This window comes from Mobula hypostoma, chromosome 14, assembly GCF_963921235.1.
Source record: "Mobula hypostoma chromosome 14, sMobHyp1.1, whole genome shotgun sequence".
NCBI classification, from domain to species: Eukaryota; Metazoa; Chordata; class Chondrichthyes; order Myliobatiformes; family Myliobatidae; genus Mobula; species Mobula hypostoma.
The window spans coordinates 56,303,794-56,425,689 of record NC_086110.1 but is presented as its reverse complement, the minus strand read 5'-3'; the positions used below and the strand labels follow the sequence as shown (position 1 = coordinate 56,425,689).

At 40.6% G+C, this 121,896-nt stretch overlaps 1 protein-coding gene and 1 long non-coding RNA gene across 4 annotated transcripts; one reads left to right on the top strand and one right to left on the bottom strand.

Annotated features, from left to right (window-relative positions):
- Window positions 1-343: 343 nt before the first annotated feature.
- Window positions 344-61,759, bottom strand: LOC134356308 (hepatocyte nuclear factor 4-beta-like). Of its 3 annotated transcripts, XM_063067169.1 has the most exons (11): window positions 61,158-61,758; window positions 39,063-39,237; window positions 28,144-28,238; window positions 20,142-20,248; window positions 17,041-17,196; window positions 13,787-13,874; window positions 10,321-10,473; window positions 8,881-9,117; window positions 3,904-4,017; window positions 3,476-3,611; window positions 344-2,181 (listed from the first exon to the last, which is right to left on the bottom strand). In XM_063067169.1, exons 1-11 carry the CDS (start codon window positions 61,270-61,272, stop codon window positions 2,178-2,180), a joined length of 1,380 nt encoding a protein of 459 aa, XP_062923239.1. In that variant the 5' UTR covers window positions 61,273-61,758; the 3' UTR covers window positions 344-2,177. The 3 variants fall into 3 exon arrangements, with proteins under 3 accessions (XP_062923239.1, XP_062923240.1, XP_062923241.1); XM_063067170.1 differs by having other exon boundaries at window positions 347-3,611; window positions 61,350-61,759; XM_063067171.1 differs by having other exon boundaries at window positions 348-3,611; window positions 61,144-61,284.
- Window positions 61,760-81,867: 20,108 nt separating this feature from the next.
- LOC134356531 (uncharacterized) lies at window positions 81,868-105,517 on the top strand. Its single transcript, XR_010020380.1, has 3 exons — window positions 81,868-81,933; window positions 90,811-90,887; window positions 105,288-105,517. It is a non-coding gene; the product is annotated as an uncharacterized LOC134356531 (long non-coding RNA).
- The last annotated feature ends 16,379 nt before the right edge of the window (window positions 105,518-121,896 follow it).

Genomic DNA, 121,896 nt, shown 5'->3' with positions numbered 1-121,896 from the left:
CATGTTAGGAACCCCTGCTCTAGCTGTTTTTCCCCATCTTCCTTTTCTTTTTTGTATTCTTTTCCTTCATAGAACATAGGACATAGAAAAGTACAGCACAGTACAGTACAGGCCCTTCGGCCCACAATGTTGTGCCGACTCTCAAACCCTGCCTCCCATGTAAGTCCCCACCTTAAATTCCTCCATATACCTGTCTAGTAGTCTCTTAAACTTCACTAGTGTATCTGCCTCCACCACTGACTCAGGCAGTGCATTCCACGCACCAACCACTCTCTGAGTAAAAAACCTTCCTCTAATATCCCCCTTGAACTTCCCACCCCTTACCTTAAAGCCATGTCCTCTTGTATTGAGCAGTGGTGCCTTGGGGAAGAGGCTCTGGCTATCCACTCTATCTATTCCTCTTATTATCTTGTACACCTCTATCATGTCTCCTCTCATCCTCCTTCTCTCCAAAGAGTAAAGCCCTAGCTCCCTTAATCTCTGATCATAATGCATACTCTCTAAACCAGGCAGCATCCTGGTAAATCTCCTCTGTACCCTTTCCAATGCTTCCACATCCTTCCTATAGTGAGGCGACCAGAACTGGACACAGTACTCCAAGTGTGGCCTAACCAGAGTTTTATAGAGCTGCATCATTACATCGCGACTCAAACTCTATCCCTCGACTTATGAAAGCTAACACCCCATAAGCTTTCTTAACTACTCTATCCACCTGTGAGGCAACTTTCAGGGATCTGTGAACATGTATCCCCAGATCCCTCTGCTCCTCCACACTACCAAGTATCCTTCCCTGTACTTGTTACCCCTGATTCCTCTCCCGTTTGTTTTTTTTCTTGTTTTCCATAGGTATTACTGACGAATGAAGCAAGAAAATGCTTCATACTGTTATCATGTACAAATGTGCTAACTGTCTTGAGAAGCTGAGTCATTCAAAGACCCCAGAGAAATCTGCAATGAGGTTGCCTGCTGAGCTGGATTTTTTTCATGTGATTTGTGTCCAAAATGCATTTGTTTTCATTGTGATTAACAGAACGCTGTAATATTTTCTGGAGGGCAAATGGGACTGGCAAATGATCTAGTATCCCCTCAGCTATATTCTTAATCAAATATTGAACAGCTGCTTAAAAACAGTGAATGCAGTAACATGAAACAAAGAACCTTTTCTCTATAAATCTTTTTTTATTTTTAATATATAGCCAAATGGCCTCAAATTTACTCTAGAAGTGCAAAGTGGAAAATAGACTAGATAAGATACCCTTATGTATTATTCTGCGTTTATCACATTATACTTCCTGGCTAATCTCACTGGAAAATGCTCTTGTTTTATGTAAGTCAGAATATCCAATTAAGGTCTAAAGCAACACAAAACATACAATTCACTTTCCTCTAAAATCAAATTTAATTTTCAAGTTACCTAATATTATTCATGTTTGCACACATGCTTAAGAATCAGCAAATGAAAAGCTTTTCGTTTTTAATGTGACACAGTTAAAAATATAGTTTTAAAAAATGAGAAACTACAAGGTGATCACTGTGAGGTTAATTGGTTTAAATGCTGAAACAATTGCGCTGGAAAATGAAATGATTTCTTCAGCCTCTGAAAATCTACTCACAGCTTTGAGAGAGCATTTCACCAAAGCCAGAAAGAGAACACTTGTACAAAATTCTGGCTGCAGATATGGAGCATGGCTACATTCAAGCAATAGGATTGAAAAATAGCTCCATGACAAAACTGGAGTATATAAGAGTTACAAATATAACTCATGTATGGGATTTTTTGTATGTTAAATTTAAAACGGCTTCTTTGTTATGTTATACTTGGGAATGCTTCTTTGTTATGTTAAACGCTGAGAAAGTCCTTCCCGCTAGCAGTTTGTTTTGTATTATCTATTGATACGAGGACGAATGAACCAATTGTGATAGTTGTTATGCTTTTGGTGTGTCTGAAGATATTGTGCGCACGGGGTTTTTGGGGAGAAGGCGGGAGAGAGGGACAGAGGATGAACCAGGTGCTGTGATGTCTGCTAATGGGGTCGGACCCTGAGGAGGGCTTTCAGCGAGGAGAGGAGACGGAGACGGACTCGTGTGAAGCATCTGGTCGACCACCGTTGTTGGTCCCAGGCGGCCGGTCGAGGTGGTCCGAGGGGTCGCAGGGTGAAGAAGAAGGGTCCTGAGCTTCAACTGTTTGTGCACAAAGAGATTGAACTTTGATAAGTGTGGTGCCTTTTATTTTCCTTTCATATTTTATTCTCTATTAATTATATAGTTCCAGTAATATCTATAAACTGTAAATCATTTAATCGTATCTGGTGTATTGTCTGTTATTTGGGCGGGGTGGGGTACATCACACAGCATCCACACAAACTATTATCCAGTTTGGCGGGGCCGAGGGCCATTTCCCTAGACAACAGCGAGCCGAGAGACCCTGAGGGTGGCCGGGGGGCTACACTCACTTACCCAGTAAGGAACAGCTAGACGAAGTCAGAAGGTCAAGCAGCAAATTATAGTCAACATCTGCAGTTGAGATCTGGCATCAGGGTTTGATGCTGAATCTCAACTTGAAACATTAACTATCCTTCATGATTTGCTGGGTTCATCCAGCATTTTCTGTGCTCCAGTTTCCAATATCTAGTCTCTTGTGCCTTGATGTGTTAATTCCCTCTGTAGTTCTGTGATCTTTGAAAATACATAAGAGTCTTATCTCCAAGCTGTCTGTGCCACAAACACATGAAAACTTAAGGTAAGTACTATATAAATGTGGAAAATTTTATTTGTATACAGTACCATGCAAAATTCTTGGGGCACGAATGCCTAAGGGTGCCTAAGACTTTTGTACAGTACATATTAATTTTATGTATTGCACTGTACTGGTGCCACAAAAGAAATCAAATTTCATGACATTATGTGAGTGATGATAAACCTGATTCTGATATGAGTCTCTATTGTGGACTGGAAGTGGGAAGGCATCAGGGAGAGGGGAATCATGTTTGAGAAAAGGGAAAGGGGAGAAAGCGGGAAGCACTAGAGATATACCCTGTAATGATCAATACACAAAATGTTTGGAATCAAACGACCTTGCCCGGTGCCTCAGGGTTAGGTGTGTCTGCACCCTAGCCAACCCCTGCCCCTGGTACTCCTCTACTACCTGTCCCACACCTCTCCTATAGTATTCCAACCTCACCATTCTCAACATCCTTTTCTACCAATAGAGTTACAAGCTCACTCTCTGTGCAGAAGTTTTAGGCACCCTAGCTGTATAAATGTGCCTATGATTTTTACACAGTACTATATGTTTGATTTCTATGTATGCTACTAATATGTAAAGAGGTGGCAAAACTCGATGCTTGATCATGTTTATGCAATCCCAGCATGTGACAGTTCAGTGCGTATTAAATGGCAGTCATGTTATGTAGAAGTGCCTGCAGTAAAATAAGGCAAGTCGTGTTTGAATTTCACCCAATTTGTGTTTTCTTACAGTATCTCTTGTTTGGGAATGAGAGTTTGAGGCAGCATAGGTAAAGAATGAGCTTGGATATGGTTGACAGGACGCATTTTGATTTCCTCATTTCCAGAGCCAGACGACGGAGATGGAAGTGGAGTTTCTGGAGATGCTGCAAAAAAACAAGGACATGATCTCGTGTCAGTATTCCCTCGCTATGGTAGCTGAAGAGTAATTCAACTAAAAGCTATAACAAGTTTATCTAAGAGAGTGTTCAGATATTGAAAAGTGTATAATTGCTGCTGACTGCCTAATACAATCTGTTTAAAATATTAATAATATTTGAACAATTAAATTAAACTACAGAATTATAGCCCGATATAGGAAAGATGTTTGGATACAACATTATTGCTTCAAAATCTTTATTTACACAAGTTCAGTCAGACGCTGGTTGGCAAACTTACAGAGTTGAACTTGATGAATGGCTGCTGACATACCGGTTGACATCACTGCGTGGGGAAGTAAATGGCTGTGGACAAGTGCAGAACGTGAGTACTGCTGTACTTCTGTTGTAGACCCTGAGGTGAGATAAGTGTTAGAAAGGTTAGAAAGATGCATTTCTGATCATAAATGCAATCGGTTCTATTCCTAATTGCCCCTTGAACTGAGAAGCTTGCATGCTATTTAAGTGTTAACCACATTGATAAATCTGGAACCTAACATGGTTTAGGAGAGGATTTCACATTCCTTTCTGGAAAGGCACATGAATGAGATGAGGTTTTAGAGCAATTAAGCAGTTTTATGGTTCCTATTACTGATACAAGCTTTGGGTGCTCATACATACAGTATGTTTCATCATACTTCATTAATCTGTATTAGGTATAATTATCCAAACTGTCATATCACAACAGATTGGACTAATTTCAATATATGATAGAAAGGCACTTGATTAATCAGTTTGAGAGTTGGGGTTAGGCTGTTTCGAATTCAGAAGAAAATGTGGTTGTGAACCTTTGAGTTTCCACAGTTATTTGGGGTAAAGAACTTCAATTATTATGTTAATTCAGAAAAAGACATTAATAGATCCCTAGATGTTTAGAGAAATCAGGTATAATGAGGATAGTATTGAAAATAGTGCTGAGGCAGAAGATTGGTCTGCTCCTGTTTTTTATGTTCTTTGCAAGAATAAATCGTAATGTCAGCACAATTACATTTGGACTAATAGTACTCCTGCCCTATCAGATATACTGGGTATAAATGAAAAGGAAACGGATTTCTCTGTCCTAATGGACATAGAACACCTGTTAATTTACGTATATGCACATCTTGTCTTTGATAATTTTGTTTCTTGATGTAATGATGCATTGCTGTCAATTTCTGGTTATTTTTATCAATAAGGTTTTCTTGGCAAATTACTGGAGTGGGTTGCCATTTCCTTCTCCAGTGGAATATAACATTGTCTGCGAAGATCCTTACAGTGAAGTCTATGATATTTCTATTTGTGATGTATGGCGGTGAGAGCTGGACTGTTAATAAGACTGAACACAAAGGAATCGACGCCTTTGAACTTGGAGGCTGGAGGAAAGGGTTAAGAGTTCGTTGGACAGCAACGAGATCCAGTAAGTCAGTACTTGAAGAAATACAGCCAGACTGCTCACTTGGCGGCTTGATTATCAGACAAAAGCTCAGATATTTTGGCCACATCATGAGAAGACAGGATTCCTTGGAGAAGCCTCTCATGTTCAGTAAAACAGAAGGTAAACAGAATGAGAGGATAACAGAGGTTACGGTGGATAGATAGTATTATTCAGACAATGTGCATGACCTTGGAGGATCTTAGAGAGGCAGCTTCCAACAGGAAAGCTTAGTGTGCAGGGGTCCATGAGGTCACGAAGATTCGGACTCGACTTAACAACTGTGAGTAGAAAATTCAGGAGATGAAAATTCTGATAAATTTCATTGTAGATGAACTGATAAATCTACTTTTACTTGGAATCAAATGAATTTGATTAAATTATTATTTTTGAAAACTTTTATCCCCAACATACAGAAATTAATTCAATAAATATTTTCTGTATTCTAACAGAGGATGCTGGAAATACTCAGCATGTCAGAGACCTATTGAGAGTTAAATGGAAGATGCCTGAATGTTTTCAAGCTGAAGCAATAAACTATTCTTTCTCTCTCTCTACAGATGCTGCTTGGCCAGCTGAGTGTTTCCAGTATTCTTTTATTTAAGTAATTTTAGTTTTAGTTTTTATTTTAAATTTTAGATTACATCACTGCCTGATATGGGAACACCAATGCCCTTGAATGGAAAATCCCACAAAAAGTGGTGGATGTGACCCAGTTCATCATGGGTAAAGCCCTTCCCACCATTAAAAACATCTACAAGGTGCGATGTTGCAAGAAAGCAGCATCCATTGTCAAGGATCCCTAGCATCCAATCCATGCTCTCTTCTCACTGCTGCCATCAGGAAAGAGGTTAAGAGCCAGGTTCAGAAACAGTTATTACCCTTCAACCATCAGGCTCTTGAACCAGTGGGGATAACCCCATTCAACTTCACTCACTCTAACACTGAACTGTTCCCATAACCTATGGACTCGCTTTCGAGGACTCTTCATCACATGCTCTCTATTTATTGTTTATTTATTATTATTATTATTATTATTATTTTGTTTTTGAATGTTTTTATTTGCAGTTTGTTGGCTTTTGCATATTGATTGCTTGTCTATATTGTGTGCAGTTTTCATTGATTCTATTGTGTTTCTTTGTATTTACTGTGAATGCCTGCAAGTAAATGAATCTCAGGGTTGCATATGGTGGCATATATGTACTTTGATTTTCTTTCAGCTGCTTTGATTTATACTTATAATTTCATTTTAAGATGAATCTCACTGGAATCTTCACAGAACTAAAAATAACGAAAGACATTGGGACAGATCTTCTGTTGGCTTGAGATTGTCGACCTCCTAATCTTGAAGGACTCTGTTTCCTCCCAGTGTAGTTTTCTGTTGAGAGCCAGAATCAAATTCGAAGAAAAAGCATGCAGCTCATCAACAGGGCACAGTGCACTCAAAGGATAGCTCTGACAACTGGTGAGGCCTGGCCTCGAGGCCCAACAGTAGTCAAAGTTGTCACGGTTGTTGAACCCTTTAGAATGCCTTTGACAGCACGACCATTCAAAAACACTTGAATGCTGAAAAATGTTAAAGCCCTTACCTACTTGAAAGATGTTCCACAAGCTTAATTAAATGAAATATCACTTTATTTACCTTCCACTTGGCAGCTGGTTTCTCCACTTTATTTTAATGGGACTAGTCTTCTTGGCACAAGTTAAGAACTGGAAAAGCTGTAAGTATTTGGCACCCCACCAATGGATTTCAGAAAGAGTCCACCCACACAGTGCTCCTGTTTTGGTGCCAGCACCCTACTGAACAAAAAGCAGACCTCTAACCTCTGCTTGGATGGACCCATTACAAACATTTGTTGCTGGATCCAGTTTGGAATGTAATTTATAGGTCAGAGGTCATTTGGTTGAGACATTAGGCTAGGGCTCCATCTCTGTCATAAGTAGACGTAAAGGATCCCTTGGTACTATTTTGAAGAACAGCAAAATTGTTCCTGGCCAGCATTTTCCCATCCATCAAATTCACTAAAACAGATTATCTAGTCATTATTGCATTGCTGCTTTTTGGGAGCTTGCAATACACGATTTGGCTTTGGCATTTTCCACATTATATCACACTTTAAAAGCTGGTTTTAAATTGCTTTTTGAATTTCCTGAAAATTCTGGCCCAGATCTTCCAATGATACCTCACTGGGCCCCCCTTAGCTTTGCTGGTTCAATGTCCAAGCACTGTTTGCTGTTTGTGCAATTGTAGCTAACAGCCAGCCATCTCTACTGAAATTCCAGGTGAATTTCAGAGAACTAATTTTCAATTAATATGTTAGTAGCGGTCTCTGTAAATAAACAAGCAGAATATTCTGTCATTTTGAATTGCTTCCCCCCTCCCCCACCCCCACCCGGGAAGTAACTTCAGAGGAAGCCACATAAACAGAAGCCTGTTTGACTGCCAAATTAGATTCTGTCAGGATCAGTGCAGATCTAATTGTTTCTTAGTCAGTACCATGTAACATAATTCTTCATAAAACTGCATTCCAACATGTCTGCCTCCCAGCCATTTGCTTCCTCCCTGATACCACAACATCTGCCAGTCTGCTTCTTTGTTCCTGCCTGTTGTCAATTGACTTGTTTTCTTTTTTTTCCTTCTCTATTAGTATAGTCTGGACTGCTAACCATGTCCCACAGTCTTACTATTTGGAAAACATTGCATATTATCTGATCTTAACTGCGTTATTGTTATTTGGCCACACCCTTCAGAGAAATTCCCATTGTTCAAGCCATCCCTGCTAACTTTCTCCGCAATTGAAAACAAATTTGTTTTCTTGCTTATTTCTCATATAGGATCCCAGACCAGAATTGTTAACTGTTCCTTTTTGATCAGATCCTGCATGCCCTGCACTTTCCATGCCTAAGTCCTCATTAAGTTTCACTCATTAAATATCTTCATTAAGGTAAATTTTTCAATGAACTTGCAGAAAATCTTTTAAATTGTATCCAACAGACATTCTTCCAAGATAATACTTTCTGTTAATTGCCTTGCACAACAAATACTGAAGATATGGGTTAAATGTAACAGAATGTGGTAAATATTTTTACTTCCACAGCTCTCCACTCTTTAAAATCCTTAATGGTAGGCTAAGGTTTCCTTGATCCAGATTTAAACCAATGTCTTCAATTGGAGCTCTATTTAGGTTATCTTGGGTGTGTGAGGTTGAGATGTGTTTCTAACAGTGGAAGTGTAAGGTGCTCCTTCCCTCCACTAGCCTGCAGGTCACCCTTGGGCAAGGTGTAGCCCCCCCCAGTCAGGGTCACATGAAGCCCGGGAGCTGGTGGTGGAAGGTCGTTTGAGCAGCTGGTGCATGTCACAAGTCCTGGTTATGCAACCACTAAAGCCAGGCAGACAACCTCTGAAGAGTATTGATAATGACTGGGGTCACCCATCTTGTAAAGACACTGCTCAGAAGGAGGCAATGGAAAACGACTTCCGCAGAAAACTTTACCAAGAGCAATCATGGTCATGGATAGATCATGATCGCCTACGTCCTATGACACGGCACATGGTGATGATGTCTATGCTATCAAACCATCTGGTGCCAACAGTATATTTTATGAATCTCTTTCCACGCATTTTATTACTCTTGCAACAACTGTTGTTCATACCTTTCATACAACGTTTAGTATTTGGGGACTTCTAAAATAACTGATTGAATTGACTTTTCAATGTGAACTAATTATGTAATTGTGGGCTGCAATCATCGAGTCACAAGGTAACTCATCTGTCTAAAATTATGCAGCAAAAGATCAGTTTCTCACCTCCCAAGAGCATTTCCTGCAAAAGGCTATCAATTTTCGCCACTCCAAAGAGTCGAGCAAACTGAACCTGCTCGATCATCTGCCATGTGATGCTCTGCAGAGGTGGAAGAAGCAACAGAATATCACCAAATCGTCCACGGGAGTCGTACTGGCGATCGTTGATGTAGTCCTCCAGTTTGACCTGCACTTGGAATCTCATATTTTTGATTTTTGCTGAATCACTTACACCTCTGCAATCTATGGGAGAGAAGTGATGAGTTAACATTTCTTTGCAATATGTAAAGCATTGAACGTATATGTTCCACTTGACAGAACTTAAAATGCACAAATACAGATTATTGTTATTTAAAATGAGAATAATCCAGTCCAACCACAATATGAGATGATGGTTTGTATCTCTACTTGCTAGAAATGATAACAATTTTACCTTAAAGAGTCAAATTGATTATCTGATTTAAATTCATAGGAGATGGTCAGATATTATGACCATTGAGGTGTATTGAAGTAAAATCAAGTAGAACGATTGAATTCCTCCATCCATAGTTGAATTGTAGCAGAAAATTAGTTTGTTGCTCTTTCCAAATTCTCTCTGTCCATTTTCCAGCTTTAGGAACTACAAATCGCCCAGATATAGGGCAAGCAAAATTTATCAAGCCGTGACGTATACAGCTTTGCATTGGAAGCCCGCAGCAAAGTGTTACAGATCTTATCCAGGTGCACAGTTATAAGGATCCTTGGTTTTCCTCATTATATACAAGATGTTGGCCTGAATGTTCACATGCTGAGTTTGATTAGGCAAAGTGATGATAACAATCAAAGATGGTTAAAGGACCATCCCTCCATAATATGATCACCAGGTTAGAGCTGTGTTTTCAATGCTTGTACCATTATTGCTGGAGCTTTGGTATCATGATTTTGATTTGACTTGTCTTACTGGATGGATTTTATTCTCGGTTACATGCAAAATTATTATTTTTAGAAATTTCTCTTAAGACTTCCTTAGAATCCAATAAATGCCATGTGTGCCATTATGTGAATACATTGCATAAATCAGCTTGTTAAATAGCACACATAAAAAGGTAATAAAATAATTATTGTAGTGTAAGAACCTTTACAAATAATATCTTCTAAAATGTATTCTCTTACTTATCATAAATTGCCTCAGATAACTGACCATCTTTGTTACTATGTACTTCTAGAAAGCAGGAGCCCAGGTAGGTGCACTGTACATAGTTATCAGCATTTTTGCAATGCACAATCTGCCTTCTGAGACCTTCTCAAGTATCAACTTGGATTAATTCTTGTGTGTGCAAAAAAATAAACTGCTGTTCTTACCCCTAAGATCTTTCTCAGTGTCTCTTGGAAATTTGGAACTAACGTTGGACATCTCAGACTCAAAAAACTGAGCAATGTTGATACTTTAATCAACAATGTACTTACCTGGATCAAAGAACACCACAGCTTTAAGGCAAGCGAATTCATTCTCGTCAATCTGGAGGTCCAGCAATGGTTTCACCAGCTCGTCAAGGATCCTGTTGACTACCCGCATAATCTCTAACTCCGGGCAGTGCCTGGGAATGATGAAATCATTTCCTGTTGATGGAGGATGTGTTCTGTTATTGTTGTACTCATACTTTACAAAACTGATGCACTGAGCATCTTCCAAAAATGACAAACATTCAAACATTAAACATTCTAACCAGATCCTCAATTTAACATGGAGCTTTATGATATTTCCATTGGTCTGGAAATGTTGGGATGTATTATTAAACATGAATGGAAATGCATACAGATAGTCCAGGTTTTAGATCAGCATTTGTAAATCATTGTTATGAAGCCAGGAGACACTTCATAATCTCTCCTTAACCTACATTTTTATAGGTGTGTATTCAACTACATTTTTGAAATCAAGTTTATTGAAAGTAGTTAAAGCATTAATCATAGAAACATAGAATCATAGAAATCCTCCATTTTCAATGCATACAGCCAGAAGAGTACACATGAAACAGCCACTTCTCATGCTCTTAATCTTCTCAGTAACTTCCAATTTCCTGGCCCTGACCGTTTCATTTTCACTGTGGATGTCCAGTCCCTATACACGTCTATCTGCCATCAGGAAGGCCTTAAAGCTGTCATCTTCTTTTTCAATAAAAAACCAACCAGTTCTCCTCCACCAACACCTTTCTCTGTCTGACAGAACTGGTCCTCACCATCAATTTCTTCTTCGGCTCCTCCCAATCTCTCCGGATGCTTGGGCCCTAGCAATGCCTGACTTTTTATTGACTACGTAGAACAGTCCATGTTCCAAGCCTTCCCCGATGATGCTCCCCAACTCTCCTTCTGCTACATTGTCGCTGCTCATTCACCTATGCTATGCTCATCAATTTCGTCAACTTTGGCTCCAACCCCCACCCTGCTCTTAAATTCACGCTGCATTTCTGACACCTCCCTCCCCTCTCTCAATCTCTCTGGCTCTGCCTCTCGAGATAAACTGTCAAGAAACATCGTTTATAAAACTACTGATTCCCATGGCTGTCTTGACATTACCTCTTCCCACCATGTCTCCTGTAAAAATGTTATTCTCTTTTCTTAGTTCCTTTGTCTCCACCACATCTGTTCCCAGGATGAGGCCTTCCTTTTCAGGACATCAGAGATGTCCTCCTCCTTCAAAGAGTGGGGTTTCTCTTCCTCCACTATTGATTCTGTGCTCACCCACATCTCCTCCATTTCCCAGACACCCGCATTCACTCCACCTACACTTTCTACAGGGATCGCTCCTTCCATGATTCTCTATTCTATTCGCCCACCCTCACTACTCTCCCTCCCGGCATTTAATCCCTGCAAACAACAAAAATGCTACAGCTGCCCATTCACCTCCTCCCTCACCTCTATTCAGGGCCCCAGATTGTCCTTTCATGTGAGGCAACACATCTGCAAATCCTGTGGGGTTATCTATTGTATCCATTGCACCCAATGCGGCCTCCTCAACATTGGTGAGACCCAGTGTAAATGGTGACCACCTCCACTCCATCCACCAAAAGCAGAACTTACCAGTGGCCAACATTTTAAATCCAATTCCCACTCCTGTTTGGAGATGTACGTTTATGGCCTCCTTTTGTTCCATGATGAGGTCTTCCTTTGGGCAAAGGAGCAACACCTCATATTCTATTTCAGTAGCCTCCAAACTGATGGCCTGAATATCAATTTCTCCTTCCGGTATTTTTTCCCTCCCCCCCCCACTCCTTCTTCTATTCCCTACTCTGGCTTCTTACCTTTCCTCACCTGCCTACCACTTCCACTGGTTCCCCTCCTCCTTCCCTTTCTCCCATGGTCCACTCTCCTCTCCCATCAGATTCCTTCCCTTCTGGCCCTGTGCCTTTCCCACCTATGGCTTCACCTATCACCTTCTCGCTATCCTCCTTCCCTTTCCCCAGCAGTTTTTATTCTGGTGCCTTCCCTCTTCCTTTCCAGTCCATAGAATAAATGAATATACACCTGACCTGCTGAGTTTCTCCAGCATTTTGTCTGAGTCCCTAGTCCAGATTGGATTTGGTAAGAGTTCATTATTCATGTACTCTGTAATTTGGAGAGATGCTCTATTGATTGAGAACACCTGACCACCAAATAATGTCACTTCAATCATCCGGGTAAGCACTTGGAGATCTGCCAATATTGAGTGACTGATTTAAAAGATGGGTAAAAAAAGTAGATACACTGCCTAATCTGCTGAGTTCCCACAGTGTTCTGTGTGTTGATGTGGATTATATTGTTGCTTTTTGATCACTCTCACCAAACCTCCACAGGACATAACGTGCCTCTCAAAGGTAAGCAAAAGTCTTCAAAATGCCTAATCCATAAACGTGCTTGGCTGTGGATCGATTTCAAAGGCTTCATGGTAACAGTCTGCAAACAATATTTGCATTTCTTGCCTGCTTTCCTCCAATTGCAAGTAACAAAACTCATTACAACTCACTGTTGAATTGAAATGAAACACAAATACATCACGAGCACTGATCTGCCATTCAGCTGCAGTGAGTAAAGAGCTAACATTTTAGAAGTTTCAGGCTGTCAGCTAACCCAGCTGTAACAAAGAATTTCCTCAATGTTAGACCAGAGCTGAAAAGAGAATTGGATGGGCGGTGATTCAAGCTATGTTTAGATGTACAAGAAGGAATTACGTTTTCTCTTGAGCGCATGCTTTTATTCTACACCATACATTTGAGCTGCACTGCATACTGTGCGGCGTCACAGATAGTCAAACAACGTTTTTCCTATTAGCCATTCTTTTGCGAATGGAAATTACTGAGGCTATTCACGTAAACATTGCTACAATAAATCATGGCAAAAGTTAGCCTTTTTGGGATATTTCAATTTAAAGGTGGGCCACAATCATAGATTAAGGGAGAAAAGTGAAAACTTTAGTGGGAACCTGACGGGGAGCTTCTGCACTTAGGGGGTGGTAAGAGTGTGGAACGAGCTACCAGCAGAGGTGATGGGTGCAGAGTCGATTGTAACATCTAAACAAAGTTTGGATAAGTACATGGATAAGAAAGGAATGGAGGGCTACGGTTCAGGAGCGGGTCGATGTGATTAGGCAGAATGATAGTTCAACATGTACTAGATAGGTTGAAGGCCCTTTTTCTGTGCTGTAGTGCTCTATGACTGTGTAGTTAAATTGCAACAGATGCTAATTGCTATAACTTAATATGGCTATGTCCAGCATTTTAAGCATTACTAGTTCAGTGTTGTTTAAATGAGCATTGTATTATCTATGGGATGCATATTATCTAGAACATGTTGTGAGGTCTAGCCATAACGTTTTTAAGAAGCCATTAAGTAATCTTGCCCACTATGAAAACAAGCAATTAATAGAATGGTGGCATAAGACCAAGTCATCAATTCATACCTAGTAAGAGAACATCCTTGTAGGGAATTGAACGTCTGGCCAATCCCAGCAGCAAATGCTCCCCTGCATGAGCTCTGAGCAGTGCAACCTCAAAAAAGAGAAAAATACAAGATCAAAAATTTACTGGTAGACCCTTTAGCTGGTAAGTCATTAAGACCATAAGATATAAGGAAAGGATTAGACCATTCAGCCTATTGAGTATGCTCCACCATTCAATCATGGCTGAATTTCTTTTTCAATTCCATTCTCCCATCTTCTCCATTTATCTCTACCTTAAGTGCACCCAATAGCTTGGCCTCTATAGATAAACTACCCTCTGGCTGAAGAAATTCTTTCTCATCTCAGTTATCAAGGGAATCTCAGCAATCATTAGACCATGAGACATGGAAGCAAAATTAGACCAATCAGCCCATCAAGTCTGCTCCACCATTCCATCATGGCTGATTGATTATCTTTCTCAACAGGGTGGGTTTCTTCCAGGTGCTCTGGTTTCTTCCCACATTCCAAAGACATACTTAGGGTTAGTGTTAATGCGTTGGATCATCGCCTGCCCAAGACTGTGCTGTATGGCGAACTCTCTACTGGCCACTGTGACAGAGGGGCACCGAAGAAGAGGCACCGAAGAAGAGGCACAAGGACTCTCTGAAGAAATCCCTTGGTGCCTGTCACTTTGACCAGAGCCGGTGGTCTAATCTAGCCTCCGATCGCGAAGCGTGGTGACACACCATTCACCAGTCTGTCTCCTCCTTCGAGAACGCACGCAGGGCTGGCATTGAGGACAAAAGGAGGAAGAAGAACCGTGACACAGCAGCACCAAACCCAGAACAGAATTTCCCTTGCAGCCGCTGTGGCCGGACCTGCCCATCCCCTATCGGCCTCGTCAGCCGCCAGCGAGCCTGCAGCAGACGTGGGCAGTCCCCTTCCTAAATCTTCGTTTGCAAAGCCAAACCATGACTGACTGATAGTGCGTTGTGGGCAGGCGTGCTATGTTGGTGATGGAAGTGTGGCGACATCTGCGGGGTGCCCTCAGTACTCCTCGGACTCTGTCAGCGTTTCATCAGTATGTTCTATGTATATATGGCAAGTGTTATTTTCTCATAGTACCTTTAGTATGCTGCCTTGTGAGTATCAGCAATTTAATCGAGGCCCATGTGTCTGTAATGCAAAATCAAGTTGGAATGCATTGGAGGTCAGACCGGGGGTGTCTGACACCTCTGGAGTCTGGGCTCAACACTAAATCTAAATCGAGGAAACCAGGATTGCAACTCTGTAACCTGTAAGCTAAGAGAAGTAATGGACTTTATTTCAGGCCTTCAGATTTATAAAGGTCTCATTGAAAGGGGTTGCTGGGCTTCAAACTTGGCTAAGCATTTTATTTATTTTTTTGTGCATTCATGTCTTAATTAAGTATGTCTTCTTTTCTTTTCAGTTGACTTTTTTTTGCAATATTTTATTATTTGAATGCCTAAAGTTGACAACAAGGTTTGAAAACACTAAACTAGGCTTTTGATCTTATGAGCTGTCAGATTGTCAGGATGGTATTGAGATTGGGGTCTCAGGACATCTTCTGGTTCCACCCTCACGGTTCATCCCACATGCAAGATGACTGTGGAACTAGGTCCTCAAGGCTTTTGACAACTATTTTGTCTTGAAATGTTAGAGTGGCCACAGGATCAGTACAAGGTAAGTTTGGGGAGTGAATGGGACTCATTTATCTTGAAGGAGCGTGACAGATTCTATCAAGCTGAAACATAGCTTCCATCCGTTCGTATTTGGTCCTTTGATTGCTTTGTTCATGATAACCATTATTTAGTATTTTATGTTTCTGAACACTTAATTGATTTAAAAAATTAGCTTAATTTGTCACATGTACATTGAAATATACAGTTTGCATGCCTCAACAACCAACACAGTCCGAGGATGTACTGGGGACAGTGCACAAGTATGGCCACATTTCCATCACTAACATAGCAGGGCTACAACTTACTAAACCTAACCCACACAGAATGTCATTTAGAATGTGTGAGGGAACAGGAGCGATCATGGGGAGAACATACAAGTTCCTTACAGACAGCAGCAGGAGTTGTAACCCAATCTTCCAGCTGGCTCTGCAATGCTTTACGCCAACCACTATATTATCGTGCTCTGATAGATAATCAGAGACTGTTAAAAGTGCAATGGCTCAAAGGAATTCAGCCCCCTGTGTCTCTACCAGTTCCTAGCAGAGTAATCTTGTAACTGTTATTTCTGACTTCATCCCCTGCAAATTATTGTCATGTTCAATTCCATTTTCCACCATCTCTCCAGGCAGTGAATTCCAGATCAAAACTACCATGTTTAAGTTTTCTACACGTTTCCTCTTGTACCTTTTTGACCAATATTTGAAATGTATGCCCCTTCATCCATTTTCCATCATCCACCAACAGGAACAGCTTTCCTCATCGACCCTGCCTAAACCAGTTATGATCAGTCCTGAAGAAGGGTCTTGGCCCAAAACGTTGACCCTTTATTAATTTCCATAGATGCTGCCTGACCTGCTGAATTATTCCAGCATTTTGTATATGTAACTCTGGAGTTCCAGCATTTTCAGTCTGTCTTGTGTTTATGATCTGGTAAACCTCTGCCAAATCTTCTCCCAAACATCCTTGCTCCACAGAGAAATGCTTAGGTTTTCCAGTCTCACCTTGCAGTTGAAATCCGTCTTCTCTGAAAGCAATCTAGTAAACTTTTTCTACACCCTTTCAGAAACCTTTTATCCCCTCTAAATTTGGAATTGACTATTCATGCCCTAAGCAATATTTTACATAGATATAATAATAAAATCTGATTTTGTATTGTGTCTCTATTTACAGACATCAGATGACAACATATATTAACTCTGACTGCTACTGTTTTGCTAGCTCACTTTCTCTATGGCCCTTTGTAAATACTGGTCCATATATATACACACACATACACCTAGCTTGTGATCACCTGTTGAGAATTTTAAGGCAGACCTACCAATGCACAACCTACACGTGCATGAAACATTTCAAAACACTGCGTAATGTGATTTACAAAATATTTTGTATTATTTGATTGCGGAAGAATATTTTCTTACATTTGTGTTGAATGGACTGTACCAGATACTGCAAATACCACAAACAACCTAGGCTGATATGCTGTCTACCCAACCTACTACAGGGTAACACAAAAACTATTGTGTCAATGAATGTGAATTTTTTTATGTGACCCATTACCTGTACATTTCATACCTGGTCATCCAGTAGCAATTCGCAGAATGCTGGGATACATTTAGCCCATTCCACCAGCACGAGTAACTGTTGTTTCATGGACTCACTGACATCACTGATGGTTGCTACTTTCTTCATTGCAATATCAGCAGGATGCACAGGATTTAAGGCAGAAATCTACCAACAGAGAAAGCCACTAACTTATGTAAAATGATATATGAGCCACGACAATGCAATTTGATTAATTCCTATTAATTTCTTTATGATATCATATGGGAAAGTGATTTAACAATTTCACGTCCTGAGTGAGTTCAACATTTCTTAATCTGTTAGTTGCCTATGAACCCAGCTGCTAGTATTCTAAAACATTCCTCGCTATTTGTATTTCTCCACATACAAGAGTCAATTATGTCATATCACCAGGACTTATAAATAGCACAGAAATTATTTTAATATTAAAATAATTTACTAGCGAAAATACAGACTTAACTGTTCTTCAAAAGGAATAGTATTCAGGAACCCACTGAGTTGAGAAAGGTATATAACTATTTTTGTCACATGACCATGCCAAAAAATTCACATAAATAATGCAATAATAAGTTTCAACATATTTGTGAAAACAAAGAATTTTGAAGTTAGTATCCCTTAAAGCAATTCATTTTATTAATAGAAATTCTTTACTATACAATTCCTATAGGGGGCATTACAGGCTTTATCTTCTGACCAGAGCAGATATTAACCACACCTGGTTAGTACTGGAATTTTTTCATCAAGTGCTTTTATGTCAAAGAGGTCTTCCAACTGAAACAGACTAATTATGCAGATGTACAATCTTGTAAAATTGAGATGCAATGGAGTTTTCCATTTCTCCTAGTTCTAGGACAGTAGACAACCACCCATATTACCAATGAAATACAGGATGACAGCGTGTCCTTATGAGTTGCAGTCAAATCAAAAACAAGACAAATTCTGCAGATGCTGGAAATCTGAGCAACACACACAAAATGCTGGAGGAGCTCAGCAGGCCAGGCAGCATTGATGGAAAAAGGCACAGTCGATGTTTCGGGCTGAAGCCCTTTGGCAGAACCAGAGAGAAAAAGCTGAGGAGTAGATTTGAAAGGTGGGGGGAGAGGACCTGATGATGTGCGTGAAGTGGAAGAGATGCGGTTGAGGGCAGTGTTGATGGGTAGCCTCCAACCTGATGGCATGAACATTGATTTCTCAAACTTCCAGTAATGCTTCCCCCCCCTTCACCATCTCCAATCCCCTTTTCCCCCTCTCATGTTATCTCCTTGCCCGCCAATCACCTCCCTCTGGTGCTCTACACCGTCCCCTCCCCTTTTTAATTTCTTCCATGTCTTCTGTTTCTTTCACCAATAAACATCCTAGCTCTTTGCTTCATCCCTTTCCCTCCAAGTTTCACCTATCTCCTGGTGTTTCTCTCTCCCCTCGCCCGCCTTGCAAACCTAATCCTCAACTATTTTTCTCCAGTCCTGCCAAAGGGTTTCGACCCGAAACTTCAGCCGTGCTTTTTTCCATAGGTGCTGCCTGTTCCTTCAGCATTTTGTGTGTGTTGCTTATGAGTTGTAGCATGGATTTCTTCACTGCTGTCTTATATTCCATCAATAACCGTGCCTAAGAAGAGAGACAAAGGCGGGAAGAATGAGAGGTCCAAAGAAACTAACAGGGTGATAACGAGGTGGAAACAGATGAGAAGATTGCCATGCTTTAGATGAAAGTATATTTTCATATACCTATAAAAAATCCGTCAATCAATCAAAAGGAAAGACGGGTCTCCTCTCCAGGGAAAGTATCTTTATAATATGTCATTTGTAAATAATAGAAAGCTCCTCTTTATGAATAATAAGCCAAAGGAGAAGCTGGTGGCACATACCTGCTTGAAAAGAATACAGCAATGCCACCATCTAAAATGTAAGATACTGTCTATACTGTGATAAAATCTCTTATTAAATTAAATTAAAACTACTTTTTATGTTTAATTTGCTAAGATAACGGTTTATACATAACCCTAACTAAAAGCACTGGCATGCTAATTACAAGACATTATTTTCTCTTGTTGGCAAAAGAATTGTTGCCGTTCAGTGAGATTGATGAACTGAACCTACCACTCATGAAAACAACAAGGTTTCTTCAATTCAGCATTTGGTCTTAATTCTGCTAAGCCTGTGATCTATGTAACATTGGCACTTAAAAAATATACAAGTTCCAAAGGACATTCAGAGCTTATTTCATTGCCAGTGACAAAACGTTTTTTTCTGAATTTTAGTTAACTGCTGTTCCAGCTGGTTTGAACAGGATTGTATTTTGTGACTCTTATTGTAGGTTATCTAGCCAAATTTGTAAAGCATTTAATCATTACATCCCAGTTGACACTGAGAATTAAATGACCATCTGCGGGCAAGGTTTGCCTTTCTAAAATGGAATGAAATATAGTAGTGGTGTGATCATTATGTAACCCAGAGAGTGGACTGACAATTCAAAGATGAGACTTCAAATGTCACCATATGGAATATAAATGCAGTCAGTGGCAAAGAAATTATTTTATTATTTATGATCATAGAGATACTGAATCATTGTAAAAATCTATTTTTAAAACTGTATGTATAATGTTTCTGGTGGACAGAGTTAAGTTTTACACCATTTTCAAACTCCAGTATAACAAAAGAAGTTTGCTTTTCTTGACTTGAGATTTGCTAAAACGTTTTATTGCCAATTAAATACTTTTGAAGTGTGGTCACTGTTGAGATATAGGAAAGGTTTAACCAATTTGCACATGGCAAATTCCCAGAGTTAGGATTATTTTAAATTTATATGTTGATTGATAATACGAATTGACCAAGTTATCTTTATATTCACTAGTTGTTTAAGGTGCTGCACTGAAGTTTCAGCCTGAAAATTTGCACCTAAGTGTCCAGAGTAGAAATTATACCCAGAAGTTCCAAATTCTGAGGTAAGATACTATTTACAAATTAATTTGGCGCTACATTCTTAAGACATTTCTCAACATATTGATATGGGAAAACAATTATATTTTGCATAGGTAAATAAACTGGAATATGGCATTAAATGACTTTGAGCATCATAATATTTCTTAAAATTACCTGACAAGACATTGCTTCTGCTTGTACGAGTATAGTGATAGAGAGAGAGCCAACATCTTCATAGCTTGTTCTGCGAATGGTGATCCTGTCCCGTTCATTTTGTACAGCTTTGAAAAATATCAAATTCAATGTTATAATTCCTGGTGCAAAATTAAGGTGGATTCTATATAACCATATGTCTCTGAGTTAGGAAGAGTCAAGACAGAAGTGCATGCATTTTGATAGTTCCTTTCACTGAGACATGATTTTACATCATTTGTCAACTGTTCTTTCTCTGAGGTAATGGATGGAAAATTACAAAGATCACGTGTCATGTCCAAGAGACCCTTCGTGAGGCACTGAAGGCATCATTTCTGAAATTGGCCCTTGCATATTCTGACTATTTAGGATTTGAATTTTTCAACATTTATCAAAAACTTTTCCAGCACATCCTTGGATATGTTGGCCGTTAACATAATCGACACATTCCATTGTACACATGATAAATATATCTGAATCTGAAAACAATCTTGAAGCCCTCTTAAGAAAATTCTTTACTTTCTTGTGCTGTACAATAATCTGTGTTGATGATATGCCTTATAATACTAATCGTTCACTGTAAATAGAGTTAATGAGCATGGCTACTATGGACTTGAAATGCAATATGCTTGACAGTAATGTACCAGTGATTCAATCAGAGAAAATGAATTAGTAAAACTTATCAGTGGGAATGGACAGCTGTAAAGGTTTGCATATTGTTCATTGTCATTACCATTTAATTGCCGTTTATTCATAGAAATCAGCAAGGATTTTTAATAATGAAAAATGCCTAATATCTAATTTGGCCAGGCAAGGATATTGGGCTTGATCATGGTCATGTCTGCTCCACAGTCCCTAGAGCCCTGAGTAAAGATAGCAGCAGCTATGTGGTTACTGATCTTTCTTTATTATTATTTTACCTTGCTGTTTGTCATACATTCCCTGGATATTGAGGAATTTATCAATAAGGCATCCGTTAGTTTTGCGAGACCATGGATCTGCGCCTGGTAAGTCTTCACTCTCCAGGGCACAGGCCTGGGCAAGGTTGTATGGAAGACCAGCAGTTGCCCATGCTGCAAGTCTCCCCTCTCCATGACACCAATCTTGTACAAGGGAAGGGCATTAGGACCCATACAGCTTGGCACCAGTGTCGTCACAGAGCAATGTGTGATTAAGTGCCTTGCTCAAGGACACAACACCTTGCCTCAGCCGGGGCTCGAACTCACAACCTTCAGATCGCTAGTCGAATGCCTTAACCACTTGGCCATGTGCCCACACTTGAGGAATTTAAAGATCTTTTAAAATTATTTTGTGTTCTTATAGATGCTAAATTCATAAAAATCAATTAGAAAAAGATGTCAGGGGCACAGTTGGCACTTGCGGCCTGCTCTTCTAGACAGTTCAATCCCAGGTACTAAAGGTCACATCAGCTGGCCCCCGTGTATCCAGATATCGATGCCAGGTTGGTACTGCACCTGGTGAATTCAGACACCTGAGAAAAATAAAATGCCTCTGAACAAAACCAAAAATATAAAAGCAGAAAAAAAAATCAAGTCTTAATTTTTGACAAACATGAGAAAATCTGAAGAAGCTGGAATAAGGTTTATTATCAGTGGCATGTGTCATGAAATTTGTTAACTTAGCAGCAGCAGTTCAATGCAATACATAAACTAGAAGAAAATAAATAAGTAAATCGATTACAGTATATGTATATTGAATAGATTAAAAATCATGCAAAAACAGAAATAATATATATTTAAAAAGTGAGGTGGTGTTCACGGGTTCAATGTCCATTTAGGAATCGGATGTCAGAGGGGAAGAAGCTGTTCCTGAATCACTAAATGTGTGCCTTCAGGCTTCTGTCTCTCCTACCTGATGGTAATAATGAGAAAAGGACATGCTTTGGGTGCTGGGGGTCCTTAATAATGGATGCTTGCTTTCTGAGACACCGCTCCTTGAAGATGTTCTGAGTACTTTGTAGGCTAGTACCCAAGATGGAGCCAACTAATATTGGATATCAATTTACCAGTAGGTGGCAGGACTCTATCATCTGCTAGCCCCACCTGTATGTAATTCTATTTACTTAGCTAAAGTAATTAAAGATTAACTTTTTTTGTCACAGGTACATCAAAACATCTAAACATACAGTGAAATGCTTTATTTGCGTCAATGACCAAAACAGTCCCTGGAAGTGCTGGGGACAGCCCATAAGTATCACCATGCTTCTCCACCGACTTACTAACCTTAACCCTAACCCACATATGTCCTTGGGCTGTGGGAGGAAACCAGAGCACCTGATGGAAACCCATGCAGTCATTGGGAGAACGTACAAACACCTTACAGACAATGGTGATGCAAAATGTTGCACTAACTGCTTCACTAGTGTGCTGCTTTAAAGCAGAATACTTAGCTAAACCAATGAAAGCAGATAATCGAGTCTAAGAAATTCATCCTCAATCAGGAACACTAAGTATTCTGAGTAATCACAACACATTGTGCTCTGCTTGTGATATTTTAAACAAGATGATTGTATCTCAGTCCAACATCTCCTCTTGCAGCAAGTTCCAGATATCAACAGCTCCCTGTGTGTGTTTATGTATGTGTATGTGTATGTGTGTGTGTATATATAATAATATATGTTTCTGTATATGTGTGTGTGTGTGTGTATATATATATATGTATGCATATGTATATAAATGTTGCCCTCATATCCCCTTTAATACTTATTCTTCTTAACTCTACTATGGGAAAAATGATTCAGACTTTCTACTCTGTCGATGTCTTTTATTAATTTTATGCACTTGTCAGATCATCACCCAGCCTAATGAGTCCAGCCTATCTAATCGTTCCCCAAAAAATCCGAGCAACATCCTGGTGAATCTCTTTTGTATTGTCTCCAGTATGGTGAATAGAATTTCACACAATACACCAAGTGCAACTTAACTAGTGTTTGGCAAAGTCCCAACATTTATATTCTATACCCTACCTATGAATGCAAGAATTCTGAGAGCCAGCTTCCCCACTATAGCTACTTGTGTTGCCACTTACAGGGAATTAAGGACTTAAACCCTAATATACCTCTACTCTTCAACATTCCTTAGATCCTGCCATTTACTGTACATGCCCCACCTGGTCTTGACTTCCCAAAATGCACCACCTTGCACTAATGGGGATTAAATTCCTTCTACATGCACTCTCTCCAACTTTCTATCTGATGTAAAGCCTCCTGTAGCCTTAGATGACCTCCCTCCTTATCCAGAGTGCCACCAACTTGTTTGCCATCCACAAACTTGCTAATCCCATTTAACTTCAGAAAGTTATTAATATATATATATATATATGTGTCCTAACACTAATCCCTGTGGTATTCTACTGGTCTCATAGACTTCCAATCTGTAAAACGTCCCTCTAACACCGCTATCTGATCCTGAGGATGAATTTCTTAGCATCAATGTGCAGAACCTGTGTGATCTCCTCCTGCTCCTGTTTCATATGTTCTTACAAAAAGAGATAACCATCTGATGGTCGTTTGAGGTAAAATGTGGTGCTGAATATAGCACCAAATCCTTCAAGCACTCACCACAACAAAAGAATCGATAAAAATGAATTTGCCTCAAAATAAGTTTTAAACAAATTAAATGTTGTGTATGTTTATTTATACTATGGTTTCACAGCTTTAAATGCAATTAATTGCAATGTTATAAAATAAATGCAACATAGTGATATACATAATTTGCAAGTGTGTATGGCTTTCTGCATAAGAACATCATAAACTCAGATTTCTAAATGAACCAATTGACTGAGACAACTTGGAATCCCAGACTATCTATCTAATATTTCACCACATTAAAGATAATAGACTATTATCCTTTTCTGTTCATAAGCGTTAAAAAGGATTATTTCCCCAGTGACTCCCCAAGTACATCAGACTTAATGACATGTATTTGTGTTCAGCAAAATGAAAACCAACATGAGTTGAGCTTAAAGATACTGAGTTGATGTAACAGGCCCATAAAATGGATGCCCTGGTTGAAAGGTCGGACCAGGCCTCACCCCAGGTTCCTGAAAAACGACTGATCTGAAAGTGGATAAGGCAATTTTAGAATGTCAGACAAGACTGTCTACAACAGATGTTAGGCCTTCTGAAAATACTAATAAGGAGCCAAATGCCTGTTTTGGGATCTTTCAGAAAAATTGAGGGGCAGGAAAAGAATAGGGTGAAAGATCAAAGAAGGTTACAAATGAAAGGAGGAACTAGAGGAGAGTAAAATACACAGCTGGCAAACTTCCATTACACATATTAGGTTCAGAACAATGTAACAAGTTGATGCTAGCTGCTATGAAATAGAGCAATTTATCATGGGATAAATCCCATCGCAGAAATGAAAACATAAAAGCTGTTATTCAGTTTTCACACAAAATGCTGGAGGAACTCAGCAGGCCAGGCAGCATCTATGGAAAGGAATAAACAGTCAACATTCCAAACCGAGAACCTTCATCAGGATGATAGTCCTGATGAAGGGTCTCAGCCTGAAACATTGACTGTTTATTCCTTTCCATAGATGCTGCCTGGCCTGCTGAGTTCCTCCAGCATTCTGTGTGTGCTGCCTTGGATTTCCAGCATCTGCAGATTCTCACATGTTTATGATTCATTTTTTTCATGCAGTACTGGGAGAAATAAATGTATTAGCTTAGTGAAATGAGTAGAAAAACTAATTTTAACTGATGCTATGATTTTACATCATGATGTCTCCCGAGAAGCAGGTGCCATTGCAGAACCTTCTTGAGATATTTAGGGATTGCTGTAATGGTATACTAGAACAGAATTATGATTCCAGGCAAATTAAGGAATAAGAGAGTGAAACATTCTTCTAAATACTGCTTAGTTTATCAAAACCAGTCTTTCTGGCTATATTTAAAAAGGAATGTAGGTGCTTGAACTGCTTTAAAGGAAAAAAAAATTCTCACTGAAAATAAAAAGCAGAGAAATTGTAAAGCAGTTTTAACACAAACTTCACCTCAATGGGTTGCAGGTGTATTAGTAATGTAGTCTACCCATTCAAAGGCGGTGAACCTTAGGGATTCTCCAGAGGTTGTGAAAGCTCAGTCATTTATGTTTATTCAAAACAGAGATTGCTGGAGTTCTGGGTATTAGTGAATCAGGGTGTATAAAAATAGCACTGAAAAATGATACACATGTGAAAAATCAGCCGTGATCATGTTAAATAGCATTGCAGGCTTAAAGAGCCATCTTATGGTTATATTTGTTATATTCTTAAAACAGGAGATGAAAAGCTATCAGTGTAAGTGTGGGTCTCAATGGCACGCCATGAAGCACAGAAAAGGCCCTTCAGCCCAAACTCATCCATGCCAACCAAGATGGCTCATTGAGCTAGTCTATATCCCTTTAAAACTTCCCTATCCTGTAACTGTCCAAATGCCTTTTAAATATCATAATTGTACCTACCTCTTCTACTTCGTTTGGCAGCCCATTCAATATACTCACCAGTGTGAAGAAATTATCTAACTAACCAATGCAATTGTAAAGTAACTTCAAATGTAACCAACAAATTATTTGACTAGCTAGTGTTTTTTTTTGATGGACTCTGATCACAGTCTCTTTGGGGGCTTTGCTATTGCTCGCATGCTGGGTGGTGATGGGCTGTGCTTTTGCTGAGGCACATGGGGGAGGGTTGATGCTTTGCTGCTACTTGTACATGGGAGGGGGAGGGGTGGGGGGCTTTGAGGCTCTGATGTTTCCCTGTCATTCATTCCTTGGAGTTTTTGTCTGTTTCGTGGATGTTTGCAAGGAGCAAGAATTTCAGGTTGTATATTGTATACATTCTCTGATATTAATTGGAACCATTGAACATACAATGTAATATGTCACGAAGCAATATGGACTTGATTGTTATATGCAACACCAAATTTGTGCCATGCTGTTTGGCCCCTGCAGTATCAGCCACTCAAATCATCTTACTGAAAATAGTTATGAAATGGTTTTGACACTTGTATTGGGCTGCAGTTTTAATGCAAGCAGGTATTAGCTGCATTTTGTATATAATGATCATGATGATAATCTGCTTCCACCACATCCCCTGGCAGGGCATTCCAGGCACCTAATATTCACAGTGTAATGAGAGCAACACAGTGGCATAGTGGATCGCACAACGCTTTGCAGTACCAGTGACTCTGGTTCAAATTCCCTCCGCTGCCTGTAAGGAGTTTGTACGTTCTCCCCGTGACTGCATGGGTTTCCTCCAGGTGCTCTGGTTTCCTCCCACAATCCAAAGATGTATTGGTTGGTAGGTTAGTTGGTCGTTGTAAACTGTGATTCAGCTAGGATTAAATCAGGGAATTGCTGGGCGGCATGGCTTGGAGAGCCAGAAGGGCCTATTACACGCTGTACCTCAATAATAAATAAATAAATAAAATGCTACATAAATCTTTAAACTCTCTCACTCTCACCTTAAAGTTATGCCTGGCAATTAGAACGAGAAGATAAAACATACATTATATACTTGTATAATTTGCTGATCAGCCAAGTCTTTGTATTGTACATTGCAGCACAGTATTTGCAGTCAGTAATGAGCCATCAGTCATCAAACCTAGTCCTACCAAAATAATAGGAAAAAATCTTTTGGCATCTATTTAAGATATAATCCCAGTTTAGTCAGCCATCAAAACATTCAAAAATCTAGGTTTCTAGCATTAAGGCTACACTTGGAATATTGTGTCTAGTTCAGGTCACCTCATTATAGGAAGGATATGGAAGTTTTAGAGTGGCTGCAGAGGAGATTTACCAGGATGCTAGCTGGATTAGAGATTATGTTTTATGAGGATAGGGTGAACAAGCTAGGGCTTTTCTCTTTGGAGAGGAGGATGAGAGGTGACTTGATAGAGTTGTACAAGATAGTGAGGCATAAATCAACTGGACAGTCAGAGACATTTTTCCAGGGCAGAAATGGCTAATACAAGGGGGCACTTTAAGGTGCTGGGAGAAAGTACAGTATAGGCAGAGGCAGGTTGCTTTTGCACAGAGCTGTAGGTGCATGGAACACCCTGCCAGGATTGCAGTAGAAGCAAATATGTTGCGAACGTTTAAGAGACCTTAATAGGCATGTGGATGAAAGGAAAATGGAGGGAAACGTGGGAGGGAAGAGTTGGGCTAATCTTGGAATAGATTAAAGGTTTGGCAATACATTACAGGCTAAAGGGTCTGGACTGTATTGTACTTTTCTAACTCAAAAGGAGGTCATTTGATTCATCATAACCATGTTGACTTTTTTTTAAAAGAAGAATTGCTTAAATTAGCCCCATACCCTTGTTTTTTCATCCCAATACAACAAGTTGGACTGCATCAAGCCATTGTGGCCAATGCAACCACACTGCCATGTAAATCAATGCAATGTAGTGGCATTGCAGATGGAATATCTGGGCATTCTAAAAGATGATGGGTGAAGATTGATTTGAATTTGTTACACTTACTTATTTCTGTATGTTGTGCATCCCAGAAAGATGATGGCAATTTATCTTAGCGCAGAATGTATTCATTAACTAATCTGTTATGCACAACATTTATTTAGCTAGGCAAGTTAGTTGGTGGGCGTGACCAAGTTAAACATTTTTAACTTCAATTTTTGACAAGATACATGTGAAAGGAAGGAGTGACAAAGCTATAATGGTCTGAATTGAAGATCTAAATAGGAACTTAATATAGTTTTGATAGAATAAGGGATTTATAGAGATATCCAACTCTTTGCAAGAATGGTCTAGGTGGGAATTTATATGCCGGGGACAGACATAAAACAACCTTCCTGTCTAAAAGCAATATTGGAAGGAAGTCTGCTATGGTAATATTAATCACTTCTGAGTGGTGTTGTATGTAATAGTCTGGCTACAAGGTGACCACTGCTAATATATCAAGGAGAAGGCATCAATTAAATGCAGATGTGACTGGAGAATGCAACAAATTGTCCTTTACCTTCCTTTCTCATCCCAGCCCTGAAGCACTTTTTCAGTCGGCAGTATCTACATTGGTTTCTTTTATCCTTGTCGACCACACACTGCCTGCTAAACCTGTAGATAGGGAAGATATTGTTGATTACTTTGTCCACTAAAATGGCTTTTCAATTGTTAGCTGTTTATTATTTTCTACAAGAGACAAAGCAGAGTTTTTAAAAATGTCACCTCATCTTACCAATTGGCCTTATACACTATAAGAAGTAATTTAAATAAAGAATCAGAATCAGGTTAAATATCCCCGGCATACGGTATAGAATTTGTTAACTTAGCAGCAGCAGTACAATGAAATACATGATAATATAGAGAAAAAACCGTGAATTACAGTGTGTATGTGTGTATATATATATAATAGTTAAATTAACTAAGTAGTGCAAAAAAATAGGAATAAAAAAAGTTGTGAGGTAGTGTTCATGGGTTCAATGACCATTCAGAAATTAATTGACAGAAGGGAAGAAGCTGTTCCTGAATCATTGAGACCAAAGATTCAAACTATTCATATATTGTCTTTAAGAAATCATATAGGCAATTCACCTTCATTTGTGTGCATAGGGTAATCACTTCTGATATTGCATACTGAAGATCAGCTGACTCCTAAAGTAATTATGAAAACTTATATCTGTTTAAGAAATGGACTTACTGAGGGAACATAAATATTTCATATGGAGGCTTAAAGTAGTATATGACTGAGTGATTCCTGAATGGCCTTATCCTAATTCTTTATTATGTCTTCATGTTGTAGTCATGTAGCTGCTCATTTATCGTTCCATGATAAATCTCACCACCATAACCCATGTCAGGCTTCCACTGGACTGAAATGTTATAAGGGCTAACTTTGTCATTAGTGTTTACAATGCAGATTTCTCAGATAGAGCAAAACATGAGATTTTTACTCATTTAGGAACAAAGAATCTTAAACAAACAAACTTGCATTTATCCAACACAATACAAGATCTTCATTCAATATACTACAGAGCCTATTAAATGTAAAGCAAGAAGCAGTAAATGCTGGAAATTGAAAATAAAAGCAGGAAATGCTGCAAGTACTGAACAGTTAGGCCTTGTCTGTAGGAAGAGGAAAAGAGTTAACATTTCAGATTGAGGACTCATTGTCAGAATGAGTTTTCCATCTGGAAGTCAACTTTGCTTCTCTTCCAACAGATGAAGCGACAAATCTCAAACTCCTCATGAAGAAGGCACAGTAATGGCTGTATTTCATTATGGGTTTGGGGAGATCTGGTCTGTCACCAAAGACTCTAGCACATTTCTACAGATGTACCCTAGAGAACATTCTGATTGGTTGCATCATTGCCTGGTATGGAGGCTCCAAAGCACAGAGGAAAGCTGTAGATGATTGCAGACTCAGCCAGTTCCATCACAGAATCAAGTCTCCCCACCATCAAGGACACCTTCAAAAGACCTCAAAAACTTAAGAAGGCTGTGTCCGTCATTATGGTCCTTCACCATCCAGAGTATGCCTTAATGTCATTGCTACTATCGAGGAAGAGGTAGAGGAGCCCGAAGTGTGACACTCAATGCTTCTTCCCACCCACCATCAGATTCCTCAGCAGGCCATGAGCACTACCTCACATTCCTCTTTCGCAATATTTATTTATCTATCTATTTTATTTTTCCCAACTTAGTAATTTTTTATGTCAGCAAATTTTACGACACACGTCAGTGATGATAAACCTGATTCTGATTCCAAGCCTGGCTTGCTGAGTAATTCATAGCCTATTAAATCTATTTGCTGCTACAATATATGGAAAGATGGCAAGGTCCCAGAGCCAGGTAATCATATTCCAATAATGTTTATAAAGGGACGAATTCTGATCAGGACACAGGGAAAAAAATCTTTTCTTTAAATAGGACTTTAAAAATCTTTTGCACCAGAAGTATATGTAAAATAAAAACTGTCACAATTTCTATTAATCTCTTTAGTACCTTTAATGTGTGATTAACCTGTCAGATTGCTGGAAGCAATATTTTAGACTGATTATTGACTGAATGGTTATTAAATATCTAGAGGAAATGAAAGCATATGCAAGGAACTCAAAAAGCAGCAAACTATTCACTATAATTCATTTTACACTTGCCCATAGTTCAAGGTCCAGTTTAAGAAAGTGAATACAGATTAAAAACATACCCCACTTGTTTTCATTTATTAAGTGTTGAAATGTATTTTATTAAATGTTCAAGGTAATATTATTAAGTTCCTACAATCAAGTTCAAGGCTATCTGAACATCTCTGTGAATCCATATGAAGCAAGCATTCTTCACTAATAGAAATAAAAGGTTCAAAAAAGGTTTAAAGGTTCATTTAATATCAAAGCATGTATCAGTATACAACGCTGAAATTTGTCTTCTCCAGATAGTCACAAAATAAAGAAAGAACATGAAAGGCGTTCTGGGAGGAACATCAAAACCAGCCCCCCCCCCCCCCGCCACACACACACACACAGAAGAACGGCATCCCAATCATCAACCCCCAAAACCCCCATACCCCCACACAAAATGGCACAAGAACATCAACCCCCCCAAAAACAACCTTTCCCCCACACAAGAAACTAACAGCACAATAGAATATCAACCCTCAAACACCCTCCTCTTGCACAACAAAATGGAAAAGGAGCAGGTGATAAAAACAGAATATAAAAAACATGTCTGAGAAAGTCCACAATCCATAACTCATCTTATAAGAGCACATTATATTTTATTATGGGCTGTAACTTTTCTTAGATATGTAATATCAGCACACCTAGTTGTCTTATTATATTGCTTTGGGTGCATTTTTATTTATGCTTTAAGTTTGTCAGCTTCATTCCCAAATCGTTCTTGCAAACTGCATATAATATTGAAGCTATTCTAAGGTAGAGTGGGGATAATTGGGTGATTTCTGTCAACTAAGTCTGTAGGTTGTTTCATTTATGTCACTGAAATTCAACTTTTGCACATAATTTGTATGCAACTAACTTCACCTTATTGTACTTTTATCTACTCTTCAGGAAAGCACAGTTTTCTTCCTAAACTACTGCGCACATAATCAGGGCAGAAGGTCCATTCATTTCTGCCTCATTGATTGATAGTGTTTTCAGTAGATACTTATGCTTTTAATATTGGCCATGTATCATGCACACATATGAGAAAGGGTGGAAGTAGATTTTTTTAGTTCAAATTGCCATCCCAATTTCAGAAAAATGAGTATTTATTCAAGGGAAAACAAAAATGTACCTCTCCCCTAATAGTTCCTATTCTCATCTCCTTTGCTAGCAGCCCTTTGTGTTCTTGCTTATCTCTGTCCAGCAGCTGGTTCCAATCTTCACACTCCCCTCCTTTGCTCCATCTCCATTTTGTTTCTCTCTGTCTGTTTCCAGCTCTTCCCCTCCTCCCACATTTTATTCTGGCATCTTCCCTCTTCCTTTCCGGTCCTAAAGAAGGGACTCATCCTGAGACATCAACTGTTTATTCAATTCCATAGATGCTGCTTGACCTACTGAGTTCCTCCAGCAATGTATGTTGCTTACTGTCTCTTATTCACCTGCCTCTGCCTCGCTCCACTCCTTTAGCTGGCACAATCTGCCTATCACCTTACACCCTTCCTCAGTCCAACAATCACCTCGGTCATCATTCTCATCACTCCTCTTTGCTCGCTTCTTCAACCTCAGTCCTGATGCAGGGTTTAGACCCCATAAGTTGATAATTTCTTTCCATCCACAGATTGCCACTTGACCAAGCAGACTGTTCTTTGTTGCAGCCTTCAGCATCTGCAGTCTCTTGTGTCATTCTTCAAGGTAATATCTCCAATACTGATGAATACAAATGATTTTCCAAATAGTTTACGAGAATACTATTTCCTGAACTCCAGACCAGTACATTCTTGGTGTTCATACTCACTCAAGACTCCCTGTCCAATTGACAAAAATATCTATCCGTTTCAGCATCGTTTTTCATATTAAGATTTGAAAATTGTCTTGTAGATTAAAACAGGCTGCTGTTCTACCTGCAGTCTATGGTTTGGAGTTTTCACTACAATAAATTACATCAAGGCCACAACCCTTTTTATTTTTGAGCAATGATGATGCTTCCTTTCAGGGTGCAACTTTAACATGCATCTTATTGTGTCTGTGCAACTATATATCAATTAAAATAAAAGCACGCACGTGGGAGATGGCACAGGTATGTTATCAGTCCATACGTAATGCTAAGAGGAATAATTGTTCTAACTGAAATAAATCCATATGTTACACTTCCTTACCCTTTAGATTAATGTGACATAAAACTGTATATGTAACAAGACATTCAATTTCTCTTTGACAAACCATATTCAAGTAAAGCAACACACATCAAAGTTGCTGGTGAACGCAGCAGGCCAGGCAGCATCTCTAGGAAGAGGTACAGTCGACGTTCCAGGCCGAGACCCTTCGTCAGGACTAACTGAAGGAAGAGTTAGTAAGAGATTTGAAAGTGGGAGGGGGAGGGGGAGATCCAAAATGATAGGAGAAGACAGGAGGGGGAGGGATGGAGCCAAGAGCTGGACAGGTGATTGGCAAAAAGGGATATGAGAAGATCATGGGACAGGAGGACATATCCCCTTTGCCAATCACGTGTCCAGCTCTTGGCTCCATCCCTCCCCTTCCTGTCTTCTCCTATCATTTTGGATCTCCCCCTCCCCCTCTCACTTTCAAATCTCTTACTAACTCTTCCTTCAGTTAGTCCTGACGAAGGGTCTCGGCCCGAAACGTCGACTGTACCTCTTCCTAGAGATGCTGCCTGGCCTGCTGCGTTCACCAGCAACTTTGATGTGTGTTGCTTGAATTTCCCGCATCTGCAGAATTCATGTTGTTTGCATATTCAGGTAAACATGCTTTCAAGTAACAATCCCTAGCTAACTCCACTGTTCTAAAGATTCAGTCTTTTGGGTGGCGCTCTGTCTCTTTCAGGATAGAGCCTCTGGATCTGTGGAGTGGCATCAGGTTTGAAAGGTATCTCGACAAAGGCACCTTTCTCTGATGCATGTGTCATGTTGCTGTTAGTGACATAATCATCACTGGGAGATAAAGTCCGGTGGCTGTAATGTGTCTGTCTTGTTGGATGCAGTTGGTTCAGCTGTATTCTTAGGCTGAGCATCCAGTATCTGGCCCACATGACATCTCCATGTCTGGTCTCCAACATCCACTGTGTACATCAGTGGTCCAGTTCTCATAGCTATCCTACTGGGTGTCGACTTGTCTTCTCAATAACCACACACTAGGACTTCCTGTCTGACCTTGAAGCTCCTTGCTGATTCACTTGTAAAATGGCTGAACTGTTTATTCTGCACTTTCCTCTGAGATCTGATTTCAGGAGGTCTATGGAAAAGCTCAGATTCCTGCTCATGAACAGCGTTGCCGGTGTTTGGTTTGTCATCACATGAACAGAGTTCTGATGCACAAAAAGAAATTGTCCACCTTGTGCTGTAGAGAAATGTCCTACTTCTCCACAGCTTTATTGGACTTCTTGAAAGTTTGGATAAACCTTTCAGCTAACCCATTCATTGCAGAGTGGTGAAGAGCTGATTTGAAATGTTTGATGCCTTTTTTTCTCATGAATACTTTGAACTCTTCAAAGGTGTATTGTGGTCTGTTGTCACTCACAATTTGTTCAGGTAAGCCATTTCTGGAGGAGAAAGTCCTTAGGGCAGAAACAGTCTTTTTGGAGGTGGTTGACTTCACTGGTATGACCTCCAACCACTTCAAATGAGCATCCATAGCAATCAGAAACAAGGAGTGCATGAATGGCCCAGCAAAGTCAATATGCACTCTTTGCCATGGTGTCAACAATCACTCCCACAGGTGTAAAGATGCCTTTGGGGGTGCATTTTGAACTTCTTGGCATCCCAAAGAGCTTTTGGTCATGCCTTCGATCTGTCTATCTACTCCTGGCCACCACACGTAGCTCCGGGTAAGACTCTTACCCGGGTCCCCAGGTGTCCTTCATGCTGATTCTCTAACACTCTGGTGTGCAGTCTAGAGGCAACCACAACAGAGATTCACAAATCAGGGTCTTTTGAAATATGGACAAGTGGTCTCGTCTCACTGAGAACTCTGGAAACAATGGATTACCACGAGATGGCCATCCTTGCATGGTGATGTGATAGACCTTTGACAATGTCAGATCATTCCTTGTGTCTCTTTGTATTTCAGAATTTCTAACCAGTAACTGGTCCACCAATGCTGTGTGGAACACTTCTGTTGGTTCACAGTTTGAAGACTTTTCTTCTTCAGTTGACAATAGCGGAAGGCGTGACAAGTTGTTCACATTGCTGTGTTGTTTGGTATCCTTGAACTCTATGTCATAAGAGTAGGCTCTGAGGAAATTGCCCAAAGTGCCAAACAGGTAGCAGTAATCACTGGGATTTCCTTCCTGGAACTGAAAATGGACACGGGGGATGATCTCTCGCTAGCGTAACCTTTTGTCTGTAGAGGTAGTGGCAGAACTGCTTTATTCCCCACATGAGACTAAGGGCCTCTCAGTCGATCTGTGCATTGTTGCGTTCTGTGATTGTCAGTAATCTTGAAGTAAATGCAATTGGATGCTCAGATCCATCTTTCCTAGTGTGTTGTAAAATGGCTCCAATGCTATACAGGGACCAGAAGACCATAAGACATAGGAGCAGATCTAGGCCATTCAGCCCATCAAATCTGCTCTGCCATTTCATCATGGCTGATGCCAGATCCCACTCAACCCCATACACCTGCCTCCTCGCCATATCCTTTGATGCCCAGACCAATCAAGAAACTATCAGCTTCCGCCTTAAATATACACATGGACTTGGCCTCTATTACAGTTCGTAGCAGAGCATTCCACGGATTCATCACTCTGTGGCTAAAAAAATTCCTCCTTACCTCTGTTCTAAAAGGTCGCCCATCAAATTTAAGGCTGTGCCCTCCACTTCTAGATACTCCCACCACAGGAAACATGCTCTCCACATCCACCTTATCTATTCCTTTCAACATTTGATAGGTTTCAATGAGATCCCTTTCCACAGTCATCTAAATTCCAGTGAGTACAGGCCCAAAGCTGCCAAATGCGCCTCATATGTTAACCCCTTCATTCCTGGAATCATCCTCATGAACCTCCTCTGCACTCCCTCCAATGAAAACATATCCTTTCTGAGATATGGGGCCCAAAACTGTTGACAATACTCCAATTACAGCCTGACTAGAGTCTTATAAAGCCTCAGCATAACCTCCTTGCTTTTATATACTAGTCCCTTTGAAATAAATGCCAACATTGCATTTGCCTTCTTTACCACAGACTCAACCTGTAAATTAACCTTTTGGGAGTCTTGCATGGAGACTGCTAAGTCCCTTTACACCTCTGACATTTGAACCTTCTCCCCATTTTGATTATAGTCTGTACTATTGTTCCTTTTACCAAAATGCACTGGCAGCCAACCAGAAAAGGCCCCCTTTATTCCCACTCACTGCCTTCTGCCTGTCAACCATTCCTCTATCCATGCCAGTATCTTTCCTGTAACGCCATAGTATTTTATTCTGTTAAGCAGACTCATGTGTGGCACCTTATCAAATGTCTTCTGAAAATTCAAGTAAATGACATCCACTGCCTCTCCTTTGTCCATCCTGCTTGTTATTTCCTTGAAGAACTTCTTGCTTGACTCCTCAATCTCAATTTGCAGACAGGCTTGTGAAAAGGCAATCTTTGCAAACCTCTCCCTGTCTGCCAAGGACACAAAAATATCTTCTATTCATGGCAAGGGTTACTGCATAGTACATAGCATAAGATTGATGCTCACTTTGAGATCCCCACATATGCAAACAGCTCCGGACTTCCCTTTCTTTATCACCAGGACAACGGATGTGGCCCAATCGCACCGCTCAGCCTTGGAGAGAATGCCAGATGTCTCCAAGCTCTGAAGTTCAGCATCCACTTTAGGACGTAATGCATAATGCACTGGGCGCTCTTCATGGAATCTTTGTGTTGCTGCTTCATTTAGTACAATTCCGGCCTTCATGCCTTTGAGTTTGCCAATACTTTTCTCAAACACCTTCTCAATAGCATTAAGCAGTTGTGCCAGTCTCCGGTTACTGCTACCATTCGGGTTGCAGTTGCCTGCTGATGACACATTGAGAGGTTTGATTGTGTGCCAGTCTAGTTGGATTTTTCTCAACCATTCACATCTGAAAAGGTGCTGGCCCTCCACTTTTCAATACATAAGGCTCTAACAACTGTGTTTTGCCTCTGCACATCACATTTACTTTCAGTTTGTATTTGGGAGACACTTTTTCAGCTGTGTAGATCTTTAGCATCACTGAAGTCTTTTCTAATGGGAGCTTAAAAAACAGTCTGTTGTAGTCAGCTTCTGCAATTATAGACAAAGCTGACCCTGTAGCCAGCTCCATTTTCAGTTTTACACCAGACACATCTGTTGTGATCCATATGATTTTGTGATTGCTCCAGTAATACTATACGGTTCTAGGCATGACAGCTCACCCTTGTCAGACTCTGTGTTGTCTGCTTCAGTTGCACATTGAATCACTTTATGCATTTGTCTGGTTTTGTGTTTAAAGCAAAACTCTAAGGTTTCTCTCTTTGTTTGCGCTTTTTATCTGATTTGCGTACTCTCTCTATGTGACCTTGTCTGCGACACTTCCTGCAAACATTTTTTTGAGCCAACAGTTATTTGCATCATGGGAGGATTTGCCACGTTGATAACACTTTTGGATTTTCGTACCATTCAGAAAGAGTTTATGCATTTCATGTTTTAAACATTTTTTCTATAGTTCTGCTGCATCCTTTGCTGCTGTCTCCAATGATATTGCAAAGACAATGCCCATTCTAAAGTATGGTCTCTTTCTGATAGTAGCCTCTTTTGATTGCTTTGACTATGCATGCCACACACAAGCCTGTCCTTTAATGCATCAATGTTCATCTCTGAAGTCACAGTATTGAGAAAGTTTGCAAAGTTCTCCAATGTATTCAGAAATGCTTTCATCCTTTGACTGCTTCTTTTTATTAAATCTAAATTGCTCAGCTACTGCCAGTGGTTTAGGGTTTAAATAATTTTGTAAGATGGGAACAATTTTGTTGAACATCTTGCTTGCTGGCTTTCCAGGAGTTACTACGTTGTGTAAGAGCCTATATGTTTTAGCACCCATTAAGCTAAGAAGTGTGGATACTTACTTCCCCTTATCCACATTGTTCACGTTACAACACAGTTCAGCCTTCTTGATATATGATTCCCAGCCCTTATTAGCACTATCAAATTTATCAACTTTCCCGTGTAAGGCCATCATCATGTTATTTTCACTTTAACTTGGCGAGTTGTGCATCTTTCACTGTGCACTGTCACACATCTCTTTCTTCACATCTGTCATGGCCTTCTCCATACTGATTAACTCTTTCTTCTTGCTGTCTCTCTCCCTTCCCGTCTGCCATTGGTGATATTTGTTGACATTCAGGTTTGTACTCATCACCAGTATTTTTTGCGTCTGTGCAATTACATATCACAATTAAAATGAAAGCACACACATGGAAGATGGCATTCTCTGGTGTATTCGCATTGGAGAGAGAGAGAGAGTGAGAGAGAGATATGCATTGAGAACCGATCAACATGCATAGGTAAGTTATCAGTGTATGCGTAGTGCTAAGGGGAGTCATTGCTCTAAAAAAATAGATCCATGCATTACACAACTAAGCTCCTTTTTATGTTGAAAGGATAATTGTCAAATATTATCAAACACATTTATTATTTTATAACCTGAATCCACTGTTGTACAGGAACAAACAAGACCGATGACTCTTTGTGGCGCCTCTAACTGATAATTCCAGCAATGGTGACTTCATCCGTCTGAATCACAACTATTTATTATCACATGTTCAGATTATGAAATTATTTTAGAACAGTCTGGCCCTATTGTATAAAAACTGCATGTTAAGAAGTAAACAAGGTTAGAATTTAGTGAATTTGCTTGTCTGTTTGATGGGTGGCGAGGTTCACCATATGTAATGCCCACTCTGGTGGTAGGAAACTAACAGAAGGCAAATCTTTGAGAAAGAAGAACCAAGTCAACACTGTGTTAATATGAACTGTGTGCTCCTAGTTTCCTGGCATAGAAAGGCCTGGTGAGGAGCTGAGCCGGAGCGACCAGTTTGACAAGTTTGAACTGAGTTTGACTCGTGACTAGTTTGAAATGAGATAACTGATTAACAATAGTACTAATGTACATCTTCCACCAGGCCATCAGACTAATGAACTCACGCTGATTTGAGTGTACTCTATTATATTGACTGTTCTATTTGTTATAAATTATTATAAATTGCACATTTAGATGGAGATGTAACATAAAGATTTTTACTCCTCATGTATGTGGAGGATGTAAGAAAAAAAAATCAAGTCAATTCAATTCAATAATGCACTAGCTGAAATCTCACTGGGCCAAGGAAAGAAAATATAAGCAACACACATCAAAGTTGCTGGTGAACGCAGCAGGCCAGGCAGCATCTCTAGGAAGAGGTGCAGTCGACGTTTCGGGCCGAGACCCTTCGTTAGGACTAACTGAAAGAAGAGCTAGTAAGAGATTTGAAAGTGGGAGGGGGAGGTATATCTCTTTTGCCAATCACCTGTCCAGCTCTTGGCTCCATCCCTCCCCCTCCTGTCTTCTCCTATCATTTTGGATCTCCCCCTCCCCCTCCCCCTCCCACTTTCAAAGAGAATGTAGTTGAGTAGGAAAATAAATTAGCCATGTTCGAATGGTGGAGCAGACTCAATGGCCCGAATGGCCAAATTCTGCTCCTATGTTTTTTGGTTTTATGGTAAAGCTAAGGCATTGTTGATTTTAGACATGCCTCTAGTTGTTCAAAGCCCAACATGAAGCCTACCTGCATGAATAGACATGATTTTTCCGAACGCTTCTCCTGAAGAAACCTTTGCATCCATCACAACTGGCAGCACCGTAGTGTTTTCCTGTTGCACGGTCACCACAGATTGAGCACAGGGCTGTAACACCATGGTCCATCAACACGTTGATGGTACTGACATTTGTGGGAACGGTCTCTAAGAGAAAAAAGTCATAGTTACAATACAGACAGCAAATTTTCAACATCCAAAGAGTTCGCCTGAATAGCCCAAGGACCTTCCCCATACTAAAGTCTATATTCCCCAATATTTGTCTAATCGCTAGTATCTAAATGTGAGCCAGTGTTAGAGCGGTCAGGCTTTGGCTCAGTGGGCTTCAGCAATATTCCATAGCTACTGCAGTGATAAGGTGTCCAGGGTTAGAGGTAAAAGCCATTCAGTTTTACTACATGTTCAACATCACAAGGGCAGCAGTGGTTCAAGAAGATGACCTGAAATCTTAGTTACTTCTCTTCCCACAGCCCAATCTGCTGAGTATTTTCAATATTTACTGTTTTTTGTTTGTTTAGCTTATCGTTCCTGTCTGGGGTTGGGAATCAATGCTGGTCTTACCAATGATACCTATATCCCAGAAGAGAACAAAAATTGGACTACCATCAGTCCTGAGGAAGGGTCTCGGCCCAAAACATTGTTTATTCCTCTCCATAGATGTCATATGACCTGCTGAGTTCCTACAACATTTTGTATATGTTACTCTGAGAAGAGATTTGAGAACCATCTCTCTCCGCTTAACTGACTATAAAACCTGCAAACTAGCCCTAAATATTTCTGAATGGCTCAGATAAGGAAACACTCAAAAATATTCAATTAAAACTATTAAAATTTAAAGAAATAAAATAATAGTATTAAAATTATTAAAAAAGGAAATTAAAGCATATCAAAACTCCATCAAATATTTTTAAAACATTAGGTAAGCTTAACTAATTTAAAGGAATATATTTGTCTTAATACTGACCTTTGTTACATAAAGCTATTCCTCTCTATTGAAAAGAATCAGTTCACTGTTACTGCAGCACGTCTAAAGGTGCATGGGTTCAATGAGCTGACTTCCAGGCATAAACAATGAGGAAATGCTGCACATTTGGACTCTGTCACTGCACCCATGAGGAATTCATCATTAGAATGACATTGGCAAAGCCACAATGCAGATGGTCTTTCATGTCACATCATAATCCCACAGTTTATGTTACTCAGGCGAGTAATGACTAACATCCAATGTAGATATGTGCACATGTTCTAGCAAATTGTAACGTAGTACAGAGCAGGCCCTTTGGCCGACAATGTCATGCTGACCTTCTCAGCTGCTCCAAGATCAATCTAACCCTTCCCTCCATTATTCTTTCATTCATAAATTCTGGCCAAATTTTTATTTCTCAAATGGGAAAAGCTGTTTCCCAGTAATTGCCAAACGAGGAGCCTTGCCCACTGTTTGCAGGAGGTCTGAGGTCTGAAGTGTCACCCTTGATTGCTTTGACTTTAAGCAAATATATTAAATGTCCTCACGTTTAGCAGTGAATTTGCATGGTTCCAAATAAAAGTCAAGAATGTAATAATAACCTGATTCCTATTGCTTCCTGTCAAATGAGAGCTTAATATTGGGCAGGATCCTAGGAATCCTTCCCGCTTCAGCATGGGTTTTGTGATGGTCGAGAGTGTTTCAATTTAATACCTCATCTGAAATATAGCATCTTCGCTGGTGCAGCACATTAGACAAATGCATGTAGCCGAGAACTGTACGGTTAACCATGGTAATAGATTCCCCATTAATGACTTTAACAATTTAGATAATCGCATTATCCTTCATATTTTTACACATGTACATCTTCTTTGTTCATATCTCACTTATTTTCTAACATTTTGTTTCCTTTTGGGAGGGACCCAACTTGGGGACTGCTTCGTCGAGCATCTCCTCTCCATCTGCCAAAACTGGAACATCCCAGTGGCCAAACAGTTTAATTTCCCCATTCCCATTTCAACATGGCCCCCTCTTGTGCCATGATGAGGTCCCTCCGAGAGAAGGGTCAACACCTCATAGTCCATCTAGGTAGCCTCCAAGCTGATGGCATAAATATCGATCCCTTCTTCTGGTAAAAAAAATTCCATCCCCCTCCCCTCTTATTCTATTCCCAACTTTGGCCTCTTTCTTACCTCTTTTCACCTGCTGATCACCTCACCCTGTGTCCCCTCTTCCTTCCCTTTCCCCTATGGTCCACTATCCTCTCCTATCAGATTCCATCATCTGCAACCTTATACATTTCCCACGCACCTGGCTTCACAAATCACATTCTAGTTATCCTCCTTCCTCTCCCTCCCTCCCCTCATCTTTTAATTCTGGCTTCTTCCTCCCTCTTTTCCTGTCCTGACAAAGAATCTCAGCCCGAAACATCAACTGTTTATTTATTTCCATAGATGCTGCCTGACCTGCCGAGATCTTCCAGCATTTTGTGTGTGTTGTTATTTCCATTTTCTGATCCAGTTCCACTCATTGTTATTGTTGAATTAAGTACATATCTAATACCAGCAGCAGTTTTACAAGATACGCTTTGCAGAAAAATGACTGAGAAACGTGATAAATTTCTATAAGCTAGGTGGAATTATTTCAAACGTTCTTTTCAGCCTGCATGGATGTAATGTGTCAAATGGGCATCTTTTGTTGCAGAACTTTCCAATCTATGGTACCTATGTAGGTATTATATAAGGAAAATGATAAACCAGATTATACTGTATAGTCAAGAGATGTTTCTGTTCATAATCACACATAGGTCTGAACTGTAGTGTTTAATCATAGTTTCCACAACTTATATGTTAGTATTTGAGGTAATTAAGTTCATACTGTTAGCTTTGTTGAGTGGAGATAATTAATGTCAAGTCTTATGGCCATTTGTGCTTTTTAATGGGTTATGGCAGCATTCCAAAACTGGAAATATAAACTAACTGAGAAGCCAATTATTCGAATGATTATTTGATGTGAGAGTCAACTTACACCATGCATACTAAATGTAGATCATGTATTTCTCATAATCAAGATTTGTTTTTCAAGTGAAATCCAATTACATACCTTAATTAACTCCAAAAAATTAGGACTAAAAATTTACATGGAAATGTTCTTACTTCAGTGGTTGGGAACTTAATGGAAAACATCCTGAGAGGCAGGATTTATGATCATTTGGAGAGGCAAACTGTGATTAGGAATAGTCAGCATAGCTTTGTCAAAGACAGGTTGTGCCATAAGAGCCTGAGTGAATTTTTTGAGGATGTGATTAAACACATTGATGAAGGTAGAGCCGTAGATGTAGTGTATATGGATTTCAGCAAGGAATTGATCAGGTATCCCCTGCCAGACTTAATGAGAAACTAAGGAGCCATGGGATCCAAGGGAACATTGCTTTGTGGATCCAGAATTGGCTTGCCCACAGAAGGCAAAGAATGGTTGTAGACGGGTCATATTCAACATGGAGGTCAATGACCAGTGCTGTGCCTCAGGGATCTGTTCTGGGTCCCCTTCTCTTCGTGATTTTTATAAATGACCTGATTGACGAAGTGGAGGGATGAGTTAGTAAATTTTATGATGACAGAAAGGTTGTAGGTGTTGTGGATAGTGTGGAGGTCTGTCAGAGGATACAGCGGGACATCAATAGGATGTAAAACTGGGCAGAGAAGTGTCAGATGGAGTTCAACCCAGATAACTGGGGTGGTTCATTTTGGTAGGTCAAACATGATGGCAGAATATGGTATTAATGGTAAGACTCTTGGCATTGTGGAGGATCAGAGGGATCTTGGGGTCTGAGTCCATAGGACGCTCAAAGTTGCTACGCAGGTTGACTGTGTGGTTAAGAAGGCATACGGTGCATTGGCTTTCATCAACCATGGGACTGAGTTCAAGAGCCGAGTGGTAAACAGCTTTATTGGACCCTAGTCGGACCCCACTTAGAGTACTGTGTTCATTTCTGGTCACCTCACTATAGGAAACTATAGATAGGGTGCAGAGGAGATTTACAAGGATGTTGTCTGGATTGAGGAGCATGCCTTATGAGAATAGGTTGGGTGAACTCGGCATTTTCTCCTTGGAGTGGGAGAAGATGAGAGGTGACCAGCTAGAGGTGTATAAGATGATGAGAGGCATTGATCATGTGGATAGTCAGAGACTTTTTCCCAGGGCTGACATGGGTAACGTGAGAGGGCACAGTTAAAAGGTGCTTAGAAGTAGGTACAGAGGAGATGTCAGGGGTAAGTTTTTTTTATGCAGAGAGTGGTGAGTGTGTTGAAAGAGCTGCCAGCAACAGTGGTGGAGGCAGATACAATAGGGTCTTTTAAGAGACTCCTGGATGGGTATATGGAGCTGAGAGAAATAGAGGGCTATGGGTAACCCTAGGTAATTTCTAAAGTAAGTACATGCTCAGCACAGAATTGTGGGCCAAAAGGGCCTGTATTTGTGCTACACACATCAAAGTTGCTGGTGAACGCAGCAGGCCAGGCAGTATCTCTAGGAAGAGGTACAGTCGACGTTTCAGGCCGAGAGCCTTCATCAGGACTAACTGAAGGAAGAGTTAGTAAGAGATTTGAAAGCGGGAGGGGGAGGGGAGATCCAAAATGATAGGAGAAGACAGGAGGGGGAGGGATGGAGCCAAGAGCTCCAGGTGATTGGCAAAGGGGATATTGTGCTGTAGGTTTTCTATGTTTCTAAATCTAGAGAAATTAGTTCAGCTTGTTAAGCACTGGGAATATTTAATGTGAAGCTTTAATGCAGAATGCATCTTCAGCGAGCTGTATTGTGTCTACATGGCTGAGCAAGTAGCTACTGGCCAGGAGGTGTTGAAGGTATGGTTAATGGTACACACCATATCCTTTTCTACTTTGTGATGACAGCAACCAATAGCTTGCTTGATTAGGTACTTGGTTCCCTCAGCCATTCCACTGATTAAATATGGCATTACTTTTCATATTTGTAGGTCAAATACATATTGATTTGTTTTGATTTTTGACCTGTTCATTTGTAATTAATTTTGGCATGTTTTAACATTTCTTGTCGATAAAAATACAAATATATTCATTCATAATACTTAGTTACCACACAGATATTCATTTATTGGAACTTAACAACAATTACTTTAATGGATAATATGACCTAAAATGCAAACTGTGTTTAAAAAAACTTAAAATTAATCTGTAAGTGGTTCTCTCAAAGCAGAATAACATACCGAAAATGCTGGAGGAATTCACCAGGTCAGGCAGAATCGATGCTGAGGAATGCTGATGAAGGATCTCGGTCTGAAATGTCGGCTCTTTATTCCTCACCATAGATGCTACTTAACCTGATGAATTCAACCATCATTTTGTGTGTGTTACTCTGGATTTCCAGTATCTACAGAATCTTTTAGTATTTATGATTTGTCTCTCAAAACAGAAGTTATATGTGTATATATAAGTGTGGCTATAAATGACTAAGATCTATTTTGCATTGACACATGTGTCAAAGATTAATAGGAATGTCCAAAGTTATTTAAGGTAACAAAAATGACATATGTATGATACAGAAACAGCCCATTTAACCCAATTTGACAATGCCAGCCTCAGTGCTCCATATGAGCTTGTTCCCACCTCTCTTCTAATTCTATTGGCATAATGTTTTCTGAAGCTGACAAAGACTAGGAGCATTCATAGACCTGACATTATGTCCAAATAGTAAAAAAGCACCAAACAGTAAAGCTAACAGAATGAACTCAATAGTCAAACAGTCACAGACAAGAAGAGGGACCATGATCAAGCAGCATAAAATGAATTCGTGCTTATCTTCATGCTCATCCCTGGGGCTGGTACTTAATGAGTCTTGGTCAAAATATAAAGCTGGTTTCAAGCATAAAAATGATAATGCTGGTAAATTTCCCACTTAAATCAAGTTAGTGTTTTATTAGAAACACACAGCCTAAATAGTTACAGATGATGATTCAATGTCAGTATTATTTCATGCTTAAGAACAACTGTCAAGATATTCCCAATGGGAATGTTATTTAATATCTTGTTGTGGAAAATTTTCCAAAAACTGTAAAACATTTTCCAAAGTAGCAGACATTATCTACAACCATCTCAAAGAAGGTAGAAAGTCAACTGAATCTAAAACCTAGTCAAAAGCATGTTTGAGTCCATATGTTCCATTAAATCAATTGTATTGTGTGGAGGAACCTGCAGATCATGATGATTTCCATTGTCGCTGTGTTTTTTTTGTTTTACTTTGTCAAATTTAAATCAAACTTAAACGTACAGAAACTACGGCTAATGTAAAATTTGGTTACGGCTCATTAACTAGTCATGAGTTCAGTTTTTTTTTATTGTTATTTTGTGCATTTGACTGGCTAGACCTGCTTTGTGGCCTGCAGTCAACAGACGACACAGTACTAAATTAAACTGAATTGAACTAAACTCGGCATTCTGAGACTGTTCAATGACCCTGTGGTTTGATGTTTTATGTTCTGTGTTTTTCACTCGTTTTTTGCCATTTGTGTGATTTGTCCTTTTTTTTTGCACATTGCATGTTTGATGTTTTCTTTGAAAGGGTTCCATGGTGTGTTTTTTTTTGGTTTCTGCGGGATGAAAAATCTCAGAGTTGTATACTACATGCAGACTTTGATATTAAATATACTATGATTCTTTGAATCTTTGTCTCTTTGAGATTGAAAATACATCAAACCAAGTTAACTGGCCAATATCCTTGGAAATCACTCTTACTTATCGTTGTCTTCCTGTGCCTATGATTCAGATCAATACAAAAGAGCTATGGCATTATTTTGCAAAGTTTTTTTTTCTCAATCAAAAACAGATTCATTTAAAAATAAGCTTAAGTTTAAATATATATCTTACACATCCTGAATATAACCTAAAGCCAGTTCATTGTCAATTAAAACTTTTCTGCAGTATACCAACTGTTTTTTTTTCTGTAAAGAGAAATACAGCTGTACTTCGTTGTCTGCTGATTTGTGTTAGTGATGTTACTGAAGGAGAATTATTGGTCAGCTTGCCTGAAGTTCATTCTCCTTTGTCAAAAGTAGGGCTAGCATCATTTATTCCACCTGGATACGCAGATTTCTCATTCATTAGACAATAAACTAGAGATCCTAGGAGGAGAAGAAGAAGATGGCGGCGCGACGGCAGCGCGGGCGGCCTCTACAGTGAATGAATGATATCTGTAATCTGTCAAGTAGGGGACCGTGCACAATTCTGATTTGATGGAGACACACATGAGAGTACGGAGGAACATCCGGAAAACTTCTGAAATGTCCGCTTTGCTGCTGCTGCTACTGTGTGGTAACTGGAATCTCCAGAGCAGAAGCCCCGAAATCCTTGGCTTTGCGTGTTTCAGTGGCCGAGGTCAAAGGCACTCGGCAGAGGATGGCGCTCGGGAGGCTGTATCGGAAGGGCTTGTCGGAAGCACGAAGTTTTCAGACGGATGGACTCAGTGTTGGCTGTGGTCGGCTGCTTCCAAGGCATCTGCAAGTTGACGGTACCTGGAGGTTTATGGCAGGAAATTTGTCCCTTTTGCCGCCTGCTATCGAAGACTTAGGAGTCGATTGACTCAGGGACTTTGAGACTATTTTTACTGTGCCCATGGTCTGTTCTTCATCAAATTATGGTATTGTTTTGCACTGCTGTAACTATATGTTATAATTATGTGGTTCTGTCAGTGTTAATCTTTGGTTTGTCCTGTCTTCTGTGATATCACTCCAGAGAAACATTGTATCATTTCTTAATGCATGTATGCATTTCTAAATGACAATAAAAGAGGACTGAGTGTTCTCATAATCTAATCCTGAAGCATCTCTAATGTTGCATCGCAGTGGCATGGCACTGAAGAAGACTGCAGCTTGAATTGAGGTTCCCAGCAGAGAGTTTATTTTATATAACTGTCACGGTCCCGACTGTTAATTTCTCATATTCTCCTAATTCTCTTTTCCCCGTGTTCTCACGGGCTCCTTGATTGTGGCACCTGATTCTCATCTAAAACCTACAGCACAAAAGCCCTGGCTTTGCGTCCACTGATGGCCAGATCGCTGTTTTAGCCAGTGTGGTAATTCATGTTCCCGGCCGCTAAGGATTGCGTATTCTAAGTTTTACTTCCGTACCAAGGTTTACTCTGTAACTCTGTCTCTCCGTGTCAAGATAAGTATTGCCTGCCATTTGCCTTTCCATTGCCGTTCAGCTCAGTAACACTCCATGTCAACATAAGGGTTGCCTGCCGCCTGCCTTTCTGCTTGCCGTTCAACTCCAGCAACTCTCTGTGTCAAGTTCCAGCCACGCTCACGCCCTCGTTTGCATCCTACTCTGTCGCCATGCCAGTGTCCTGCATTTGGGTTCACCTGTTCTCGTTGCAACAATATCTTGTTTAGAGATGCACCATGGTAACAAGCCCTCCCATCCCCTGAACCTACACCACCCAATTACACCCATGTGACCAAGCAATCTGCTAACCTTAATGCCTTTTGAATATGGGAGAAAAGGGGAGCACCCAGAGGAAACCTAGACAGTCATGGGGAGAATGTACAAACACCCTGCAGACAACAGCAGAATTGAACCCAGGTCTCTGGTGCTGTAATGGTGTTACACTAATTGCTACACTACCATGCTGCCGCAATTCTGTCAGACCTGAGCCCCGGACCACTCTTCTCATAAAGTAGACTTTGCACAGACAGTGCAAACAAAAGCCTTATCTCCACGTGTTTGAGGAAGGAAGAGATAACATTGGAAATCAGATCAGGTGGACAGACAAAAGTGGATGTGGGGAAACCAGCCTCCCCTCTATGAATTCTGTCTATATTTCTTGTTTCTTCAGTAAAGCAGCCAGAATAAGCAAACACCCCATTCACTCTGGATGTTCTCTCTCTTCCCCTCTCCCATCAGGCAGAAGATACAAAAGCCTGAAAGCACGTACCACCAGGTTTCTACACCACTGATATGGGACTATTAAAGAGTTTCCTAGTACGATAAGTTGGACTCTTGACCTCACAATCTGCCTCGTTATGATTTTGCACCTTATTGTTAGTCTGCACTGCACCATCTCTGTGGCTGTTATACTTTATTCTGCATAGTTATGGTTTAATCTTGTTCTACCTCAATGTACTTTGTAAATACCTAGTCTGTATGACCAGTATGCAACACAAGGTTTACACGGTATCTTGGCACAGGTGACTATAAAAATCCGATTCCAGTGTCAAAAGTAGGGAGATGATCAGATGAGTCAGTGACTGAATTCTGGTGGGATTCAGAGGTTGGATATGGGATTAAGAGTTGGCTGGTCAGCAGGTGGGGTATTGGACTGGTGTTCAGGAAGGCAGAGGAGCCAGTCAGACACAGGGTAAGGAGCCCTGTAAACGTGGAGAATAGGGGGAGGTGAGAGTAGGAAGATACCTCAACTTCCATATTAATAAACCAGTTAAGGACACATCCCATTAAGTAACGCCAAGAGATTAAGGTTTGGTTCAGTGTTAGTTATTTGACTCTCAAAACCTGGCACCACTGGTAAACCTTAACAACACCTATTACTAATTCCTCTTTGAGTCAGTGATGGTGAGCCACCTACAACTGTTAGGCGATGGGATAGGTGTGCAATTTCATACAAGCCAAACTAGATCAGGATAACAGGTTTCCTCCACTGAAGGGCATCAATGAGCTGGATAGGTTTTTACGATTCTTGTATTCTTCATCAGGAATTTCAGATAATTAATTGAATTCAAATTCCGCAGCTTTCTTGGTGGGATTTGAACCCAGATCTCTGAATTGCTAATTCAGGCCTCTGGGCTACTCTTCAGGTAAACTCACTGCCGCACCACCATTATAGGACATGTTATTTGTGAGCCTCATGTATACACAGGCACTTTCAACAAAAGGTGTCAAAATATAATTTGCACGTTGTTTGATGCAGAAACCTCATTATACAAACGGGTAGTTGGTTTAGAGGACCCATGCCCACTGTATGGATGTGCTCATTGCATAGGCAAAATACCCTGATTGGATTTTAGATAAAACTCATTCATATTGCACACCAAAACACCTCATTATGTCAGAGAATTTCTATCCCAGATGGTTCACTATGCGCTTGTTACTTTACTGGGGTATCAATCTTCTAGACCAAGTGAAAAATGAGACCCTAGTTTGATTCAACTTTCTGATTCAAAAACAAAGGTGCACATTTTTTTCTAAGGCTATTTCTTTGAAATCATTGTTTAACATATCATAGAAACATAGAAAACATAGAAAATAGGTGCAGGAGTAGGCCATTCGGCCCTTCGAGCCTGCACCGCCATTTATTTTGATCATGGCTGATCATCCAGCTCAGAACCCAGCCTTCCCTCCATACCCCCTGACCCCTGTAGCCACAAGGGCCATATCTAACTTCCTTTTAAACATAGCTAATGAACTGGCCTCAACAGTTTGCTGTGGCAGAGAATTCCACAGATTCACCACTCTCTGTGTGAAGAAGTTTTTCCTAACCTCGGTCCTAAAAGGCTTCCCCTCTATCCTCAAACTGTGACCCCTCGTTCTGGACCTCCCCAACATCGGGAACAATCTTCCCGCATCTAGCCTGTCCAATCCCTTTAGGATCTTATACGTTTCAATCAGATCCCCCCTCAATCTTCTAAATTCCAACGAGTACAAGCCCAGTTCATCCAGTCTTTCTTCATATGAAAGTCCTGCCATCCCAGGAATCAATCTGGTGAACCTTCTTTGTACTCCCTCTATGGCAAAGATGTCTTTCCTCAGATTAGGGGACCAAAACTGCACACAATACTCCAGGTGTGGTCTCACCAAGGCCTTGTACAACTGCAGTAGTACCTCCCTGCTCCATCATTCAATGGTCACTTACTTTAAAGGTAACCTGTAACTCTTGCTAACTCTTTTCCATCCACACGGTCATGTCGAGGCACAGCAGAGAAACATGCCCTTTGGCCTGCTGGGCTTGTTCTGAACATCAAGCTTACATATTTATACTAATCCTACTAATCCTCTTATTCCCATCAATTCCCTCCCCCACCCCCCCCCCCACTAGTGGCAACCTACAGTGGTTAATTAACCCAACTAGCCCCCACGTTCTGGGAATGTGCGAGAAAGCCAGTGCACCTGGATGACCCCTACACAGTCACAGGATAAGTGTATATACGGACATCTGCAGAGATCAAAACTGTACCTAGATAAATGGAGCCATGAGGCATTAGCTCTAATAGTTGTGTCACTCTTCAGATTTTGCAAAAGAACCCCAAAGAGAGCCTTTATTTTAACAAATGGTGGAAATTGTTTTCATCCATTTAATAAGAAACATAGGCAATTCAATTTGGATCTTCAGGAGCTTAGATAACGTTCGCAGATTGGATTTGCGTGAGTAGTTCTCCTTAAACCTGATAAACATTTAACTAGTCAGCCAGCACGTGTCATACTTGGATCAGCAGTTCACTACACTGCAAACAAAATTAAGCATTTTTCTACCACAATGCACATAAATCAATCAATGCTCACTTTAGTCTGAGAAATAAGACAATAGACTTCACAAAACAAAAACATTCAAACCACATCATATGATTAGATTATCAAACAACAAAACTTTAGACTGATAGCAGATTTCATGGTAAGTCTCGGCCTGAAACGTCGACTGCACCTCTTCCTAAAGATGCTGCCTGGCCTGTTGCATTCACCAGCAACTTTTATGTGTGTTGCTTGAATTTCCAGCATCTGCAGAATTCCTGTTGTTTGTTGTCGACTCTTTATGTCTGCTCTGTCATTCAGTATGATCCTGACTGCCCTTTTACCTCAGCATGAACTCTCCGTATATATTCCAGCTCCCCTGATTCTCTTCAAAATTTCAAATCTGTCTTTCCTGTCATGTATGTACTGAGGAACTGAACCTTTCAACCTTCTAAGCCAGTGCAAAAAATTCATTGCTCTCAGGGTGAAAAAGTTTTTTTTTCTTCTCTGCTTGGGTGGCTGATCTTTTATTTTATAATTGCAACCCTGGGGTTCCTGACATGTCAGGTTGGGGAAATCATCAATTTTTCCTTCCCCTTTCAACCCCCATAAAAATTTTTGTAGGATTTAATGAGATCAATTCTCATTCTTCTAAGTTCAAGGAAGTACTGTTAGCTCAATGTCTCCCATTTCAACCAACCTCCTATCACAGGTCTTGAACATCTGATTCATTGCTGTACTCTGTTATGAATATACCTTTTGCTAGGTGGGAAGGCAATTTTCCAGTTGCATCTCTCCTCTTTTTCTCAGATATTCTTGCAATAAAGACCTAACACCTCCTTTTGCTGTAAGCCTTTCAGTCTCTCATCCATTAAAAAAGCACATGCCTTTTAATTTTTGCTTTAAGGTGAATATCTTCATTTTTTTTCAGTATTTTCTCTCTGCTCTCTCCCATTAACTTACTCCCATACTTGCCTCTAGGACTTCTCTGTATCCTGCTCACGGCCTTTGAAGCCATTTAGTTTAATCCCCAGCAAGTTTCAGTATCTTACGACCTGAAAATTGATGTGGAATATGTGAAGCTGAAGACCTGGCATCGAATCTTGTGGCACATCTCAACAACCTAAAAATAACTACTTATTCCTGCTTTCATCTTCTGTCTGTTAACCAATCTTCAATTCATATGAAGAATAATATTATATGATATTTAAATGATGCTATGTTATAATGTTATATGCTATTGCTACTGTGGCCCCCTTATCAAATTCCAAATACTTAGCATCAACTAGTTCACCCAAGTAAAATCTGCTAGTTACAAACACAAAAGAGTCCAACAGATTTGTTAAGCATTATTTTCCTTTCATAAGTCCACCCATTCCTATTATTTCCATTTCCTTAATTATAGATTCTAACATTCTCCCTGCTACTAATGTCAGGCTAACTGCTCTACGGTTCCCCATTTTCTCTCTCTTGTTTTGTTTCTCTATTATTGGGGTTGTATTTGTAGGAATTGTTCTACAGTCTGTATAATTTTGAAAGATCACCAAAACCCTGGGACACAATGTGTTTTTGTTTATTAATAATAGTTTGCTTGCACTCCTTATTCACTTTTTACTTGCCCTTTTCCATTATCTCTGGGAGATTTTGTGTGCCTTCTTCCATCTTTTTAATTTCCTTATTCCCCAATATAATTTATTTAGTGATACAGCACAGCGTCGGCCCGAATGGCCTGATGAGCCAGGCTGCTCCAGCAACCCCCAACAAACCAGATTAAATCTAACCTAATCACAGGACAATTTACAATGACCATTTGATCTACCCAGTACATCTTTGGACTGTGTGAGGAAACCGGAGCACCCACGGGGAGGACATTCAGAATCCTTACAGGAGGGCGCCAAGTTTGAACTCTGGAACGCCCCGAGCTGTCACAGCGTTACGCTAACCTCTACGCTGCCATGGCGGTGCCATGGTATTTCTCCTCAGTCTATAAGGGAGCCACATTAACTTCAGCTCACTTTTACTTTTTTCACATATAGAACCAGTTACAAACAGTTTTCTTGTTTCTCGCTAATGCGCTCTTTTATTATACTTATTCCTTATCATACTCAAACACATAAATTTGCATGATCAAATTTAAGTACATCTAAAGTTTGGCATGCAGTTTTGCGAGGAAAGATGACCAAGGACTTCACTTGGATGAAGTTCATGGCTATAATTTCACAAGCTTGAGACAGTACATAAGTAGTTTTTGACTAAGACAGTTTGCAAATGTACAGATAATTATGTAATTTAATTCTATTATTATTATAATATATAATAATTATATGAATAAGTAGAGGGGAAAAGAAAAATAGACTGATGCCCTTAAATGGTGTCATCATGAAGGGACTGAGATTATAAAGAAGATTCGATAAATTATTGGGAGAAAGGAGAAGTTATATTCATAAAGCAATTGCATGTATTTGTCTTGTATTCATAAAGTGCTTTTTTATGGCCTCAAACTGTTGCCAAGCCATTTGTAGTCAATGAAGCATTGATCTAGTCAATAATTTAGTGTAGGACACATACTAGTCAATTTACAAACAGCAAGCTTCCACAAACTGCATTTTTTCAGAATAGCTGTGTTGCCGATAATTTCAGCATTTATTGCACATCCTTAAATGCCTTTCAGAATGTAGTGATAAATGATCTTCTTAAACCACTGACTACTTTTTGATGAATATGTCCCAAAAAATAGAGGTTCTGTCATTTAGAAAAAATACTTGGCGATATATCTCAGAATTAGAATCAGGCTCAATATCACAATTTGTTGTTTTGCGGCAGGAGTACTTTTCAATACACAATAATAATAAACTATAATTTACAACAGAAAGTATATATAAAAATTAAATTAAACAGTAGTGTAAAAAAGAGAGCAAATAAAAAGTGAGGTAGTGTTCGGGGGTTCATTATCCATTCAGAAATCTGATGGTGGAAGGGAAGAAAGTGTTCCTGAAATGTTGAGTGTGTGTTCTCAAGCTTCTGTACTGTGAATGCCATTTATTTGCGGCTTCGCATTCTGAAGGTGTCCTCGATGCTGAGGAGGCTAGTGCCTATTTTGGAACCGGCTGAGTTTACAACTTTCTGCAGCTTTTTCTGATCCTGGACAGTGGCCCCTCCATTCCGGACAGTGATGTAACAAGTCAGAATGCTCTCCACTGTACATCTGTAGAAATTTGTAGAAGTCTTTAGTGACATACTAAGTCTTCTCAAACTCCTAATGAAATATAGCTGCTGTCGGCCTGCTTTGTAAATGCAACAATATGTGGATCCCAGAATAGATCTTCAGAGATGTTGGCACCCAGGAACTTGAAACTGCTCATGCTTTTCACTTCTGAACCCTTGGTGAGGACTGGTGTGTGTTCCCTTAACTTTACCTTCCTGGAGTCCATAATCAATTCCTTGGTCTCACTGATGTTGAGTGCACGGTTGGTGGTTCAACACCATCCAAAAAGCTGATCTATCTCGTTCTTGTACCTCTCCTTGACACTATCTGAAATTCTGCAAACAATGGCATATAGAACATGCGAGGGGTGATTGATAAGTTCGTGGCCTGAGGTAGAAGGAGTCAATTTTAGAAAAACTAGTACATTTATTTTTCAAACAACACACATCAAAGTTGCTGGTGAATGCAGCAGGCCAAGCAGCATCTGTAGGAAGAGGTGCAGTCCTGACGAAGGGTCTCGGCCTGAAACGTCGACTGCACCTCTTCCTACAGATGCTGCTTGGCCTGCTGCGTTCACCAGCAACTTTGATGTGTGTTGCTTGAATTTCCAGCATCTGCAGAATTCCTGTTGTTTACATTTATTTTTCCTACATTTACACACTTAGTCTGGTGGTTGTGGAGCATACGGATCCCTTCTTTATAGAAGTCGGCGTCTTGGACCTCCAGAAGTGGTCCATAGCAGGAGTGATTGATAAGTTCGTGGCCTGAAGTAGAAGGCAATGAGGAGAAACTTCAAACTTTCTGCATTTTCACTCAAAGAGTTGAACTGCATGTGCATGTAATGAGAGCTGTATAACTCAACTCCTTCTACCTTAGGCCACGAACTTATCAATCACCCCTGCTGCGGACCACTTCTACAAAGAAGGGATCCGTATGCTCCACGACCACTGGACCAAGTTTATAGGAGGGGACTATGTTGATAAATAAATGTGCTAGGTTTTCTAAAATTGACTCCTTCTACCTTAGGCCACGGACTTATCAATCACCCCTCGTAGAAATCTACAGCACATTACAGGTCCTCCAACCCAAGACGTTGTGCTGACCAGGTAATCTACTCTAGAAACTGCCTAGAATTTCCCCATTGCATAGCTCTCTACTTTTCTAGGCTCCACGTACCTATCTAAGAGTCTCTTAAAAGACCCTATCATATTCTCCTCTACCAGCATCACTGGCAGTGCATTCCACACACCCACCACTCTCTGTGTGAAAAACTTACCTCTGACATTCCCTCTGTACCTACTTCTAAGCACTTCAAAACTATGCCTCCTGATGTTTGCCACTTCAGCCCTGGAAAAAAGCCTCTGGTTATCTCATCATCTTATACACCTCTATCAGGTCACCTCTCATCCTCCATTGCTCCAAGAAGAAAAGGCAAAGTTCACTCATTCTATTCTCATAGGGCATGCGCTGCAATCTAGGCATCACCCTTGTAAGTAATTGTGTCATTGGTAAACTTATAGATGGTGTTTGAGCTGTGGCTATCCTGACAGTTATGGGTGCGGAGAGATTAAGCAGTGTTGAATGTGCTCCAGTGTTGATAGTAAGCAAGGAGGAGATGTTTTTTCCGCTCTGCACTGACTGTGGTTTCCTGGTGAGGAATTCAAGAATCCAGTTGCAGAGGGAAGTAAAGAGGGCGGGGTTTTGGAGCTTGTTGATTAGAACTGAGGGTACGATTGTGTTGAAAGTTGAGCTGTAGTCAATATACAGCAGCCTGATGTGGGTATTGCTGTTGTCCAGGCGACTGAAGGCCGAGTGGAGAGCCAGTGAGATTGCATCCACTGTAGAACTACTGCAGCGGGTCTAGGTCCGTGTTTCAGCAGGAGATAATTCTGCCCATGATTCTAAATCAGTGTGATGTGCAGCTTGGAAGGAAGCCGTAAGTAATATCATTCCCAGGCCTTTGTCGCTTGCTGGGTGTGTAAGGTACTGTCAGAATATACAAAGTGAGTAATTGTAGTGCATTTTTTAACTAGTACTCACTGTAGCCATTGTGTGTGCTGGCAGTAGAAGGAATGAATGTTTAGGGTGACACAAGTGACACGTGATTCTGGAATCTGGAGCAACACACAAAATACTGGAAGAACTCAACGGGTCAGGCAACATCTATGAGGGGAAGTGGAGAGTTGATGTTTCAGGTTGAAACGTTTCATTTGTCTAGATGAAGGGTCTCAACCCAAAGCACTGACAGAATGCTTCCTTCCATAGATGCTGCCTGACCTACTGAGATCCTCCAGTGCTATGAATCCTTGGGGTGATATATTTCGTGAAGAGATTGCTTGTCATAGATGGTGCTGAGTTACCCAAATATTGTTGGAGCTGCTCCTATCCAGACAAGTCAGGAATATTCTGTTATCCTACCTATTGGTGGTTTGTAGACTGTGAAAAATGTTGAAAAATGAGTCACTTCTTTACCGTAACCTTATAGCTACAGCATGTCAAGGGCATGTCATTACCTCACACTTTAGTGGCATGAGTACTACTTATAATAACAATGAAATAAATCAACATATGTAAAAGACTGATTGATAAATAATCAGATGGGTATTCTCCTGTTCTTTTTGAACTATCTGGTGTAACCTTCTACATTTGCCCAAAAGGGCAATGGTTCGGGAAGCAAGACACACACAAAGTGCTGGATGAACTCCGCAGTTCAGGCAGCATCAATGGAAGTTAATAGAAACATCGACTAGCTATTCATTTCCATAGATGCTGCCTGATCTGCTCAGTTCCTCCAGAATTTTGTGTGTGCCACTTTGAACTTCATCACCTGCAGACTTTCTTATCTCTCTGTATGCAGCAGGTTCTTTAGAATGAAACCAGATCCTGCTAGACTTTGTATTAAAGGGAAAATACTTTTCCCCAGCAAATTATTAAGTCTCTCATTAAGCAGAAATTAAAATTCTTAGGAATCTTTGTTGTCTTTCTTCTGTTGCTTCTCAATAGCTCCAGTATTGTGCTTTCCATTCAGTGTAGTTAAGTGAGATATAAGTGATTAACTATGATAGTATATCACAAGTGCATATACTGAACTATTATAAAGGTACGTGTGACTGACTTAACAAGATGATGTTCTTCCAGAGTGGTACCTGATTAATCTGCCTGAAAATTAAGTATGTAATTAATACAACTGCCATTTGTCTGTGTTTGTTCATGTGATGTACACTTGGAGATGCAGATACATTCTGCCCACAAGTTAGCCTCACCAGGAAGAAATACAAAACACATTTACGCTTTCTGAAATTTCGTATGGGTAATTTTGTAAATGCAGTAAATTCTACACAGGTAAAGTATTTTCCTTATGCCAAGCCATAATATATCTGTTTTATATTTCTATCTGCAAGCTTTGTGAATATTAAAAATTGCCCATAGTTGTTAGTAACAGGGATAAATTCCATTGTTTGTTCAGAGCCCCAATGAATATCCCCTCCCGTCTTCAGCACACTGGCTGATGTTGTAGTGTCGGTAATCACTGCAATAATTCGAAATAGTGATCCCTAAATGATAATTTATGAAGAAATGTTGACATTATTTATTGCTGATGAATGTAATTTTTGGGTTTATGCATTGGAAAGGCAGAAAATATCGCCATTGAATATCAACAGGCCACACTCTGTGTTCAGGTCTTGTTTCACCTTGTCCTCATCTCCACTGCTGTTGCCCAGTTAGATTGGCAGGCTAAGTACATGCATAGTGTAGTTCTCAACTTCAAAACCTGCCTCCTTCATACATCTGGAAAGGTACTTGAAAGCTGAGGAGATTTTTCATATCTCAGCTGTGACATCTTCAGTTTCCTGGCTAAGTGGGTCATCAAAAAAAAATCCTTTCAATCTTTGAATAGATTAGATCCTCCAGTAGGGCTTATTTGAATTCACATAAAACTACTTACAATCATTTAGGAACTCTCTCCTTACTGACATTTATGTTCCAGCGACCAAACCTCATGTTGGTGAAAAGAAATCCAAAGACACTGCATTCACTTAGTTTTAAATGCATGGGCTCAGGGTTTTTTTCAGAATCCTTGCCTTCCTGCTAGACCAGGGGTCTCCAGTGGTTTTTTTTAGTGCCATAGACCAATACCATTAAGCAAGGAATCCATGGGTCCCAGGTTTGGAATCCCTGTACGAGACAGATGGGTTTTTCAGTCATTGTTATGCAGTGTGGAAATAGGCCATTTGGTTTGACTCATCCATGCCTACTCTGTTGCCTGGCAAGCACAAACAAGAGAAAATCTGCAGCTGCTGGAAATCTGAGCAACACACACAAAACGATGGAGGATCTCAGCAGGCCAGGCAGCATCTATGGAAAGGAGTACAGTCAACATTTCGGGCTGAAACCTACTGAAGGTTAGACTGTGAGGAGAGATTGAATCGCCTAGGACTGTACTCGCTGGAATTCAGAAGAACGAGAGGAAATTCTGATAGAAACATATAAAATTACGAAAGGGGTAGATAAGATAGAGGCAGGAAAGTTGTTTCCACTGGTAGGTGAGACTAGAGCTAGGACATAGCCTCAAGATTCGGGGGAGCAGATTTAGGACGGAAATGAGGAGGAACTGCTTTTCCCAGAGAGTGGTGAATCTGTGGAATTCTCTGCCCAATAAAGCAGTGGAGGCTACCTCAGTAAATATATTTAAGACAAGGTTGGATAGATTTTTGCATAGGAGGGAAATTAAAGGTTAAGGGGAAAAGGCAGGTGGGAGTCCATGGCCAGATCAGCCACTATCTTATTGAATGGCAGAGCAGGCTCTATGGGCCAGGTAGCCTACTGCTGCTCCTATTTCTTATGTTCTTATGACACAAATCAGTCACAGCCACATACAACAGTGAGATGTTCAAAATTCCGTAACAGATGAATTATGCAATCATTGCCCCTCTGGCTGTAACTAGCATTATAGAGAGATTTTTAATATATCATAACAAACTTGAAGTTGCATAGGAAAGCAAACACAGGCAACACTCTAAATTGCCTGGGAACTACATTGCCACTATGGGTCATAAATCCAGCAAACAAATAGGCTTAACTTTAATTCCATCAAAAAAAATCTACTATATTTACTGTAAAAGCAATATTGTGCCAGAAACAGATCCACCTATTCTTGCTTGATTAAATTTTCAAGTTTACTATATCCAAGGATTATTCATGGCCCTTAACATGACAGCTCTAAGAAGGTTTGGGCAGGGGTAGTGATAGGGGTCGGTGTTTGTGGGAAATCAGCAATGATATTATTGCAGAGTGGACCAGGTTGCCTAATCCTTCTCCTGTGTACTATTAACATGAAAAATACAAATGAGACACAAATTTCATATGGGCCTCACTTCAGTGAGTGACAACTGGAAACTTCACCCTGCCAGGTCAACAACTTGTGACCAGCAGGAATCCAATAGTCTATTACCTTCTGCTGGTGGATGGCTCACCTACTTTCTATAGTAACACATACATTGCTAGTTCAATTGTTTTTTATCCTCAGAATTAAAATGGATTTTTAAAAGAATTTTTCGTAAGTATTTTGTAGATAAAGGCAGAAAGTCATAAAGAATAAGAAGATTTGATTGAATAAATTTTAATGTGTATTTAATACAGGGATTGTATCCTTTTATGATAATGGTTGGGACTTTAGTTTAGCTAGTTGTTCGAGGAAAGAAATTATATTAGAGTGGGATTGAAATTTAAGATTCCTGTGAAAATGTGCAGCAAATTAACATTTAATTCAGAATTACGTTTAACAAAATCTGCTAAAAATATAGGCCACTTAAGTCAAACACCTGGATTTCAAAGCCTCATTTTAAGGCACATTGTTCTGTTGGAGGAAGTTCAGAGAAGGTTCAGCTGGCAGATTTAGTGATGAAAGGAATGTCTTTTGAGGAATGTTTCAGCAGGTTGTATTTTTCACATTGATGTTTAGAAGAACAAGAGACAATGTTAATAAAATTTCTTTGGACTTGATTGGGTAGATAACCCGAGGTAAGTTTCCACCCCCGTTACTCCCCCACCACTTTGTTTCAGAAAAAGATGTAACACACAAAATTCTTCCCTCAAAAGGGCAGTGAACCTTTAGAATTCCTTACCTGACAGAGATGCAGATTCTCATTCAGTGACTTTTGTTGAAATGAGAAATTGGTAGAGGATTTGAGGTCAATAATTATAGGGGTTAGGCAGGAAAATGGTCAAAATTATGTCAATAATGATCTTACTGATTGGAAGTGCAGTCTCAGTAGTTGTGGAGGTGGGAGGTGCAGGCAGTGTTTATTAAGAAAGAACAGAATCATTAATTAGCGTTTAAATACATGGCTAAGAGAATATTTTGTCATTATCACATTGCTGATGTGGGGATTTGCTGTGTGCAATTTGGTTGTATTATTGTATTTCCTACGTTACAGCTCATTAGCTACACGTTAGTTAGGTGCATCCTGCTGGAAATTCGAAAAATCTTTAAACAGGACAAACTCTGCAGACGCTGGGATTCCAAAGCAACACGAACAAAATGCAGGAGGAGCTCAGCAGGTCAGGCAGCATCCATGGAAATGAATAAACCGCCGACGATTAGTGCCGAGACCAAAGAAACTTCCTGAAAAAGGGTCTCGGCCCGAAATGTTGATTGTTTATTCATTTCCATAAATACTGACTGACCTGCTGTGTTTGCTGCAAAGGAAATTTTTTTCTTTATTTTTTAATTCTTCAATTTTACAGTGCCAAGGAAATAATCAGTTGAGGGGTGCAGACTTCTATTATAATGATTTTCCAGTTACAGATATTGTAGTGTGGCCTTAGTATATTAAATACACTTACAGCTATTTTCAAGCTCTGATACTACAGGCTACTTGGTTAAATTTTAACTATAAAGCAAATAATCTTCCGGTGACCTATATACCATTGGCCTTTAAATCCAATCTGCAAATTCCTATATCATTTAATACTTTATTCAGAAGACTCATATTTTAATTGTTTCTCCAGATTTATGAAAAACAGAAATGAAACATTTTAAGTATATGTAAAATCTTTTCAGGACACTCAGCAACCTCATACTCATGTAAAACTTGGTGACCTGGAAAAGTTACAGCTTATCAAGGAGCAAATTAAAGGATATCATTCATGGTGTACGTGAGTTGTAAGAATAACACGCTTCAAATTTTTCCAGTTTGAATTGTAAAAAATTAGAATTCTTAGTAATCTAGTTTTCATTAAGCAGCTATATTTTCAAATGATTTTCGTTAATCCTAATGTGTTATGGTTGATAAAGAAATAATTAGGGTGAGGGTTAGGGTAAGAAATCATTCTCCTTAAAATGCAATTTTTGAAGTATCACCAGAATTTTCATTTCAAAGAAATTCACTTACCCAATAAAACTCACCATTATTTGATGGCAGTACTCTCAGGCTGTCGAACTCAAGCATGCTATATGACGAATCTAGGGTTTCTGTGTAATCAGGCATATCCATATCCATTATTGGCTCACAAAGCTTCATTATTATGAGCAGACAATAAAGTTGTGGACCACTGTTAGAGCTCCCAATAATAATCTACGTTCTGACTAAAGTTTTACCTATCCACTCCTGCAGAATATTCCCCATTAAAGTCGATCACAGAAGATCTGGAAGCCAGGATCCTGGTTCTGCATCAGCACTCGTAATGCTGTCTTTCTCATAGCACAGCATATGACACTGATAAGGCCTTGAATGTATCTGAATAACCAACATCTGTTCTCATGCAGTTTGCTTATCTGTGCTACTGTGTACACATTATAAAAAGGTGCAATGCCTTATTGGTTTCTGTGGAGCCTTTCAGGCAGTTTATTCCTAAATGATGAGTAACGTTTTGGGAAAGGACTGTTGACAAGTGTTTACGTATTTTAAGAGGAGCTACACTTATCTGAAATGTTTGACAGGACAGGATTTTCTACATAGTGAAGGCTAGGTGCAAATCAAAGTATAGTAAAGCTTTGAGCCTGTGCAAAAAAATAAGTCAGCCCATGAATCAATCAAACATACTGCTTAATAGTGGTTTAGGAAGTCCAAGGTTCAAAGTACATTTATTATCAAGGTATGTATGCAGTATACAACCGTTAGATTTGTCTTCTCACTGACAGCTCCGAAACAAAAAAAACACCATAGACCCCATTCAAATAAAACATCAAACACCCACAAGCACAAAAAAAAGAACAAATGAGATGAGGTGGAATTGAGTCCATGGCCAGATCAGCCATGATCTTATCGAATGGTGGAGGATCGCCTACTCCTCTACCTATTTTTAGATTCTTATGTTTTCTTATGTTCTAAATCATGCAAACAGCAAAGAAAACAAGTGAGAAAACACACATAATATAAAACATCAAACAACAGAGTCCTCAGCAAGGAAGGTTCAATTTAGTTCAGTTCATTTCAATTTAGCATTGTGTCATTCATTGACTGCAGGGCGGAGAGCCAATCCACCAATATCAAAATCAAACAAAATACCAATAAAATGGAGTAACCAGAAACCAGAATCATATATAACATGAACTACAGTGTCCAGTCCACAAACTGTGTTGATTAAACTTTGCCCAAAACCTAAGACTCTGGTGCCATCCTGCAGCAGCGGTGAGCAAGAGGGAGAGGGAGACCAGGCCCCTTCCTCCATCAGCAGCAAATGAGAGAAAGAGTGGTCACATGCAGGCACCTTCCTTTGGCAGCAGCAAGCGAGAGGGAGACCGCTTAAATGCAGGCAGGCAGCACTGAACACCCGTTCCCCTTCCACTCTAGTCTTCATTAATTTCAAATATGCTTAATGCTTTAATCGGCAAGAAATGGAATTGATCATGGGCTCGCACCCTGTCTCTGGGCTTCTCAGCCTCCAGCCTGCATGCTCCACTCCAAACCTTATCGAATGCCCTTGGAGACAGCAAAGTGCCAGATCACTCAACTGCCTTGAGGAACACACCATCAAAATGTAAATCACAGGTTCCAATCATACGCAGCTTCATAGTAGAGTCATATTTGAAAGAGGAAGTCAAAGAAGTAGTTTTGTGAACTGTCTGAAGGATGTCACTGTTGGTTGTGTTGTTCACTGGTGCTATTTTCCTCAGATTCCTCAGCTTTACAATGTGAAAAGGATTCTGTTCCTTCACTACATATCTGAAGTGTGACTTCAGACAGTGCATCATTCAAATTATCTTTAATTCTTTGGCACAAATCAATTACTGTAATTCCTATCCCTATCCCAGTTCTAACGTGTTGGTTCATGGACTCTTCCTTTGCCACAATGAGACCACTGTTAGGCTGGAGGAGCAACACCTCATATCCCATCTAGGTAGCCTCCAACCTGATGGTATGAAATTCGATTTCTCCCATGTCTGGTATTTTTCCCCTTCCTCCTTCCCTCTTCTTCAATTCCCCACTCTGGCCTCTTACCTCTTCTCCTCACCTGCCTATCACCTACCCCGGTGCCCCTCCTCCTTCCTTTTCTCCCATGGTGCTCTCCTCTCCTACCAGATTCCTTTTCTCCAGCCCTTTACCCTTCCTGCCTATCAACTCCCAGCTTTACTTCTCCCGCCAACTGGCTTCATTCATCACCTTCTAGCTTGTCCTCCTTCCCTTTCCCTCACCTTCTTATTCTGGCATCTTCCCCCTTCCTTTCCAGTCCTGATGAAGGGTCTTAGCCTGAAACATCGACTGTTTATTCCTCTCTGATCTGCTGAGGTCCTCCAGAATTTTATATAAGTTGCTCTGGAATTCCAGCATCTGCAGAATCTCTTGTGTTTACAAATCAAGATCCGTTCATTTAGTCTCAGTTTTCTGCATCACTTAAATTCCATGTAGTCTGGTTCCAGGGCAACACATTTTGTCCCTAACAACATGATTTACTCCACCTGTTGGAAATCCAGAAGATCTGCAAAGTTGCCCAACACCAACAGCAATGCTGCAATGGTAATGCCATCAGCGAAACAACTACTGCATCCAAATTAGATTTTGTCTGTCCAGATGATTCCCAGGGAGCCTTGAAGCTCACTCCTGAGCAGATATTTGGATTTGTGGTTATCTGTTCAAATATCTAATTTTTTGCTCTCAGTCAATATCGCCACTAGTAAACAAAGTTTGAGAAGAAAGAAGAGGCACATGGGGAAGAATGGTGAAAAGTAAAGGACCACTAGTGCCACAACCACCGATAACTGTCTACATCCACAGAAATCCAACAGAGCTATCCCCACATATATTGTTATTAGAATAAGAATCAGGTTCTGTGCGCCTGTGGAAGTGTGCATAATGAGAGAGAAATTCGAAAAGAAGGGAGACAGCTGAGGCAGGAGGGATGTTCCGTACAGCACATCATTAGGAGATGTTGGACTGCTGTAATTATGCAGTTGGCAAAGTCCAATAAAAATAAGTTGGGTTTAAATGGAGCAGCCATTGTGGGAGTGGGTCATTGTTGGAGTGGGGAGTTCAGGCTTTGGCTTACAGAGGTTTCCGCAAGGAGAGGCGGAGCCTGTAGGTAGACTTCCTTTTCATATGATGTTTTCTTTCTTTCTTTCTTATAGAAACATAGAAACATAGAAAATAGGTGCAGGAGTAGGCCATTCAGCCCTTTGAGCCTGTACCACCATTCAGTATGATCATGGCTGATCATCCAACTCAGAATCCTGTACCTGCCTTCTCTCCATACCCCCGATCCCTTTAGCCACAAGGGCCATATCTAACTCCCTCTTAAATATAGCCGATGAACTGGCCTCAACTGTTTCCTGTGGCAGAGAATTCCACAGATTCACCACTCTCTGTGTGAAGAAGTTTTTCCTAATCTCGGTCCTAAAAGGCTTCCCCTTTATCCTCAAACTGTGACCCCTCATTCTGGACTTCTCCAACATCAGGAACAATCTTCCTGCATCTAGCCTGTCCAATCCCTTTAGGATTTTATACGCTTCAATCAGATCCCCTCCTCAATCTTCTAAATTCCAACGAGTACAAGCCCAGTTCATCCAGTCTTTCTTCATATGAAAGTCCTGCCATCCCAGGAATCAATCTGGTGAACCTTCTTTGTACTCCCTCTATGGCAAGGATGTCTTTCCTCAGATTAGGGAACCAAAACTGCACACAATACTCCAGGTGTGGTCTCACCAAGGCCTTGTACAACTGCAGTAGTACCTCCCTGCTCCTGTACTCGAATCCTCTTGCTATGAATGCCAGCATACCATTTGCCTTTTTCACTGCCTGCTGTACCTGCATGCCCACTTTCAATGACTGTGTATAATGACACCCAGGTCTCGTTGCACCTCCCCTTTTCCTAATCGGCCACCATTCAGATAATAATCTGTTTTCCTGTTTTTGCCACCAAAGTGGATAACCTCACATTTATCCACATTAAATTGCATCTGCCATGAATTTGCCCACCCACCTAACCTATCCAAGTCACCCTGCATCCTCTTAGCATCCTCCTCACAGCTAACACTGCCGCCCAGCTTCGTGTCATCCGCAAACTTGGAGATGCTGCATTTAATTCCCTCATCTAAGTCATTAATATATATTGTAAACAACTGGGGTCCCAGCACTGAGCCTTGCGGTACCCCACTCGTCACTGCATATTTAGAGTAGTGGGGATGCTAGGCTGGATTGTGGAATGCTCCCCTTACAGGATGTGGGAAGGCAGGGAGAACTCCAGTGTCTCTGATGACTACACCTGTAAGAAGTGCCTCCCGCTGCAACTTCTTACAGTCCCTGTTAAAGAATTGGAGCTGGAGCTGGAGGAATTCTGGATCATTTGTGAGATTAAGGGGTTAATCAGCAGGATGTACAGGGAGAAAGTTACATACAAGGTCCCTCTCTATAACAAGTATACTGTTATACTTTGGATATTGTTGGGCGGGGGGGGGGGGGGAATGAACTAGCACAGAAAAGCCACAGTAGTCAGGTCTCTGGCATTGAGCTTGGCTCTGTGGCTCAGAAGGGATGGGGGAGACAAGGTGAGCTGTAGTGGTTAGGGAAACAGACAGGAGCTCATGTGGATGAGAACAAGATTCCCAGAAGATGTATTGTCTTCCAGGTGCCAGGATCAGGGACATCTCGAACCGAGTCCACAGCATTCTTATGCGGGGGGGAAGTAACCAGTGGTCGTGGTTCATGTTGGTACCAATGACATGGGTAGGAAGGGAGATGAGATACTGCAAAGTGAGTTCAGGGAGTTAGGTGCTAAGTTAAAGGACAGGACCTCTAGGGTTCTGATCTCAAGAATGCTATCTGTGCCACATGCTGGTGTGGTCAGAGCTAGAAATATAATATAGTTTTAACATCTGTCTGAGGCGATGGTGCAAGAGGGAGGGCTTCAGATTTTTAGACCATTGGACACTTTTCCAGGGAAAGTGGGTCCTGTATAGACGGAATGGTTTGCACCTGTACAGGAGGGGGACTAATATTCTTGCAGGAAGATTTTCTAATGCTGCAATGGTGGCCAGTGGGGAGAGAGTAGATTAAACTAGAGTTGCAGTTAATGGGAATGGGTACCAAAGCACCAGAGCGGATAGTGGAGTGGTTTGCAGGAAGGGTGTTAAGCATATATACAATGGCAGGAATTGAAACTTTGAACAGAGTGGTACTAATGTTCTGAATTGTGTACATTTCAATGCAAGGAATATTGAAAGGAAAGAGTATGAGCTTAGGGCATGGATCAGCACATTGTCGCCATTAATGAGACTTGGTTGCAGGAGGGACAGGACTGGTAGCTCAGTGTTCCAGAACTCCATTGTTTTAGACATGATAGATCGGGAGGATTAAAGAGGGAGGGGTGGCATTACTGGTTGGGGAAGATGTAGTGGCTGTCCTCAGACTGCAGATCTTGCCAACTGAGGCTATATGAGTGGAACAGAGGGATAAAAACGGGATGATGACAATAATGACCATTATTGTTACTATTATTACTATTTTTATTTATTCTCAGCTCAAGCTGGTAAAACCTAAGGTACTGGGATAGCCAAGCATACCATTTCTCAATTGCTAGGAACTTTCAAACTATTCTCGTGGTGTTTAGTATTGTGGCTTTCTGGAGATTCACATAGATATTACTAGCCCTAATTGTTTAATGCAATTGTGTAGGACCTTTGGGATGATACCTATTGCAGATATTACTATTGAGACGATGTTCCAAAGACTTTCAATTTCCTCTTTTAATTCAGCATATTTCTGGTGTTTTTCACTTACTGATTTCTGTAAATTATGTTTGTTTGGAATGGCTATATCTACTAAATGAGTAGTTCTTGCTTGTTTATCCTGTATTACCATATCCAGATGGTTATTGTGGATTGTCCTATCCATAATAAAGGATTGGTCGTAATATAATCGGTGGTATATTGATTTTAAAACTGTATCAGGTTTGTATTTATGGTAAGGTTTGATTTCATTTATGAGTTTGTATTTTAAAGCAAAATTTTGATGAATGATGTTTGCCACTTGATCGTACCTGTGTAAGTAATCAGACAAAGTCAAACTGCTACAGGATCCTGTAATGTGTTTGATTGTTTCTAGGTTTTTTTCAGCATTTTCTACATTTGTCATCTTGAATATGTTGATCTTTTATTATGTACTTCTGATAATTTTTTGTGTTAACCACCTCGTCCTATATTGCCACAAGGAATCCCTCTGTTTCTGGGAAGAGGTCTCCAACTCTGAGCCAGGTTTTCAACGCTTCATTGTTGACATCTAGTCTGCTCAAATCGTGGGGATGTCTTCTATGGAGGATCATGCTCTTGGTTAACTTCTTCTTCAATAGTGATAATATCTTCATTTTTCTGGGTTGTGGTCTCATTTAAGTTTAGTGGTGTGTACTTCATATTGAAATCGCATATGCTTCTATGGGGTGCTGATTCCTGTTTTTGTTAATGAAAATATATCCTTAGAAGATTTATCTGACTGTTGTGTAGATTTTTAATGTCTGTTATTCCTCTTCTCCCTTCTGTCCTAGGTAGTGTTAATCTGAGAGAATGTGCATGTACATAATGTTTTCTGAAATTTGTCATTTCATTTCTTATTTTGCTTCGTAAATTTTCCAGATCAGTTTTGGACTGAGATATTTTGCCAAAAGAATACATTAATATTAGTATAGTGAAAGTGTTTATTGCCTTAGTTATATTTTTACTGTTGTGCTCTGTTTGGCAGGTTTTCTTAAGCCTCAAAGTAAATTCTGTCAAAAGTTTTTCCTTTATCACACTATGATATATTTTCTTTCCTTGTTGATATCCCAGATACTTATATGTTTCACATTCACCCATCAGTTGTGTTGTATCCTGCTGCTATGTTTTGTATTCTATTAACTCTATTGCATCTTTCTTTACGTTTAATGTTCTGCATTTATCCAGGTCAAAGTTCATGTTAATATCTTTCAAAAATAGTTCTACTATTTGAATTAAGATTGTAAATTGGACAAAAAAAGGCCAATTTTGATGGCATCAGATCTGGTAAGAGTGGATTGGGAAAGGTTGTTTTCAGGCAAAGATGCACTTGTTATGTGGCAGGCCTTCAAAAGTGAAATTTTGAGAGGGCAGAGTTTGCATGTTCCTAAAAGAATAAAAGGCAAGGATGAAAGGTGTAGGGAAACTTGGTTTTTAAGAGATATGGAGGCCCTAGTTAAGGAGACGAAGGAGATACTTAGCAGCTATAGGCAGGAAGAAACAAATGAGGTCTGGGTGCAGGTCGACGGGACAAAGCAGGTTAATAGTTCAACACAGACTGGATGGGCTGAAAGGCCTGTTTCTGTCCTGTAGTGTGGTATGACTCTCTAAAATTAGTTTTTTTTTCTGGTAGCAATACAGTGCAATACATAAAAATTACTAGATAGATAGATTAAAAATAGTAAGGTAGTGTTTATGGGCCATTCAGAAATCTAATGGTGAAGGAGAGGAAGATGTTCCTAAAACATTGAATATGTATCTTTAGGCTCCTGTGACTTCTCCCTGATGGTAGTAATGTGAAGAGGGCATGTCCTGGTTAGTGATGGCTCTTCATGATGGATGCTGTTTAATTGAGGTTCGAATGTCCTCAAAGCTGGGGAGTCTAAGTGCCAATGATGCAGTTGGCTGAGTTTGCAACCCTCTGCAGCACTTTCCGATCCTGTGCAGTGGCTCCGCTGTAACAGACAGTGATGCAACCAGTCCGAAAGCTCTATATCGCACATCTGTAGAAATTTGGTGGAGTCTTTCAAGACATACCAAGTCTCCTCAGATTCCTAATGATATATAGCCATTGGGTTCATTGTAATTGCAGCAGGAGGCTGCATGTCCTGAGAAGTGTACCTCATTATGCTCTCTATCATCAATAAGGCACAAGTTGGAGAATGCAATGGAATGCTTTCTCCTTGTTGTGTGGATGCAGTTCCAATAAGATTCAGGGAACTCTGCCCTTTTAAAGCAATAATTCACCACTGAGGATAATCTAATAACATCTACCAAACCTACAATACCAGAAAAGGACAAGAACAGGAGATGCGCAAGAAATTTCCCTGATAAATTATGCGCTTGGAAATATGCTGCTGTTGGTTCATCATTGCTGGATCTAGACTTGGTAACTTCATCAACAGCTGTGTGAGAACATTTTATCTGGAAAGACAACAAAGGTTATTAAAGGTGGATCACCATCACTGTGTTGGGCACGTGGCCAAGTGGTTAAGGCGTTCGTCTAGTGATCTGAAGGTCGCTAGTTCGGGCCTCAGCTGTGGCAGCGCATTTGTGTCCTTGAGCAAGGCACTTAACCACACATTGCTCTAGTGTCTGTGCGAGGAGTGGCGACCCACAGAGACTTCCAATCTGTGCCTTGTAAGGTATGAGAATATCCAACGCAGACCTCTCATGGTCTGAGTCGATGTTCCCTCCCCCCCTCCCCACCTCACCATCACTTCCTGAAGACTAATCAAGACAGTGATCTCCCACATTCTATGGTTGCTGTTAGGGATATTGAGTTGTGGACTTACTATATTGGAAGCGTGACGACATTTGCAGGTTCAGACTGTGTAGGTAGTTGATGCAAAATGACACATTTCACTGCATATTTCACTTCACATGAAACAAAGCTTATCTTATTAATAATCTGCCAATTTTACACCCCTTATAATCTGGGTACATTTACTACCCTAAATCGAATGCATAGTCTGACACAGCGCTCTTTTAAGTCAAGCCAAATAATAATTTATTTTACCTGGAACTCTAAATTGATTGTGGCATTTGTACTTATGCCTAACACAAATACTAGATACATTTTAAGACTTCTTTTTCCCTGGACAAATATGCCCCATGCTGATTAGCACAAAACTAGTTGACACAAAATGCTGCTCAAGGAACAGCCTAGTTGATAGTTTAATCTCTTGGAAGACAAGATCCCTATTGAGTATGCTGCCCATAGCTGAAAATCCAAATAGGATTCCAAATGATTCCTGAAGAAGGGTCTTGATCTGAAACGTCGACTGTTTACTCTCTTCCATAGATGCTGCCCGGCCTGCTGTGTTTTTCCACCATTTTGATTGTGTATTGCTTTGATTTCCAGCATCTGCGCATTTTCTCTTGTTTGTTTCCAATTACATTATTTTGGTCCCTAGGCTGCTGAAACATTGGACAAGCTCTGAAGGGTCTACAGTTTGCAAAGATAGCTTCAAAGCCAGGGGTACTGGGTACAAGAGTTTAGGCATCGTGTTGGAGCTGTACAAGTTATTGGTTAGGCCACATTTGTGATATTATTGTCAATTCTTGTCACTTCACTATAGACAATATGTGATAGCATGAAAGAAAATGATTCTGGAGAGCACAAGGTTCACCAGGATGTTGCCGGGAATGGATTATTTAGTCACAAGGAGTGAGAGATTGGATAGGCTGTGATTGTTCTCACTATGACACAGGAGAATGAGATTTATAAAATTATGAGGGACAAAGGTTGGGTAGATAATAAAACTGGATAACAATTTTTTTCAAAATTGTTGTTTCCTCTGAATATTTTTTTGTTTATGATAGACCACTTGAAGCTGAACACAAATATAATTTCAGACTACTTGTATCCCATAGGAATTCAGAGAAACAAGAAATTAACTTTTATTGAATATAGTATGTTTGATCGCATAATGGTGCTGACATTTTGCAATAGTTCAACTAAACTAAAAAAGCTTTGTTGATGATTTTCATTTGTACTCAGTGTCTGAGGCTTCTAGCTTAAGTATCCAACAATAATCAGCCAGTATTGATAGATTCCAGTTGCCCTGATACCGTTTCTCCATGACCACAATGTCCTGGTAAAACCTTTCACCATGCTTGTCCCTGACAGTGCCAAGATTTGCAGGGAAGAAGTCTAATTGGGAATGCAGAAAATGAATCTTTAGTGACATGTTGCACTTCATGGTTTTGCATGCTTAAAGCATGTTGTCAACCAGCAGCACGTAGTTTGGCGCTCTGTAGTTGTCAAGAACATTTTCAACAACATCCTTGAATGTTGCCCATTCAATTTTCTCCGGTCCCACGAGAAGTTCTTTAAATGGCCTGTCCCTGATACCTGTTTGATTTGTGGACCAACAAAAATTACTTCCTTAATCTTGGCATCCGTTATTCTGACTTGAATAACAAATATAGGTGGTATTTTTTTTAAATGGTGCATGATAGGGAAATTTCATGGTGACTTTCATGATCAGCAGCTCAAAATCCAGAAGATACACCCAAAAGTATTCTCGAAGCAAAATCTTTGATGTCCAGTGTAATTTTTTTCCATGGGTAGGAGAATCTAAAACATGAGGACGTAGGTTTAATGTGTGAAGAGAAATATTTTAAAGAAACATTTCCCATTTAACTTCCATTCTCATTTCCCACCTTTCAATTTAACACTAGTTAAAATCACCCTTGAAACATGAACAATTGAATAATACACTGCAAATAATTACCCTACTTGAATATATGTGCTTCATTCTTCCAAGTTATCATCCATTGTCTAACTCCTTTTACTGATCCACACAGAATTCATTAGCAGATGTCTATATGTTAATTGAGTTTGATCTTCCCTCTCCCACATTCACAAATTAAATCCTACCTTAGCTTATACAGTTTTGATTTTAATTTTAAAAATTTGTTTTAATTAAAGGATGCAGTACCTTACACTGAATAAATAATGTACTCCATGTTCTTATTAAAAAAGTAAATGCTAGTTATTTTTCCCTAATGTGCCATTGTTAATTGACCAATTCAAGATGTATCAGAGCAAAGTAAAACTCTTTTGAAAAGATTGCACAAATCTTATCACAAAGTCAATTGCAGTATATGTTATTATCTTTGCACAAGAGCCTTTTGAGTTTTACAGTGACAATATGATACACATCAACTTGAAGATAAACTTAATTTAGCAATATAACCTTGAGATCCTGATGAAGGCAGCAAACTTGTAGTATGAGTCTTGTAAGTGCTCTGTTAGCACAATACAATCCATGGGATTTTAAAAGGATGGTATAATTTAAAAAGAAGAAGAAAGGAAGATTAGATTTATTTGTCATATGTATATTGAAACCTTGAAACATAGAATGAAATTAGTCTTTCTGCATCAACGCCCGACACAGTCTGAGGATGCACTGGTGGCAGCCCATGAGAGTTTCCATGCTTCTGCCACAAACATAGCAAGCCCACAATTTACTAAATTTAACCCATACATCTTTGGAATGTGGGACAAAACTTGAGCGGTCACAGGGAGAATATACAAACTCCTTACAAGCAGCAGCAGGAATTGAACCCCAATCAGTGAATGGTAGCGCTGTAAACCTTATGCTAACTACAATGCTACTGTGCCCCCCTACTCGTGCCTATTGGTTTAGCGCCTATTGAAAACAGTGAATTCAAGTTAATTAGAATATATTGGGGCCAGTATCTATTGGCCCAATTAAGTGGCTGCTCCAATTTTAGATTATAAAGTTCAGATAAGACAAACTACTACTTAACTACCTGGTGCAGATAATGGACTGCCTTCATAAAATGCTTTTGATGATTGCATCTTCCAAATCTTCGTTTTCATGGTACATTCAAGTTGATTGTCAATAATTTCAAATTCTTCCTAATTCCTAACTTGCTGAAGTTGTGAAATCATTTCATTTTCACTCCCGGCCGTTTCTGGCATCTCCAAGCCTGAATGCTTGACGTTGGAGTAAGCAGAACAGTTCTGAATTGTCTTATTGTGTATTTTTTGCCAACTATCAATGACAAAAATCACTGCTTTTTGAGCACAAACACACACTGTTTGATTGAAGCGCGGTGTAGTGTCTTACAGCCACACAAGTGCATGTGACTGACTAAATGACTTCACAACAGTCTCCTGTCCCAATTAAGCGGCAGAGTGTCCAAAGCAAACGAGGGGAATCCTGGCTATGCTCTCAATTATTTTTTGTTCTTTGAGAATTGGCACAAATAAGTGGCTGTCCTGATTAATGAATGGCCTAATGACCCAGAATCCACTGTACTTTCTTCTACATAACCCTCATGTATGAAGAATAATATACTGTAATGTGGCAGAGTTCACACTTCTTTCTATAGAAGTATGTTTCAAGTTCTGGAGTTAGTCCTTTCCTAGCAATTGCTAAAATTCAATCTTTTTTCAATATTTTTATTAATTTTCTACATAGGAGAATACAGAGTTCAAGAAAAAAGAAATATATCAAATACATTATGCTGAATGGCACATACAAACTCCTTACTCTATATTCATACAAATTGATGAATTCATATTATTGAAATATAGTAAATTTTTTTATGGAAAAAATCTAACCCACTACCAAGACCGAAGCTGATTAGTAAAGAAGAAAAAAGAAAAAAAAAGTATATTATTAGCCATCATCTGTGCTTTAATGGCAAATCAAAGGTTTTGAAAATAGTTCAAAAAAGGTCCCCACAATGTTTGAAAGTCTTGATTAGATTCAGAAATTGAGCACCGAATCTTCTCTAAATTTAAACATGACATCACATCATGCAGCCATTGAACGTGAGTGGGCAGGACCGCATCTTTCCATTTAAGCAAGAGCGCCCTCCTAGCCATAAGAGAAATAAAAGCCAAAATGTGCAGATCAGATTTCTGCAAAACAATATCCTTTCCTCCAACAATACCAAATAAAGCTGTCTAAGGATTAGCCTTAAAATTTACTTTAAGAAGTACTGAGAAGGTTTGAACTACTTCTTTCCAATATTTATAAGACTCGGACATGTCCAAAACATACGAATGAGTGAAGTTTCTCCATTATTACATTTGGAGATATATCCAAATGAAAGCGAGACAACTTATCCTTGGTCATGTGGGCCTTATGGACCACTTTAAATTGTAGGAGAGAGTGGTGAGCGCATAACGATGAAGTGTTAACCAATTAAAAAATTTCTTTCCAAGATTCCTCAGAAATTGAAGTCTGAAAGTCTTGTTCCCAAAGATTTTTAATTTTATCTAAAGGTACCCCTTTCATTCCCAGCAACATATTATAAATATTACATTTGTAGATATAGAGCCATTATCGAAAGGTTTCAAATTAAAAATTACATCTAGTAGATTCTTATCAGGATTTTTAAGAAATGTACATATTTGTACATAAAAAGTCTCTTATTTGTAGTTATCGAAAGAAGTGAGTTTTGGGTAAGCTATATTTAGCTGACAGTTGCTCAGACGAAGGGAGCCTTTCCTCCACAAACAAGTCTTGGAAGCATTTAATACCTAATCTATCTCATTCTTTAAAAGTCACATCTATCACAGAAGATTTTTAAAAAATAATTAGAAAAATGGGACTTGAAAGAGAAAATCTCAATAAGCCAAAAGCCAAAGTATTTTCAGAATTGTGCCCAAATTCTCATAGTATTTTTAGCTACCAAATTGTCAGTTAACATACTCAGGGATAAAGGAAGTGAGGATCATAAAATTCAATCCTACTGAAAACATTTTAAGCCACCCAAAGATAAACACACATTCAAAGGTCTTGTTTGCAACAATTGCAGTGTCTATAAAAAGTATTCACCCCCCCCTTGGAAATTTTCATGTTTTATTGTTTTACAACATTGAATCACTGTGGAGTTAATGTGGCTTTTTTGATACTGATCAACAGAAAAAGACACTTTCATGTCAAAGTGAAAACAAATCTCTACAAAGTAAAACACAAAATAATTGATTACGGAAGTATTCACCCTCTTCAAGTCAGTATTTAGTAGGTGCACCTTTGGCGGCAATTACAGCCTTGAGTCTGTGTGGATAGGTCTCTATCAGCTTTGCACATCTGGACACCGCAATATTTCACCATTCGTCTTTACAAAACTGCTCAAGCTCCGTCAGATTGCATGGGGATCATGAGTAAACAGCTCTTTTCAAGTCCAGCCACAAATTCTCAATTGTATTGAGGTCTCCACTCTGACTTGGCCACTCAAGGATATTAACATTTTTGTTCTTAATCTATTCCTGTATAGCTTTGGCTTTATGCTTGGGGCCATTGTCTTGCTGGAAAACAAATCTTATCTCAAGTTGCAGTACTCTTGCAGACTGCATCAGTTTTCCACCAGTATTTCCCTGTATTTTGCTGCATTTATTTTACCCTCTACATTCACAAGCTTTCCAGAGCCTGCTGCAGTGAAGCATCCCCACAGCGTGATGCAGCCACCACCATGCTTCATGGGAAGGGTGCTGTGTTTTTGATGATGTGCAATGATTGGCTTCTGCCAAAGATAGCATTTAGTCTGATGGCCAAAAAGCTCGATTTTCATTTCATCAAACCATCGAACGTTCTTCCAGCTGACTTCAGTGTCTCCCATATGCCTTCTGGCAGACTCTAGCTGAGATATCATGTGAGATTTTTCAACAGTGGTTTCCTCTTTGCCACTCTCTCATAAAACTGTGACTGGGTAACAGTTGTTGTGCAATCTCTCCCATCTCAGCTACTGAAGCTTGTAACCCCTCCAGAGTTGTCATAAGTCTCTTGGAGGCCTCCCTCACTAGTCCCCTTCTTGCACGGTCACTCAGTTTTTGAGGACAGCCCGCTCTAGGCAGATTTACAGCTGTGCCATATTCTTTCCATTTCTTGATGATTGACTTAACTGCACTCCAAAGGATATTCAGCAAATTGCAGATTTTCTTGTATCCATCCCCTGACTTGTGATTTTCAATAACCTTTAAGCAGAGTAGCTTTGAGTGCTCTTTTTGCCATAGTGTAGTTTTTGCCAGGGCACTAACTCACCAGCAGTTGGACCTTCCAGATACAGGTGTATGTTTCAGGTTGAAATTCTGTATCAGGACTTCAGTTGCTCTAGAGTTCTGGGAAATATTTAGTGCACACATCACACAACTCAAAACTGCCATTGTACCCTGTATAACTTCAGTTCTGAACCAAATATTAACCTGTTCAGCTCCTCCAAGCATACAATATTGAAGAGTTCTTTCCTTTGGAGGTGCCATATTGAGACAACTATAATAACAAAGAAATGCTATCCTGGCTATTGTTTCCCAATTTAGAATGCCGACTTTCAGATCAATGACCCAGTCTTCCATCCTATTTCTTCCTGCAATTCCCTGATAAAGGTATTAACACTCATGGAGGTTTAAGGTATCTTCTTTCATTAATTATTACTTAAGTCTAGTGACTAAGTGGCATACTTTAACAAAGCAGGTGAATTAAGAAGCTACAGAAGAGAAATGCTATGTACAATGAACAGTTAATGCTAACTTTGTCTCATTGTCCCCAGGAATGGCTAATATCTAAACCAATTGAGTTCAAAAGGTCATGAATAAAATGGGCATCCGTTAGTCTTGTGAGACCATGGATTTGTGCCTTGGAAGGTTTCTAGGGCACAGACCTGGGCAAGGTTGTATGGAAGAGCGGCAGTTGCCCATGCTGCAAATCTCCCCTCTCCATGCTACCGATGTTGTCCAAAGGAAGGGCACTAGTGCCGATATAGCTTGGCAATGGTGTTGTCACAGAGCAATGTGTGGGTAAGTGCCTTGCTCAAAGATACAACACACTGCCTCAGCTGAGGCTTGAAATAGCGACCTTCAGATCACCAGACTGACGCCTTAACCACTTGGCCATGCGCCAAGAGGTCATGATAGCCAAGAAGTACCAAAGCCTGCAGGTAGCGAGAAACTGAACCGAGCTGAACTGAATATGTCTGGACTCTTTTCATATCTTTACAATATGGTGTTTTGTATTCTGCATTTTTCACTCGTTTTTTTTGCCGTCCGTGCAATTTGTTCTTTTTTTGCACGTTGAGGGTTTGATAATTTTCTTTAAATGGGTTCCATGGTTTTTCTTTATTTTGTGCATGTCTGTGGGAAGATGAATCTCGGGGTTGTATACTACATGCATACTTTGATAATAAATGTACTTTGAACTTTGAACTTTGAACTGCACCGCTTGAATGCATATCCATCGACCACGACTGAATTTAGGCAAGTCACTGAATTTCCCTAATTTGATAACAGCCCAACTTTAAGATAAGAACCCTTGCTTTCAAAGATTCTAATGATTCAAAGTATATTTATTATCGATGTATGTATACAAAATACATCTCTGAGATTCATCTTCCCGCAGGCAGCCACAAAACAAAGAAATGCCATGAAACACCCAATGAGCAAAAAAAAGAACAAATTGCACAAACAGCAAAAAGTGAACAAACAGCACATAGAATATTAGACGTCAAACCAGCAGGCACATAGGTAGGTGGCAATGAGTGGAAATAAAGGGGCCTTTTCTGGTTGGCTACCAGTGACTAGTGGTGTTCCTCAGGTGTCAGGATTGGGACCGCTACTTTTCACATTGTTTGTTAATGATTTAGATAGTGGAATTGATGGCTTTGTGGCAAAGTTTACGGATGATGCGAAGGTAGGTGGAGGGGTAGGTAGTACTGAGGAAACAATGCAGTTGCAGCAGGAATTAGACAAATCGGAAGAATGGACAAAAAAAAGTGGCAGATGGAATACAGTGTTGGGAAATGTATGATAATGCATTTCGGTAAAAGGGACAATAGTGCAGACTATTATCTAAATGAGAAGAAAATTCAAATATCAGAGGTGCAAAGGGACTTAGAAGTCCTCATGCAAGACTCCCAGAAGGTTAATTCACAGTTTAAGTCTGTGGTAAAGAAGGTAAATGCAATGTTGGCATTTATTTCAGGAGGAATAAAACATAAAAATAAGGAGATAATGCTGAAGCTTTAGGAGACACTAGTCAGGCCGCACTTAGAGTATTGTCAACAGTTTTGGGCCCCTTATCCTAGAAAGGATATATTGTCATTGGGGAAGGTCCCCAAGGGTGATTCAGGGAACAAAGGCATTAACATATGAGGAGCATTTGGCAGCTTTGGGTCTGTACTCACCAGAATTTAGAAGAATGAGTGGGGATTTCATTGAAACCTACCAAAAGTTGAAAGGACTAGATAAGGTGGATGTGGGAGGATGTTTCCTCAGATGGGGATATCCAGAACTAGAGGGAACAGCCTCAAAGTTTGGGGCGGGGGGCGACATTTTAGGACAGAGGTAAGGAGGAATTGTTTTAGTCAGAGAGTAGTGATTCTGTGGAATGCTCTGCCACAGACTGTGGTGGAGGCCAAGTCCATGGGTATGCTAAAAGCAGACGTTAATAGAATCTTCATTAGTTGGGGCAACAAGGGATATGGTGAGAGGGCAGATGTATGGGATAGAGTGGGATGTGGGATCAGTCATGACGAAATCGTGGAGTGGACCCAATGGGCTGAATTCTGCTCCTCTGTCTTATGGTGTTACGGTCTCAGGCTTATTTAAATTTAGATTTACTCAACACTGTGCAACTAGCCAATGCGGGCTGCAGGGCTATTCTTCACCAAAGTGCCCCAGTCTGCATCAATTGCTCTGACCAAACTGCTGAGCTGTCAGTAGGACATCGCCATTGGTCACGTTGTTCACTGGCACCACCGATGCTATGGAAACTGACTGAAGTATGGCAGGTCAGATTATTGTTCATACCTTAAATTCTTGTCCTAATTGTCAAGACTGTCATGCATCATTTCCTGTACACAAGTGTAAAAGAGAACAAAATAATTGTTACAGCACAAAAAAAAAAGAAGATAAAGAATGCAACAATACTTTAAAAACTCAATAAATATAAATACCAAAGCGCATCTCTTAGTGTGGACCAACAGCGATACACAAGAGAAAAAAAACATAAAATCATGCAAACAATTAAAGTGAACAACAACAATCCAAACCAAAAATTAAGCCCTCGTATCCAAACCCCACTTATCAGTTCATCGACATGGTCTCACCTCACCACACAAGAGTAGTGGAGGCTTTCAATCTTAGGATTGACTTTCCTTTTCCACCATTCAGGTTGAAAGGCAGCAGATTCTTTGCCTTTCATTAAGTTGTCCAATTCCTATCTTTTACAATAAACACAAATAGCCTGAAGTTAAAATCTGCCCTAAATTTTCTTACTAACATATAGAGACATAGAAAATAGAAAACCTACAGTACAATATAGGCCCTTTGGCCCACAAAGCTGTTCTGAACATGTCCCTACCTTAGAACTACCTAGACTTTACCCATAGCCCTCTATTCTTCTCAGCTCCCTATCGTTTCTGCCTCCACCACCGCCACCGGCAGCCCATTCCACGCACTCACCTCTCTTTGCGTAAAAAACTTACCCCTGACATCTCCTCTGTACCTGTTTCCAAGCACCTTAAAACTATACCCTCTCATGCTAGCCATTTCAGCCCTGGGGAAAAGCCTCTGACTATCCACATGATCAATGCCTCTCATTATCTTGTACACCTCTACCAGGTTACCTCTCATTCCTCCACCGCTCCAGGGGAAAGAAGGCTGAGTTCACTCAACCTGTTCTCAAGGCATGCTCCCCAATTCAGGCAACATCCTTGTAAACAATCCTTGTTCTAAAAATATGCTTGTTCTAAGAAATATGAATTGAACTATGAATTGCAGAGGGGGAGAGGATTAGCTGGCCTAATGTCTTTGACATAATAAGTAACTGAGATAGTGTCATTGAGTTTTACAGTACAGAAGCAGACCATTTGGCCACAATGCCAATGCTACGTATTCACTGGAAAATAAACAATGACCAAATATGAAAATGGTATTTGCTTTAAGCAGTGTCAAATGAAGCAATCCAGAGATCTTTCTGAGATAGAGCTTTCTTTTCTAGTGTTTCAGCCATTGCATGGAGCTGATAGATTGGAGGCTTCGGCTTTTGGCAGTATTGAGCCGCGTTTGGTCCATGGTAACAAGTGAAATGATAATCCCTCACCATTAAAGAGCGTTCCAACAAAGTTGTCGCAATTGCAAGGAGACAAAGTTGTTTAATTCTGATCATCTTGCTTCAATGTATTCAAATTGAAACCTGATAAAGCAGTCCTATAGATGCTGCCTAGCCTGCTGAGTTCCTCCAGCATTTTATGTGTGTTGATTGGATTTCCAGCATCAGCAGATTTTCTCTTGTTTCCTATTTTGTGCAGCATGATTGATTCCAGGATGCTCCATTCAGCTAATGAAAATATCTAGTGAGGTTATATTAAGTGATCAACTGAGTTTCTTCCATAATGTTTATTTGCTTGCATCCAACACTGTCTAGCATTTTGCCTATGGAATTGAACATTAAAAACTGACTACTTAATATCCAAGATAAAGATTGCAGAATCACCATTGATTTAGGGGTGGCACAGTGGTGTAGTGGTTAGCATAGTGCTAGTAACCAATATTCCCTCTAATTTGTAATGACCAATTTACGCAAAAATCTTGTGCTGTACAATTTTTTGCCCAGTGACACGTGTGCATTGAATAATTTCTTCAATGAAAACGGTATAAATAAATCAATTCTGAAATCTGTAGACAAGTCATCGCAATCACCATGCTGTCAACATTGTCCCTGGTCAGAAACTGCAAAAGGAAATGTGATTGTGTATGTTTGTGAAATATACTTAACATGCCAATGAAATAGAGGGTGACAACCTTTTGTATGCAGTTTTAATTCCTTTGTGCATTAGTCGCAAAAGATATATGCAAGCATGCACATGCACATCTTAGGGAGAACATTGCTCACGACCCAGGCTCAGTTCCCAAGCTGTCAGTTGAAGGAGTTTGTATGTTCTCTCTGGCAATCGTCTAGGTATTCTGGAATCAAAGACACTCCGGTTAGTGGGTTAATTCGTCACATGGGTATAATAAGACTGCGCAAGCTCATTGGACAGGAATGGCCGGTTATCATGCTGTATCCCTAAATAAAGTAAAAATACTGTGGCCCATATCAGTGCAAGCATTGCAACTTTTACTTTCATAAGGCCAGATCAATTATTAGTCCTTTGAGTTCATTTTAAAACTACCCATATGTTCTAAATATTTGACCTTTTACTCAAACCCAACTGCCTAAATTCAGGACTGACACGTTGGTAAGGGTCATAACCCAAGGAAACTGTCACCTTGAACTCTGTTCTCTCCTGACTGTAATGTCAGTCCCAAAAGGATCATTCTCTGATTACAAGCCACAGCCTGTTATGCAATAAGGAGGGTACAGATAAGTGCTCCTGATCAACTACAATATTGAAAATGCGCTGCTTATTAGAGGAACCTCACCTTGAACTGAATCTGTAGGTCAATGGCAGGTACACTTTGGAACAAATTCTGTTAGGTTTTTCCAGCATTTCCACACATTGCTCTTTGTCTGCTGGAGCCCGGTAACCTTCAGAGTTGCATAAATGCACAAGCTCAGAATAATCTGCTCCAGCTGCTCTCAGTTGTAGGCTCCCGCATGGAGCCCAAGGGTTGAGCAAGAGCTTGCTGATGACACCCAGCAGTGACTCCAGTTTATACCTGTAAGAAGACTTTAATAACTTAAATAGACTCAAAATGGTTTAGCCCTGAATTATCAAGGTGATTTTTCCAAATGATGGGGTCTTTTAAGAGACTCCTGGATGGATACATCGAGCTTAGAAAAATGGAGGGCTATGGGTAAACCTAGGTAGTTCTAAGGCAAGGACATGTTTGGCACAGCTTTGTGGGCCAAAGGGCCGGTATTGTGCTGTAGGTTTTCTATGTTTCTATGTTTCTACCTTACAGCTATTTTGTTCTTATTTCTCAGGATCTACACACCATTATCAGGGCCTGCGTTTATTGCTCATCCCTAACTACCCTTGAACAGATGTCTTTGCGGAATCAGCCACACAAACGAAGGTGCAGTGTCACTTATAAGGCAGACTAGGTTTCCTGAGTGATAGCTTATTGTTTGCAACAATACAGAGGATTTTGTGATTGGCATCATTAAGACTAGATGTCTTAAAAAAACAGATTATTAACTGAATTTAAATTTCACAGCCACTACGATGAGTTCTGAACTCCTTTCTCCAGATTGTCAGCATAGACAGCCAGATTTTTGTTGCACGTTGCCATTATGTTATGAAAGTTTATTGATCTGAAACACTAACTCTCTTTTCTGTAGACCTTTCATGACCTGATGGCCATTTCCAATAATTTCTGTTTATGTTAAAATTGAGAGGATGACGGGGGTTTACGTGATGGATTCCTGAGAGAAGTGAGTGCCAGAAAACTGATTAGACATCCTTAAGAAATGCATCCCATTTCTCTCCCCTTATAACAGCTAGAGGTTCTAAAAATAAAGCCAAGAAAATGAATCCCATGTTTTTAGGGAAGGAGTGGTTTGATTACTGATGAAATGTTGTCATAAATTTCAGAAAAACAATGCCATAATGTACTGTATTTGGAAGAAAGGTCAACAAACTGCTGGCACTGGTATTGATTTTCAGTATCAGATAATGGTGAGTCACCTGCATAGATAAAACAAGATTAAAAATGTTTATCTTTGCTTACGCTGTGAACAAAAATCAGTTACACATTAATTATAAGTCAGCACTGCTTTAGAAGGAAAGAAGTAATCAGTATTCAAAAGCATTGCTGCTGATAATAATGTAGCAATACAAAATTTGTACAATAAAATTTAGTGTAAGAACTCAGTTTCTACTGATACTAATGTTCTGATTATGTCTGCTCAAGTTAATGACTCATTAAATATTTTTCTTCCTCAATACTCTGTTTAAGAATAGTATGCAGTGGTTTTACTTGGATGCTCCGATTTCCACCCTCATTCCAAAGAGACGCCTCTTGGTAGGTTACTTGGCTGCTGTAACTTATCACTAGTGTGTGGCTGAGTTGGTAGAATTTGAAGAGAGTTGCATGCAATGTGGAGATAATGAAATGGAATTATTCCAGGAGTAGTTGCATAATGATTGGCATGGATTCAGTAGGGCACAGGGTCTGTTTCCATGCTCTGGAATGCCATGTTTAATATACTGTAAATGTGCCCTTGATGGTTGGCACAGATTTGATGAGCCAAATCTAACTGGGCCCATTATCTAAGAAAGGATGTGCAGGATTTGGAGAGGGTCTGGAGGACGAACCCAGGAATGAAAGGGTTAATATATGAGGAGGGTTTGATAGCTGTTTGATCGCTGGAGTCTAGGAGAATGGGAGGGGCTCTCATCGAAACCTTTTGAACATTGAAGGTCTTAGACAGAGTGGACTCTGAGAGGATGTTTCCAATAATTGGAGAGTCTAGGAACTAAGGGCACAGCTCAGTATTGAAGGACATTCCTTTAAAACAGATCTGAGGACTAATTTCTTTAGTCGGATGATGGTGAATCTTACTTACTTACTTACTTTATACTTTATTGTCACCAAACAATTGGTACTAGAACGTACAATCATCACAGCGATATTTGATTCTGCGCTTCCCACTCCCTGGATTACAAATATTAAATATTAAAAATAGTAAAAATTAGTAAATATTAAAAACTTAAATTATAAATCATAAATAGAAAATAGAAAAATGGAAAGTAGGGTAGTGCAAAAAAACCGAGATGCAGGTCCGGATATTTGGAGGGTACAGCCCAGATCCGGGTCAGGATCCGTTCAGCAGTCTTATCACAGTTGGAAAGAAGCTGTTCCCAAATCTGGCCATACGAGTCTTCAAGCTCCTGAGCCTTCTCCCGGAGGGAAGAGGGACGAAAAGTGTGTTGGCTGGGTGGGTCGAGTCCTTGATTATCTTGGCAGCACTGCTCTGACAGCGTGCGGTGTAAAGTGAGTCCACAGGCGGAAGATTGGTTTGTGTGATGTGCTGCGCCGTGTTCACGATCTTCTACAGCTTCTTTCAGTCTTGGACAGGACAACTTCCATACCAGGTTGTGATGCACCCTAGAAGAATGCTTTCTGTGGTGCATCTATAAAAATTAGTGAGGGTTTTAGGGGACAGGCCAAATTTCTTTAGTTTTCTCAGGAAGTAAAGGCACTGTTGGGCCTCCTCGGCAGTGAATTCTGCTTAGTTGGAGCAAGTCAGGTCATTTGTGATATTGACCCCAAGGAACTTAAACCTTTTGACCTGTTCCACTTGCGCACCACCGATGTAAATTGGGTCGTGCGGTCCGCTATTCCTTTTGAAGTCAACAACCAATTCCTTCGTCTTGCTGACGTTGAGGGATAGGTTATTGTCTTCACACCATGCCACCAGGTTCTTAATTTCCTCTCTGTACTCAAACTCATCATTACCCGAGATACGGCCTACAATTGTTGTGTCATCAGCGAACTTATATATTGAGTTTGATGGAAACTTGGCTACACAATCATGGGTGTACAGTGAGTACAGCAGGGGGCTGAGTACACAGCCTTGTGGGGCACCAGTGCTCAGAGTGATTGTAGAGGAGAGTTTGTCCCCTATTTTTACAGCCTGGGTCCTGTCTGTGAGGAGGTTGAAGATCCAGCTGCAGATCTGAGTGCTAAGGCCCAGGTTCCAGAGCTTAGGAATCAGTTTATTTGGAATGATGGTATTAAAGACAGAGCTGTAGTCAATGAATGGAGCCTTACGTATGCGTCTTTATTTTCCAGGTGTTCTAAGGAGGAATGTAGGGCCAGGGAGATGGCATCTGCCGTTGACCTGTTGCTTCAGTAGGCGAATTGCAAAGCGTCGAGGTTGACCGGTAGGCTGTGGTTGATGTGTGCCATAACCAATCTCTCGAAGCACTTCATAGCAATTGATGTCAGAGCCACAGGTCGATAGTCATTCAGGCATGACACCTTGCTTTTCTTTGGCACTGGGATTATCGTTGCCTTCTTAAAACATGAGGGGATCTTAGACTGAAGCAAGGAGCAGTTGACAATGTCAGCAAACACTCCAGCTAGCTCGCTTGCACAGGCCCAGAGAACCAGTCCCGGGACGCCATCTGGGCCCATCATCTTCCTTGGATTTATCTTCAGGAAGGCCCTTCTAACGTCCTCCTCGGTGACAATGAATCTCAATGCCACCAGGTCCGGTTCATCCGGAGGGAGCGGGACACTCCTCTTCTGTTCGAATCTTGCTTAGAATACGTTAAGTTCATCAGGAAGAGAAGCGCCACAGTTATTGATATTCCCAACCTTTTCTTTGAACCCAGTGATCTCATTTAGACCCTGCCATAGTCTACTGGCATCCCTTTGGTTAGCCTGGGCTTCCAACTTGGACAACAGGAATTCTGCAGATGCTGGAAATTCAAGCAACACACATCAAAGTTGCTGGTGAACGCAGCAGGCCAGGCAGCATCTATAGGAAGAGGCGCAGTCGACGTTTCAGGCCAAGACCCTTCGTCAGGACTAACTGAAGGAAGAGTGAGTAAGGGATTTGAAAGCTGGAGGGGGAGGGGGAGATGCAAAATGATAGGAGAAGACAGGAGGGGGAGGGATAGAGCCGAGAGCTGGACAGGTGATAGGCAAAAGGGGATACGAGAGGATCATGGGACAGGAGGTCCGGGAAGAAAGACGGGGGCGGGGGGTGACCCAGAGGATGGGAAAGAGGTATATTCAGAGGGACAGAGGGAGAAAAAGGAGAGTGAGAGAAAGAATGTGTGCATAAAAATGAGTAACAGATGGGGTACGAGGGGGAGGTGGGGCCTAGCGGAAGTTAGAGAAGTCAATGTTCATGCCATCAGGTTGGAGGCTACCCAGACGGAATATAAGGTGTTGTTCCTCCAACCTGAGTGTGGCTTCATCTTTACAGTAGAGGAGGCCATGGATAGACATGTCAGAATGGGAATGGGATGTGGAATTAAAATGTGTGGCCACTGGGAGATCCTGCTTTCTCTGGCGGACAGAGCGTAGATGTTCAGCAAAGCGGTCTCCCAGTCTGCGTCGGGTCTCACCAATATATAAAAGGCCACATCGGGAGCACCGGACGCAGTATATCACCCCAGTCGACTCACAGGTGAAGTGATGCGTCCGGTGCTCCCGATGTGGCCTTTTATATATTGGTGAGACCCGACGCAGACTGGGAGACCGCTTTGCTGAACATCTACGCTCTGTCCGCCAGAGAAAGCAGGATCTCCCAGTGGCCACACATTTTATTTCCACATACCATTCCCATTCTGACATGTCTATCCACGGCCTCCTCTACTGTAAAGATGAAGCCACACTCAGGTTGGAGGAACAACACCTTATATTCCGTCTGGGTAGCCTCCACCTGATGGCATGAACATTGACTTCTCTAACTTCCGCTAGGCCCCACCTCCCCCTCGTACCCCATCTGTTACTCATTTTTATGCACACATTCTTTCTCTCACTCTCCTTTTTCTCCCTCTGTCCCTCTGAATATACCTCTTGCCCATCCTCTGGGTCACCCCCCCCCGTCTTTCTTCCCGGACCTCCTGTCCCATGATCCTCTCGTATCCCCTTTTGCCTATCACCTGTCCAGCTCTCGGCTCTATCCCTCCCCCTCCTGTCTTCTCCTATCATTTTGCATCTCCCCCTCCCCCTCCAGCTTTCAAATCCCTTACTCACTCTTCCTTCAGTTAGTCCTGACGAAGGGTCTCCGCCTGAAACGTTGACTGCGCCTCTTCCTATAGATGCTGCTTGGCCTGCTGCGTTCACCAGCAACTTTGATGTGTGTTGCTTCCAACTTGGCTCCATATTGCCTCTTGGCGCCCTTAATGGCTTTCTGGAGTTCACGCCTGGATTCCGTGTAGCGACTGGTGTCCCTAGACCTAAAAGCCGCAGCTCTAGCCTTTAGACGGGACTTGACTTCATAATTCATTCAAGGTTTCCGGTTGGGGAATACCCGGATTGTCTTGCGAGACACACAGTCCTCCGTGCATTTCCAAATAAAGTCCGTGACAGCTGAGGCATACTCATCGAGGTTAGCTGCCGAGTCCTTGAATACTAACCAGTCCACCGATTCAAAGCAGTCACGGAGGACCTCATCCATTTCCTCCGTCCAACGCGACACTACTTGGAATCTGTGAACTTCATTGCCACTAACAGCTTTGAAACCCAAGTCATTGGGTCCAAGTCCAATTCCAAGTCAATTAAAGCAGAGATTGATAGGTTCTTCAATAGGGAAGGTTATCAAAGGTTATGTGGATAAGACAGGAGAATGAGGTTGGGAATTAAAATGATTGAATGGTGGAGCAGACTCAATGGAAAGAATGGACCTATTCAGTTTCTATGTCCTATGATCAAATGGTATGCTTCTGTGCTTTGTCATTCTACGATTCTGTGGTCCAACTGGCATTATGTCAGCAATGGAGCTGTGATGGTCATGTCATTTTACCCTTGAACCACACTGGAGCTTCGCCTAACTTTATGTGACTACCCTACAGTCCTGACACCATGGAGTGATATATTCATTTCTCCATCTTATCATATGCAACTATTAATCCATCATTCCATATCAATACATCAAACCCTAACAAGTACACTTTCCTTGAAAGTGGCATCATTGGTAGATAGCATCGGAAAGAGAGCTTCTGGCACATTGCCCTTCGTGAAGTTGTACAAGATGATGGTGAGGACTAATTTAGCCTGGGGAAAAGTACACACACAGGACAACAAATACTTTTTCGGGTTTTAATTCCTTTATCTGTTTTAGATGTTTAAATGCCAGACGAGGGTCGCGAAACAAAACGAACGAATTTACAACCAGCTCTTGCCATTACAATCTCAGTTTGACTTTCGATCCACACTCTTGTGTATGAACAGAATTGCGTATGCAGTATGAAAAATACCAGAACCAATATGGTACTAATACGGTAGTGGCAATTCTGGAGGAACACAATACAAACAACATTAGAATCCCACCCACCCTGCATCTTATACATAACAGCGAAAAGTGTAAGCAAATACATCTCATCTAAGACGTACACACATGCTGAACGTCTGAACAGAGACTAAACATTCATGCTACGCGGTTACATGCCCAATCAGTCCCGATACAATAAAGTTAGACAAAAGGTACACTTTGGCACAACTTTTACAAGGTATGGTTGGTTGTTAAATTACAGGAAGACTGACCTACTTCGATGGTGAGGAACTTTGCCTAAGCCACGCTACCCAGTGTGGATTTCTTCACTAGTGGAAATCTAAAGCATCCATTGTAAAACATGTCAAATTACCGATATTCTCGATCCGCCAACAAGCAAAAATGAATTCACATGGATATTGTCAATTAATGCTCACCTTTCCTCACCATGCCCAGTCTCCAGGATGAACTCAATTTCAACGCCCCACCAGCGTCTTCAGCAGAAACAAAATGGTCTCCCCACTATCCCGCGCATGCGTAATGACATCACTGTCTCCCTTAGAGGCACAGACAACTATTCTAGCATTAGCAACACACATCAAAGTTGCTGGTGAACGCAGCAGGCCAGGCAGCATCTCTAGGAAGAGGTACAGTCGACGTTTCGGGCCGAGACCCTTCATCAGGCCCGAAATGTCGACTGTACCTCTTCCTAGAGATGCTGCCTGGCCTGCTGGATTCACCAACAACTTTGATGTGTGTTGCTTGAATTTCCAGCATCTGCAGAATTCCTGTTGTTTGCGTATTCTAGCATTACCCGGATGGATGCCTAAGTACTCTTTTAACAACACTGAATAAGATCTGACGGTCACCCGGTTACACTAATTTGGAGTATTGTGTCCAGTTCTGGTCACCTAGGATTTCTTCACTCGGATGGTGGTGAGAGTGCAGAATGAGTTGCCAGTGGAAGTGGTGGATGTGGATTTGATTTCAGCTCTTAAGAGAAATTTCAATAGGTACATGGATGTGAAGGGTATGGAGGGCTCTGGTCCAGGTGTAGTCATTAGGACTAGGCAGATTAATAGTTCAGCACAGACTAAATGGGTTGAAGGACCTGTTTCTGTGCTGTAGTGCTCTATGACTACTCTAGGACTCTGAGAAAAAAAAACATTTATTAAAATCCATTAATAAAATGATTTATTTCAGACAACAAATCTGAAAATGACAAAACTGACAGAAAGAATCAAAGACCCTTTGAGCTAATGTATAGGAGACCTGATTAGTAGGTTTGTAGCTATCATGAAAATTGGTGAAGTTGTAGTTAGTGAGGAAGTTTGTCAAAGCGTACAGGAGGATTTAGATCCGTTGCAAATTTGAAGAAATGGCAAATGGACTTCAATTTACACATGTGAGGTGATGTATTTTGGAAAGTCAAATGCAGGAAGAAAGTAAATGGGGACTCTTAAGGGTACAGAGGAAATTTGGGTGCAGGTCCCAAGCTCTACAAAAATGACGGCACAATTGGATAGAATGGAGAAGAAGGACGGTCCTGCCGAAGGGTCTTGGCCTGAAATGTCAACTGTACTCTTTTCCATAGATGAATCTGGGCCTGCTGAGTTCCTCCAGCATTTTGTGTGGTGCCAGTACCGTCCATCACTTTTTATTAGAGCAGAAGACCTAGCTCTATATCTTTCTTTTATCTTTTGGCACAAAACCTTCCAGTCTTGTGTTTGAAGAAAGGAGGCAAACTATGGCAAATCTTCTTTAATCTCCAGTATTTAATGCCTGCCCGCCTGCCTGCCTATTCTTTGTTTTCCTTGAGGCAGGATGGAACAAGGCAGTGTGCTACTCCAGACACAGGAGACAATATAACTGCTGCCTGTCTGAGCTCTCAGTTTCTGGTGGATCTGAGGAGATCAGATGGAATTTAAAAAGATGATTTAATCCCACAACATAACTTCTCCTGGTCTGTAGATCTTAGCCCTGACAGAGAGAGGGAGAGAGAGACCATATTTATATTCAATATTCCTTTATTCTTAAGAAATTAGAATAACATATCAAATGTTCCAAATCAATCTTCCTTTTCCTGTCAAATCACACATACAGTACATGGTAAACTTCTGAGAATTGTTGGGAAATGGCAAAGTATAACACAATTTTCCCATACAGGAAGGGGCCACATTTACCACAGGCAAGATATTCATGGAATGCTACTTGCATTGTCTGTGAATAAGCACAATAACCTGAATGCACCTCTGGAATTCCAGCTTGGTAAAAGGAACAGAATCTAATTTCTGCTGTTGTATATCAGTGGCGCCAGCCCACCACAGGCTGAAGCCACAAGAAACCTGCCTCCGCTTAAGAACCTAGTTCAGGTCGACCCTAATTCCAGCTGTGTCCAAGAAATGGGGCCTAGTTCTGGAAGTAATGGCTTCTTCATTTGATGAACGCCTCCATGAACTTCAGTCGGTTCCACAAGGCAAAAATGCACAGCTGAACAAATAACTAGTCAGGAGTTTTGCCAATCCTCCTGGACATATTCCACAAAACAACTTTCTGCTTCGCAGAAATATTTAAAAAATAGAAAAATAGGAGTATTTGATTCTCCCGTCTGCTCTGTCATTCACTGTAATTGTTTCTAATTCTCCATCCATTGCTATATTCTTAACCTCTTGCTTCATCTGTTGATACTATTTGTGTCCAGAAAGGTATCATCTTCTTAAATATATTTGATACCTTGGCCTCCATGTCCTCCAGTGAAGAACTTCATAGTTTCATGATGCTCTAGGTGAAGAAATTTCTCGTTTTTTCTGTGCTAAATTACTTACCCCATATTCTGAGACTATAGAGTTGCATTCTATACTTCTCAGCCAGGAAAGCATTTTCCCAGTATTCAGCCTGCAAAGCCCTGTCAGAAATGTGTACAATTTAATAAGGTCACCTCACATTCTCCTAAACCCTAGTAAATATAATCCTAGTAAACTTGATTTCTCCTCATACAGCAATCCAACCATCCCGGGAATTGGTCTGTTACACCTTCACCTGTAACTTCTTCAATGGCAAGTATATTCGTTCTTAGGTAAGTAGAAAAGCTACACTCAGTACTCCAGGTATACTGTCACTCAGTGGCTGTATAATTATATGAAGACATCTTTGATAGTGTCTCGAAAACTCTTGCAATAAATGCCAATATACGATTTCCTTCTTATATGTTAGCTGAACCTCCATGTTTGCTTTCAGAGACTAGTGTTCAAGGAGCAAACTTTCCCAATCCATCACCACTTAAATAATACCATCTTTCTGCTTTACTTACCAGGGTGGATAACTTCACATCTATCCACCTCTCAAGTATTTGCACACTCACTCAACTTGTCTAAATCACCTTCAAGCCTTTCTGCATCCCCCCTCACCTCACAATCCCACCCAGTTTCACACAACAGTAGCAGTACAATCACTGAAGTCAGGTACAGTATGATGTTCTCCTAAGGGGTTGTCTATTGGTGGTCCTTAGGTGACTGTAGAGGCCAGACTGGAATCCACATATTCTGATGTAGTGTGGTTGCGAGTAAGTGGTGGATGTCGTTAGTGGTTAGGTCTTTTGGTTGTTCAGCTTCTCCTCTTGATGGCACAACAGAAGTCGTTCTAGGTAGCACAGCTCCCTCTTGAACAGATTTCCTCTAGGTGCATCTAATGAGTGCAATATCTACCCAGTGTTTAGATGTAATGTTGAATATCTTCAGGCTGATTTTGATGTTATTGTTGAAACATTTCCTTGCTTTCCTCACTGGGAGTAAAAGATCTGTTTGGACAGACATGAGTTAGGCACCTGGGTGATATGCCCTATTAATTGGAATTGATCTTGCTTTATCGTGGTGGAGATATTGTTCAGGTTGGCCCCCGCCGGTAGGCTGGTGTAAAACAAGCTTAAATACGTCACATTTAGTTCTCTCGTCCAAATCATTAATATACAGTACATTGTGAATAACTGTCCTGACGAAGGGTCTCGGCCCGAAACGTTGACTGTACCTCTTCCTAGAGATGCTGCCTTACCTGTTGCATTCACCAGCATTTTTTATGTGTGTCGCTTAATCTTCCATGTCTCCTGTTACCACATTCTTTATTTTACTGATGTCAGGCCAGCTATTCTTTAGTGCCCTGTTGACTCTCTACTGCCTGTTTTTTAATTGTGGGCTTATATTTGCCATTGTACAATGTGAAAGAATCCACAAGCTAGAATTTTAACCATTAATACATCCACTGATCCATAGTTATAAACAGTATTTCCACCATGATAAAGCAATACCGATGAATAGGTTATGTCATCCAGATACCAATTGATGAGTCTCCAAACAGATTCTTTAGTCCCAGCTGAAGGAAGTCAGTGAGGAAGGCAAATAAATGTTTCAACAATCTGACATGTCAGTCCATGGCCTCATCTACTGCCTCGATGAGGCCACACTCAGGTTGGAGGAGCAACACCTTATATTCCGTCTCCGTAGCCTCCACCTGGTAGGATGAACATCAATTTCTCAAATTTCTGGTAATTTCCCCCCTCCCCCCATCTCTCCTTCACCATTCCTCATTCCTGTTTTCCTCTCTCACCTTCTCTCCTTACCTGCCCATCACCTCCCTCTCGTTCTCCTCCCTTTCTCATTCTTCCATGGTCTTTTGTCCTCTCCTATCCGATTCCCCCTTTTCCAGCCCTTTGTCCCTTTCATCAATCAACTTCCCAACTCTTTACATCGCCCATTTCCCCTCTCCTGGTTTCACCTATCAACTGCCACCCTGTACTTCTTCCTTCCCTCTCGGTCCCCCCCCCTCTTCCTCTGACATCTCATCTTTCTTTTCAGTCTTGATGAAGGGACTTGGCCCAAAGCATCGACTATTTACTGTTCTTCATAGATGCCTGTCTGGCCAGCTGAGTTCCTCCAGTATATTGTGTGTGTTAATCCATAGTTACATCTATTAGGACTTAAGGATGAAAATAACTAAACCCTGGGATTTAGCTTCAGTCAATCCCAATAATTTCTTCTGCAGTAATTTCTTGTTAATGCTTATCTACTTTATTTCTTTCGTTTACCATATAAACCATATAACAATTACAGCACGGAAACAGGCCACCTCGGCCCTCCTAGTCCGTGCCGAACTCTTACTCTCACCTAGTCCCACCGACCTGCACTCAGCCCAGAACCCTCCATTCCTTTCCTGTCCATATAGCTATCCAATTTAACTTTAAACAACAACATCGAACCTGCCTCAACCACTTCTGCTGGAAGCCCGTTCCACACAGCTACCACTCTCTGAGTAAAGAAGTTCCCCCTCATGTTACCTCTAAACTTTTGCCCTATAACTCTCAACTCATGTCCTCTTGTTTGAATCTCCCCCACTCTCAATGGAAAAAGCCTATCCACGTCAACTCTATCTATCCCCCTCATAATTTTAAATACCTCTATCAAGTCCCTCCTCAGCCTTCTACATTCCAAAGAATAAAGACCCAACTTGTTCAACCTTTCTCTGTAACTTAGGTGATGAAACCCAGATAACGTGCTAGTAAATCTTCACTGTACTCTCACTAATTTGTTGACATCTTTCCTATAATTCGGTGACCAAAACTGTACACAATACTCCAAATCTGGCCTCACCAATGCCTTGTACAATTTCAACATTACATCCCAACTCCTATACTCAATGCTCTGATTTATAAAGGCCAGCATACCAAAAGTTTTCTTCACCACCCTATCCACATGAGATTCCACCTTCAGGGAACTATGCACCATTATTCCTAGATCCCTCTGTTCTACTGCATTCTTCAACACCCTACCATTTACCATGTATGTCCTATTTTGATTAGTCCTACCAAAATGTAGCACCTCACATTTATCAACATTAAACTCCATCTGCCATCTTTCAGCCCACTCTTCTAACTGGCCTAAATCTCTCTGCAAGCTTTGAAAACCTACTTCATTATCCACAACTCCACCTATCTTAGTATCATCTGCATACTTACTCATCCAATTTACCACCCCATCATCCAGATCATTAACGTATATGACAAATAACATTGGACCCAGTACAGATCCCTGAGGCACACCACTAGTCACCGGCCTCCAATCTGACAAACAGTTATCCACTACCACTCTCTGGCGTCTCCCATCCGGCCACTGCTGAATCCATTTTACTACTTCAATATTAAAACCTAACGATTGAACCTTCCTAACCAACCTTCCGTGTGGGACCTTGTCAAAGGCCTTACTGAAGTCCACGTAGACAACATCCACCACTTTACCCTCGTCAACCTTCCTAGTAACCTCTTCAAAAAATTCAGTAAGATTTATCAAACATGACCTTCCATGCACAAATCCATGTTGACTATTCCTAATCATACCCTGTCTATCCAGATAATTTACTATACCATCTCTAAGAATACTTTCCATCAATTTACCCACCACTGACGTCAAACTCACAGGCCGATAATTGCTAGGTTTACTCTTAGAACCCTTTTTAAACAATGGAACAACATGAGCAATATGCCAATCCTCCGGCACCATCCCCGTTTCTAATGATATTTGAAATATTTCTGTCAGAGCCCCTGCTATTTCCACACTAACTTCCCTCAAGGTCCTAGGGAATATCCTGTCAGGACCCGGAGACTTATCCACTTTTATATTCTTTAGAAGTTCCAGTACTTCCTCTTCTTTAATCATCATAGTTTCCATAACTTCCCTACCTGTTTCCCTTATCTTACACAATTCAATATCCTTCTCCTTAGTGAATACCGAAGAAAAGAAATTGTTCAGAATCTCCCCCATCTCTTTTGGCTCCACACATAGCTGTCCAATCTGATTCTCTAAGGGACCAATTTTATCCCTCACTATCCTTTTGCTATCAATATAATGATAGAAACCCTTGGGATCTATTTTCTCCTTACTTGCCAAAGCAATCTCATATCTTCTTTTAACTTTTCTAATTTCTTTCTTAAGATTCTTTTCACATTCTTTATATTCCTCGAGCACCTCGGATGCAATACTATTGATAGCTTCTTTTTGTGAGCCATGACTTGGTAACTTTTAATTTTGTGTTTTTGATCCTGAAGGGAATATATAATTTGTGGTTCCTGCATTAGCGCTTATTAAGTATTAGCAATTGCTTATCCACTGTCATGTCTTTCTCATTTATCATAGTCAACTCACTCCTCATGTGCCATCTACACTTACCTACTACTAGTTTTAAATTGAACTATCTATTTTAAAACAGAACTTTGTTATCTTCCTTTAAATATCCTACAGAGAAGAATATTAAATAACCCTTTCTTGTTGCATAGTACTCAATTTAGGATAGCCTGTTTGCAAATTGATTCCTCCAAGGACAGACCAAAATGCCATTCCGTACACACTCCAAAGGTTCATGCTCCAAGTATTATTGTTAATTCTATAAATTCTATAAATAGATTGAAGTCACGCATGATCTGGACTTTTGGACCTTTCAAACATTTATAATTTCCTGTTTGATGTCTTCCCCTGTATTGCCACTGCTGTTTGGAATCCTACAGAACAGGGGTTCCCAACCTAGGGTCCACAGACCCCTCGATTAATGGTAGGTGTCCATGGCATAAAGAAGGTCGGGTGCCCCTGTTATAGATAATGTTTTTCTGCCCCTTGGTGTTTTTTAGCATGACCAACACGACTTTTGAATTTTTGAATCAATATCTTTCTTGTTACTTTTGATTTACTAATAAAACCATTCACCACATTTTTCCTTTGTTTTTTCCATTCTAAATATTGAACACCCTCAGATGTTGAGCTCACAGCCTTCCACATCCTGCAGCCATATCTCCACAGTGGTGCTGTGCATATTGATTTGTATTGAGACCCTAGTAATCTTCCTACCACTTTATGTTAGTGGAATATTTTGTTTGCAAACCTTTTCTCTTCCTGGCATAATTTGGCTGTCCTTTATCCATTCACCCACTGCCATTCCTTAAGCTACACACACAAAATGCTGGAGGAACTCAGTAGGTCAGGCCGCACCTGTGGAAAAGAGTAAACGGTCAACCATTCAGGCCAAGACCCTTCTTCAGGAACTGAAATGTCGACTGTTTATTCCTTTTCCATAGATGTTGCCTGACCTGCTGAGGTCCTCCAGCACTTTGTGTGTGTTGCTTGGATTTCCAGCATCTGTAGATATTCTCATGTTTATGCCTCCTTTTTTTTACTTTTTAGTGTTTTAAATTTCTCTGCACTGGACTCCTCTCTATCATTTTTTGTTTAAAATCCCATCTACCTCCCTAGGTAATTGATTCCATAGAATTTTGTCTCAGAGTTCTGGTTCTGACGAAGGGTCCCAGATCTAGAACATTAAGTGTTTCTCTTTCAATAGATGTTATTTAGCCAGCTTGGCCTCTGTGTAGTCTGATCTAGAACAACAGTTTTCTCTTTCCCTGGTACAGATTCTGGTGACTCATGACTAGAAACCCACTTCTCACACATCAGACTTTATGCAACACATTCATCTGCCTGATCTCAATAAAACTGTATCAGTTTGTACTTGACTCAGGTAATAATGTAGAAATGATTAACTTGGTGGTGGTATCTGGCTACTGAAACACATACAGCAGAAAAATCTTACCTATGCTCTTGGTGCCTACGTGGATCATGGCCACTGGATACTCCCTCACCCACTCCACGTTCCTCTCCAGCTCCAGGAAGATGTCTGGCAATTATACATTGGATTTGGTTACAATGCCTGGCACTGTATTTAAGGTGTAAAGTGATAGTTTCTTGTTTGATAAGTAGGCTTCAGAGTACTGGTGAGAAGGCAGTAGAATGGGGTTGAGAAAAGAAAAATAAATGAGCCATGAATGAATTGCAGATCAGACTTAGTGGGCTAGATAGCCTAATTCTGCTCCAATACCTCATGCAATTCCCTGGCAATATTATCTCCTTATACAATCACCTTCCTTTTGACTCTCTTGACACAAATAGCATCCTGAAGCACCATATTGTAGTCAGATTGTTTGTTCTCCCCTCAGTCCTCACATTGGTTCCCATGCTCTGCAAGAACATTACATCCATTGGACAGGTGCAGGAACCATGTGTCATATAACACCACTTTCTGGATTCTGGGGCGTGCATCACACAGTCACACCCTTCTATAACTGACCACCCGTCTATTCTGAAGTATTTCATCCCAGATTGTTTGCTGCCGCAAAGGGTTGCATAACCTTCTCCTCACTGATATGTCATAAGTCTGCATTTCAGAACCAAACTTTCACAGAACCAAATGTTTGTAGAACCAAAAGGAATTGATTATAGACTTCAGGAAGGGGATGCCAGGAGAGCACATACCAATTCTCATCAAAGGGTCAGCAACGTAAAGGGTGAGCATCTTCAAGTTACTGTGTGTCAACATCTCTGAAGGTTTATCTTGGGCCCAACAAATTGATGAAATTATGAAAATGGTACACCTGCAGTGATATTTCATTTGGAGTTGAAGGAGATTTGGTATGTCACTAAGGACTCTAGCACATTTCTACAGATGTAGCATGGAGACCATTCTAACTGGTTGCATTCCCATGGGGTACACAGAATCAATGCACAGGATCGGAAAAGCTTCAGAAAATTATAAGCTCATCCAGTTTCATCATGGGCAGTAGCTTCCCCACCATCAAGGACATCTTCAAAAGGTGATGGCTCAAGAAGGTGGCATCCATTATTAAGAACCCCCATGATCCAAGACATGCCCTCTTCTCATTACTACAATCAATGAGGAGGTACAGGAGCCTGAAGACACACACTCAGTATCTTAGAGACAGCTTCTTCCCCTTCGCCATCAGGTTTCTGAATGGACAAAGAACCCATGAACACTACTGCACTATTTTTGCACTGCTTATTTAATTATATATATATTTCTTCTTGTAATTTATAGTAAGTTGCTGGCTGTCCATTCTAACTATGCCTTTTATTATCTTGTACACCTCTATCAAGTCAACTCTTATCCTCCGTTGCACCAAAGAGAATAACCCCAGCTTGCTCAACCTGTCTTGAAAAGTCATGCCTTCCAGTCCAGGCAGCATGCTGATAAATTTCCTCTGCACCCTCTCTAAAGCTTCTATATCACCTATAATGAGGCGACCAAAACTGAACGCAATGCACTGTGTGGCCTAACCTGGGTTTTAGAGAGCTGCAACATTACCCTGAGGCTCTTGAACTCAATCCTCCAATTAACAAAGGCCAACACACCATACACTTTCTTAAAAATCCTATCAACTTACTTAGCACTGTGAGGGAACTATGGATGCGGACCCCAAGAATCCTCTGTTCCTCCACACTGCCAAGAATCCTGGCATTAATCTTGTATTCTACCTTCGCATTTGACCTTCCACAAAGAATCAGTTCATACTTTTCTGGATTTGTTAGCTGTTTTGCGAGCAAAGATTGTTCTAGCCCAAACCCTATTGTCAAGGCATTTTCCAACCCAAACCCTATTGTCAAGGCATTTATACAGCAAGGTCACACTAATGAATCATAGAATAATAGAACACTGCAGCACTAAAACTGTCCTTCTGCTCATCTAGTCCGGGGAAACTCTTACTTTGCCTCTGCCGTCAATATGCGCCTAAACCATGTACCTATCCAAATATCTCTTCAATGTTGAAATTGAATCCACATCCATCACTTCCACTGGCAGCTCGTTCCACACTCTCACCACCCTCTGAGTGAAGAAGATCCCCCTCACGTTCCCCTTAAAGATTTCATCTTTGACCCTTAACACACGACCTCTAGTTCTAGTCTCATCCAACTTCAGTAGAAAAAAGCCTGCTTGTATTTACCCTATTTAAACCCCTCACAATTTTGTATACCTCTGTCAAATCTCCCCTCATTCTCTTATGCCCTAGGGAATAAAATCCTAACCTATTCAGCCTTTCCCTATGATTCATGTCCTATTAACACTGAAGGGCTTGACATTAATATGAGGCGGGCACTTTGTAGAAGCCTCACACTAGTGGACCCATGAGTGGTTTGGTTCCTACAGGAAATTGTACTTAAATTCTTCACACTCTATTAAGGTTCAGGCAATATGGTGACCTCTAAAGTTCAATAAAAGAAAATATTTTCCAGTTCATCTTTGTCTGGCCAAACTGAAATGAGATCATTAACCCAACTCAAAGTCTTAAAAGCCTGTGGCAAGCGAAGTATGCATCGAATTGTATCTCAATTATCCTCATAGTTGTAGGTTCCAGTGACTGATACCTTGCACCAGATCTCCCTTTCTTACTTCTATGATTCATCTACTCCTGCGTGTTTTTGTTCTGATTGTACTATGTTTCTGTTATCTTTGCCAAGAAGTACTGTTATTAAGTTAATGAGATAGTGATTTATTTCTATTACTAACTCTCTTAGCACTTAAAGTTGTACTTTTCCTCTTATGTATCTTGGAAATGTAACATTGCATTTTGTTAGTCTTTATGGTGAAAATGACTTTACCACAACTGTTATTACTAATTGTTACATAAACGATTGATTTATACCACATACTGATAAATAGTTATATTGCTATTATTTTATATAGCCTGTATTTAGTTACCAGTATATATAAAACAATCATGAATATATTTCTTTGATTGCAAATATATTCATGATTGTTTACACAAAGAATTCATTTTATGGTCATTGCCCTGTTTAAACTTTATAGGTAGGGCACTTCACGAAACAAAGATTCACAGAGCTCACTATAATAAAAACAAAATTTGCTAGTTAGGGTTGGGAGAAGGACGGAAGAGGCAAGAATAGGTCTGTGCCAAAGTGCTTTCAGGCCACAGATGAGGACAGGAAAATGTCTCACACAGAAGCACAAAGCCAAGTCAATGCTAGTAGGTAAATGGATTGTTGAGAGGGAAATATATCCGTGTATGCAGGGTGATGTATGGCAGCTTGTAAGCTCTGTGGATTTTCATTAGGGTTTAATTTGGTGTGGTAATTGAAATTAATTTGGACATAGACCAGCCCAACAATAGTAAATTCAACTGTCTGTCTGAAGTAATTTTCAACAAATTAAAGTGGTGATATATTGCAAGGAGTAAGTATATATTCTGGTATTCATTGCATTTATATCCTGGGGTTTGGCTTTTTGATCTCCTACAATCTGAGATATGTCTCCAACCACTGGAGAGTTTTTTCTTTACTGTCCACTGACCAGTTTTGCCAGAACTTCTTGATGCTATACTTGGATAAATAAAATCTTGATGCCAAGAGCAATCATGTACACTTCACCTCTGAAATTCAACTCTTTACTCCATGATTGGGCCAGGGGTCTACTGAGGTTTGGGGATGATATTCCAAGTGAAATCCAAACTGGGCATTCGTGAAAATATTAATTATGGCAACCATTTTAATGTTGAAGGATTATAAGTTCATTAGACATAGGAGCAGAATTAGGCAATTTGGCCCATCGAGTATTCTCCACTATTCCATCATGGCTAATTTATGATCTCTCTCAAACTTATTCTCTTGTCTTCTCCATGTAACATTTGACACCCTTACTAATCAAGAACATACCAACCTCTGCTTTAAATATACCCAATGACTTATTGTCTGTGGCAATAAATTCTACAGATTTCATACCCTCTGGCTAAACAAATTCTTCCTCATTTCTGTTCTTAAAGGGATATCCTTCTATTTAGACCTGAGCCCTCTGGTCCTAGACTCCCCCACTATAGGAAACATCCACTCCACGACCAATCTAGGCTTTTCAGTATTTGCTAGGTTTGAATGAGATCCCCCTCATTCTTCTAAACTCCAGTGAGTACAGGCCAGAGCAATCATACGTTAACTCTTTTATTCCCGTGTTCATTCTTGTGAACCTCCTCTGGACCCTCTCCAACACCAGCACATCCTTTCTTAGATAAGGGGCCCAAAGCTGCTCACTATACTCCAAGTGCAGTTTGACCATTGCCTTACAAAGCCTTAGCATTATGTCATTGATTAGTGTGGTAATAGTTGTTTACCTTTTCTCCTGAGGTTTTGTGAACTGATCACAGAGCAAGGTATCTAAGGAAAAGTTACATATGTCAAAGGCAGTTACATTAGGCTTTAAAGAACTGATAAGTGATTAACTGTAACAAGTAAAAGGATTATTCTTCTGTTAATTGGATTGAGCATTGTCATATTATCTTTGGAGCATCCAATCTGTTTCTTTTTAAATAAAATGCTAATGTTAAAATTCGGCAGTTGTATGAGATCCCGCAGACTTTATTTTAAGGACTGAACTGAACAGAAATTATCTTTCCCATTATGTCCACCCCCTTCTGTTAGCTTTCCTTGTAGTTCCAGTCTCCTTAAGTATTTTCATTCCAGTAACACTATATGAGTTTTAGTATGTCCAAAATATTTCACTCCATGACCTCACTCACTCTGCTCCACACTCCAATAATCCTTGTCCTTGCATATGTTAATTTCAAGAACTTCATTTTCAAATTTCCTTGTGATTTCTGTCTATTTAAATCCTCCTGCTTCATAATCCTAGCACTTTTTTTAACACAAGGTTTCTCCCTGTTCCTTATTTACTGTTCACCACTCATGCAGTCAATAGATTTAACCACCTTTTCTCAATCTCAAGCTTTTCTTTTAACCTTGCCACTTTTTCAAAACTTTTCATAAACCTGGTTTCACCTGACCGTGTTAGACTGTTCAGTTTACCAAAGGTAAATCTGAATATGATGATATGTCAATAGTTTATTATCCTGTGCATAGCAATAGCAAGGGACAGGTACAATAAAAATCTTGCTTGCAACAGTATCACAGTCATGTAAGTTCAGGCAAAACACAGGACATAAATTATACAAGAAGGGAAAGGGAAAGACTGCAAATCAAGACACTAGTGCAAAAAATTTCATAGACGTGCCCATAGTAGTGCGAGGGATGGTCCATAGTGTTCCCTTGCTGAGGTAATTTTAGGGTTGTACAGGTTAGTTCAAGAACCTGATAGTTGTAGGAAATTAGCTGTTGCTGAATCTGATGGTGTGGGACTTCAGGCTTTTGCACCTTATTTTGATTATACTTGTATCTGAGGGTCAGGTTGCCTTCCTGATCTGGACTTTTGAAAACTGATAAAGCTCATCTTGTCAGCAAACTTGCTTTGTAGGTTTGGTAAGGGCCATGAAAGGGTCTGGTACATTGTGTGAATGGCTGTGGTCATCCATCTTGTGATGACATTGACCAGAAGAAGGCAATGGCAAACAACTTCTGTAGAAAAAATTGCCAAGAACAATCATGGTCAAACACTGTGACTGCCTGTGTCCTAACAGAGAGCACATAGTGATGATGATGGCATTGTGTGTACAGTACTTGACCCTGCCAGGGCTAGGATGAACTTCTCTCACCCACTCTCAGCCAGCTGGGAGTTTCTGTTCAGCAGGGACTGCACATTCCCAGATTCTTTCCACGTTCCAGAACTTTCTTTATACTTGAAATGAAATCATGGTAACAATCATAAAAAATACAGGAAATTCTGTGTTAACGTAAGTTTTGCAGTTTGCGTGATAGAACGGAATTTTTGAAAGTCTGAAGTTAAATTTGCACAATAATGCTTTTTTAAAATCAAGTATTTAATACTAACCAACTCCAAAATTTATAGAAGGCTCTAATTTCATTAGGCTTTGGGTAGAGTAGCATATAAAAGACAATATTGTAATAACATTTGTAAACAATATATACATATAGTACTAAAATGACTAGTTTAATTAGCTATTGTAAGTTGTCACTAGTGTGTGGGTGAGTCCTAAAATATAGAGTGAGTGGATAAGAACACAAAATGGGGATCAAGTTTAGGATGGGTATAAATGGGTACTTGATTGTCAGCATGGGCTTAGTGAACTGATAGGACTATTTCTGTGTAGTATGACTCTTGAGTAAGTCAAGATGTGGATTATGTCACAGTAATAAAGAAAAATATGTGCATTTATTTAGGACCTTCCACAATTTCAGTACGTTTCAAAACACTCTGCAATCAACAGATTGCTTTTCCAGTTAAACTGCTGTAGAAATATCGGAAGTGTGACTCTTTGTGATAAGTTCTTCAGGCCTGTGAGGGCGCTGGAGAGCATGGGGCACCAAGGTTTTTAGGGCAGCTGAAATGGTTAATTGTTAGTTAATGATCGTCATTAATCATTTAGCTTTCCTTGTATTTTTCTCCAGTGACTTGCTCTTTGTAATACAGTCTCCTGCTGCCTTCTATTTAAGTTTGATTAAGTTTTTTTTGATAGCTCGGTGATTCTGTGTTACTTTTATTATTTGAGCAGATGCCTGGTTAGTGCTAATTGCAGGGTCCTAGTTTTGTGAATGTTCCTTCTCATGCTGTCACTCAGCAGAGTCACTGATGCCCTTTTGAAATTATTATGAATAGCCTCTCGTCGCCACCCCTACGTCAGAGTCAGTCTTTCCTCTGCAGTTGGGTTTCAATATAGCTAGCACACATCGCGACACTATTATTTTACATAGAATAGGCTCCCACAAACAGCAGTGTGATAATAACAAGATGAGCTTTCTTTACCTGTGAAAGCAGTCTGGGGTGCAGAAATTAGTTTGTTGAATGCCAAATTAAAAAGTCCAGTGATGTTGGAAATTGCAATAGTGAAGCCATTTCATGCACGTTCATGGGTTTCTTCAATTCCACTATTAATATTGTATCTTCATTTTTTAATCAGACTTTTGTTTTCACTACAGATGTTTTACCAGATCAATCTCTATGATCCAGTCCAATGTCATAAAGCACAGGGTCTCCCCAGGGCTGTGTTTTCTAGATATGACTGTACCTCCATAAGCAAATGCATTAAAATCCTAAAGTTCGCAGATGACACAACTGTAGTTGGTCTCATCTCTAATAATTATGTGCTATCAAAGAGAGGTAGACCATCTTGCAGCAAGGTGTGCTTGTAACAACTTGAAGCTTAATGCTGTCAAGACAGTGGAAATGAATATTGACTTCTGCCAACAACCCTTATGTGCCCACCTTTGCAAATTAATAGTCAGGCTGTGTCTATGGTCGAGTCATTCAAATTTCTGGGGACTACCATTACCAATACTTTGAAGTAGGACAAGCATGGTATGCTCATCACTCAGAAAGCCCAGCAGAGTTTATTCTTTCTATACCAGTTTAGGAAACTTAAAATCTCAGGGCGTATCCTGATGAGTTTTTACTCAGCCATCACTGAGTGCTGTGACCACCTCTATCGCCATTTGGTTTCCCGTCACCTCCTCCCTCTCTGAGTCTAGGTTGCAGTGACTGGTCCTCTCAGTAGAGAAAATCATTGGCTGCCACCTGCCGACATTAAGAGACCTGTTCATTGCCAGAGCAAAGAAAAGAGCTGGGAAAGTTACTCAAACACGAGGAAATCTGCGGATGCTGCAAATCCAAGCGACACACACCAAATGCTGGTAGAAGAAAGAAAGGGGGAGTGGAGCACCAGAGGAAGATGGAGAGCAGGCAAGGAGTTATTGTGAGAGGGACAGAGAGAGAAAAAAAAGGAATGAATGAATGAATGATGGGGTAAGAAGGAGTTCCGAAATGATAGGGGAAGACAGGTTCCGAAGTGCACATCTTTCCCTCCCCCGCTTTCTGCTTTCCGCAGGGATCACTCCCTACACAACTCCTGTGTCCATTTTCCCCCCCATCCCTTACCACCAATCTCCCTCCCGGCGCTTATCCTTGTAAGCAGAGCAAGTGCTACACATGCCCTTACACTTCCTCTCTGACCACCATTCAGGACCCCAGACAGTCCTTCCAGGTGAGGCGACACTTCACCTGTGAGTCGGCTGGGGTGATATACTGCATCCGGTGCTCCCGATGTGGCCTTCTACATATTGGTGAGACCCGACACAGACTGGGAGACCGTTTCGCTGAACACCTACGCTCTGTCTGCCAGAGAAAGCAGGATCTCCCAGTGGCCACACATTTTAATCCCATGTCCCATTCCCATTCTGATATGTCTATCCATGGTCTCCTCTACTGTCAAGATGAAGCCACACTCAGGTTGGAGGAACAACACCTTATATTCCGTCTGGGTAGCCTCCAACCTGATGGCATGAACATTGATTTTTCTAACTTCCATTAATGCCCTCCTCCCCTTCTTACCCCACCCCTTATTTGTTTGTTTGTTTGTTTATTTATTACTTTTTCCTTTTTTCTCTCCCTCTGTCCCTCTCACAATAACTCCTTGCCTGCTCTCCATCTTCCTCTGGTGCTCCCCTCCCCCTTTCTTTCTCCCTAGGCCTCCCATCCCATGATCCTGTCCCTTCTCCAGCCTTGTATCCCTTTTGCCAATCAACTTTCCAGCTCTTAGCTCCATCCCTCCCCATCCTGTCTTCTCCTATCATTTCAGATCTCCCCCTCCCCGTCCCACTTTCAAATCTCTTACTATCTCTTCTTTCAGAAAGTCCTGACAAAGGGTCTCAACCTGAAATGTCGACTGTACTTCTTCCTACAGATGCTGCCTGGCCTGCTGCGTTCCACCAGCATTTTGTGTGGGTTGCTGGGAAAGTTACTGCTGACTCCACCCTCCCTAGCAGTCACCTATTTGCCAAATTGCCATTAGGGAGATGCTACAAGTCCATCACTATCGGGAGTACATGTTATCGTCTAAGCTTCTTTCCTGTAACTATCCATCTTCTCAATAAAACTCACTCAGGTGTAATAAATGTCCCTACACAGCATCCATTAAACGGTCTTTTCTGCTCTCCTTGTTCTGTTGATAATTATTTAACCTGTTCATATGTTCACATTTATTTAAGTTTAATTATTGACATTTGCACATGTGACCATTATGCAAATTGTTGATTGCTCATGACTGTTTACATTATTATCATATGATTTGTTTGTTGCTATTGTGTTGTCTGTTACGATATTGTCCTGTGTTTTTTGTTTGGCTCTGAACTATAATCAGTTCTAGTCTGTTCATATGCTGGCAATAAAATGGTTCTAATTCGTCCAGATGATGTCAACTGTACTGAAATGCTCAAAATTTATCACCCGTGAAAGTTTTGAACACATTGGACTGAAAACAGTGGCTGTTCAGCCACAGTAGAATGAACTTTTACTCATTCTGCTTCTCAAAGAGTTATTTAGTGTGTTTGGTTTTTGTTACCTCATTATAGGAAAGATATGGAAGCTTGAAGGAGGGTGCAGAGGAGCTTTACCAAGATGTTGCCTGGATTAGAGAGCATGTCTTATGAACTCATGTTCAAGTTCTAATTTATTGTCACCCTGTCAGGGGTGGTGGTAAAGGTAGATGCATTAGGAATGTTTAAGAACTGTTTGGATAGCCACAAGAATGATAGAAAAATTAGATTAGATTAGATTAGTTCTTGTTTATTGTCATTTAGAAAGGCATGCATTAAAAAATGATACAAAGTTCCTCCAGTATGATATCACAGAAATACAGGACAGACCAAGACTAAAACTGACAAAAACCACATAATTATAACATATAGTTACAACAGTGCAAAGCAATACCGTAATTTGATAAGTGCAGACCATGGGCAAGGTAAAAAAAAAGTCTCAAAGTCTCGATAGCCCCAACATCTCTCGCAGATGGTGGAAGGGAGAAACTCTCCCTGCCATGAGCCTCCAGCGCTGCAAACTTGCCGATGCAGCATCCTGGAAGCTCCTGACCACAGCCGACTCTGAGTCCGTCCAAAAACGTCGAGCCTCCGACCAGCCCTTCAACACCGAGCACCATCTCTGCCGAGCGCTTCGACCCTGCCCCGGCCACCGAGCAACAAGCAAAGTCGAGGACTCGGGGCCTTCCCCTCCAGAGATTTTGGATCACACAGTAGCAGCGGCAGTGAAACAGGCATTTCAGAAGTTTCACCAGATGTTCCTCCGTGCTCTCACGTCTGCCTCCATCAAATCAGAATTGTGCACGGCTATCTATGAGAGAAAAGTTAAATCGATCTTAGAGTAAGTTATAAGGCTGGCACAACATCGTGAGCTGAAGGGTCTGTGTTGTGCTGTAATGTTCTATATTCTGTGATCTAAAGGGCCAACCACACCCGATCTGAAACCTGCTATTCACCACTTTTCTTACTAACGGAGTACTCTGCTATCTGCTCAAATTGAGGTATATTCTTTGTAGCCTCAGATATTCTACTGCAAACAAAATTAGTTTACTACATCCACTTTTTGCTTGTTGCACTAGAAAGCGTGAGTGAACAACAGATGTCCCCAAATTGCCAAAGGATTATGCCAAAAGGATTATCTCTCAGGAGTCATACAAGAGCATAGCACCCAACAGTTTATCCACTCACACTTCAGAGAAAACTATTTTTATTTACACTTTAAAAACACACAGAAAAAACTTCACAGAAAAAAAACAGAGGACATGGCTTAAGGATGAAGGGGGAAAAGTTTAAAGGGAACATTGCGGGGGGGCTTCTTCACACTGAGAGTGGTGGGAGTGTGGAATGAGCTGCCAGATGAAGTGGTAAATGCGGGCTCACTTTTGACATTTAAGAAAAACTTGGACAGGTACATGGATGAGAGGTGTATGGAAGGATATGGTCCAGGTGCAGGTCAGTGGGAGTAGGCAGAAAAATGGTTCGGCAGAGCCAAGAAGGGCCAAAAGGCCTGTTTCTGTGCTGTAATGTTCTATGGTTCTATGGTTCTCTGAAGGAATGTGATGTGAGGCGAATAAAATGGATTAGTGTAGAGTGGAGGTGAGACAGATTCGTAGTGAACCTGAAGCCTGCTCCCCAAGAGAGAGGAAAGATCCGAGGTTTGGATGATTTAATTACCAGGTCGGATTGAAAAGGTCAGGGTGTCAGGACCAAAGGTAAGGGCCGGGCCTGTTCTGCTTGCTGCTCCGTGACATTTACTCAGCACTGCCCTGTGCTGAACTGAGAGCATGGCCCATTCTGGCTGCAGTGATGCCTCGCTTTGTGTCTGCAAACTCACATTCATTCCGAATGTTGTTTGCCTACTTTTTTTTTTGTTTGCTCAATTTGTTTTTTATTATTTCTTTGAAAGTCTTTTTAAAATTTTTTTTTTAGGTATCTTTGTTGCTGTGTGTAAGGAGACAAGTCTCATGGTCATATAATGTATACATACTTTGATAATAAATGTACTTTGAACTTTGTTAGACAGCATGGACTCATTTGGCCAAAGGGCTTGTTTCTATGCTGCATCTTTCAATATCACTAGGATCATACCTGCTCAGAATATGCATCAACAGGAATAAAAATGGAGACAATATGAAATCTGAAGTTCAAGTTCACTCATGTACACAGGGCAAGAAAGGTCAACTTCACCCTCAACCTTCTTGCTTCAGGAACATTCCAGCACTTAGAGAACCTAGTGTCAAGCTTGTAAATGGTGTGACTTACCAAATGTTGCCAACTATATGCAACAAGGGCCCCAATGCGGGAGGCTTTGGCCTGGGAGAAGACACAGACAATGGTTTGCTTTTTCTTCTGATGAATTTGTAGAATTTTTGCAGAGGCAGCATTTGCTGGCATTTTTCCAGTTCCTCAACATGCTAGCTTTTGCTACACTAAGTCTCAAAGGAGAGCAAGAATCACTGCTGCCCTATAGATTAGTGATGATTAATGGATTGGCATTCAGACATTCCTTTATCTAACTCATCTAAGTAGACTTGAACCTTCCAAGTATCGTGACCTCCCTATCCTTCTATTGAAATGTGCTACCATTTTTTTTGAAGAATCATAGAAGTTCTATTACAAAAGAGGTCGTCACTTGGCCCTTTGTGACTGTATCAGTCAAGAAATGGTAAACCAAATTAATGCTTACCTTCCAGCCCTAGTTCTATACCCCTGTAGGTCTTAGATCTTCCAAAGCGCATTCAAATATGCTTTACATGTGTTAACTGAATGAATACACCATAGTTGTCACAAACTTTATTAAAACAGTTGTAGATTAATGCATCCCAACAAAATCATTCAGTCTTTCACAATCAGAAGCCCTGGATAAACCATCAGATCCACGATCTGCTGATGTCCAGGTCAGAGGTATTCAAGTCCAGTGACCAAGAAATTTACACGAGGTCCAGGTACGATCTCCAGAAAGCTATCGGGCAAAGTGGCAATTCAAACTTGAATCAATGAAGGATGCTCAACAGTTGTGGCAGGGCTTAAATGCTATCACCTCTTATAAAATAAAAATCAAGTGATGTAGGTGACAACAGGGCTTCACTTCCAGATGAGCTGAATGACTTCTATACTCAGATTGACCAACAAAACATGGAGGAACAATCACAAACTCTCACAGCTCCCGATGATCCTTTGATTTTTGTCTCTAAGGCCAATGTGCGAGCAGCCTTCAAGGGGGTGAACCCACAAAAAGCAATTGTTCCAGATGGGGTACCTGGCGAAATCCTAAAGACCTATGCGGATCCACTGGCCAGAGTGTTGACGAAGATCTTTAACCTCCCAGTTTGGCAGACTGAAGTACCAATCTGCTTCAGCAGACTTCATTTATTGAGAAGAACAGGGTAACCTGCCTCAATAACTATCATCCAGTGACACTTACATCCACTGTGATGAAGCACATCAACTCCGGCCTGAGAAGCAACTTGGATCAGAGTTGACCAGAGCAATAGGACCACAGCAGATGCTATTTCATTAGCTCTTCACTCAACCCTGGAATATCTGGACAGCAAAGATGCATACATCAGGATGCTCTTTATTGACTACAACTCAGCTTTCAATACCATCATCCCTTAAAAACTAATCAATAAGCTTCAAGGGCCTAGCCTCTATACCTCCTTGTGAAATTAGATCCTCAATTTCCTCACTTGAAGACCCCAGTCAGTTTGGATTGGCAACAACATCTCCTTCACAATCTTCATCAGCACCAGTGCACCACAAGGCTTGTGCTTATTCCCCTGCTCTACTCACTTTACACCTATGACTGTGTGGCTAAGCACAGCTCCAATGCCATAGACAAGTTTGCTAATGACACTATTGTCATAGGCCAAATCAAAGGTGGTAATGAATCCGCATATAGAAGAAGATTTGAAAATTTGGTTGAATGGTGCTACAACAACCTCTTATTCAATGTCAACAAGTTCAAGAGCTGATTATTGATTTCAAGAGGAGGAAAGCAGAAATGCATGAGCCAGTCTCATCAAAGAATCAGAGGTGGAACAGTTTTAAATTCTGCAGTGTTATAATTTCGGAAGAACTGTCCTGGCCCAGTACGTAAGTGCAATTACAAAGAAAGCACGGCAACACCTCTACTTCCTTAGGAGTTTGCAAAGATTTGGCGTGATATCTGAAACTTTGTCAAACTTCTATAGATGCATGGTGGAGAGTATATTGACTGGCTGCATCATAGCCTAGTATGGGAACACCAATGCCCTTGATTGGAAAATCCCACAAAAAGTAGTGGATATGGCCCGGTCCATCATGGGTAAAACCTTCTCCATCATTGAACACATCTACTCTAAGCTTTGTCGAAAGAAGGCGGTATCGGTAATCAGGGACCCCACCACCCAGATCATGCTCACTTCTTGCTAGTGCCATCAGGTCTAGGAGCCTCAGGGCTCACACCACCAGGTTCAGGAATAGTTATTACCCCTCAACCATCAGGCTCTTGAACCAAAGGCCCCACTTGCCCCATCACTGAAGTATTCCCACAGCCTATGGACTTACTTTCAAGGACTCTTCATCTCATGTTCTCAATATTTATTGTTATTATTATTTATTTCTTTTTGTATTTGCAGTTTGTTGTCATTTGCACACTGGTTGAGCGTCCAAGTTTGTGCAGTCTTTCATTAATTCTATTATGGTTATTATTGTGGCTTTATTGAGCATGCCTCTAGAAAATGATACTCAAGGTTGTATATGGTGGCGTATATGTACTTTAATAATAAACTTACTTTGAACTTTGATTGGTCCCTGCTTCTATAACCTTTTCAGGCAGTAGTACACATTCCTACCACTCACTATTCAAAACAAAATTCTGTCTTCACCTCCTATTATTACTGTTACCAATTCGTTTAATGATCTACCACTTGGTTTTTAACAGACCTTTTCTTTTCACTTTATCTAGAACACTCATTATTTTATGCACTCAAGTAAGTCTTCATTCCAAAAGGAAATGAGTACAAGATTACTCATTCATTCCCCATGGATGTACTTTACTGGTACTGATATCTTCCCTCACTTCCTGGTCTTGTCTGAACAAATCTTGATCAAGAGTACGTGGGATTTGCCAGAATCAGTGAGTTTCCTTTCCTGTTACTGAAAATGAAGCAGAACACACCTCACATAGAGATACCATCTACTGAGGATACTCCAGCCTTAACAGATGCTGTTGTGGCATTTGGTGTTGGTTTATTATTTTCACATGTACTGAACTCGAATGAGAAACCTTTTGTTTTCTATGCCCTGCAGACAGCATGCCATAGATCATTACATTGATCCAGCAAAAAAGAAAACTGAAAGCAGAATATAGAGCTGTGTTGCAGAGAAAGTGCATTGCATAGTGACACATAAGGTGTAAAAGTGCAAGACCATAAGACCTTAAAACCATAAGAGATAGGAGCAGAATTAGGCCACTTGGCCCAAGGAGTCAGCTCTGCCATTTCATCATGGCTGATTCATTTTCCCTCTCAATCCCATTCTCCTGCCTTCTCCCCATAACCTTTTCCCACAAGGCCCAGGGTGAGGTAGAAATCAAGAGAAGGATTATCTCTGATCTCACATTTATTTGGAAATCAAGAGTTCAGTTCATCTTATAATACACAAGAGACCCTCTGGTGGCTCAAGCTCTCAGACTTTTGTGCTTTCTGCCTGATGAGAAAGGGGAGAAGAGAGAACAACTAGGGTGGGAAAGGTACTTGAATATATTATCTGTTTTTCATATGCAGGAGGAATTGCAGGCAGGGTCAATGGAGGGGAGGTTGTTTTGAGTGATGGACTGGGCTGTGTTCCCAACTCTACAATTTCTTTCTGGCTTGGGCAGAGCAGTTGCTCTACCAAGCTGCAATTCTTCCAGATGGGATGCTTCCTTAGGCGCACCCATAAAAATTGGTAAGAGTCATCAGGGACAGGCCAAATTTCCTTAGCCATCTGAGTAAGTAAAGGCATTGGTGTTCTTTCTTGGTGGTAGAGTCGACATGAAGCAGCCAAACACTTTGCTGCATTACATTATGTAAGTTTTCATCCAGATTAAATAGGAAAAAATATGGTATGCTGAAGGAGGCTTTAAGAGACTCCAGGAGATATTTTGATACTGCGAATTAGTTCTCCCTAGTGGCTGTATGACCACAAAGGAATAAAATTGCCTGGGGCACGGATGTATAACATGGTGAAATGTTCCTGAACTTTTAGTGCTGTTTACTCAATGTTTATATACATTGAATGGACCTGGTAGAACCTAAATCTTTTGATCCAGAGACGAGTGTACTAGCCCATGACAGTGTTAATATGCCAATAGTAGAGTAAAAATCAAAAAATCCTAGTGCCTTATACTTTCATGTATTTGATAAATAAGGTTATGGAATTGTCATATGATCAGGTTTCTAAATATTACAAAGAATTGCAAGGTTTGTGACAGTTCATTAATTACAGCCCAAATAAGAACGCTGTTCTTAATTCCTTTGAGTTGAAGTCAAATATTCAAGTGTTCATGGCAGATGAACTGGAACTGGCAATGACTGAAGATTCCCTGCTGCTTGAAGCCCATGCAACCTTCCTCCCGATTCACACTGGATTGAATTGCCCTGTTACTGGCCTCATATATGGAATGTTGGCTGATGCAAATTAGACACCACAGAGCATAAGGAAGGAACAAAAGGGTTAAAATTGAAGAAACAGGCCCACTCCTACCCCATTTTGATATAAATGATGCATACTCTAAAAAGGTGTTCAGTAATTAAAAATCCTTACATTCTGTTCTTTGAAACTGCATGCCTCATTAATAATTTAACACGTTAGTGGCTTGCAAAAATCCTAAATTACCTAACTGAGATATATTGTTTTGAGTTCACTACTGCTTCCTGCTATCATTTTTACATTTACATTGATTCTGTGTATGGCAAGACTTTTAACATTGATTTTTATTATAAAATGCGTACAATCTTTGCCAGAAATAGAACATAAAAGGTCAAGCTAAATTACATTAAATTGTTCCCCTACTCTCACTGCTGTACTCTCAACACTCATGACTGTGTAGCCAAATATAGCTCAATCACCATTTATAAATTAGCAGACAACACCACTGTTGTTGGTAAGTTCTCAGATGGTGAAAAGGAGGCATACAAGAGCAAGATAGATCAGCTGGTTGAGTGGTGTTGCAACAAAAACCTCGCACTCAGCATCAGCAGGACGGAGGAATTGAATAAGGACTTAAGAAGACAAACCAGTCCTCATTGAGGTGTCAGCAGTGGAAAGGTTGAACAGCTCTAAGTTCCTTGATTTCAACATTACAAACGATCTGTCTTGGGCTCAACACATAAATTCAATAATGAAGAAGACATGCGTTATTAAGATCTTGAGGAGGTTTGGTAGGTTGCTAAGGATATTGTGTATGTAATATTTAAGTAATATTTGAGTAATCTTGCGCCTATATTGGTTGATTAAGCATTCTTGTTCATTTAAATAATTAATTACAGGTTATATGTAAAGATACGTTAATTACATATGCCATCACAATACCACGTGTACACCTCACTTAAAATAAACTCAAAGTTGGACCTACATTTTGGACTCCCATGACTTTCTTTGAATTAGTTTAATATTTTGAAGCCACAAAACATAGCAGACTCCTGTAAATTTCTACAGATGGAGCGCCTTCTGAGTGGTTGCAACACAATCTGATGTGGTAATTCCAGTGCACACAATTGCAAGAGGCTGCAGAGCGTTGCAGAGCTTCCCACCATCAAAACCATCTACAAGAGGCAGTACCTCAAGAGTGCAGCATCCATCATTGAGGGTCCTCACCATCCAGGGCACGTCCTACAGTTTTCTACATTCAAAGAGGAGGTACAGGAGACCGAAGACTCAAACTCAATAATTCAAGACAGCTCCTTCCTCTCCATCATTAGATTTTTGAATGGTCCCATGAACCCATGAAGAATACTTCATTATTCCTTTTAATTTCATTTATTGCGTTATTTGTTTTGTAATTTCTAGTATTTTTATGTCTTTTCACTGAACTTCTGCAGCAAAACAACAAATTTCATGTTATATAAGACAGTCAAAATAAATTGAATCTGATGTTTTTCCGATCCTGGAGTAAATCTAAATCATCTGGACTACCGTGCTTTATGAGTGAATAAAGTCTTTCCAAATGTAACAAGCACTTTCATTTGGTCAAATTTTCATAACCTATGTTATTTGTGTTAGCAAATTAAAAAACACAAACCGCAAATTTAGCAATGATATAGAAACTGTCAAAAATGTAAGAGTTACACAACAACTTCCCATATTGCAGATTTGTTTTTTTTATTCTTCAGCAAAATTATGGATTAACTCTGTGGGTTTCTTTGTACTACTTCCTAATATTTAGAAATTTAGTATTTTAACTCTACTACTGCTGCAAACCAACATATTTCTTGTTATATGCAGTACTGTGCAAATGCCTTTGAGTGCCGGGGCGGGTGGTGTGGGTGCAGACACACCCAGCTCTTACTTGAGGTTACTTGATTGTAAACAATTGATTTATTGATCATTACAGAATGGCTCTCTGGTGCTTCCTGCTTCCTCCCTTCTCCCTTCCCCTTTTCCCAAACATGATCCCCCTCTCCCTGCTTCCTTTCCACTTTCAGTTACAATAGAGACCTATATCACAATCAGGTTTATCATCACTCACATCATGGAATTTGTGTTTTTTTTTGCGGTAGTAGTACAGTGTAATACATAAAATTACTACAGTACTGTGCAGAAGTCTTAGACACCCCATCTATAGAGATGTGCCTTAGACATTTGCACTGTACCACAAGAGAGTGATAATGAACCTGATTCTGTAACATGCAACCAGATGCTCCAACCCCAAATATTTTGGACGCTGTCTTGCTGTACTCCCACTGATTAATGCAGACTAACTGAAAGAGACTGGAATGAGCTGCCAGTGGAAGAGGTGGATGTGGGTTTGATCTCAAAATTTAAAAGAAATTTGGATAGGGACAGTGACGGGAGGAGAATGGAGGGCTATGGTCCAGGTGCACGTTGATGGGACTAGGCAGATTGATAGTTCAGCACAGACTAGATGGGCCAAAGGGCCTTTTTCTGTGCTTCAGTGTTCTATGACTCTATGACTCCAGGCAGAGAGTCAGTAAATAGCCTGCCATTCTTGTTTGCCTATGTACAACATTATTCACTAAAAGGGCAAATAAATCAGACTTATTGTAACAGCAGTAAATTATGAAACAAACAATTGTTTTCTTTGCTGGCACACATATTGAAAAACAAATTAATTCTTTTGAAGCTCTGAATCTTGTTTGCAAATTGTATATTTGTGAAATGACAAGATTTGTACAGATTGTTTTCTTCAAAGTGTGGGATCCAGATTAATGTTTTCTTCAAACGGAAAATGCTGCACACGTTAGTCAGCATCTGAGGAAAGAGAAAGAATTAACACTTCAGGTCTGGACTCTTCAAGAGAATTGAGAAAGAAAAGCACTTAATCATAACTCCCATTTATCGTCCCTATCAGAAAAATGCCTTTATTCACACATCACCTTCATCCACATTCTCTACTATCTAGACTATCTTATTTCTCTGTTTTCCAACATTTTTATTCCTCATTTCCAGCATTTGTAGTTTTTTTTTCATATACTGGGTGCTATTTTGTTCCATTGATGATTCTGTTGAATTTAGGTTTCTATAGCTCGGGTTTTTTTCCCAACCTACAAAAATCTTATTTCCTCATTTTTTGGCATCACAAAGAAAGATGCCAATGGACAATGTCAGAAATCAAAACAAAGTGAATGATATGTCTCAGTACTAGCAGCCCAGCTGTTTGTCTCTGGGTTCTGCTAGTAAGATATGCTAGATATTCATTTTATTATACAAAATGTGAAATCACTGGAATGACAGTGGCAATATCTGGCAAGAAACAAGAAACAAAAAAATAATGAATTTCCATCAGAACTGGAGAAATTTGGAGAAGTGTGGGTTTTAAGATGCACAAATGTTTGGGAGAGGGCGAAGTGGAGGCAGAAATGAGAAGATGAAGGGAATGTCTGTGACAGAGTGGAAAGCAAGTGAGACTAATTGCCCAAAGGGGTGTTCATGCGGGTGACAAGAGGTTTAGTGAATAATGAATGGTTAGTTGGGAGGACGCATTCACTCTACTCATTTCATATCCACAATGGGAAGGTGATTTATGTGGAAGCAAATATACTCAAGCAACTTAAGCCAAGAGCTAAAACCAAAATAGAATCACCTCGACATTAAGATTGATGAAAATTGATTGGATGCCTAAGAACTGCCAGACCGAGTATTAGATCCAGACAGCAGGCTGCGTCTCAAAACAAATGACTCCTTGCATCACCAGAAAGTTTCTTTGAGGAAGTCCCAGAACCTTTTGCAACAGGCACATAACAAGTGTTCAATGACATTTTTCAAGAAGTTAAAGCATTAAATGAGAACACAATACTATATTATTAAAAGCATTCAAATCTAACTCCTTTTGTTTTGTTTATCAGCAATGATTCTTTTTGAAAGATGAGTTCTTTGATACTTGTTTAATGCCCAGTTCAGGAACAATCGTAAGAATAATATTTCAGGAAATATGGTACATCAATAGGTCAAGAAGGGGCAATGAAGTCACAAAAGCAAAGCCAAATTTGTCCAAGACATCTCTTCAGTCTCAGCTGGATTTTTGTGCATTGTCCTGGAATCACATCACAAACATAAATATTAGAGCCTTGGGGATTATCCAAGGAAAGGCCAAGTGTCTCCGGAGCTGCAAACCAAACAATAAACACGTGTTTGCTGTTGGTGTAGTTACCAGCAATAGTAAATTCAAAACAAAAAAATACTGCACATATTCAGAAGGCCAGAGAACCTTACGCAAATAGAATTGATGTTTTGGGTCAATAAACTATTAGAACAGTAAATTCAAACTGCAAAAGAAAATTTCTTCCAAAAATATAGCAGTTAATTTCTTTCTTCACCATGCATTTCAACTTTAGACTTGGTAAAAGGAGCAGTATATTCATATTTCCTTTACTGAATTCTTTGTCTGTCCTCAGTGATCCTAGAATGCAGGTGGTGGTAATGGATAATGGTGATAACAACAGTAAAATTGTTTTGTTCTGTGGTATAATTTAGAACAGATTAGAACAAAATCTAAAGGAACCCAAGGGGAAAATTCATATAAAGCCTCAGTGTAAGACAGAACTTTCAAATGTCTGGACAGATATATAATACAATGTGCAATTAAGGTGGTTAAAATTGTCTCACTAATGTCAATATCAAAATGCCTTTCCATGGAAAAACAAATGCATCTACGTGTGATGTCGGCAGTGAGTCCGTGCAAGAATGGATCAGTAGAAACTTTCTGTATAATCTCTAAAACAGTGAAGGGACAATCAGAAAATCTCAACAAAGCGTATGCATGCTCCCACATCTTGACTCCATGTTTTGAAGTGGCTGGAAATTGAATTGATAAGGTGGCCCAGCTGATGTATATTGAGTTTTTTAAAGGCTTTCAGATAAGCTGAGCTTTAACCAGATAAGTCATGTACCAAATAAGGAACTGAAATGAATTGAATTGACTTTATTTCTTGCACCTTTCACATATGTAGGAGTTAAAGTCTTCACGTTACGTCTCAATGTGCAATGTACAAATTATAGTAATTTGTAATAAATAGTACGTACTGTAAGATAAACAACAGAAGAGTCAATATAGCTTAGAAATACAATTGTGTCAGCATGAATTAATCAGTCTGATGGCCTGGTGGAAGAAGTTGTCCCGGAGCCTGTTGATCCTGGCTTTTGTGTTGCAATACCATTTCCTGGATGGTAACAGCTGGAACAGTTTGTGGTCGGGGAGACTCAGGTCCCCGATGATTCTTTGGGGCCCTTTTTATGCAGTAGTCCTTGACCAGCCTCTCAAAGCATTTGCTTATTATTGAGGTGAGTGCAACAGGACACCAGTCATTCGGACATGTTACCTTGGTCTTTTTAGATACAGGGACAATGGTGGATGTTTTGAAGCAGGAGGACATTCTACACTGGGAGAGGGGGAGATTAAAGATGTCTGCAAACGCACCAGCCAGTTGTGCTGCGCACATCCTGAGTGCCTGCTCTGGGATGCCGTCTGGTGCCACAACCTTGTGGCAGTTCACTGGTTGGGAACACCTGAGTACTTCATCCTCAGAGATGATCAAGATGCTGGTTGCTTCAGCGGCTGTCCTCGGGGGCTCAGTTTTGGTGACATCGAGTCCAGCGTAAAAAAGGACTTAGCTCACCTGGAAGAGAGACAGTGATGTTGGCAGCACCACTGCGATTAACTTTGAAGTCCGCGATGGTGTGCAGACCTTGCCATAAGTTGCATGTGCTGTTGGTGGAGAGTTTTGCTGGATCTTGTCCCTCTACTGTTGTTTCGTTGCCTTGGTGACTGTGTGTTGATTGTAGCTGTATTTCTTGAGTTCCTGGTGGTTACCGGTGGCGAAAGCTCTGTCTCACGTGATGAGTGCAGCACACACAGAACTTTTGATCCAAGTTTTCTGGTTCGGATAGACTGACTTATAATATCCTGACCTATTGCAATAAATTAACCGACCACAGGTAGGGTAGTGGTTAGCAAGGTGCTATTACAGCTCGGGGCATTCAGGAGCCTGGGGTTCAATTCCAGTGCCATTCTGTTAGGAGTCTCTCTACCACTCCCCATGGAATGTATGGTGCTCCAGTTTCCTCCCACAGTCCAAAGAAGTACCAAGTAGGTTAATTGGTCATTGTAAATTGTTCCGTGATTAGGGATAATTAATCAGGTATGTCAGGGGTTGCTGGGGCAACATGGCTGGAAAGGCCGGAAGGGCCTACCTCACACTGTATCTGTAAATAAACAAATAAATAAGGAGCAGCAGTTGGCCATTCAGGGGTTTGAGTAGGCTTCATCATTCAGTAAAGCGATTCTAGTTATAGAATCAGACAACACAGTATTAAGCCATTCAGCCCACCCATCCGTGCTGACCCATCTATACTAATTCCATTACCAGCACCTGGTATCTAGCCCCCCATGCTTTAGTGAATCAAATATTCACCTAGACACTTCTTAAGTGTTGTAGGAGCACCTGTCTCCACCACTCCCTCATGTAGTGCATTCCAAACAAGCTTTAGGGCAAAAAAGTTCTTTCTTATATCCTCTCTGTACTCTTACCTCTCACATGGAACGTACGTCTCTAGTCTGAAGGGTTTCGGCCCGATACGTCGACTGTACTCTTTTCCACGGGCGCTGCCTGGCCTGCTGAGTTCCTCCAGCATTTTGTGTGTGTTGCTCAGATTTCCAGCGTCTGCAGATTCCCTCTTGTTTGCCTCTAGTTATTGTTTACCCTCTCTATGGCCCTCATAATTCCTTTTCTCCTTTATCAGATTCTGCCTCAGCCTTCTGCAATCCAGCAGAAACAAACCCAGCCCATGCAGTCCTTCCTCATAAGTGAGACACTCCATCACAGGCAACACTGTGTGAAGCTGCTCTGTGCCCCTTCAGAGTATTTGCCCTAGTGTGTCAGCAGAAGAGTTAGTCAGTACATTGTTCTTCAGCAAAACAGCTGTGACACCATCGAGCACAGCAGCAGCACATCTGAAATGGTGTTCAAGTACAGGAATTAGCTTGGAACTTAGTTGATCACTTAGAACTAATGAGGATCATTGATCAGAAAAAAATTACTAACTTTTTGCATAGGTTTTAGATTCAGATTTATTTATCACACTTACATTGTAACATACCGTGCTACCTGACTTGCGAAATATTTCCAGCATTTCCGGTTTTTTTATATTGCTAAGATCCGACTGCCTTCTCCTGAATCTTCTCATTTCTCTTCTCCTTTAAGACACTCCTTAAATTCTACTTTTGGTCACCTGCCTTTATTTCTTCATGGGTAACTTGACATCAACTTTTGGTTTGCTAACACTCCAATGAATTTTTTGGTACGTTAAAGTTACTATATGCATGGAAATTGCAGTTCAGGGTTGACAAATTGTTCTGAACTAGCTGCAAATACAAATTTACAAAGCGTTTGATATATATTAGCTACCTGGTGTTTGTTCCTTTTTGACTCTAAGTGGCACAGTAGTGGGTATTTGTTGTGGATGCCCAAGAGAACTGTGACTCATTGCCAATCACCGGTCACTCTCCAGGAAATACAGGCAGTGCTCCTGTTCATGATCAGTCTGTGTGAACTGTCATGACCCTAACATGTGCTGCCAGTTCTCCAGATAGCCACTTCATCAAATTCGATTAATGACTGGGGCTTTGTCAATCTGGAAATGGCCATGGCTGCCTCAGTGTTTCTCGGACACTGGCTTCTTTGGAAAGAACATGTTGCCACTGCCACTGAGATCCATCAGCTTAAGGTACAATCATGAGAAAACCCAGCTGGTTGTTGAGCTGAGGGAGTCCACTGGCCCACTGGTGAGGAGTGCCAATGCCCCAATCTATACCAGCCAAAAATGGAGAACTCAAGCTGAAGTTGACTAGGCTGTAGGAGCAAGGGATTGTCGGCAGAGTCCAGGCTGCACACGCAGGACTTGGCTGAGGGAAGGCAGCACATTTCTGGTCCAAGGCTTCAGACAAAGAGAGGAAAGCCATGGTAGTGGAGGAGGTGATAAAGACAGAGCAGGAGCGCTACAGGGTGAAGATAGTTGCACAGGGCCACAAGGGAAGCTGGACAACATGGGTGGGCTTCATCAACAGGTCATTCAGATGGTCTGACCTGCAGAAGGTCCCACAAGCCAGACTCAGCTTCCTCATCAGGGCAACCTATGACACCTTGCCCTGCCCCTGAAATCTTCACCAGTGAGGATAGCTGACCCCTGTGTGAAACCACCGGTGCCAATCTCTAATACATCCTGGCAGGATGCAAGACAGCACTGTCCCAGGGGCACTACAGATGGTAGCGTGACCAGGTACTCAAGAAGCTGGCGGAGATCCTCAAGACCTGTGGGTAGAATGCGAGAAGCGGCCGTTCCCCAGTGGAACAACAACTCATCCCATTTGGTAAGAGTGCTGAATGCATCCGCCCAAGAGCTCCTTCAGGGCTCTTCTCCACAGGAAAGGAGTGGAACATGAGGGCAGATCTTGGCAGATAGCGACAGTTCCCCACAGAAACCACCAGCACATCTCTCAGTCCAGACATAGTACTGTGGTCCACGGCCACCAAGGCAGTCCTCCTCACTGAGTTAACCACCCCATGGGTGGAAGGAGTGGAGGCTGCCCATGAGCAGACGAGGCTGAAGTACTCAAACCTGGCAGCTGAGTGTAAGGATGCTGGCTGGAAGACCATCATCTACCCTGTAGAGGTGGGACGGTGGCACTTCATTGGTGCACTGATGACAAGGTTACTCCGTGATATGGCAGTGACTGGAGCGAGGCTCAGGAGGGCCACCAGAGAGATGGCTGAAGAGGTAGAAAGGGGCAGCTTTTGGCTGTGGCTATAGAGGATGGACTGAAATTGGAGACCAACTAACCCCATTGGAAGCTGCAGGAGGTGGCAGGGAGATAGGGTTGCCAATTGTCCCGTATTAGCTGAGACATCCTGTACTTTTGTCCCTTATTTGGGAGTGAGAAAGTTGGTAACCCTACAGGGAGATGTCCCTACTTCTGCTCCATCACCAGGAGATGTACCAGAGCTAAGGGAGCAAACCATCAATGAATGGTGGCCTCTGGCTGATGACCCTGCAGCTGACCTAAGGGCATTGCAGGAGGTGCGGCAGGCAGCAAAGCCAAGCAGGAAACATCTTCCTGTAGATCTCATTGTGTGGGCAAATCTGTCATCCAGTGCAGTGAGGAAGAACTCCATGTTTTATAGAACATTATTCAACTCTAATCAAATCAGAAATGTGAACATTTTATAATACAACATCACCCATGTCTCCAGCTCTACAGCAAGTCCTGCATACAACCTT

Excerpts from the sequence above, each read along its gene's own strand:
- LOC134356308 (XM_063067169.1), bottom strand. The coding sequence starts at position 61,272 with ATGAAGCTTTGTGAGCCAATAATGGATATGGATATGCCTGATTACACA. Across the intron at positions 39,238-61,157 it reads AGTACTGCCATCAAATAATG|AGACCGTTCCCACAAATGTC; the intron begins GTGAGTTTTATT and ends TTTTTCTCTTAG. Across the intron at positions 4,018-8,880 it reads GCAGGAAATGCTCTTGGGAG|GGTCTACAACAGAAGTACAG; the intron begins GTGAGAAACTGA and ends ATCTCACCTCAG.